We start from the raw sequence: 144,179 nt of genomic DNA, 5'->3' as shown, positions 1-144,179 counted from the left end.
AATGTGGCTATAATTTTAAATGGACTGGAAATTTATGAATTAAAATTATAGATAATAATAAATAACACTGCATTACAGCAAAGTTTATAAAAAGCTTCAAATATTTCACTCATAAACTGAAATTTATTTAAATAAAACAACACAGGAAATGTTTTTTATTATAAAATAAAATTTTATAAAGAATAATTTATACCAGCCATATTTCATCATAAAAGAATGCTTATTTCACAGTGTGAAAGGGCAAATATTATTCTGCATTTTATAAAAAATGCATTCATCTCTTAAAAGAGTAAAAAAACAATAAAAAAGTCAATTAGAATTGTAAGTAATTGTATTTGTTCATAAAGTATAATAATAATACTTCTATCATAATAAATCCTGCTTAATGCAATGTTAAAAATGTGTTTAGAATATTGACAGTACATAAAACCTCATTTACTCACTACAATCACTAATATTACACATTTGTACTATTCAGTCATCACTGTACTAATAAATACTAAGACGTAACATTTTACGTTTCCAGGTAGCCTAAAAAAGAACATATAAATAGGAAACTTTTATACATAAAACTTAGGATAAGAGAATCTTTGGTTTCGTAAGTCTTTGACGAAGTGATGTTCACAGAGCAGATTTTAACGACACTTAGTATTTACACAACTTTGACATTTGGAGTTCGGTTTTGACATCGTTCGCTGAGCCGTTTGCGCAGTGACTCGGTGGGGGGGTGTTCTGTTGGTCGCAGCAGTTGCCGAAAATCGTATGGTCCATTCATTTCTTCCGTGGCCAAGGGGGTTGGATGTCTGTAACATGAAAATTAGCTGTGAAACTGTGTTCCTTTACTTTACAATATGAATTTGTGTAAAACAAGTTTACCAATAATATTATGGTGTTGTTAAGGGTGGGATATCTGACTGAGGAGTGAAAAATTGTATTTAATAGTTCAAAACTTGACCTGTCATGGCCCAGATAAGCGTGCAAGTACTAAATGTACAACTGTGTCCATCAGATTACACTAGGCTGTTACAGGTTTATTCCGAACTGGCTGTTTTTTATTCCGCAACCCCCCCTTAGGGGTGGGGGGTGGTGTGGGGGGGGGTTATGTGACTTTTCTTGTATAAATTAGTTATAGACTAACTTTTAAAAGTCCAATCATGTATAAAAACCAAGTATTAACATATTTTTATTTTTGGGTAAATGGCCCCCTTAAAAATAATAAGCATATTAAATAAAGTTAACCATTCATGTAAAGTAAATAAATTAGCATTTTTATATTTATTTATACTTAAAGATCAATATTTTTATTTTTGTTTTACCTGTATTCACTCGAACTTAGTTGTAGTTGGTATTGGCATATTCTAAACATGTAAGATGATGTATAAAATAACATGTTTCCCTAAAGAGTGCCTTGTACTGGTACTTGCTTTATTTCCATATGTATATATGAGGTGTGGCTAGAAAATAACCGGATTAGTATGGCGAAGCCACAGAACGAACGCAATAAGGTTGTATATCATAAGGAGTCATGTGACTCCCCCTCCCAACCCTTTTCATGTTTTGTTTGGTTCTCACTTTTTTTCCATTCGTTGCACCAGTTATAAGCAGTTAACCTTTTGTATCTGAATCGGAAAAGATGTTGAGTATTGAGAAAGGACAGGATGTGAACATCAAATTTTTCTTTTTAAACTTGGAAAATCTGCAAGTGAAACATTTGTAATGTTACAAGTGTATGGTGATGACAGTTATCATGAAACACAAGGCTTTGAGCAGTTTAAACAACTTGAAGATGGTCATGAAGACACGAGTTACTAACACACATGTATAATCAGACCATCATCGTCAAAAACTGATGGTGACATTGAAAAGATTGGTAACCTCATTCACCTACATTACTGATACTTAGTCAGAATTACTATATTACCTATGTGAGTGTACACAGAGAAAACGGAACAATTTGTGGAAAAAAACAAGGCATTGATCCTCTACCAGGACAATGTTCCAGCTTATAAAGCTTTGACAGTGAAGAAGTTTATGGCCAAACACAACATCCCAGTCTTAGATCATGCACCCTACTCATCTGACTTGACTCCTAGTGACTTCTTTTGTTCCCTAAACTCAAGTCAGCTTTGAAAGGAACAAGATTTGACTATTAAAACAGTAAAAGGAAAAGCGACGGAAGTCATGCACAGGGTTACAGTAAATGATCAGCTATGGGCGGAATAAGTACTAAAGTCAGAGAAAACACGAGAAGTGGTGGGAGGGGAAGTCACATGACTGGACATATAATATGCAGCCTTATTGTGTTCGTTCTGTGGCTCCGCCAATACTAATCCTGTTATTTTCTAGCCACACCTTGTATAGCTTTCTTTATATATATATATATATATATATATATAAAATATATATATATATTTATATAGGAGCAAGAAATAAATACGCATTTTAGTCTTGGTGGAGCGACTACTTTGTGTGAATATGTTTTGATTACATCAAATTTGATTTGATTAGTCACTTAAACAATAAACAATGTTTTACCATAGAGTGCCAAGGCCAGATGTCATCATTACATAGCCTGGAATAGTACTGATTTAACAGATAATCTAACAAGTATAAGGTAACAATGTATTACCTTACAATGCCAAGGTCAGATGTCATCATTACATAGCCTGGAATAGTATTGATTTAACAGATAATCTAACCAGTATAAGGTAACAATGTATTACCTTACAATGCCAAGGTCAGATGTCATCATTACATAGCCTGGAATAGTATTGATTTAACAGATAATCTAACCAGTATAAGGTAACAATGTATTACCTTACAGTGCCAAGGTCAGATGTCATCATTACATAGCCTGGAATAGTATTGATTTTACAGTGGCCCTAATGAGTTCTAGGTAAGAAACCGTTAACTTGCTTGATGAAATATATAAACTATAATGTCTTCTACTCGTACTCCACAGTAACTGAATTTTAAATAATTGTATTGTTTAACCTTAATAACCTGTAATTTTATGGTTCCTGATGCCTGTACAATTCTCCATGAATATATAATAAAGAATATTGTCTATTAAAACTTTCTACATCATAGAGTATTAAAAAAAACCACATTTTAAATTGAGCTTTTAAATTTATATACAGCCCAAAACTGATGAAGTGTTATGTTAGGAAGAGATGAATTTTAAACATTTCAACTAATTAAACTATAAATAATAAATAACAATAAAATACATAATATAATACTACACATTTAAAATCAATGTTTAAACAAAAGACAATGTAACTGTGATTCTACAACTAATGTGGAAACAACTATTCTCGGACACGTCAGTCAACAGACATAGATGGATCAGTCAGTAGCAGATAATGAACCAGTGGCCGATCACAAATTTTACACTTCCAAAATGATGTGAATGTCACAATGGAGATGAGATCTTATTATTTGTTAGTTACATTCTCAATCTTGGTTGTGTAAACATTGATGGTATATAAAAACAAAAATCACAATACCATTTTATGTATGGTGTCTAACCATGTCCTTTACTCACTAAGGGTTAAATAACAGAAATTCTACCATAGGGCTACTATAGGGCTTCATTACTTCATTACTAAAAATTTCAAAAAAATATACTAAAATGCAAAACCACTTTAATTTGTAAGGAAAACTCTCATTCACTTTGCTCACCCGGTTGATGAATTGATCTTGAACAGAAAAGTGCCCACAGAAAACAAACACAAATAGTTTAATGTATAGCAATACAAAGACTTGTTAATCTTTGTAAAGTACACACTCACAAAGAGGTTTAGAAATACAAAATACGCAAAGTCTTGTATACTAACATTAAATGGAGATGAAAGTTATCATCACATTTGGCAAGATAAGCTGAAGTGCTTCATCATAAAATTCTAACTCAACAGAAAACACATAACATCCATGCAAAGTTCCAATAATTGTCTGAACAAGAGTACCTCGGTGTCACGGGTGGACTCTGCCAGTGGAGGTTGTTCCTCCCTGCATTGAGCAGTTCTCTGCGTTCTGCTTCTATACTGAGAGTCACCATCCGTGGCCTTCAAAAAACATCAGTACAAATATTACTTTAATCAAGGTGGGATTGTAAGATAGCTTAAGGAGGTATTTCAGTCCAATACTAATACCAGTTTTGAAAACTAGATGATACCCAAATACTTCAAGCAGGATACTCCTGGAGTTTCAAAACCATTACCTACATGTTGTTTGTTGTTTTCACCATACTATGCTAATGTATCCACAATTTGTGCACAAACTGTTATTAAGTCAAGCCCATCCAGTCATCCAATAATATATACCACTGGATTAACAAATTCTAGTTTCATATTAAACATGCATAAACTGTATTGGCTCTTTTTTTGTTTGTTAAAAATAATATAATATATATATACATACATATATATATATATATATATATATGTGTGTGTGTGTGTGTGTGTGTGTGTGTGTGTGTGTTTTGAAATTAATTTTATAATTTGTAGATATATACATATATATGTATATATATATATATATATATATATATATATATATATATATATATATATATATATATATACAGATTTAATTTTAAAAAGTCGAATTTCCTCTTCAGGAAGTACAAAATATATGAGCCTTCATATAAATAATCCCAATCTTCATACGAGGCGTGTCCAGAAAGTAAGCACCATTTCACTGGAATACCGCTGAAGCATTACTGTCAGCACTCTGCAAATGTGCAATTGTTCTTTTAATTCATCGGTTCGACATTAACACCATTACTTGTCTCTACTGATTAATACTGTGTTTTGTGTTTTCTATGGCCATTGAAAATGTTTAGAACAGTTGATAGTCCTACCAACTGTAAGATATGGTCTGTAAATTGGTTTTATAATGTCAAGGTGATGAAAATGTAATAAGTGATGGAATGATGTGAAAGTAGGCTAAGCGGTTTAAAGAGAAACGGATGAAAAACATCCATGACAAAACACAAAGTGAAACCTCTGTTGAGAATGATGACAGATACATTTTTACAAGTTTAGAAAAGTGTTTTTCATATGATCTTGTAACTAAACACTCAGATTATTACAAGCCGTTTTCCTGCTAAAAGAAAATCATCACATACCTTCTAAAGATGTTAATAACCTAATTGAACATTTTGGTTGGGAAGTGTTCGCTCACGTCATACAACCCAGACCTTGCACCCTCTAACTACCACTTGTCCCTGCACATGAAATATGAATGTGGTAGTATATGCCTCAAATGTAATAATGATAGACAAAAGCGGAATATAGTTATGGCTGTCAATAATGCTGTAAATATTTTCTTTCTTTTCTTTCTTTCTTTCTTTGTCTTAAATGACAAAATATTTCTCTGAGGAAGGCTTAGATAAGATGATCACTCACTGCAAGCGACTGAACAATGGTGGAAACTATGATGAAATATATACTTTAAGGACAAAATCTTTCATAATAAAATAAAATAATCTCTAGAAAAATATTTTGTGTTTTCATTATTACAACAGTATTTACTTTCCAGACATGTTAACATGTTTGTTCCAGACTGTTAACGTACGTATTTTATTACTGTAACTATTATAAACACATCCAATGTTTATCTATTATAAGCTATTAAAATAAAGAACATTTAATTTTGACTTTATTGATTACACAATTTTTAGTGGATGGTTGCACTTTACGGAATTTCAGATAATGATCAAAAATACTTTATATTTAATACAAAATATAAAAGCCTAATATTTTTATGGTTATTTGTGTTTATTATATAATTTATAATTGAATACTTAATATTTCCTATGCATATTTATAAATAAATAAGAAGCATATAACCCTCTGAGTGCCACGTGATTTGTAGTGTACTGACCATCTGTGGTGTATTTCAGACCATTAGTTTTGCCACCTACCACCCAGAGCTTTAAATATTCAAAATTAAAGTAATATTGACAGTTATGCAAGTTTGTTAAGACATTATTGTCACACTCAGCCCATGTGACCGACGATAAAGGAGTGGCAGACAGTTCTTTTCCAATGAAATAACATTATTGTGTTATGCTAGATAAAAATACTGTAAACATAAAGGTTTATCAGGCTGATACATATGCAGTGAAATTCAGTATTGCATATATATATATATATATATATATATATATATATAGATATATATATATATATATATATATATACAGGGTGTATATTATGTCTGGAAACACCCAAATATATCCTTTAATAATTTAAATATAAATTTGAAACCTCTTACAATCGTGATAGAGATTGGGCAATCTACTTTTTGGAACAATGTTTTGTTATGTCACACCAACGGGGGACGTCCTGCCGAGGGTATCGTGAATATTCTTAATGGAAGCCTATAACCTTGTCGATACATAATTTTAAAGGTAATAGCTTACTGAATTTGAATGCCACAAACCACATCTCAAAGGAATTATTCTATCAGAAAAAATAGAGCATTTTTAGTATTGAAAATTTACTGATGGTTCAACAATGTAATTTTTAACATGGTTCTTTGCCACAAAATGTGTTACACTAATTTTTTTAGCATTTTTTTAAATGTTCAATTAAAATAAAATAAACAATTTATTTTTAAGCTGGTTTCATTAGTACAAATTTACCAGTTTTTATTACAATGAATAAAACTTATGAGTCACTTTCTCTCTGATTACTTATGAATCTGTACTTGGTGTTTTCACCAGTCAGCAGGAAGGTTTAAAGAGACAAAGGTCACTAGCCTAATGAGAAACATTATTGTGTTATTAATCATCTGGTCTACAGGTTTCAGTTTGTTGAGCATGGAGCTTTCACTAGACAGGTCTAAGCTTGGGAATTACAATTGGACAAAGGTCATATCATTTTTCCTGTCGAGTTAATCAGTGTCTCTGAAGCATTGCTGTCAACAAGTTATCTCTAATTACAGTAGTTCAGTTTTTATTTGGCATTTTAATGGAATTGTCTGAAAGAGAACGAATTACTCTGTTGATGATGCGAGGATATGGCGATCGTCAAAGATCTTATCGGGAAGTTTGTAAATTTGTTTTAATGACACTTTCCCAGAAAGGAATCCCATAAGTGTTTCAACAATATCAAAAACTATTGAGCGTTTTGAAATGACAGGGAGTGTACGTAATCGGCCAAAGTCCGGTAGGATACAATCTGCAACAGATGAAGAACATGCACTAGATGTTTTGCAACATTTATTGAAGACCCACATACATCGCTCAGAAAAGCTGCACAGCAAACATGATATGCACCCTATGTCTGTGAGTAAGATTTTTGAAAATAATAAATACAAACCATTTAAAGTTCATTTAGTCCAACAGTTAAGTGAGGATGATTACGACAGAAGAGTTGAGTTTTGTGAACTTGTGATGCGCAAATGTGATGACAATAGAGATTTTCTGACCATACATACTATTTTCTGATGAGGCAACTTTTTTCCTAAATGGCAATGTTTAACAGGCACAATTGCCCGTTACTGGGCTAGTGAAAACCCACATTGGATTACTGAGTCCCATTCACAGCAACCACAAAAACTGAAACGAATGGTGTGGAATTTTAGGTAACAAAATTGTTGGACCCTTTTTCATCAATGGAAATTTAAATGCCGAAAATTTACTACAATATGCTCCAAATGAAATAATTTCCCAGCTATTCAAAATTGCATTCAGGAGAATACTTTGATAATGTATGGTTTCAGCAGGATGGTGCTCACTCCCACCCCATTATGGGAGAGACAGGTTAAGAGAGTATTTGGATTTTTTAAGGTTTCCTCATAAATGGATTGGCCGAAGAGGAGAAATCGAATGGCCTCCAAGATCTCCGGATTTGTCACCAAATCGATTATTTCCTATGGGGTCATTTAAAATCCAATGTTTATAGAAGAAAGCCTCATAATTTGGAAGACCTAAGAAACAGGATTATAGAGGAGATTGCTTTGATAACTGAAGAAATGTTAGGCAAAACTCTGTCGAATCATTTTACACAAGATTGGCTCGTTGTCAAACCGTAGAAGGAACACAGTTCGAACAATTGCTTTGACACCAAATGCAGGTAAAACGTTTGTTGTCAGACTTTTTCTAACAGCATACATTATTTTTTATTTGTAATAAGAAATCAATAACATAAGTATTTCCATAATTGTACTGTAATAAAAAAACTGGCAAATTTGTGCTAATAGAACCAGCTTCTTAAAATGAAATTTTTGTTTTATTTAATTGAACATTTAAAAAATGCTAAAAAATTAGTGTAACACATTTTGTGGCTCAAGAAGAACCATGTTAAAATTACATTGTTGAACATCAGTAAATTTTCAATACTAAAAATGCTCTATTTTCAGATAGAATAATTCCTTTGAGATGCGGTTTGTGGCATTCAATTCAGTAAGCTATTACCTTTAAAATTATGTTATCACAAGGTATAGGCTTCCATAGACGATTAAGAATATTCACGATACCCTCGGCAGGACGTCCCCCGTTGGTGTGACATAACAAAAAAACATTGTTTTTTTTTCCCAAAAAGTAGATGCCCAATCTCTATCACGATTTGTAAGAGGTTTCAAATTTATATTTTAAATTATTAAATGGATATATTTGGGTGTTTCCAGACATAATATACACCCTGTATATATATGTGTTGTTTTTTTGTTTGGGGGTGTGTTTTTTTTTTTTTTTACAAAAAATATAAAAATGCCAACAATTTCATAAAAAATATCAGCAGATTCATCATAAATATCACTTTGGTAATTGCAAAGTCAACAATAGTCACTTTTGTTTTGAGCGTGGATATTTTCCACTAAAGGTCACTTCATCCTAAAACTGTTAGTATTCTTTTAAAACAATTTACACCAAGACCACCTTCTATCATTACAAAAGCATTTAAGGTAAAGTTCAAACAATCTCACTTCTAATTAATCATTGAAACAAAAACAGCAGTTGTTAGTCAAAACAACTGCTATGGAACCATTAATAAGCTAATTTGAAGATTTTAAATTATTACATTTATTTAGACAAAATACATTTTTTATTGTAAAGAACAAATTAACTTCAAAATTTACAACAAAATTGTGTTACAGCCAATTCTATGAGTTACAAAAATATTTGAAACATTTTTAGAGTCCAATTTTGAACTTTTGGTGTATAAATTAAATTTCTCAGATCTTGTAATGATTTTTCTGATAATGATTCTTGTCATGGTAACAATCTTATAAAACTTCACATAGTAATAATTGCAAAAGAATTTTAAATATTCATATTTTTATGAAAATAGAAATTGTTAGTAAAAGTTTAAACTGTATTACAAGGCGTTTTCACTTAACACACAAACAGGAATACAAACTCAGTGCTAATCACTTTTAGTTCAACTAATATATCAGCCATAGAACCAACAAACCATAGAAAAAAGAAAAATATAAAACTCACACTAATCAATATTTCAAAACTTATTGAATGCACTTATTGTCAGTTTATGGCTAAAAAACTAAGAACTGTATAAAGTAACGAAATACGAATTTGATTTTGACACCAATGCTGACTCATTATACAATATTTCCAATGTTGCATGTGGAGATGCTGCAACACTGCAAGGGTTAAATTATGAAAACTCAGTAAAGGGTAACAAACATACAATATTATGATTACTAAATGTCTATCTATGATGAAGTGGTAATAGGTATCATATTCATTGTATCAAGGTTTATTATTTTTCAGTTTTTTACCCTTTATTCGCTATGTGATTAAGCCAATACTGTTACAAGTGCTACTTTTGTGTTAATATGTTTATGACATACAGCTGGTGTTTAATATTGTATTTTCATTCCAAAGTATAAATTCACTGCTTTCTAGCTTTTCACCCTAATATATTTAATTATTGGTTAATTATAGAGATTTAATGTATGCCTGGTAATATTTGGAGGTTAAGTGGAAGAGACAACCCACTTTGCCTTTGTAGTAAATACATGTTTCATTTCATTTCGTAGCAGTAGAGCAATAAATTTAAATGTTTTGTATAGAAGTGTGATAAAATATTTTTAAAACAGGAAAACTTTTTCACCTACAATATATTGGCCCTCACTTTCAAAAACTGGGCTCAAGAAGCAACTATGGTTTTCAATGCACAATCTTAACAGACGTTCTACACAGCAACTGTGACTCCACCTTAATACAATGAGATGCATTGTCGATGATTACTGATGAAATGTACAGGGAATTAAATAGAAAAAAGCAAAACTCAATGACAGCGCAGGGGGCCAGGGAAGGCAAAGTATGTATGTGGGTCTCATGTCTACCTGAGGGGACGAAGTTGGTTTTCCAGCTGGATGATCGGCAAGTCCCAGGCCGAAATCTCATCTGATGAATCCGGTGACGGACTGTAACCCACCATAGTACCACCACAATAGCACCAAATATGTATCACACAATGAATTAATAATTTTTTTGATAATATTTCAATATTTAATCTCTCTTGGATTTAGTTTTCAACATTCCCATTCTTGAATCGTTTAATTTTTGCGATATAATGATTACTACTTGATTCTGATTTCAACTGTTGTTATTCTTCAAGGCCTGTGAACATTAATATTTCATATCTGGACTTGTGACCCTCAATAAAAAGACTAGAGAATAGAATAAAATGTATTGGAAATTGCATTCTGTCATTACTAAAATCACATAGAGAACAGTTACAAAAGTCACAATATGTGTAAGCTGCATTTTAAAACACATGGAACCAAAATTAATTTAAACACAAGTACAATAAGTACTTAATTTATTTTATGATATTATAAATTATAATTTATATATTAAAATATTTCATAATATATCTACAGTATCCCATTGAAAATTAAATTAAAAATAATTGTTTAGTAAATTAATGGCATTACTTATAAAACTTGACATTTTCTTATATTAAATTAGTGGATTTTCTTAAGAAATCCAACTAGTAATTTTATAATTCTATTATTTTTAATTTATATGTTCAATAAACATGTCCTAACAGTAACTTGGTACGTTGTTATACACATTCATATTTACATACTGGAGACTGTTTTTTTAATATTAATAAACACAATTTTTTATATCGTAGTTGAGGGTTAATACTTTTATATACCATACACTCATCAGGAAGGACCCAACTCAGTAATCCTAATAAGTATATATCACAGTAAGGATAAATATTTGTGAATTCCTAAAATACTGTTTGTATGAAGTTCAATAGGTTAAATTATAAAAATAATCTTTATTATTCTCTTTTGTTATATAAAGTTAGTTTCAGTGGCTGTCAAGTCAAAAGTAAAAATCTCGTTATTTATTGAATTAACCTTTTGTTATATCTGAATGTCATTGAAACAGCATTATTCTACCCTTCAATCTCTCCGCCGACCAGAGAAAATTGAATACACAGGAAAAATATGTTAGCTAACAACAAATCCCTACCTATTCATCTCTTCTTGTACTTGTTTGTAATAGGAACTGGCACCATGCTTCTTTGCTACTTCATGCACAACAGATTTCTGGAACAGGCAATATGTCAAAAATTAAAATCATCCAAAATCAGGGACCATTTCATATTATTTATTTACATTTCACCAATTCCTAAAACCTCGTTAAATTTATGTCACTTTAATATACACAAACCTTTTACAATAAATTATTATATTTCAATACATTTTTATGATCATTATTATTAAAGAGTTGTGTCATAGATTTGAATTATATTTTAATCCTGTAATTTTATCTTGTGTTCAAATTGTCAGGATACGGTCATATTTAGTTACTATTTATTTTGTTCAAGTAAAGTAATCTAAGTATGCGTAAGTAACCTTACGCATGAACTATATTTAAATTTGTAGTGAACTAAATTTCTTTTCCATTTCAGTTACCAATAAAAATACCCTTTTCAATTGTGTTAAGATTCTTTTATAGTAACATAGTGTGACGTTGAAAAAAGGTATTCAAGTGATTAGATGTGCCTTATAATAGTATAGGAGCTAGCAACGTTTTCGAGAGAGAATTTCAGGTCAGCTGAAATTTTGATATGCTGTCTTCCTTGCTCTTTCGGTTGGAGTCCGGGATATCTGGCTGGCGGTAGTGGTTGCGTTTATTAATGCGCATCTTACCTTCGCAGGTAAAAATCCAGCGCTTCGGCAAATGGACAACATGGCGTCAGTCTAAAATCACGTGTTTGTGTTGTGTTTGTGTTATTTGTGATATTTATTTATTAATTTCGCTACAATCGCCAGTGGTAAAACGAAATGTGTTTCTGTAAAGGATATAAACATAAAATCATTCTTTTCGTGATTGATAAACTGAAGAAGTGCCAGGAAGTTTTGAATATACGTTTAAAATATAAATTAAAGTACTAGCGCTACCGTCGCTTTCTGTCTCTCTTGCACTCCAAACTATCTCTCTCCAACCACAAGTATCATACCGCAATACTGTTCATTAAGTTTTTATTTATATTTAATATTTAACAATCGAATTAACGTCTGGCAAATTAATTTTAGATTATTTTATGTTTAAATAACATAATATAAAAATTACAGACATTCAAAAATACTTTGAATTTTTTATTTAATGAAAATAAAATTTCGCGTATGGCACATAATTAACAACAATAAAAATGTCTGGCAATACAAAATTAATGTCTGGTAGATCTATCTAAAGGGAAAAAAATTTAAATTACGCATATAAAAATTCTTTAAAACTCGAGGATATAAACCTGTGAAGGTAAGATGCGCATTAATAAACGCAACCACTACCGCCAGCCAGATAGCCCGGACTCCAACCGAAAGAGCAAGGAAGACAGCATATCAAAATTTCAGCTGACCTGAAATTCTTGTTTTAGAAACGTTGCTAGCTCCCGTACTATAAGAAGTAGTTTGTACACCAATAACAAGATTACCTGTCCATAAACTCGTTTGGTCTCCTCAATATTGTTTAAGTGGACGCCCTGTTTGTTGTTTCTCAGGTATTTATGGACATCTTGATTTTTCATGTGTACCTATAAACAAACATATTATAATTACGTAGCCTCATACATAATGTAAAATATTAATGACACATTATTCTGAATGTTATAGTATATTCATAGTGTTTATGCTTGAAACATTACATAATTTCAACCAGTCCTAAAATAATACAACTAATATTCAAGCCTAAATATGACAGCGGGTCAAACTATGCAGTGTAGTTGAAAAGTAAATTTTATATTAACTTAACTTATTTTTATTAACACTTAACTGTAGATTACAATCAGTCTCCAAAAGAGATCATACTTCCAATAAGTTCAGTATTTAATAATTCTCAATTTTACACTGCATTTATATATGGATGTACTGCAGTTAAAATTATGATTAGAAAATGAATTCATAAAAGCGTTGAGTATTGTGCATCTAACTGTGATAATTCACTGTCACTATCATTATGTCTCACACAAATTCTAGTATTGGACCAGTACCCAATTTTATAGAGAACACCAAATTATGATACTGGAAATACTGTGCAAACTATAGTTTACGACAGATGATATTGAAATAAATTTGTCCAGCATAATTCACTGAGTCATAAACTGATATTGAAAGAGGAGCTATTCTTATTGGAATAACTATTTTCTATTATTTTCCAGAAAAGAAAACTCACAATTGTCCAATAATTTTAATGTTCTTACACAAGGCCTTTCGACATCCAGATGTTGTTGATTCACACCTGACGATGACATCTTAGATGTAGAAAGGCCTTGCATAAGAAAATTAAAATTATTGGACAATTTTAAGTTTTCTTTTATAGAAAGTAATAGAAAACATAGACTGATAGTTTAAATTTTTCGTATATAAATTTGAATGTGAATGTTGGACAAATAAAAATCATGTGATATATTTAAAATAAAATATTTATTAGCGCATTACTTTTATATACTTAAAAAATTCATATTCAAGATATTAGGCAATTGAAGTAATATCTTATGTTATACACTTAATGTAATAGTTGAAACAGGATATCTTGTATAATCTCAGTATTCAATCACTCTAATCTCACTTGACCACTTTTCATTTTAATTACACTGAACTATGAAATTAGAAGTAATACTATAATTTCTTCAAATATGAGTTGGCTTTATTAAAAAACAAAAACTAGATGCAATCAAATTAAACATTAATCATCATTTCACCACATGCAACTCCTGTACAAGTAAGTTGAGTATGTCTACACTACGTAAATATTTTTCTAGAATACCAACTTTCAGGTTTTAATAAGAGATGTAGGGATACATGTTGTGTAATTATTTATTCCGTGATGAGTAAAAAAGAGTTACTAATAAAATAAAGGTAGTGGAGTAATGCTGTAAGTTGCTGATAGTAAAAAATCACACAAAAAATACAAAATTTTGTTGCAAACTGAAAAACTAACAGAGTAAAAACAACAGTAGCAATTGAAACTGTTCAGCTAACAGAGGATTATGACATAGCTAAGATCAGTAGTTTATTAACCACTATTAACAGAAAATATAAGACAGTAAAATTCTTTCATCGATTCTAAAAAAAATAGCTTTAAGATACCTGAAATGACATTTAATTTCAGATTGTATTATATTCAAGAATGTGTTCTCATATCTCTTACATTGAAATTCCTGATAAAAATAATGCAATATTTCGAAAACAAACATGTTTTAAGACACCACAGACAACTGGGGATCAAGGTATTAGCTCTTTGCCTTTTCTTGCAAAAGCTTAATGTATTTGGTGTCCAACAATTATTATTTTCCAAAGCATAACCATTTCTTTTGAACCATACTACTGTCTAGCTGCTGAATAAGTATTTTCTGCTTACAAGATGTATTTTGAATATTTACTCCTTTATCTCTTAAAAGTACAAAATAAATAAACTAGTAATGGGTTAACGCAATAAAACTCCAATTCCATTACTGATACCAAAAGTTGTGGTCTAGATTCTGAATACTAATTCCTGTGTTATTTGTAAATAAGAATATTGGCTAATTCTAAGAACTGTTATTATGAAAACATCTACAGCTAGAGGTAAATAGAAATTATGTGCTTTATAAAGAGTGGCTTCATTATAATTGGATCATAGGATAATTATTAAATACAACAATGGACACTTGCTTAAATGTAATAACACAGGTACAATTTTCTATCCTTGACTCTCTTTAAACAGTTGACGTCTTTACAATAAAATATGTTTGTTAATAAATCTATGTTATTAACAAAATTATAATGTTATATTATAAATATTAGTATCATAATTATTGCAAGTGATGCCAGCATAATTATTGCGAAGGTAACACGAGTTTTTCCGACAGTACAAGAAATCAGTAACACTTGTTTTGAGATCTTAATTGATCTCTTCCTCAGGTGGATAACTAACCTAACATACGAGGGGTATCCAAAAAGTAAGTTTCCATTAATTATGAAAAAGTTAAAAAGACTCAAAAAATAACTGAAACACATTTATTCAACTTTTTACATCATACCTTATTTTTCGACATAGTTACCATCCCTTTCTAAGCACTCTTGGTATCTAGGAAGTAGTTTTTTTATTCCAGCATCACAAAATTCACCCGCCAAATTTTTAAGCCAAGTATCCACCTCATTTTGAAGGTCATCGCTGTTGGCAAATCGCCGACCGCCAAGGTGTCTTTTCAGCTCCGGAAACAGATGAAAATCGCTAGGCGCAAGATCTGGTGAGTATGGAGGATGACCAAAAACATCCCACTTAAATTTCCTCAAAAGTTCCGTTGTTGCACGAGCAGCGTGTGGTCGGGCGTTATCTTGAATAAGCAGAACCGTGCGCGACAAAAGTCCGCGACGTTTATTCTGTATTGCCTGCCGAAGTCTGGTGAGAACTTCACAATACCTTTCTGCATTTATGGTTTCGCCACGAGGAAGATAGTCAATCAATAACACTCCACGGCAGTCCCAAAAAACTGTAGCCATTACCTTTCCTGCCGACTCAAAAACTTTGGCTTTTTGAGGAGCTGCCTCTCCTTTTTTTTGCCACACCATACTCTGGCGTTTGGTCTCTAGAGTTGAGTGGTGAATCCATGTTTCATCACCAGTGACTATTCTACTGAAAAGGTTTTCATCTTCATCGTCAAACAATCGCAAGAAAGACTGGGCAGCAGCCATTCGTTGTTGTTTATGGGCATTGCTCAATAAGCGAGGCACCCATCTTGCACACACTTTTGCAAGCTGAAGATCTTCTGTCATGATATTGTGCACAGATGACCGGCTAACTTCAACACTTGACGGCAGTTTATCCATAATTTCATCGAGAGTCACTCGCTTATCATTATCAATAACTGCTCGTACAGCATTAATGACGTCAGGTTGCCGAGAATTGGCCGGTCGGCCACTACGCTCATCGTCATGAACATTTTCTCTTCCTTCCAAAAACATTGCACGCCAACGACGGACCATCTGAACGGACATAACATGTTCACCATACACTTGACACAACTGACGATGAATTTCAACGGCAGTTTCGTTTTTGGCGGTCAAGAAACGAATAACACTACGGACTTCGCAACTGGCGGCAGAACGCAGTGGAGTCTCCATGATGTTTGGGCAGCAACTGACTGAGAAGCGTGACAATGGGCCAGTAACCGGCGCACCTGTTGCCAACCGAACCGCGCTACATATCCCCGCCCACAGCTGCACGCTGTGTTACGTACGCGTCTTTTTACAGAACAGGGAAACTTACTTTTTGGATACCCCTCGTATAAACAAAGCTTTGTAACCTGCATAAGTCAGGAGTCATCACAAACATGCGTTTCAATATCACACTATCTCTAAAACATGCACTCAATATAACAAACACCAATTGATAAATTAAAACTTAACTAAAGAATATGGCAAAACTAATGTAATTATTGGTTATTATTTATAGTGATATTCAAATTCCAACATTTTTAATATTGAGTCAAAATCCAAATTTTTAAAACTGATTGCCCATTCTTAAATTTTTAATCCAAAAATCTTTTATTTGCCTAAGCTTAAAACCATTACTAAACCAATTTCTGTCATTTTTAAACCTATGGAGACCATCTGATAAAACAAAAAGTAACCAAAAATACTAAACTTTTCAAGGAAATTGAAGAGGTTCGTGGAAATAGATATATTTCAAGATCTAAGTCATATTCACTATCTTCTAGTTTAATTTGATAGATTATCAAATGAACTTGAAGAATATATGCCTTTTTACCTGAAACAAAATATGTAACTTACTGATATACTTATAATATATATTTTTAACTTGTAATATGCATCAAACAAAACCTGTTCCAAGTAGTGAACATCTTTGTCTATTATCAAAACTAATTATAAAATACTTACATCCTGGGACAGAGTAATTAGCTGAGCTTGACGATCTGTTGGCTTAGTCTTTACTGGTGAAACTGGTACTGCATTCTATAAATAAACAATATTTTGATGATCAGATGTTTGAGTCATCATTGCAGTCTATGACAAATCAATTTTTGTAACAACTCATCAATAGCGTAGCACAAGGGGAGTCATGAGGGCTACAACTTCCCTCCCTCCAGAAGATGTAACACACAAGCCCCAAATATAATCAAAGGGAAAAATACATTGGAAAAATTAAATCTACCTTTCAGCAACTAACAGTTGCCAACCAGCTAATTTATACTTGATATAATACATAATCATAACTATTTTCTGAATTGTTTTATTGTTCACATGTAGTCTACCATAGTCAGGTTGTTTCCTGACTATGTTACTTATTAAATTTTAGCATTTAATATTCCCAGCAAAATTTTATTTTACACCAAATAAAATAATATGCAAGGTTATTCCAAAAGTAAGGTTCGATTCGCCGTAACTATTTGAATTTGGTGCCAAGGACAACACACACATGCGTGCTGACTCTCGGCATACCTTGCGCGTCAAGCACCACCATTAGCATTGTTACTGTTGCTGTTTATAGTGTCAGTTTACAATGTTTAAGCCAATTGATCAGCCCGCCAATTGTAAAGTAAAGGCAGTGATGTACTTTTGGTCTGCAAGAAACATTTCAATGGCGGAAATACATCAACAGATTACTGAAGTTTACTTTCCTAACATAATGAGTGACAGTAAAGTGCGCAAGTGGATGCAAGAGTTTAATGAAAGACAGGAAAATGTGCATGATGAATCACGCTCAGCCTGACCATCAGTAATTTCAGATGATTTGGTAAATGAGGTTGACAAAAACAATAATAAGACATTTTATTTATCCTTCAGCATGTTTTACATTGTAATAGATATTGTCATTTTGTATAAACAGTCATTCTCAGTTTTTATCCTTAGATATATTGAAGTATTTACAACATTTGTGAAGATCAACGATTCACTTAAATTTAGAAATGGATTTTCTGAATGTGAGTAGAACAATTTTGTACATAATTGTGTCTGAACATTTGAATTTGGGAAAATTGAGTGCCTGTTGGGTTCCCAGGCTGCTCACTGAGTCCCAACGAATGAAAAGAATGGTTTCTGCTTTTAAGGAAGGTGACAGTCTTTTAGACCATATTGTCACAGGGGATGAGAAATGGGTTTCTCATGTAATCCCTGAGTCTAAATGTCAGTCAATGGAACAGCGTCACATGTCATCGCCAGTCTAGGTCAAGGCAAAGCAGACAATCTCAACACGCAAGGTTATGGCGAACCATTACTTGGAATAGACATGGAGTATTGTTAGTCAACTTTATGGAAAGAGTGACAATGATAAATAAAACTGCCTACTGCACTGGCCTAACAAAACTTTGATGTGCAATCTAGAATAAGTGATGTGGTCTTTTGTCGTCTTGAGCGTTGTTGTTGCATGACACTGCCAGACCCCATATTGTGAAAGAAATGCAATCTCTAATCAAGAAATTTGGATGGGAACAGATGGACCACCCACTGTGCAGTCCGGACTTAGCGCCAAGTGATTTCCATTTTTTCTGCTACCTAAAGTAGTGTCTTGGCGGCAAGTGCTTCGACACAGATGATAAAGTGAAAGAAGCAGTTAAAGACTGGTTATCTACGCAGGCGGCCGATTTCTAAAACTTAGGCATTCAAGAGCTTGTTGAGCGATGTGAAAAATTTTTAAATAAGTATGGAAATTATGTAGAAAAAAATAGAAAGATGTAAGGAATGTAAATAAAACAATTGTTTTGGAAAAAATTTGGATTTTTTTTACCGGACCTTACTTTTGGAATAACTTTCGCATATAGCTAATAATTCCATTTATGGTAGTGACCAAGAAATTGTAAACTCATCTTACCTATTCATAATAGCAATAACGAAAGAAAGCTGTTAGAATTGTTGGTAAAGCTGAATATCTCAATCATTGTAAATCTGTTTTCATTAACCAAGGAATTCTTTCAATAGTTAATTTATATTTGTTTGCCTTATCTGTTTACATTTTAAATAATAAGGACTTAATAAACCATACACAAACACATAATTATAACACAAGAAACAGAAATAACATTTTAATTGAATATTGTCGACTGAGCAAATCTTTGAATAGTCACGTAGTAATTGGTTTAAAAGTGCATAATAAATTGAAACATCTGACTGAAAAATACCCTCTTAAAATTTATAAAAACAAACTTTATGAATGGCTGTTAAAAAACCCTTTCTATAGTATTGATGAGGTTTTTTATATTAACAAAATAGACTTTTAATGATTATTTTAAGATAAACTCATGATATAATTAGTATAATTAATTCTCAACTAGACAATTAATGTCTTATATTATTATGTATATATATATAATATTTTTGTATTATACTTATTAAATATTATTTAGAGACAATGCTATTTAGTCTGTAGCTGAATTAGACTTTGTCAATGTACGTAAAATGTTTTATGACAAATAAACGAATTTATTATTATTTATTATAATTTATATAATAACTTGTTGACAATTCATTGTAAGTTACTGAACAAAACTGTAAGAATGATGAGCATCACTAAGAAAACTTTATCTATTTTGATAGTGAAAACTTTTGATATATATTTACAATCTCCATACCGTTTAGAGTAATGGAAATACTCAAAAATTTGTCAGCAAAACCACATTTATAAAAAAACATGAGCCCAGTAGGAAAATTAAAATGAGATGACCCATGAGATGAGTACGACACTGTATTTCTCATTCAACTATTCCACATTCATTTTAGTCTTTGCTTGTAGTGCAATTGAATTTGCAAGTGGCGTTGCATTGACTAATAAGGAAAAGCTACAAAGACAATGCAGCAATTCTAAAGTGACAATGAGAGGTAAGTTAATTACATCAAAGTAAACGTAAACCCTCCTCCCCCTCCCACTGAAAGTAAATCTAGCTTACAACAACAAATGTAATCTGCCATTGTACAGCTCAATTATTTGACTCATAACCCGCAGACTGAATGACTCATGAACTGACCCTCAAAAAGTGTCAAATTTGAAATTGGGAGCACAGTGGACTACCAACTGCTCAATATAGTAGTAGTAAAGGTGAGTGTTGGCGTGATCAACCTACATCAAATCTGGTTTCTTTTGCTGCTCATGATTTATAACAAAGTAAAAATACACACTATACTCATTTTGAAACTAACATTATCTAAATTTAAATAAAATACTGCAGACAAAACCATGTTACACAAGCCCATACACATAATCTGCTACTCTCATGTGGAATTATTTTATGCTGCTTCTATACTTTATATTCTGTGCATAGATTGATTGTGTATTGCATGGGTGTACGAGGTACATTCAAAATGTAATGGGAATTTTCATTTTTTGAAAAAATTATTAATTTATTTGTCTACATTAATGTTGTTACCTTCAAATAGTTTCCATTAGATATTATGCACTTGTGCCAGCGCTCTTCCAAACCTCAAAATACTTCTCAAATTCGATCTTTGGGATAGCTTTTAGTTCTTTCAGCTCTGTCGAGCCTTTTTCGGTCTTAATGATCCAGAATGCCTCCACTGGGATGATTAAGCCTTAGTTTTGAAGTCATATCCATAAACCCATGTTTCATCACTTGTATAACATGTTTCAGTAATTCTGTATTGTCGTTGACTTCATTTAGTGACTCTTGAGCAAATTCCATTCACCACTGTTTTTGTTCAAAATTCAACAATTTTTTAAAATTTTAAAAAAATTTTTTAAAATGTCATAGTATGAGCCAAAAGATATGCCAACATCATCAGCGATTCCTCTGATCGTAATTGTAATACAGTGATTGTTCATAACCATTTCTTCCACTTTTTCACGTTTCCATCTGTTGTTGATGTGCTGGGTGATAGGCGTTTGTTATCTTCAATGTCTTTATAGCCATCTTTGAGATGTTTATACCATTTGTAAGCCCTTGTTTTACTCATAGCACACTCACCATAGGCCTTTGTTAACATTTCCCATGCTTTTTTACACTTTATTTCATTTTTTACATAAAATTTGATACAGTTTCTCTGATTAATTTTTTAAACAAATGAAAATTGCTGAGTTCATAAAACATGTCTAACCTTAGCAGTTACCACTAAAAACGTAAACAATGAATACAGCTGGAAATATTATACTTCAGGAGCATGAGCAGCAACACAATAAAAAAATCTTTACAATCAGTTTCTCCAAACTGTGAAACTTATAAACCCACATTACTTTTTGACCACATCTTGTATTTATATTAGAATATAAAGTCTTTAAATGTTACTGATAAATACCTGCATGCCATTGTGTATTCTTCTGGCCACTTCTGGTGCCCAGTGTCTCCTTACAGTATAACCTCTGAAATCTGAAATACTGTATATTAATTACTATTAACACGTAAAATATTCAGTAAACACAAAGTAGAACATAACCGTATCTATCAGATATTAATAAAGTGAAATATTTTCTTACGGCTTTGAATGATTGTGGCAGCCTCATCTTTGTCTTCAAGTTCCGAGAAGAACTTCCTTCTCATCTGCACATTGCCCCAGGGGGTGCCCAGTTCTGATATAGGACTTGCTGAGTTGTCTTCCATCTGTTGCGTTGTAATTTCTCTGTCCTTCTCTGCACTCTTCTGTTTCCGCATGGCCTTGTTTTTCGCGTTGTTCTTCCTGTTTTCTTCCTTGTTCTTTCGTGTCTCCAATTCTTTGCGAGCAATCCAGCCCCGGACATACCTTTGTAGTGTCACAACGCTCGACGCCAGTTGCCACCTCACCTTCTGGTACCTCGTGCGGGCCAACCACCGCCTCACACAGCACTGTACTAAAACGATCTTGCGCACCTAATCACAAAAAAACACCACTGATTGTATTGTAAATTATGTAAACTTAGCTAAATAATTTGAAAATTAATATAATCCTTGGTGCTAAGAAAATTACAACTTACGATGATTTGATCTATGATATTAGCAGTATCTGTAATTAAGAAGCTAAATCACAAACATGAGGAATTGTCATATATTTAACTAAATTCATTTTGAATATGTTAGAGTATCATAGGTAGGGAAAGATGATTTAGGAATCTAGAACGTAGAACTTGCAATGCTCAAAAGCAGAGATATGAGGGAGAGTTACAAAAAAATCAGGATTTGGACTGGGAATTGAAAAAATAATAATAATCTCTCTGAGTTCAGAGAAAAAGAGTAGAGTTTCCAGAAACTTAAAAAAGAATTCTGGAACACTTAAAACTTAAATTACAATACTAAGATCAAAACAGGAATGAAAAACAAAAACCCCAAACATACGTATTTTTAACTTTTTATAAACATTTAATTTTTATAGTAAATGTATTGTATTTCTATTAAAAACGTTAATGAATTACTTTAAGACTTCTCCAAAAATACTAGTATATGCACTCAATATGAATACAAAGCTAGATTGTGTCTTACCTGATCTTCATATAATTTGGAGAGGTATTCAATGTGGTAGTATTTAAGGAACACTTTGGTCTTGCCGAGAGCCCAGCCATCCATTTTAAGCCTAACCAGTAACAAACGACAGTTGTCTCTTGTTGCCATAACTCTCTCATCAAACCCGAATGCAAGAAAGCAATATCTGCAAATTTGATATATCAGACATTTTAGCACCTTGTATGTTGATTGTATTTATTAAAAAGCATACATGAATATTTTGATATCATAACTAAACTACTAAACTAAACCCTGATATCTGCTATAAAGAGATTACAAACTAGAAATACAATTTATTATAGGAGTGATTAAGAGCCAAAACTGCTACTTTACAAAATTATGTGAAACCTATTTCCAAATCATCCTAAAAACAAAATATCTTAATATATATTGATCAACAATAAAATACTATAACGGCCTCAGTAAAATCTAGTCATACTGTACAAAATTTTATAGCAAAATCATTTTCTTAAAGTTTACTTTAATGGAGAGAGAGAAAAGATTACATACAATAATTTATTTATGTTTACTATCCAATCAGCCACTTACCTTTTAAGGAATTCCGCAAATGGTATTCGATGGGAGAAACCGTGCTGGCGGATTCTTATAGTCTCAAGGACTCCTGTGTACCTGAGCTGGCGGACAACCTTGGCCGGGTCAAACATCCTCGGGGACTTCTGGTCATTAGGTTTGATACAGCGGACGAACTGCGGTGCCCCAGCTACCATCTTCTGCAGCAGTTCCATCAGCGAGTAGCGGAAATACGTAGCTGCTGTCTGCTGGGCCCGAGACTGTGATTGTAGCGCCATCACACTTGCACAACGGTTTGCATCCTGACATGTAACAAAAAAATGGTGGATTTATTTATAAGGTCTTGGAAAGACTACTCTTGATGCCTAAAATTAAAATTAGGATATATATAAGTTAAATAGCACTTATTATCTAAAATCTGAAAGAGTGTTTAATCCTTGATGAAGTGTTGAAAAAAATCATTCACAAATATCTTAATATATATTGTTTTAACCAAAATTATACAAAATATGCTTTTTTAGGCCTAGTGTTTTCACAATACCAAACCTGCTATCACTGATATACAAAACATCTCCTTACATTGTGTGTGTGTGTATTTGTTTATATTACATATATAGGAGGTTCAAAATACTTACACTACAAGTTAAACACAAAATTAAATAGAATTGTACAGTTTTCACTGACCCTGGTGCCGGCAGGGGTGTCAGCAGGGCTAGCTGAGAATAGATTCCCCGTTTTGGTGATGGGGCACTGGAAGAGGTAGCGGACTGTGTCTACCACTGAAGTCCTCAGCAGCTGGATCACTTCTGGTGCCAGGAAGTGGCGGTTCTTGTCCAGGAACCCCTCAGCCTGGTAGACCACTCGACCCGCAAAGTGTTGTATCGCAAAGCAAAGAGCATTTGACTTTGGCCTGATGTACAGTTTGCTCTTTACATTTGCATGGAATTTTTCTGGACAAAAAGTAATCTTTATACAATTTTGACCATGGTAATTTTTATTGGAATTTAAATATTTTTTTTAATATAATTAAAATTACATAACTATTTCATAAAGACCATTTTAAAAATTAGGGTTTAAGAATAATAATATAATGTTTTTAAAGTGAAAATAAATAAATTTATGGCTTTAAATTTTTAACAGTAATTTTAAGTGTATATTTAATTATATATGTTCTTTCCTATGTAAAATTTAATTTTGAAACTCTAAAAAAAGCTTAGAAAATATTAAAGATGTATATGTATAGTTATTAGAGTAAGCAGTGTGCACTAAACTTTGAGAGAGATGATAAGAGAGTGTTTTTTTGGCCTATGATTAATATGAGCCAATATTTTATTAGAGTTCAGACAAAATGGATATAGACCAAATATAATCATTATTTTATGAAAAGCAAATAGAAATAAAAAAATTACCTTTCGTATTTTTTTCATCTTATTTTGGTATTATTAACCTTGTCTGTTCTGGATGCAATATTTTATAATTACTATATACATAATTTTAAATACTAATTGAAAATTATTTTCTTAATTTGAAATGTTGATTGTAGCATCGAAATTTACAGTGCTAAAAAAAATAAATTGTTAAAATAACCTACTCTTTGGTTTCTACATATTCAAGTTGTAAAAAAAAGAACTTAAAAAGTAAAAATATTTTTAAATAAATAAAACAAATAATGTTTTTTAACTGAAAATAAATAAAAATAAACTATTCATTGGCACTTTCTAATTTATTCTTCTGTATTCAGTAAAATAATGAGATATTAGAACTTCAACTGCTGCAGTGAGTCCAGGCGTGTAGTTCCGTAGTGATAATACCCAGCACAGAGTATTTGTCTCATTTTCAGTAGGTTTATATAAAATCTTTAAATACATAATTTATTGTTTATCATTTAAAGCAAACAATTATCAATTAAGTGAATAAATATCTTAAACGTCAATTAATGGTAGGTATAATATAACATTTTTATTTATGAAATCCTTGGGAGGGTGGAAGGATATATAAAGAAAATATATAAAGAATTTTTGTACAAAGTTTTACTTAATTTCTTCTAGAAATTAAAACTACAATTGTTACGGATTTGAAAAGTGACAAATTTGAAACATATTTGATTTAATATATATTATGAGAAAAACTCAATGGCGTTCCTTTCAGTATTTCTTGAGTGTATGAAGCTCCTTGAATCATGGTGTCAAACACAAAACAATGCCACAGTCCTCACACTTATATCATGATTCTTGCCTGGCTGTTTGCGTTTTTGCACATGTGACGCTGGTATGTTCAATACTTCTTTTTATCTGTTGTGGGAACACATGTAAGGAATGATTTTATGTTAGCCTCAGTGAAGTTTAAGTAGGAGAAGAGCAGACCCTTTTTTCTTCTGAATCTGTCTCCATATTTTCTTGCAGGAGTTGGCATATAACTACAAGGTGGAATTTAGACAGTAGTGGTTTGTTGACAGTTTTGCGTATAAATAATGCATAAGCATTGAGTACTACTAGATCCAGAATATGAGGAGACAGTTCTTTTTTTATAACTTGTGTGTGACCTAGCTGCATAGGTATCGCGCCATTATTATGACAGCACCAATGTTTTTATTGTACTCATGGATGCCCTTAGGTTTTTGCACCTTTTCTTTAGCTAGGCAATTTAATTTTCCAAAAAATTATAACACTAATTAACACAATACAACAGCTGCTGTTTTCATGTAAACAGGACAACTGATGAACAGGACAACTCATTCTCAACTTAGAATGAGAATCTTGGGTGTGGCAGTTTTTCACAAAACTAGTATTGCATAATATATCTTGTGCGTGGCGATCAAAGGGTTAATAGCCTGTCAAGAGAGAAAAGCAAATCTTAATTATCACTCCAAGTAAAGCGATTGTTAGAAAATTAAGTCTCCTCTGTCAAATCACTATAATACAGTATTAACAGAGCCAAACTTGAATAATTCAAACATTTTCAATTTTAAATTTTGGAAAATTAAAACTTCTATATCAGTCTCTTAACACTTCTATACAATTAAAACTTTAATAATATAATAAAAATAATGATAAGTCTGCATTATTCAAAATCTTGGATGATTTGAAATGTGTATTGGTTCCTTGAGCTTTGAATTATCAAGTTCTGCTGTACTAACAAAATGCGAGGTCATCCCACAAGTTCCTAGAAAAAAAGAGTAATTTTTTAGCTACATTTATGAAACTACAAGTTCAATGTAATCCTTCCAGCATAAATGCAATTTTGAAGTCAAATTTCCCATGTGTTGAAAGCAACTGAACATGCATTTTTTGGAATTGTGTAAAAATATGAAGTAATTGGTTTATTAATTTCAGTTCCAAGAAAGTGTTGATTGCTCTAGTGTGATTTTTAAGTTGACGAATAAGCCAAAGTTACTGAAGAATTACCTAAATGTAAACCTATCAGATTGATCAGTATCCTAAAGTAAACTGCAGCTCTTTTGGAATTTGAAATACCATGAATAGACAGTACACACATTGATGCTTCAACATCAAAAGCAAGATTGACATATTTTACTAACTCTTCTTTAGATAAACTGACTGGTTTTTAATAAATCAACCCATAACTTAATGATTTTAAACTTCCCATATAGATCAACAGGCAAAATAAAAAAATCCAAACTGTTGAGTACTAACTGACACTTGGACTAACAGATAAGATTATAGCAGAATTAGTGCAGGGGCTACTTCACATTGAGTATGCACTGAAAGAGGCAGAGAATTTGACTTTTGATTATTATAAAGAGATCACCTGTGAGTGTTAAAGACATGTTGTCGTCTTCTATGGTGGTCAACAACTTTTGAGTGGGGGGGTGGGGTTGAAGTTGTGAAAAATACTATTTGGACAATCTTTCATATCTTGCTTATTACTCGTGATAGAGCAACACTCTTGTTTTTAGATTGTTAGTAATAATACTAATTAAATTTGATGTTCAGTACAAATTTTTGATAAAACTCAACAGCTATCACGTAAATGTTAATTTGAAATGTAATGCAATAGTAGACAAGACATTACCTGCAAGACAGCAAAAACTGTATTAGTGATTTGCAACCCAATAATATAACCTTATTTATTGATAAATATATTCTGACTTAATATAAAATTAACCTAAAAATAATATTATATCAACTTCAGTTATAACAAGTATTCATTTCATGTCACACTATGTGTCACACGCCGCCGCATTATACAGATGTGGCTTGCTACGACCTGCAGATGCGTGAATAACCTTATCTGTCTCCTAATTTTAAAACAATCCATAATTATATTCGAACTCTATAAGCTATCAAACACTCTAGAAGGTGACGATATGGTTTTTTAAACTCACAGGTGACCCCTTAACTCACTGTAAGCTAGCGCCTCAACTAAAGGCAGTTCGATTCTATCTCAAACTTTTGGGGTGACTCTTGTGACAACTCTTATTGTCAATCTAGATAATTTTTTCAAGCCTTGTTACACTTAAATACAATACAAAAATTAATTATGTCTACAAAAGAAGTCTTACCTAAAAAATTAATTATAATCATAAACAACATTTTTATTATACTAATTTACTGTAACTACACAAGCAAATCACAGTCAAGTTTCTTGTAACTTTAGAATTTCTTTTGAGTTCTGAGAGCGACAAACACTAATGATGAACTGACCAATGAGAGAGCGGTCAGTAGAGCGAGGAAAGCGACTCTCCTCGTCCAGCAATGCCAGCAGTCCCAGTGGGCGAGAGAGCAACATGTCCAACACTGGCCGGTTGTCTGTGAACTCCACCAGGTCTACTGGTATACCCTCAGCCATGTACTCCTGCACAAACAAACACAGATTAGCTGACCAATGAGAGAGCAGTAATCGTAGAGCAAGGACAACTAATAATACAAATAATATTTCTCTTGAATTAAAAAAAATATTAAGAAAAATATAGTATGGCATATATTAGATTCTACTATTCTACATTTTAGTTTTTGTATTGCATAGCAATACAAATTAATAAAAAAATCTAAACAGCTCCAACTGTTAATAAATCACAGTTTTGGAATGAGAAATATATTTTATAATGAAAAACAGGGTAGATAATGGTTTTATAGCAAACAGTACAAAAATAGTCTTAATTTCTCCTCTACACCCCGTGCCTAACTCACTACTACTGTTTCCAATTTTATATGTATGGAAAATTATTGATCCGTCTAAACATTGGTATGGCAACACCACCTGAAATGTCATCAGACTATTTAGATGTGTGTTACAATAGCATAAAAATTTTCTTATAAGACAAAACAGCACAGTAGGTAATTATGAGGGCTGTTCAAAAACTATCGGACCTTCTGTCCTTCCACTTAAACGAATGAAGCACTGGCGGCCAAGCTTAATGGGGATGTGGAGGAGACTGCCATGCGCACGCATGCACTGTTTCATATCATGACAAAGCTTCAGTCGCCGGCAGTCAGCCTAGTAGTATAGACCTCTCTGTTGTGCTCGGTGGTTTTTATCAAGTTAAAAATGACAGAAAATCTTAAGCAGTTTTACTGAATTAAATTTTGCCAAAAGCTTGATGATTCGCGAGTGGAAACGATTTGCAAGAATCAACAGGCTTTTGGGGAGTCTGCCATGAGAAGTACTTGAATAAAAAAGTGGTACAATTGATTTGTAAATGGTCAAACCTTAGTGGGAAGTGAATCGCGTTCAGACAGGCTATCGACAAGCCGGATTGAGAATGTTATTGAACAAGTGCAAAATTTAGTCAAGCCGGATTGAGAATGTTATTGAACAAGTGTAAAATTTAGTCACTGAAGACCGTCGTCTTACAGTCCGAGAACTAGCAGAAGATATTAGAGTCAGCTTTGGGTCAGTACAATGGATTTTAACCAAGGATTTAAAAATGAGAAGAGTTTCCACAAATTTTGATCCAAAGTTGCTGTCAATGGAGCAAAAACAATTTCGGGAGATGTGTGTGCATCACCAAGGAGACTACTTTGAAGGGGATTAGAAGTTTATAGTTTTAGTTCAATAAATTCACTTTTAATTTAAAAAAGTCCGATACTTTTTGAACAACGCTTATATATTATAAATGTTTCACACTGACATATCTATGTGACATTACCTGCTGCTCCCAAGTGAAGATGTGCTGGTTGAAGTAATATTGGATCTGTTCGTTAGCCACGTTGATACACAGTTGTTCAAACGAGTTGTGGGCAAAGTTTTCAAAACCAAAAATATCCAGCAAACCTATGACTAGTTGCTCCCCTCTAGAACATATCAAACTGGATATTATAACAGACAAAATAGTACATAAATAAGAAGTATAAAAAACTCTCCCGCTCTATATTATTTTCTTTAATTGATTACTTTAAATTTCCATACAATTCTTTTATAAACACAACCCAAACATTTGTCCAATAAAAATTCTCCACTCATAAAGCATAGTATTCCCTGAATAAACAATATAATTTTTTTACAAATTCACATGCACCCAAAATCAACATTTATTCTAAAAAATGAACTTTTTATACTCATTTTTCAAAGTGCTATCAATGTGCAAGACTATCTGCCTTGTGTATCGTTTATCATGTATTCTCAAACTAATAACTTGTAATTGCATTGTATCAAGAGCTTTTCGGGTAAGATTTATCTTTTCTAATAACAAAAATTAAAATTTTTAAAAGGATGACTACTATCTCAATAGCAACAATTCTTGTATTCGGACTCTGGCTTTTCTCTTTTCTCACACTTACTTCTGATAAACCAATACCTGGAGATTAAGACTCAAAAGGTTAAAGCAAGTATTTAGTATGAATTTCCCATTTTTTTAGTTTCTAAAGTTAGAAATCAAAAATTCATAAATCCTATCAAATCCTATCAAATCCTATTTATGAAAAAATTAAAATTTGGTTAAGAAATATTTTGGGCCAAGTTAGTTTATTAAGCCTACTTTTTTAATTTGGTGTAAATGATAATTTCTAAAGTATAATTTTTGGTTTTATAAATTATGTTGGTTTCACAGAAGTACTTTTCTAATGTAAACTCATGTCCATTCAGTTTTAAAACCAGGTTACACATTTTACTTCATTTTGGACTTTTTAAAATTTAAAATTATTATAAGTAGGAAAAAAGTGTATTTGTTTTAGTTAGTTCTAAGCGCAAAAATCTAATAAGGGAATGGAACCTCCAAATAGGTATTTTGCCTCCAGAGATCCTAATTATTAAGAAAAATTAATTAGTCCTCATAATTAGATTTATTCTAATTTAAAATAAGTTATTAAAAAGATAATTTTTATTTTTTATAAAGTAGTAAGAATATATTTTTGGTTATTAATATTTTATTATGAAAAATAGGATTTATTGACTGTTTATAACTTGTAACAAACAAAATAAAATTATACTTATTCTTAAAAATTTAATTCCTAGCTTTAATATTTAGCACAGTGCAAGTGAGGGATGTAGATATATTAATTACATGATCAGTCTAGCATGACAGCTTGAAGGCTACATCACACTCTCCTCAATGTTCAGCCATTCCCTCTCTCATTTTTATTTGTTTTCTAACCATATAACACCAATTTAAGCACTCTCAAACCTGTTGCATACAGTGTTGTTGCATCTATACATGCCTTTTGCAGGCTATCTGTTCTGCTTTTCAGTATATTGAGTATTATATAGATATTGTTTTGTGAGTATTGTGTTGTAAATATTTGTCTTCAGTATAGTCAGTATCATGTGTATTAATTTATAAACTTTAGCCTTACTTAATCATATGTTATACGATTTGTGCTTGAAAAAGAAAGGATAAATTGTAATCCTGGTTCTTAGACTTTCGTAACCAGTGACAAGACACATGACTGCAGTTAACACTATGTCAAACCATTGCTAATACAATTAAAATACTGAGATATAATACTTCGGTCTCACTGTTAACAAATTTCAAACTTTTAACTTTGAGAAACAATTTACTCAGTTAATTTAAACTAAAAAACTAAAATATGAAAACCTTGAGTTGAAAGACAGCAGGCTATTGACACAGTTGACAAGCCAGTCAAAAAGCCGACTGTAGAGGGCCTTTGCCATTGCATCTCTCGTGGCAATGGCTTCCACCACAGAGTTATTCCTGGTTATGGTTTCTCCTCGGGTTACGACACTGTTTGCTGTCAGGCACTCCAGCAGGTCACTTGCTTCTATCCCCAGTAAGCTGGAACCTGGAGAAATGCATATTTTTTAATACCATTATAAATTAAATTATAATGGTATTTTTTAATATGTTTTTAAAACTTAATTATTAATAAAAAATCTATGAATTCCCACATGAATAATACTTTAAAGCCTTAACTGGAATTACTAACAAACGATGACTCCCAATATAAATGGATATGCAGATTGTGCACACTTTACTCAGCATTCTAATTAAAAGGTAGTTTTTTTAAATGATTTATTCATAAATGATAAAAACGTACATTCAAGAGGATTTACATATTGCATCAATCAGCTTATTACTGGGCTTAGGATACAAATATACAGACAACGACACAATATAAAGTGAAACTATCAAATATATGTTAATATATGGAATAAAATACACAGAGCCGATTTCTGCGATCCACATATCTTATTTCATATAAATTATATATGATACCAATATACCAATGCAGTCACAGTATGGTTTTAAGAAGTTCATCTAGCATAAACCAATTGTATCAGAGCTTTTTTTTATAATAATAATAAAAAAAGGCTCATTCCTGTCCCCCTTCCTTTTTATTTCCGCCATCTTTTTTCTGCCGTGACGATTGCCATTTGCTATTGGCCTCTGGTCAGTCGTAGGTGGTTGGTAGACAAATGCAGACGTATTGTGACCTGTATTCTGTAGTTCGGTTTTAATGATTAGTGTTGTGTATAGTTTTTTATGAAGTGCATGTTTTAGAGTAAGTGAAGTTGACTGACAACATGGTGGTTGTGATTCCTGACTTAGGCGGGTCACAACGCTTTGGTATGATTTGTTTATTTTAATCTAGTTTGTAATTATGTATTAGGTCAGTTATTTACCTAAAACGTAGTGTTACTGATTTTTCGTTTCACTGAATGATGGCAAATGTCTGGAAAAATCCAGTTTCCTTTATATATATATATATATAATAGTTTAGCATTGAATCACTTTGTGTCTTTGTCTGTGTGTATTTGAACCTTAAGACCTGATGAAAAAATAGAAACACTATCACCTTATACAGAAAAGGGTAGCAGCAACGTCCTTCTCACCCTTCGTCAAGGCCTTCATAGGCTTTCATTTTCCACAGGTAAAACAACATTTAATATCTCTATATTCTTTTTGAAGAAAACAATATTTATATTTAAAATTTTAGCTCTTAACCCATTGCGGATCACTGACGAGCTGGGCTCGTCACGCAGCGGTCGGGCCTAACGGCACGATGACGAGCTCAGGTCGCAAAAGCGGTCTACATTTAAGTTTCCCTCCAAATAGTTCTGTTAATGTCTGATAGATTGGGCGATCGTCTTCACTTGTCAACTAAGAGTGTTTAACAATGGTCCACGTTTAGAGTTTTCAAAAGTTTTATAAATATCCTACAGATCACAGTGGTATGTCGAAGTTGAAAAATCATCCATATGAGTTTACTCTCTGCTTTTTAGCGCTTCTGATTGGGTGTTTTCATCAGTTGTTATTATAATACTTTTGAGGTTAGTGACACAGAACTAAACGACGCAGACGTACATGTTGGCGGGTTTAGTCTAGACAATGGCCCGGATGTTGTAATCGGTTCGCTCGGCCCGCTTTATTTAGACTATGATTCAGACATCATCCTGCCACCACCCCGGAACCTTGCTCGCGTGTTATCGTTCCTACATCACGGATACCCCAGAAGGCCCATGTTCCATCTCAACGAATACCTTCACAGCTGAATTTTCTAGTATACAATAGCGAGCTATACGATGTGGCGCAACATTGCTGTTCGTGCGGCCACTGACCGTAAATTAATTCATGCCCGCTGGTGCCCGCGCGCCACAACAATACGATCCGCATTGGGTTAACAGGTTTAATCACTCAAAAAGCAACACTACCTAAAGTTTGACAGTAACAACAGTCCAATAAACAAATATGATTAAGAAACCAAAGAAAACGAACTTATTGAACTATAGTCTTTTTTCAAGAAAAGTGTTTAAGTATCTATTTCTAAAGTAACCCTTGAAAGAGAGAAAGATCTTATGTTGAAGTAACCTTAGTTAATACAGCCCATCTTCATAAAGCAAATGAAGCATAATGGATAAAAGGACTGGTCATGGATATTGTGTATTATATATATGCATATTGTGCAAATGTTTATATTATTATAATTATTATTTACGTACATGTATAATGCAATCATTTGCACAAAAAACTGTAAAGTTCAAACTGTGTGAACAAAGAAGTTTGAAATCTAATTTCCTCTACTTCTTGTCTTTCTATTCAACAATTACTGGTACCTAATGACTTGCCGTTGGTCACCATTGCCATGTGTGATTGATCACACAAGGATCTTACTTTCAACATTTAACTAGCTGCTCTAATATATCTAGAATTTAATGTAAAGTAATTGAGATCTGTATTACACACAAAAGTTAGGACATTGTTTTCACAGTTCTACTAAACAATAACTAAACAGATCTGAGACCTCGGTGTAAAGGTGCAAGATCGATGACTCTACTCTTGTTGTCAGTGTTGTCATCTGAGATCACTTCTCCGAATTCAATATCCCCAAGGTGTAGGATACCTGAGATGACTCGGTAAATTGAGTTGACCTCACCGTCTCTGAACCCGACCACCTCAAATGCAGACTTCAGCTCTCTGAATTTTTGTACATTGTTCTGAAATATTACATTCTAATTAGTGCAGCAAAAAAGATTATTAACTTTTTTTACTTGATAAATTATTTTTTAAACAAAAGTAAAAAATACAAATATTTTCAAGAGTGATAAAACTTGAAATAACCATACGTATTTAGAGCAGTCTGTAATATTCGAAAAGTGTCTTATTATTTTACATGAGGTAAATACTATAAAACTGGAAAGTATTTAGTTAAATTTAGCAATGAAACATTAAGACTATTAAATATTGTATTTCAGAGATAGCCTTGCATTGGTAACTTGAGTTTAACTCAAGGTTTATATAAAAAAAGTAGTAACTTATTCTTATTTTATTCCTAATTACTGGAAACCATTAAACTTTACATCAAGTAAAGTCCCTCATCTTCAAGAAATGTCAATATACTTGCAAAATAGCAAACTTGTTCTTTTTAAAAGTTTATATATTTAAATAAAAATACACATTCCTACAATTCATTGGTAAATATACCATATATTATATACCATTAATAAAGATGAAATGCAAACCATACCCAAGTACATGTACTTAAATAAATAATCACTTATAATTTACTTTACATATACAGTCTTCTAAAAATACACAACAATGTTCTGAGGTACAAATTTGATAATTTTATTAAAAAATTCTATAACTACATTTTTATCTTCAAACGCCACTTTGATTTTAACTTATGCTACAAGTAGGTGTCATGAAAGAAGTTTAAAGACTGGTATGATTTTAAACAAGATTGGAAAATATTTATGCTTCCACAAGTAACATAAACAAGCACGTATATTCATACTGTATAAACAGTGCATCCACTTACCCTGACTCTTTGTGCCGCATATATGGCAAGTGCCACTTTTAAAAATTTAAGTGAAACGTGATGTTAAGTTAAATCTATTGAAATATTTTCAGAATAAGAATGATTTAGAAAAGATAGCATAGCCTCTAGCATCTTTGTCTAAGTAAGTTTGGTCACGTAGACCACTAATATAAATTACCACAACAAAAATATGTTATTAAGTAATGATCACTATTCTATTATTGTATGAAAAATGATGTAATCAAAATGAAAGTTATTATTTTTTTTATTTGTTTCTGCATTTAATTTATAAAAGACTATTTTACATTTAAGTTTAAGATTTTGTTTAATAGGTACATTTTTGTATGATCTATTGTTTGAAAAATCCATTTTATATGTTTATTCTACAACAGTACATGATTATAATTCATTTCATATATTTTAAGTTACATTAGCTTCATTACTTTTTTATTAAATTTATAATTCACTGTAAGTGAATTAAATATAAATTAAAGTTACAATTTATTTTTATTATGGTTTGCATTTTAGAATAGAATCTTAATTAAAATTAAATAAATATTATATTATAAAAATATATTATATTATATTACAAAAATACGTTTTTTTATTACAAAAATACATTATATTATATTACAAAAATATATTATATTATATTACCAAAATATATTATATTATATTACCAAAATATATTATATTATATTACCAAAATACATTATATTATATTATATTATTAAGTATTGTTTATAATTATTTTATTAGGTATATTTTAGTTGTAAGACTATTGCTACACAGACCTGGCGACTCAGGACGTCCTGACTGTCAGCAGTGAGGAAGGTGTGCCGTGTTCGTAGTAAGGGATCCAGGTGGAACTCTGCTAGCCTACCATCATTGTTGAGGCCATCGTATAGGTAGTAAAACACATGGAAGTTTCTTTCACTTCTGTAAAACATCAAGAAGATTTGAATAATTTATTGAGTGGTATTAATGATGAAATTCCTAAGCATAATGATGTCGATAACAAAAGTACATAGGTACTTACTCTATAATACAGTGTAAGTTAGTATGGTTAGTAAAATATCTTTAAATTTTGTTTTTATTACATGTTATGAATCATAAGATTACCATGGTCCAGTTTATGTTACTATAGTCTACACCTAACTATTTTATTATTATTAAAACTGTATATTGCGTAGTAACTAACATGTGGCCTTTATTTTTTGTTCTTTGTATTTTGAAAAAAGAATTTGAGGCAACTTCTACTCCTACTAAAATTGAAATGATTTATCCATGGCTTTCAGATTGACAGGATATTCAAGATGGGTCACAGTAAGAGAATTAGGGTTATCTCCTGAAGAGATCTTGTGTACAGCCGTAATGAGATAGGAAGTATTACAGCCATCTCATCTTCAAAGTAGGGGAGGCTAAATTTGTTTGAAGTTCTATTATTCAAAGTGATCAGGGGGAAGGAGTGTCTACCTCACATTCAGACTTGCTTAAGCCTTTAACATTAAGGAAGCCCCACCTACTCTTACCACAATCCACAGTTCTATGCAATAAACCAGTCCTGTCGATCAAGTTATCCCTTCTCCCTATATCTCAACATTTGTGTTTAGTACTGTGGAACTCCTAGAGACCCATGATATTTCTCCAGTGCATGTGACAACATATTTGTTTTTGCTGCATCCAGTGTAGATTTCCCACTGAGGATAACCTTCCTTGGTTTAGAAAATCCAGAGCAAAGGCGAGACTAGATCATGTAGGGATCAGCCCTAGTTGGGCTACATGAACCAAATAAGAAACCACTCTTGCAACAGGTGTCTTTCACAGTTGCAAATTTACACTTTGCCAACATCTTGAAATGATAAAACTATCGGCCAATCTCCCTTACGAGTAGCCTCTATAAAGTCCTCGAAGAAATTGTAAATCGCCCACTGGTTTGGTTTATAGAAATTAACAACCTTTTATCATCTTCTCAGAGTACCTTTCGCCAAGGCAAGTCAACTAGTGATCATCTACTGGTACTGGAGTCCACTATCCTAAATTCCTTTATCAATTCCTAAAATAAGGAACATTTTGCCGCCATTTTCTGCAATCTAATGAAAGCTTACAGGCTTATAAAAATGGATTATTGTCTGAAAGAACTAATCAGGTAAGACTCGGTATCAAAACATTCATTTACAGTTTTATCCAAACAGTCTTCAGAATATCCTACGTAAACTTTGTACTATATATATATGTGTGTGTGTGTGTGCGTGCGTGCATATGTGTGTGTGTGTGTGTGTGTGTGTGTAAAAAATCAATAATATGAGGAAAAATATTGGCAGACATCAGCCACATAAAAATAATTTATGCAACTAGTGTACTATAGTATACAATAAAGATTTTTATTTTTCAATTATGAAGTATTTCATACCCTACTTCAAACACATACTACCATTATAACTATATAACATGATAGTTGTGTAACTTACTACCATATACTTCAACCTTTTGAAGTATTTCTCCACTTTTGTTAAGTCGGTAAAGTAAAATGTGATTAGAAAAAATTAAATTTATTCACATTAATTTTGTATTATCTTTAACACACATTATCCTATTGACCTTGCGTTAGAAAAATCAGTACTAAAATCCAATTTAGAAATATTAACCTCAAAACACTTAATATCAATAAACTCTACGACATGTTAATTTATCATTTTTAGTTCATATCGGAATGTTTACACCACAAAATCCATTAATTTACACTTGCAATGTAAGATGGTAGCTCTTATGATAACTGTTCTCTGAATATAATAGAAGTACAAGAATCTGAACACTAACTGCATCTGCTGCGCAACCCGAGATTGCTCCAAGAGGTAAACAGAGAGTCGAGCGCCTGTCACACGACCACCTCTTGTCATACTCAATTCCAGGAATTTCCCAAACCTCGATGAGTTGGAGTTGATCCCTGTCTGAGCGTTGCCAAATGCCTCCATGATTGGGTTTACTTGGAGAATACGAGCCTCCAGGTCACGATTTGGTGCCTGGAAAATAATTGGTTGAGAATTTAATTGATGTCAAACATTTTTGTGACATTCAGCAAAACTCTAAATGTCAAAGAACTGAATACCCAGTGAATTTTCCATAGAATATTAAAAAAACTTAACAATATTAATCAATTTATTTGAAACATATGTAATCGGTAAACATTATCTAAAAATTAATGTAAAACTAAAAATAATTTAATTGTACACTTATAGTCTGAATAACAGTACATAATTCTAAATAGATATTTTAAATTTAAATTAAAAATGTAAATGAGCTCTAAAATGTTGATACATTTCAGATGTTTTAATGGTACTTTTTTAAATTGGTTCTAAAAATCATCTAAAAATTTATAATTAAAATATATTCAAAATTTTCAAATATATTGAACACTTAAAGTGAGAAATTGAAAAAGCATTATAGTTGGAAAATAAAACAATACTGATATGAAATTCTATTTTATGTTTCAAACTTTTATTACTGATATATAATGTATTACTTTATATAGCTGATAGAAATATTTTATATTCGTAGAACATAAGAGCCTTAAGAGAAACTACTATTCAGCACAAATATTTGTGCTTTGAAGGGAAGGTGAATATGTGATAGAAAGCAGAAGTCATCAGTGCATGTCAAATGACTTATGATATGTAGTAATAATATTTTGAACACAATAATAGCATCATGAGAACAAATGTTGCACTTAGGTTGTGATTGAAATTGGTGGTAATTGAATTATCAACTGATAAATACAACTGAAATTTGGGTGGTGAGGAAATGGAGAAGATGAGCTGTTAAGAAGTTAACAGCAGGAGTCTTAGTGTAAAAATGGAGGGAGGAAAATATCATTATTATCATTATCATTATTATAATGTCCAAACTTACAAAATTGTATTTCTTCTATTTTGTCTAAGAATTGATTAAAGAAAAATATTGACAAGAAATACATGTACAACTCTTAACACCTACACTGGATTATTTGGAGAATCTGTAGTTTTTAAAGAAAAACTTACTGTGACAGAATTTATATTGAGGAAGTATTGAGGAATACACTAGATAAGACGTATTTGGAGATATCTATAAGGTAACAATACAATGTAAAATACCCATAGCCTCAATCAACATTCCTTCAATTTCTGAAATCTCCAAACAGAAGATATTGAACTACTCATGGAGTATTCCTAATACTATGTACTTAGCAAAAACACATCTTAGAACTACATACAACTGATTGATGATTACTGGATTTCCAAATATTTCCTAGCGTACCTTGCCTAGGAAGACAAGTTGTTTGAGGAGCAAGTTGCCACTCTCGGTCTTTCCTGCACCACTCTCCCCACTGATGACTATACTTTGGCTGATTCTTTGGTGCATCAGCGCCTGATACGCTGCGTCAGCTACCGCAAAAATGTGTGGAGGGTTTGCACTACGAGACTGACTACAGTATCGCTTCTGTTCCTGCATCCAAACAACAATGTTGATACAATAGTACTACTTGTTTACCTTTACATCCCCTTCATTAGTAAGACTCTTAGATAACATTATAATCAACATATAACACTTATAGAATTTGTCTAACAAAACTTAACAGTTTCTTACCATTGGTGTGTACATGCCAAGGTCAGTAAATGGGTTCACAGCCACAAGAATATCACCAATGTAAGTGTAGATTTGGTTCATCTCATACCTCTGTTGAAGCTGTTCAACTATTGAGTCCTGTAACACATTATTTATGTTACAATAGAATTTCCTTTCATTTTAATGTTTAGATCATCCTTTACAATCATATTCCTTTGAATTAATTAATTTGTATTGCATAATATTAATAATGTTTTGATTTTAGGATGTATTTAAATCTAAATTTAAAAAGAATAAGTATTCAAACACTTGTAATACATTTATATAATTATTAGAACAACACTGAATTCGCACTACCAAATTTCAGTTACTATGAGATAGTACCCTTTTAGTCCTCCAACCATTCACACCTTATTATAAATAAAATAAATTTTAACATACTAAACAACATCTAAATATATTTAACTCTATGTTTAATAATGACAAATTCCTAGACAGCTTATTGGAAAAGTGAAACTGTGTTTCTAATGTGATTTTAAAACTTACCTCGGTTAAAATATCAAGAACTGCTAAATCGTCGACATACATCTTCCGAGGCATTTCTTTCCGGTCAGTCTTCAGTTTCCCATGTTTTGTGGTTACTTCAGGCTGTCTGTGGCAACGTCCACTCACACGTTGTCGTTTGATTTCAGCCTGAAGTTCAGCCCGCACCTTGAGGAGATATGTGTGATTTATTTCCATACTATTGATTCATAACAAATAAGTCTACTTATTTCACAATTTTATTATAAAGATTTACTACAACACTTTTTTTAGAGACAAGCAAGAATGGACCTATAGACTTGAAATAGTGGATAAAGCTTCATTTCTGTATAAAGAACACTGAGAAGGATGATTGTGCATGTCAGCCATGGGGTTTGCCTGAGCGTTCATGAATATTTTTACATAGGTCTTACGGGTAACCTTGATGGTAATGAAAAGATAGCAGAATAAATAAATTTGTAAACAAACTAAATAGGTACACCAGATTTTAACTTGTGACATATTAAAATGTGTAGCTTAACTATCCTAACAAGGACAATATAATTTTATGGTGATTTGGTATGTACAAGTAGATGTTTAATATTTATACACTGATATTAAACCCAATTTAACGAAAAAAAAGTTAATGTATCATGTGGAAATATATCTCAAAAAAGATTTAATCTGTAGATTTGAAATTTTGCACAAAACTTCTTTTCTACATAAATAAAAATGGTGCATGTCCAACCTTGGTATTTGGCTGAGCGTCACTGAACTCAGTAGGCTGACAGAATTTCTTATTTGTTTATTTTGGGGATGTAAAAATTTCTTCTCCATATGATTGACTGCCATTATATCTGTCAATAATGAAATGATCTATAGACTTCATTTTTTGTATTGATTCTCAGCAAAGCCATACATGGTGTGGTGTATTCCTACCTTTTTATATTTAACATTAACCATTCAGTTCAATTGAATACAGTATATGAATGGTCCGAGTTATAGTGATTGCTTCTTTGTGAGTAAAACTTACCCGAGATGGATGCTAACTAAATAAAATTCAATTTATAAAGATAGATAACAGCACTATATTCCATTATCACTACCACCTGGAATATAATTTTACAATGTGGTGCTGTACTTGAAATAATAAAGCCCTAAGACAAAATATTCAGTAATAAAAATAAATTTCACTAAATAAATATTCCCTAAAGCATTCTGATTTATACATTGCAGTCAAGCCTGAATTATCAGAGGTAACATTATTTTGAGTCGTCATTCTGCATTTTCATACTAATCATGTGTTTATAAGAAGTGTGGTAAACTGTTCATAATAATGATTACATCAAGTAATTGAAGTTTGAGTTGATGTGAGCTGACTGTAACTTAAAAGATCACAAGAAAAACATCAAAGTTTAATAATAAAATAAAATTATATGTGATTTCAAATTACAAGTCAGAATCTTCCAAAATTAAAAATTGCCAACACTTAAAACAAGTTTTGTAAAATATAATAGGTTTAAACAACGGTGTCATAATAAACACGCTGTTCAGTAACATACTAAAGCACCTTAACACAACAAGAATATGGCCAGTAAACTGGGTAATAAACAAATATATCTCCCTTTACAACATGTCATAACAACTCAGAAACAGAACCGGGAGGTTAATAAAACACACCATTTGCTCGATCCTATTAGCTGACTGCACTTGTTTACTCCAGAACCTGTTTTAAGATTTTGTAAACCACAATTTTTAATGTTTCAGTCTTTATGTCATCATAGTTCTGAGCCTGATCCAATATTGCTCCAGCATATGATTACTGATAAGAATGTGAATCTAATAAGAGTAATTTTGATTACTGATAAGAATGTGAATCTCATAAGAGTAATTTTGATTACTGATAAGAATGTGAATCTAATAAGAATAATTTATCATCTAAAATCAAAGGTATCAAGAAAAGCTATGTGCAGCCTTCCTCTCTTATATTTAAATTAGGTAATAAAAATAATAATGAAATAAAAATTAAATATGTTGGGCATCAAAATATTTGAAAAGAAAGTTAATTAACAGCAACCACTTTTATATATTATCACTTTGTTGAATAGAATCAGTACACTAGATTATTCAGAAAATCAATTTAAATTATTTAAACACAAAAGAAAACCAGATAAAACTGTATTACACACGTCTTTAACAGACATCCTTTATCTATTCTTTGCACAATTTCCATCCCCATTAAGGCACTTATGTCCAGATGGTGGAATACATTTTGTAGTCCAGGGAAATTCAGCTCCTGATCCTAATCTTTTGTTTTAAAGGTTATCACTGAAACCTTTTGGCATCTAGCATGCACAAAACTTTAATACAGTCTGTAAAAAAAATAACAACAAAATAACTAACTATTTTACACAGTTAGCATGTAAATTGTTATATTAATATACTCCTAACCAAGTAATTTGGTCATTAAATCTTTTAAATCTTTTAAAGTTTTAAAAATTTATGGGACTGACCTTTTGAGCGCACACTGCTCCTTTCTTCATGAGGGGATGCCTGAGAAGTTCCTTAGCGAAAGGCCGTTGCTCCAGGTCTTTGACAAGTAGCTCAGCCACGAAGTCTGCCAGGTCAGGGCAGTCAGTCCGTTCCAGCGTTGGTGGTGGGTTGCGTGGTATTTGGAACAGCGCCCGCATAGGGTGCAAGTCTGACAGAGGAGGGTCACCCTGCGCCAGTTCGATAGCAGTGATACCCAGTGACCAGACATCACAGCGGGCGTCGTACCACGAGTCCAGCTGCTGCTCACCAACGCTATCACCTGTCATCACATGCAACAACGTATACTACACTACAGTTGAATTTCATAATATTTATGAGATTATTTAGTAGATAAAGTGATCTGTTATACAATTGTTAAGTGCTGTTGTAATCCACATTTTATTGATAAAAACCAAACATACGTTAACCAATATTCATGGGGGGGGGGGGGGTGGGGGGGGGGGGGGGTGGGGGGGGGGGGGGGTGGGGGGGGGGGGGGGTGGGGGGGGGGGGGGGTGGGGGGGGGGGGGGGTGGGGATCCTCACTTAAGACTTTGGATAATCTCTTCAGGATCATCGACGTCCTCCTCTGAGTGTTCAAAGTTGTGTACCATTTGAGGCTGTGTCGGCTTTCTCTTTCTTGCTTGCAGTAGGGGTTTCCATGTCGAATGTCTCTTCAGATGATGGTGCAACAGTCTGCAGCAGTGAAGACATTCCTGTTGCATGGATACAATCCGGTTGTTTTAAACCCCATTCACAGCTATCGACCCTGTCTGGCAAGCTAGGTACGCTTGTCATAGGGTCCCACTCGTTTTTCGCCATGTCGAATATACCGGCGTATTTTGTTCACTGTAGTGGTGTTTTAGTGGCCCCAGGAATGACTTGTCTAACGGTTGTAGCTTATGTGACGTGTGTGGGGGCAAACTAATGATTGATATGAAGTTATCCCTCGCAAGATTCACAATATCTATGTTTTTTGTGTGAGAGTTGTGACCATCTAGGATCAGAAGTACAGGATCTTCTTTGTTGGCTTAGTCTTCTCAATAAAATGGCGTAGCCAGTCTGTAAACAGGTTTGATTGTATCCACCCTGAAGGGTGGCACCTACCAATCGCCCCTGGTGGAGCACCTTTCATAAGCAGATCTGTCAATGTTTTTTCTTGGGAAAATTAACATGGGCGGAATGAAAGTGCCCCCTGCGCTCATGCAACAGATGACAGTCACAAGGATGAGCCTCTTTCAGCTGAGCTAAGAGCTCCCACTTGTCTCTTCCCCCGTAAACCAATCACTCTGGGAATTTTACTCCTGAACCACAGATATCCCTGTCTCGTCGACATTGAAAACTCTGTCGGCTGGGTATTTGTGTTTCCTATACTCAGCTTCTAAGATGTCGAAGAAATTGTTTACTGCCTCTTCATTGAATCCATTTGCCCTTGAAAATGAAGTTGCTGAAGGTTTCAATACAGATAATACATCCTTGTGCCGCCTCATAAAATGGTCGAACCAAGCCCTACCAGCTAACCCCTCTGTTTTTGAACGGATTTTTTATCCCGTTTCTTACACAAAGTTGGTAAGCTATTCTGCGAACATCTTGTCTGGTGAGACCGTAAAACTTGCTCTCCATCTGAAGCAGGTACTCAACAAGCTCCATTTCCAGCTGGTCTCCCATTATAGTTTTTCCTTCCCAGACGAGTGGCAGCTGCTTCTTCTGGTGGCTTGTCACCTCGAGCAAGTCTTCTGCAGAGTCGGTCTTGGGACAGAAAATTTTCTGAGAAGCCTTTTTCAATCCCATTTCTTTGTTCCTAATCGCATTTATTGCCATGACCATATCATCGGTATTCCAATTTTTTCTTTTAGGTTTAGGTGCCTTGCTTAAACTCTTTCGTGGCATCTGAAACAATAAAAGTAGGAACACAAGTTGTAGTGCATGTAATATGAGCCCCTTAAAGATGGGGCTCATATAACAGGCACAGAAGGGGGCTCATATTACCGACATCGCCATATTGAATTTCCTTCATCCATAATCTATCTTTGTTTACTGTCTGAATTATTTATCACCCACAATAAATCAAAGCTTAAAACCTACTCTATTAGATTACTTAGCCTATTAGAGTTACTGCAATCGAATAGTAATCATAATTAATGGCTAAAAAAGTACCTTTTTAAAGTTTCTTAGTTGAAGAAAATACGAACACCCTGTTGCAACCACCAACTATCATCAATAACTGAACCAGAGTGCTCTAGCGGCCTAAACAGGAACTTAATACAGTGTTTTCCATCGATCCCCACTAAGATTGCGTGCGCTGTATGACCAGATATATTGGGGGCTCATAATACCTACAGGGCTCATAATTACCACCTTTAACCTCTAAGTTCTAATATATCAGAACTTCAGTACCAAAACGATTAAAGGTTCATTATTTTTTTTTTATTTTCAAAGGCAAGTCAGCTATAAAACAGGTTTTAATAAGCATCAATTTTGTATATGTCTTACACAATGTTGTTTGAAACACTACCACTATTTTAATATTTTTCCAATTGCTCCAAGAGTCTTCCAAAACAAAACTGAATTATGACACATTTTCAGATTATTAATACATTATCAGTTGCAAGTTAAAATATAATAAATACGTTAAAAACAGTATGGGGAGGGGGGAGTGTTACAACCCTCAGACTCCCCCTGGATACACCTATTTTGCCAGTCTTCTAATTTTATTAACGCAATTGATATTATAGCTATGATAGAAATTTTATTTGAAGGTTAAAGTTACTACTTAAACCACTGAAACCAATAAACTAAAGTCAGCAGAATCATTAATGCTTGATAGAACCAATATTTTAGTATTGATAGATTTGCTATTGGGACTATGTATAGCACAATCTCGTTCTGTGAGTGTTAATGTCTACAGACATTCTTTACGGCAGCTACAAAGGTTACCACAACGTTAGAGTGCGTACTATAATCGAGGGCGTAGGATTCAAAGTTTGACATTGATTTTTATAAATTATTTCATGTTTACTCTGTGTTTTAAATGTCCTGAAAGAGAAAAACACTTGTAGGCAACACAAGACTCAAACTGGCATTAGTTTATTTGTAAACTTTAAAGCAATATTTTTTTGTTTCTTTACTCTATGTTTGAAACCGACAGCGCGAGACAGTGTTTTATGTTTTCAAACTTAAATTGGCATTGGAATTTATTGTTTCCTTTGAAGTTTGAAGACAAAGTAAGTTTTTAATTTCTAACGCTACTTTACTAAAGTTAAATTACGATAACAAATTAATATAAGAATTTTTTTAATAATCGAAGTCTGCTTAAAGTAAATAAACATTTACTTAGAAACATAAGTGCAAGATCTTTTATTAAAACACCCGTTTTAAAATGTCTTTCGCGTACAAAGAATGTACACGTAACCTAAAAACAGCTTACTCTATATAGTTTAATTACTTGTAGAAAATCATGTAATACTTGCGGTAGTTTTTAGAAGTATAATTTAAAACTAAGATTAGATTTGTTATCTCAATTCGGGAAGAACGATCTAAATAAATGTAGCCAAAATTGCCGAAGAATAAGACATTGCGAATTATTTTATACTCAAAGGCAAACGTTGTAAAGGTATTCTTCTCAAAAAATGACGATAATATTCTTCCTTGACATGTAAAAATAGTATGGTAGGCAAGGAGTTTGTCTATTATTAATGCCGTTGTCAAGGAAGACTGTCTTTTAAAGATGCCGAAGTCTGAATACCAGCAAATTAGTAGTAATACAAATATTAAATGGACATGCACTCGGACTGACTGTGTTAAAGTAGCAAACGATCCCCTGAGGCAGGACAGTAATTTATTGAATACTCTTGTTTCACAATTGTCTTTATTAACTAAAAGTGTTGCTGAACTATCATCGAAAATTGACAAACCCCCTGCAGATGTCCCTCAAAAAATCGATGACTTAAGTTCTAAACTTTCTTCTTTTGAGAACAAAATGCGTGATTTTGAAGAACGTCTAACTGCTGCTGAGCAGAATTGTAAAACTAGTGGTAATTCTCCTAATGATATCATTGCGGAGATTAATGATCGATCTCAAAGGTCATTAAACCTGATGCTTTTTAAGCTTCCTGAATCAAAACATAACCAAGCCGATGTTAAAAAAGTCCACGACCGTGAACTTATTTCTAAATTGCTCGATCATCTTTGCCCAGGTCTTGTGAATTATGAGTTCATATTCTTCAGAGTTGGCAAGAAAGTCAAAAGTAATGCTCGGCCAATCAAGATTGTTCTTAAAAGTGTTCATGAAGTTAATCAATTATTGGGTAAATTTGCAGGTCTTGACAAATCAGCTCTCGACCAAGGTCTTATGGATGTCGTCCTAGCTAGAGATCGTACCCCCTATGAAATAAAATACCTCAGTAATCTACGCGAAGAATTGAGGACGAAGAGTGAAAATGGTGAAAGAAATCTGACTATCAAATACCGCAACGGAATACCAACAATCGTTCAAAAAAACTAACATGTGTCAACGGTAAACATATAAATACCCTCTATTACCAAAACGTAAATGGGATTAGATCCAAGTTACCCCAATTACAAAAGTCTGCCAAAACTAGTATATATGATATTTTTGTATTTGTAGAGACTAATCTCACACCTGATTTGCACGATTCTGAATTAGGACTAAATACTTTTCCACATTCAGATGCGATAGAACCAGCGCTAATAGCGCAAAAGAAAGTGGTGGAGGAGTTCTCATTGCCATAAAGTCCTCGATTAATTGTCATCAACTGTCTACTACTGTCACGGATATTGAATGCATTTTTGTAAGACTTCAACTAAAAAAAATCACCTCTAATAATTGGCGCAGCCTATATCCCGCCAAGCATGCCACATTCGAAATATGAAAGATTCTGTGATGCTGTACTGGAGATTGCGTCATCAAACTCAACAGTGACAGACTTTATTCTGCTTGGTGACTTCAATCAACCTAAAACTACGTGGGACGATCTATCTCTTTGTTCTCCCTGCCAATCTTCTCAAAGTCTAATCAATGTTGCCAAGCTCCTTCATCTTTATCAGCACAACAAAATTAGGAACCAACGTGGGAGTTATTTTAGATCTTATTTTCACCCCATTTGTAAACACCAAAGTACTTATTGCCCATGAGGTCATAATTCCCCCTGATATGAACCATCCACCTTTATCTTTTTCCGTGGATCTGTATCGAAGCTCGTCCATTTCTAACACTACTCCAACTTATGACTTTAGGAGATGCAACACTGATGCAGTCTTCGCCTGGATCCAGGATTTGCCTTACCCAACAGTTTCTCCTTCTCAGGCTGAGCAGTGCTTTACGGACTTCTGCAACGGTTTTGCTGACATAATTAAATACAACTCCCCAATGAAGTCATTAATAAGATCTACCTTCCCAAAGTGGTTCAGTGCTGAGCTTAGGCACATGGTTATTAGGAAGAAAAAGGCTCATAGGTATTTCAAAGAAACGGGCGAGCCTTTCTTTTATAATGAATTCAGATTGCTTAGGGACCAATGCAAGAGATTGGCCAATGGGTGTTACCACAACTACATCAATTTCCTGGAAACCACCATTCCGAGAAACATAAAAGTGTTTTGGTCCTACATAACAAATCTGAAGTCCATAACACCACCCCCTCATTTAAAATATAAAAATGTAGAAGCTGAGAACCCCAGTCTCCAATGCGAACTTTTCGCTGATTTTTTCTCATCAGTGTACTCTAATACAGTGCTGCCTGGTTACTCGTTCGATTTTGGTACCAACTTGAATGTAAGTAGTCTAACTTTTACTGCTCAGCAAGTGGAAAGGAAACTTAATAACCTTGATCCAAACAAAGGTATGGGACCAGATTCAATACCACCAGCAGTTTTGAGGTACTGTAGCTCAGTTTTGGCTCCACATCTCTCGACTTACTTTAACTTGTTACTTGCCAATGGGGCCTTTCCAGCAAACTTGAAGGTCAGCTACATAACGCCTATTCTAAAGTCTGGCAGTAGGTTGGACGTAGAAAACTACCGTCCTATTGCTATCCAATCTGTAATGGCAAAAGTCTTTGAGAGTTTGGTAGTTGATAGACTTGCATTTGTTTTCAAACAGGTGATAGTCGATGAGCAGCATGGTTTCCGCAGTGGAAAGTCAACATTAACCAATCTCATTCTCCTTCAGAACTACATAATATCATCTTTCTCCAATAAACATCAAGTTGACTGTATAATGCTGGACTTCTCGGAAGCCTTTGGTAGGATAAACCATGGTCTCCTCATTGCTAAACTTGAGGGTTATGGAGTGGCTGGCTTTCTTCTTAAGTGGCTCTCTAGTTACTTAACTGATCGGAGAATGATTGTTAGGTTTGCAGGTTCCTTCTCTGGGCCTTTTCCGGTGACATCGGGTGTTCCTCAGGGCTCTCACCTAGCGCCTCTACTATTCAATTTGTTTATCAATGACATATATAGTGTCATTGCGTCTAAATATCTCATGTTTGCTGATGATATTAAACTTTTTCTGGAGGTGACAAGTTCGAGAGATTGCGAGAGCCTTCAAGAAACCTTGGAGCGGATTGAGGACTGGTGTTCGAGAAATTCAATGGACTTGAACGTCAATAAGTGCTCAATTCTTACCTACTCTAGATCCAACTCCATTACCACCTTTGACTACAGACTCTCGGGCTTCCCATTTTTTTTTTTTTTTTTTTTTTTTTTGCTTTGGGATATTGGGGTGGATTTATAGATCCTCACACGTCAACCTGAGCTTATTGTGTGCCCCTTTGATGTTAGAGGGGTAAGCCTATCTTTGTGCCCTTAATTAGGCTAAGAAGCTTTTCCCCGATACTAGCATCTGGTTCGTCGCCTGGTTGTTTATCACCGAAAAGAGCCCTTCTCCTTGCTCCCAGTCTCTCACAGTCCAGTATTATGTGTTTTGCAGTCTCTTCAGACTTATTGCAGAGTCTACACTCCGAGTCCTCATTTCGTAAACCTAGAGTGTTTTGGTGTTTCCTGAAGTGGCCGTGTCCAGTGATCAAGGCAATCACTTGCTTAACCCGATCCCTGCCCAGCCCCATCAGCCATCTGGTGAAGCCGGAGCTAGAATCGGCAAGCAGTCTTTTGCCGAGTGCTTGTCCTTGGTGACTCTGCCACCGCAAGCGGTGTGTCTTCCTGGACCATTTGTTTATACTTTGGTAAGCGGCTGACTTGCTTATACCACAACTCGGTTCTGGACCGGTGTATGGCATGCTTGCTCCGCTTTTGGCAAGCCTGTCGGCGCATTCGTTGCCACCTATGCCTGTGTGGCCCGGTACCCAACCAAGACGCACACAGTTGCGTGATCCAAGCTTGCAGAGAGTGTTAAAGCACTCCCACACAAGCCTGGATCCAATGCTGTTGGAGTCAAGAGCTTTAAGAGCTGCCTGACTGTCTGACATTATACAGATGTTCATTCCCTGGTACCCTCTGGTGAGGCCTAGGTTGGCACAGGCTAGGATACCATAGATTTCGGCTTGAAATATGGAGCAGTTCCGACCCAAACTGCCGCAAAAGGCAGTTCTAGGGGATTGACTAAACACTCCATATCCAGTTCTACCCTTAATAAGCGAGCCATCCGTGTACCAGACAAAGCTCTTTCTTATTGTTGGGATGTTATCTTGCGATTTCCACTCATCTCTGGAGTAGAAGTCAACAGAGAATGGCTTATTGAATACGAACTCCGTTCTCATTATGTCGGAGACCATTTCGAGAATAGCGCTTGGGTTTACAGCTTCAGTGATGGCGCCATGGCTCGTGTTAGACGCGCCATTCCTCCACAAGCCAGCTACCATCAGCCGATTAGCTGACTTACGCGCTTCAGCTTTTATATGGACATCAAGAGGTAGAAGTCCTAAAGCCACCTCGAGGGTCGCTGAGGGACTGCTCCTGAATGCTCCGGTTTACAAAGATTGTGCCAAGCCTTTGTAAGCTTTCAAGCTTGGCTTTGGCAGTTACCTGATTCACCTTTGTCCACCAGACTAATGAACCATAAGTGATTTGAGGCCTTACAACTGCTTTGTAAAGCCATAGTGCTATATGGGGTTTTACGCCCCATGAGATTCCTGCAAGTCTCCTGGACGTCATGAGCGCCCACTTTGCTTTGTGCAGGATATTATTAAGATGATCATTCCACGTAAGCTTATGGTCTAGAGTCAGTCCTAAATATTTGACTGTCTTTGACCACTCAAGCTGAGTGGATGCGAGTTTCAGCCTAGAAAGAGACTCTAGGTTCTTTTTCCTAGTGAATGGTACAACTACTGTCTTAGAGGGATTTACTTTCAGTCCCTCTCCCTGACACCAGTTGTGTACATGTTGAAGGTTGGTATTCATGATATCAACAACAACATTTGTATATTTTCCCTGTACCATAAGGACTATGTCGTCTGCATATTCCTTGGACATAGATTCCATTGTTAGTAAGGTCCTCAAGTAGACCATCTACTACTAGATTCCACAGTAGAGGTGACAGGATGCCTCCTTGAGGACATCCCCTTGTGGGGCTTCCCACTTACTAGAGTCAACAAATACAAGGACTTGGGTGTTGTTTTGAACTGCAACCTCAACCCATGGGACCACATAACTTACGTCTGCAACAAGGCGAACTCTCTTGTGGGGTTTTTGTACAGAATATCCGGTGATTTCCGATCTCCATCGACTTTAGCTTACCTATTTAAAACTCTAATTCGGCCTATACTAGAATACTGTTCAACTATTTAGAACCCTTACCAAAGTGGTCATATTAAATTCCTAGAGCAAATACAGGTCAGGGTCATAAGGCTAATTGGGGTGCAACTTGGCTATCAATACCTTGACGTACCTGTCGATTGTCTTCGGATTTCCCTGGGGCTGCCCCTTCTTGAAAGAAGAAGAGAGATAGCTGATCTCGTACTGCTGCACAAGATAATTAATGGACTCATTGATATAAATATTTTGATTTATATCCTGTGATATGAGCTTCGGTTGTTGCATAATGTTGTTTCTTATTATTTATAATTAAATTATTTTGTTATTTATTTGGATGGTGGTAAATGTATTATTTATTAGACGTTATTTATTAATGATTATTTATTAGGTGGTATTTTTAGTTACTTATTAATGGGTGGTAAATTAAACTTCAGCTGTTATTTGATATTTTTCATATTATTTATAATTAATCGATTTTTATACTTATTTTGATGTTGGTGTTAATGTTTATATGTATATTATGTTAAATTTTGGATATTTGATAACACCGTTTTTCTATTATCTACAATGTTAAGTGTTGGCGATATTTATTTGGATTTGTCAATGTCTGGCATGCCATCTGGTACCATTTTGTTGTTTATTTGGATGGTGGTAAATGTATTATTTATTAGATGTTGTTTGTTAATGATTATTTATTAGGTGGTATTTTTTAGTAATTTTATTAATAGGTGGTAAATTGAACTCAGCTGATATTTTTCATATTATTTATAATTAATCGATTTTGATATTTATTTTGATGTAGGCGTTAATTTGTACGTATATTATGTTAAACTTTGGATATTTGATAACATTGTTTTCTATTATCTGCAGTTAAGTGTTGGCGATATTTATTTGGATTTGTTAATTTCTGGCATGCCATCTGTTACTTGATATGTACGAAATGGTTTACCGTTGACTCAATAAACGAAATGCAATGAAATGTCTACAGATTTGATTAAATATGAGAATTTTTCTGCTTTGTATTCTTGGTGGAAGTGTGTAGGTTTTAATGGAAAAGACATGATATATAAAATTGACTGTGGTTGCAACAAGACGTATATCGGCCAAACATCAAGACCTGTGGAAATTAGGGTAAAAGAACATATTTATAATTATAAAAAAGAAAAACATTGAAAAATCTAAATTAGTTGAACATGCAGTAAAGGAAAATCATCATATAAATTTTTAATCGTCTAGTGTAGTGTTTAAAGAATCTTCCTGGACTAAAAGAAATAAAATTGAAAGTGCGTGTATGACAGTTTTAAAAGATAATTGTATTTCCCAACCTTCCGTAAATTTCAGTGATATTTTTTATACCATTGGTGAAAAAAGAAATCCAATCCAAAATTATGAATTGCAAACCATATTTTTCTACATAATTCTTTTATAATTTATTAGTTTTTGGTCTGTACAGTTAGTTTTAAATTTGATTCTATTTTATCATATGTTTATTCTATTTTACACATATGTTCTTTTCTGTAAACAATATTCAAACTGATGCTGCCTTAAGGTTGGGACACACATAACCGCACCGTGCCCGATACGTGAGTCGGCCGAGTGTCGGTGCGGGCTCGGCTCGGTTACCGTGAGGCCACACATGTCCGTATGCAGTCCGAGCGCAACAATCTCACTGTTTGTACTAGAGCATGTTTCTTTTGAATTCGAAGTGACAGATACTTAAAAAATATTCGGAAGATTAAGTATTGATTGAGATAATTGTTAATTTCATTGTTGTTATATTTTTATTAATCGCTGTGGTGAATGACACATCGAAATGCTACAGTAAAGCTTTGTACAATCAGCTAGTATGTAAAATTTGTAAAATATCATTATCTTGGTTATATTTTTATTATCCCTATAATTCTTGTTCATTGTGTTTCATTGGAGTGAATTTCGGTCAAATACACTATAAACAGTATATTTTGTGTTTTTTTTTTTTGTTTGTTTTTGTATTAAACCCAAGAGCTATAGTGTGATGCCAGAGAGTTTGCTATGTTGCAAGCCCGTTTATATTAACAACACATAGTAAATATATTGTAAAATATATACTGGAGAACATACAAAAAACACATTTTACAAAATATTTTTCTTTTATAGCTCCGAGGACATATAATTTATTGCCAGAATTAGTCAAAAATAGTTGAAACATAAATATATTTTTCTAAAAAAATTAGAGTACGGTTGAATCGGACAAAATTATATTGAGTATATTGTTAAGATAATAAAATTAGTGTATGGTTAGTCTTGTCTGCTAAGTTTATAATATTTAAATAGACACGATAGAGCATTATAATATAATATTTAATGTTACATGTTTAAAGCCTAATATTTTAATTGTAAATCGTGCATAAATACTTTTTTATTTAATACAGCACAATAGTTTATACCAAATTTAAACTTTGAAACGTAATAGTACATTATTTACTACATAAGCTACAATAACTCATTTTTATCATTTCATTCTTGTTAGTTTCCGCTATTTTTTATTTTTTACCCTTTTTTGTATATAGTATCCCCCAACACAAAAGCACAGCCTTATGGGGTACCTAAATTTCCCTTATTTTCTAAATCTATTGGCCTAATTATTAGTTTAAAAAAGAAAAAACCTAAAAGGATGTAACCTACTTTTTTGTATTTTATTACTCTAAGTACATAAATTAGAAATAAAGTAAGTAGAAAATTGTACAACGTTTGTTACATTTGTTTTTGTATTTGTTATTTGCTGCTAGTGTAAATACGTTATTTCATAGTATTATTTATTATTAAGCACTGGCAACAATACAGTATTTATTTGTAATATTCAGTTTGTTATTATCGGGAAATAAATGATTTTATTATTATTTATTTTTAACATGGGGTTTTCTTGCTTGAAAATCTTATTGTAAATAAAATATTTTTATTTTTACTTTAAGAAGTGAAAAGAATAAAAAAAATATAAATGGTCATAGAAACATTCTAACTATAACCCTTACATAATACCGGAATAAATATTATCAAGTAACATCAATACATCGAAGAAAAATAGATTTTTTAGCAAATAACTACTACATGCTTGTTATTTTTTAATTAATGAAAAATGTTTATAGATTTTTTCATAATTCGAATTTAGTTGTTTAAAATCACTTAATGTACAACATGGTTTTCAAATTTGTTGTAATAAGAAAATATGCACAATAAGAAAATATACTAGTTTACTCTAAGTTAAGAAAAATGTAATACTTTTATCAATAAATATGATTTTTGTACGCGAACACAGGATGTAGAGTTAGTAGGCTATACTAAAAATTCAATAAAATAGAACGTGTAGACTACTTAAATATTTTTAAAAAGAAGAACGCAACAGTAAACAACATATGATACCGTTCGTAGACCGCACCGTGCCCGTCAAAATTCAAACTAAACATATCGGTGACGGTGCGTGGCACGGTGCGGCCACGACGGTCCATGGTGTCGGTGCGGACATGTGTGGACTTGCTGCTTGAAAACTGCGCTGTAATTCTTTCACCGTATGACGGCCAGCACACGGCCGACTGACGTGTCGGGCACGGTGCGGTTATGTGTGTCCCAACCTTAAGAAAGTAAAACACAAAACTGTTAATTTCATATTTTTTAGATGACATTTTTCTTCGTAGCTCCACTCATATGTTATACTAACATATGTTAATGTTTTGGTAAGGTCGGTCAAATGAAATGAAAATACAACACAACCAAAGTTAAAATAAGAGTGGTCATGGATTAGGATTGATTGTTGCCGGTGCCATTGTTTATTATTGTGTTTTTGTTGACTCTGAATATGTTAAATATAGTAACAATGCCAGTGAACATTCAAAATCAAGTTGGTTTAAAGGTGTGAATTAATACATGTTAGGTAAGCATTAGGCTATAAATGCATTGTACATTTTAAGACCAGCTCGAATAGGTATAAGGTCTTCACCCTAGTCGAAATATTAAATATTCATCATCAAATTTTGATGGTGAATTGAATTCCTTTAGCCTTAAAATGACTGCAATACAATAAATAAGCCGGTATTTATTTACAATACCGTGACCATGGAAAATGGACTTTTTTCATGGGTTGGGCATTTATAGCCTAGTATTATTATCACAGGTGCATATAAACTGGGGGGAAAGAATATTAATGTATTATATTGATGCCTTTCGGGCATTATTGCGTTAAGGAGCAGGGGCATCACGTGATCTGGGATTCGACTTTTGCAAGCTCGAGTTAATTTTTTTTCTAAAAGAGCAAGCAGTGCGCAGCACTGCGCAGCGGGCAGGCATCGTTGACAGGATTAACGTACTAGTCACTATCATTTCAGTAACTTATCACTTACCTTAATGTTCATTGTAGTACTTTCCACACCGAAAACTGAAGTCACCAAATTCGTTTACGAGTTCGTTGCCACACTTCCTATTACCACAACGCCTAGTCCGGTTATAAGCCCCGTGGTTTACATAAAATTGCAAAACTCCATACTCGTCTTTACTAATTGCTTCCACGTAAGATAACGAACATCCAACACAAAGGTGTGCCATTACCACTACTGAACTAGGAGGTTAAGAATAGACACGGAGGAACAAAATAGGGTAAATATTAAGATCAGTGACTACCGCTCCGATCGCCGTAAGGTTTTTCGTACTAACACAGGTTAACGTAATTTCGGTACTTTGGGATTATACCGACCACACCAGTATGAAGAACACAAAAATAGAAATTTATAGAAACAAACATGATAGAACGAAAAAACAACTCTTCAATTACAAAATTACAAACATACAAGCATTTCCAGGTATTGTGATCGTATTGTTGTCGCTGTTATCTTATCTTTCTCGAGAATCCTGATTACGGCAGGCCGCGCGGCATCACGTGATTTGCACGGTACATAATTGCCTTCCCATTTCAATTCAATTTATATATTTCTGATTAGCCCCTCTAGAATTTGATATTTTACTGATAGGTACTATCTCGAGGGATGTTTTTCTTTCGTCGACATCAGCGCGGGGCAGCACCGAAGGTGCTGTCGAAGCCCGCGCTGATGGCCGGAGGCACTCGCATTTTGGGTGGCGGAATGTGATCAAGAATAAAAAACAAGTTTTGAGTGTTTTTTTTTTAATAAAGAGTTTAGTTTTGGTAAATGTTTGTTTTTGTTAAATTTTTGTGTTTGGAGAAATGTAGAGGTAAAACACGAAAGTACAACAAAGCGATGCACCAGCTGAACGGGCGGCGAGGCTCTGCAATCACGTTATCTACTAGACGCTCGACTTTGACCTCTGTCTGAGGATGGGGAGGGGTTTGCGATAAGACAATTCCTGTTTTATACTGACGAAATAGTCTTCTACGCTAATCTAGTAATTCAAGAAGCAAAATGTTAAATAACGATTCATGTCTGGGTGTGGTCGGTATAATCCCCAAAGTACCGTAATTTCTCCGAAAAAAATATTCCCGATTATCGCTAACATATAAAAACCAGTTTTACGGCAGTACAATGTTGGCAATACAATACACATAAATAACAAGATTTTCGACTATCAAACTAAAAACAATGGCCGACCATGGATGTTTTGATGAATCGACAGTAGCCACGTGACAAACAGGAAGGTTTCCGATTGGCCGGACGGGTCACGTGACCTATAGGACGGCTTTGATTGACCGCCAGACGTACACAAACAAACCCACATGGACAAGGAATAATTAGTGAAGTTATTGACATGGCTTGCAATGGTTCTTGTCACACGCTAAACAGACCCTAGCTTGCCTATTCAAAATTCAGATCACGCGATGCTTGCCAGCTGCGCAGCGCTTCGCGCTGCTTGCTCTTTTAGAAAAAAAATTAACTCGAGCTTGCAAAGTCCAAGCCCAGATCACGCATGACTGCTTACACACACAACACTCAGACAGAACTAACGCAGGTTTCATTACAGGCAAAAGATAAGCGGCGCACGTTTATTACTGATAAGATAAGACGAGTTTATACTAGAATTAGTACATGGACTACTACCCTACGAACTAATAACACCAAAAAAACGAATAAATGCATTGTCAGTCAGGTTTTTCAAATTTTATTTTTTCCAAAATTTTTTTGGGGGGGGGAGTAAACGGCTACGGCGATAATCGGGACTACTTTTTTTGGTGAAATTACGTGCCCTACGAACTAATAACACCAAAAAAACGAATAAATGCACTGTTAGTCAGGTTTTTTTAATTTTATTTTTTCCAAAAATTTTTTTTTGGGGGGGTGAGTAAACGGCTACGGCGATAATCGGGACTATTTTTTTCGGTGAAATTACGTTAACCTGTGTTAGGATGCAAAAAATTACGGTGATCGGAGCGGTAGTCGCTGAGCTTAAGATTTACCCAAAATAGTTCAAAATGGCGTCCCTTCTTTAATTTAGAGACCCGCGTAGTAATACCAAACTGTCAAATATGGATAGTGTTGCCAGAGGTACTGTCAAAAACAGAGTTTTCAGAGAATTTAAAAAAAATCGTATCTCCTTTGATTTTCGTTGCCGACGAATTTTTTTTTCACTATTGTTTTCAGGGAAAAAAATGAACATACCTTTCCATGGTCACGGTATTGTAAATTGATACCAATAAGCCCACTAAGACAATCAAATCAGCAAACCAAATAATGACTGACTTTATGGGTTAGTCCATTAGCCATGATCCAATTTTGTTAGAATTTGCTCGTGTATTCTTATGGCCAATAATAAATGTGCAACATACAATCCAGCCCCCCTCCCCCTCCGACTTACCTCCTTTGGGGGGCAACCTGACCCCTGTTATAAAAGTTGCCCGATTTTGATCAAATTTGTTCTAAAACGTGTATCTATATCTATTTTCTGGAAAATCAAATAAAAAGCTTTACCCTTCCCCCAAATTACTTTGGAGCGTCGGAAAACGGGTGGACTTTAGTAACCGGCTTACAATCGATATTCTGTTGTTTTTATTGAATGGTTTGTTTGTTTTTATTTGAATGAATAATTTGATATCACAACATATTTAACTTAACATACTAGCCTATTTGGTTAGGGTACAATAAGCGGACCCGGTTTTTTGTATCGAAATTTGCAAAAATGATATTACTTAATCATAACCACCAATATAATCAATCGATACTGATTCATTATTTTGAAGAAATAACGTAAATAATTTATATCAACAGCTATAAACACTTTCAAATAATACACATTCTAAGGTAATATTTCAATTTTACATATAAGTAACATTTGATTATTAAAAATGGCAGTCAGTTTTAGAAAACTACACAACATTGCTTTGAAAGATGATAAGACATGTTTTACATGGCATCAACATGTTGGACTCGTACCAAAAAATCCATTATGTGAAATTTGTGAGAAAGAAACAACTGTAACTGTGAGAGGAGCAAATATGGTCGTCTTCAGTTTTCTTAATTTTGCTTATAATAATTTGTTTCATCACTGTAAATATTAAATCCATATTTTAATTTAAAACATATGATTGTTATTGAGGACTATAGATACTTTTATATCGATTGATAGTCTAGGATTTGAGATGCGAATACAGTAGGTTCCCGTTAATCCGACCTAATTGGGACCGAGCCCTATTCGGATTATGTGATTGTTCGGATTAGCCAGAATTACAGAAAAATACGGTTTTAAACTTGAGAATGGGTCTATTTTGTTATACAATTATCAACGTTGTTTATTAAAACATGTTTTCTGACTGTTGCATTGTATTTCTTGACAAATAAACGTGTTTGCGAATACTAAGCACATTTACCGTATTTAGTGTGAGAGTTCTATTGTTCAGCAATGTGAGCGTACTGGATATTGTACGGGTCCACGCGTTCAATAGTTGTACAAAACTACGCGTCATCCAATAGACTCTCTTTAATGCGACAGAAGACAATAACTGAATTTATGTCTTTTAACAATTAATATTGTACTCAATAATAATATCAGTACTGTACGTCCAATTTTTGTTTGATTTCACTTCTTAATACAGTAATTTAACTCATACTTAACCTATAAGTTTCAATTTGGTACTGCATTTAACTTCATTATTTATGTACTGTACCGTACACAATTTGTCTTAATAAAATGTTGTATGTCTAATTAATTAAAGTTTTCTTTGTTTATGTACGAAATGATGCACCCATTTTCATTTTTTATGTAATTAGTTCCTATAACTGTTCATTATCGTTATAAACAATTCCTCCTGGACCTGTTCGGATTAACCGACGTTCGGATTACACGTGTTCGGATTAGCGGGACTCCACTGTATTAGGTATCGATGATTACATTCTTCGATATAAAAAACCAGGTCCGCTTATCGCACTCTACCCGCCTATTTTTACTTATTAGTTACAAGAATTTTTTATGTAAACAATAACAGCAAGAAGTAACAATTTTTTGGAGAATTGGAAAATGGCGATGGATATGAAAAAATTATGAGGTATTTCTAGATATACATGGGGGTTTAGCTCTTCGTACAGCAACTCATCGGATTATCCTTTCCTCCATTTCACAAAAGCTATAGGTATATATATTGTAACATTTTTTTATATGTAGGTCTAGGCATACATATAGTTGGTCTTCTTGTTATTTTGTAATTTTAGTGTTAAATTCATGTTATTAAAAATTTTAATGTATTATTGATGTAATTTATTATAGTTCTTGTTGCATACGATTATTATATAATATCGAAGTTGGATAATACATCGATTCGAAGCTACTTATTTAAGTCTCCCCCAGAAAAACATACTAAATGACATATCTCTCGAAGTAGTTTATAAATCCAAACTCAGATCACTGTACAACACTGCAGACACCCAACCATAATCAAAACTAATAGCATATTGGTGTTTCTCCCAGTAAAATACCATGCATCTTTATAATCATCAAGTACCGACATAAGTTAGGACTTAAATGTACTCTCTCTACCTATAAACACTAATAGAGAAAGTAAATATAGGCTATTGCAAATCATTCCTATTGCAAAATTGAAACTGCAAAAGAATATGACATAGTAGTTTACATTTCAAAATCAAAATTTAATTTCTTCATTAATAAACTTTCTTTAATAAAATCTCTTAAATACAATAGGCTATCCTACCCTTATCACCTTTCATTCTCCATTCATTCAACTAACATATAGTTACCCCTAGTGCGACCACATTAACCACTAACCACACTCCCACCGAACACAGCAGAAAGGCCCTAGTCCCAAAGCGATCATGCTTGTCAATAATTCTTACTATGTTATCTGGGAAGTGTTTCACAATCAACATGTGGAAACAGTAAAAGATTTATTATATAAGGCTGTCCAATGAATTGGAATGAAATTAATAATAAAGATGTATCCTATTAGTTCTACATGCACTAGTATCAGACATAAACACAAAATTTTGGTGCAAATAACTTGGAAAACTGCAGAATACAATAACTGCGATTCTGCTGAATTGTATTAAAAAGGTCAGCAGTCATTTCATTAATCACCACTTCACAGTAATTGAAGTGAGACAAAACTAGAGTCTTCAGCCAGCATCACTATTCGATGCTGGCAAGTATTAGGCATCCAGTGGCAAGTATTAGGCAAACCGCTTGAGACCATGTGTATCAGCAAAAATCCTGGTACACATTAGTGACACCTGGTCAGTCCATCCCAGGTTTTTTACTTTTTCATTGTAAACCATTTTTGTTTTGTTGAGTATCAGTCTTGGAGCAGTATTGTGTCGATTTTATAGCCTTTGATAGCCTATTACGATATTGAGTAGCTTTGGTTTCATTTAGTTTTAGTCCATGCCTGTAAGTCTAACTGGCAATGTTAGCAATTGAATAAATATCAGAGTTCATTAGTTGTACATAAGTATCTACTGTATGAGGTAAAAAGTGGCAGTAAATTTGTAAATTGTCAGCGTACAGATAGAACGTTGAGTGTCGGATATAAGTAGTTATGTTATCAAGATACAGCGAAAGGAGAAGTGGTCTAAGTACAGAACCTTGGGGCACCTTTCAATTGAAATTTCTCCACTCGGAGCATCCCTTGTCAGTCCTGACATGCTGCTGTTGTAAGTTCTTAATAAACGTAATATTTCTAATGAGGTTTCCTGTATTTTTAATTGGGGAGTTATTCTGCACTACAAGGAGTTTGAGTACTACCAAATTTTGTGAAAATCCTAAGAAATAAAAATTGGGGTTCCTGTCCCCCTCAAAGGATGGCCTTTTGTGTACATAGTCAAAACAGAATTCTAATGAACTCTTTCATACCGGGGTAAAATGGGTATTTAATTTTCCAGAAAATATATATTGTAACACATTTTAGAACAAATCTGGTCAAAATCGGACAACTTTTACAAGAGAGGTCAGAGTCCCTACCTGAGGAGGAGAGTTGGAGCATTAGATTTTATGTTATATACTAGCCTAAACCCGCGGCTCCGCTCGCGTGGCAGTAGAGAGGGCTACATCAATCAAGCATCGAAAAGAATACTAATTTTATTATACGTTTTTCCAATTAATTTATTGCTCTACTAATACATCGTAGCATATCATAAAATCTATTATAAAAGTTTTTTGTTTACCTTTGCGCGCTGGTCGTTTGCTTTGATTATTACGAATTCGTTTTGTTGCTATCGCACGTGCGCTGTGACGGCTTAAAGCACTTTTTTTTCTTGGCGGCATTATGTTATTTTCCAATAAAATTCGTCAAAAAACTGCTCAAAGGAATTCTTTAAAAAAAAATGTTGAGAAAAAACATTCTTCAAAGAATATTTACATGAGAAAACAAAAATACTTGCCTATTTTTTTAAACCTTTTACTGATGGAAAATAACACTGTTCTTGGAAATTGTAAAAAAGATATCAAATCACGTTTATCAAAAATTTGACATTTGTGACACGTTGTAAATGTCAAAAAATGTTTGTTTACATAGAAACGTCAAAAATATTTATGTTTACTTAGTTACTGTCAAAAATAACAACAATTTTTTGTCGCATTATATATGTTTACAAAGAACAGCTGATTAAAAATTTGAAAAGACTCTTTCACTTAATAACATATGTTTGCTGCAATGCATTTCTTACGGGTATTTCTGTAACCAGTGGGGCGGAATCCTGAATCGGGAAAGGGATAAAAAGTATCCTATAACCTTCTACAGATCAAGACGAACAAATTAAAAAAAAAAATTAGGCGAATCCGTCCAGCCGTTTGTGAGTGATGCTGTTACACACGAACAGTTTCATTTTTATTTTTCTATGAAACTGAAAAAATTAGACATGTGAAAAGGGTTAACGAATTGGAAATACTTAAACTATACAAATACAAAAACAAGAAAATTATTTATAATTAATTATTGCAAGCTTATTTAAATGTTTTAATTAACAATATTGTTTAAAATTAATTCCAAGTAAACTTCTTTGTATGGTATTTGAGTAATCCTTGCAAGAACAATGGTTATGAGCTATCAGACATGATTAGCTCTCAAAATAGGCTAGTAATAAGTAAATATTACACTGCTTTGTTTGCTACATTTAATGAATACGTACACTATACAGTTTTCAATCAATCAATAAATTATTACTTTTTAGATACAAAAACTTAGCTGAACTATTCTATTATTTTGAAGTACTTATAACGCAATTTGATATGAAATTTTTGGTTTTTTATTGTATGGTAATTTAGATAATAAAAAATATTCATGATTAGATTGTCATGGTCGCCATTATAAACTGATTATTATAATTTATATAATGAATGAAATATATATATATATATATATATATAAATAAATAAATATATATATATATTTATTAAAACATATATAAATAATAAATATAACATAATAAATATAAATATATAACAAAATAAATATATATATATATATATATATATATATATATATATATTTCATTCATTATATAAATTATAATAATCAGTTTATAATGGCAACCATGACAATCTAATCATCAATATTTTTTTATTATCTAAATTACCATACAATAAAAAACAAAATTATATATATATATATATATATATATATATATATATATATATATATATATATATAATTTTGCCTATTTGTTGTTTTTTCAAATTAAATGCTTAAATAGTAAATTAAAAAACAACCAAAATCAATTAAGATTTTGAAGACTCAAAAATTAATGTAATTGGAACAGTTACTTACTTGAATGGGCTGACGGTAATGTCTCTGACCATTATCAGCAAAAAATTTTATAGATGTGAAGTGAAAATCTATAAAGAATATACATTTGCACATCTTGTGAAGTAAATGCAGAGGTATGTATCATAATTTCAGTTTCAAAATAAATGTGTTTTGTCTTCTTAATTTAATTTATGTTAAACATTTTTCTAACCTTGTACAACATTTCAAATAGCCTTTTTTAATAATGGTTTTTTGTTAATCATTGAATTTATTGACTACCAATCTATATTTGGAATTCATTTTATTCTGATTTTCATAAATATGAAATAAGATTTTGTTCATAAAATTTACCATTATTATCACACCAACTATTTAAGTTTTTCATTGGTGGATATAAAGCCCCATTAACTCCTGCCACGCACTAATGTAGCATTTATGTATACATATACATATTTATTTCTCTTTAGGTGACTCAGCGCTTCAATGTTGTCACTGTCGCAGCACAGAGCTCCACAAATACCAAGTGTGCTCAACATATTAGCCAAGAAGAAAAAATCTTATAATGTCATATTTATAGTGCACAAAACATTACACAGCTGGAAGAATGTCAAGATTCCGCTTTCGCAATGTAGCCTGGCAAGTAGAGGAGTTAGCAGTGAGCAGAAACTGCCGAGTCATGCACGGGTTGTCATCTGTGGCGCAGGTGTCGTGGCGAACTCTGTGGCCTATCACTTAGTCCAGAACGGTCTGAAGGATGTAGTCATCTTGGAACAAGGAAGGTCTGTTCTGTTATAATAATTAATATTACATTAATTATATAATACCCCTACCACCACCACCACCATCATACACCTTATTATTATTAACCCTTTGAGTGCCAGGGGCTAAGTGTCACCTATCTGAGTGCCAAGCACTCTTTTGGCATTTCTGTAGTATTATTCCGACAATTAATTCATAAGTTTTTCAAAAATAACATAATGAGATGGTGTTTGTTTTATTGTGTAGGGGGAAAGTAGGGTATGACTTATATTTATTTAAATGATAAAACATGTTAAAATTTTGAAATAAAAAAGTTATGTTAAAAATGTTTAAAAATTTGGAATAAGAATTGTAATATTATGATCTTAATTTATTTGTAAGAACCTTTTCTGTTGTTTCGTATGTAAATAAGAACAGGTATAACTTAACAAGTTTCAATAAAGTATCTGTAATACTGTGTTTTGACTTCTTATATATTTATGCAAAATGTTAAAAATCTGCAATCGCATATAACTTTTCTCTAATATTTAGCAAATAGCTTTAACCAGTTGTAACAAATCAAATGAAGATAGATAATCTATTTTATGTATATAATGAGACTAAGTACATATACCATATATCAACATTTAGTAACATAATAATAAATATCTGAAAAACTGACACTTTTCAAAAATACTTGTGGCCCAATCTCATTAGCCCTTTGCATTTTTTGGAAATATCTGTGGGCTAAAGCGTTTAATTACACACAAAATAAATGACACACAGAGTGGAGTAACACGGTTTCATTTTTTAAAATTTAGTGTAGTTTTAAAAAGTTAAGGTTGATTATTTTATTTGCTTATTAGTTATTATAACAAATATGTACGGATTTGTAGTATAATATTGTAAGGCAATGCCAAGACTGTTGGTAAACTTAGTTTTAGTTGTTTGTTAATATTCTAAAGTGAAAACTACAAAAGAAACAAAACAACAATACACAAAACTAAATGTAAGTACAATAAGAACTCGGAAACTTGAGTTCAGAACACAACTATAAGTTAGGCATAGGCTAGTTATTTTAATGAAAAATTAATGTTCTGAAATTCTAAAAGATATTTAAAAAACAGATTTAGGAAAAAAGTTCCCACAATGCAATGCTGTCTTCATGGTAAGTTTTCTGCCCTCGTTGTTTTGACTTGGTGTCAAGTGCAGAATGGTGTCCCTTCGCCAGCCAGGTTTTGACGTGTCGCTCGGGATTGTATCTAGCCACAGGAGGTCCTAGGAGCCTGATCCGCAATAAATCGCAAACAGTGCTAATGTAGAGTGAAGATCTAAGAGGAGACATAATTAGATTCATTGCAGAAAACCCACGTTCACATTCAGCACTAGACACTGCAATACTATTTATGATGGAAATCAGTTTCTTAAACGACGGCGGTTGCTCTAGAATAGTAGGTTTCTTTCCACTTAACATAGGCTTCAGTCCCTGCTTGAAGTGTCTGAAGTCTCTAATTATATCTTGAGAGCTGCTAATCTTAAATCTATCGCAGATTCGCTGGATCTCACATTCTCCGTAGGTGATGGATAAGTCTTTTGGCCAATACATGGGGTGGATCACTTTGATGTCATTCATGATTTTGGTGTAGTGTTCAGCCGCATTTGAAGATGATGATAGCTTGAAGTCAAGTTGTTAGCGAGGCTCCGATAAAACTGTTTTTCTGGAATACTGGGTATCTTGGATCTTACACAAAGTTTTAACATCTTGAAACATCAAATCGTCAATAGCAATTTTAGCTTCCACTGAACGTCTACCCATGTTTTCAACTCGGTTTTCAAACACTTTGATTAACAGTGTTTCATCACTGTGGGCTTGGATAAGGTTGAGGCTTGATTTTTGAAGCTGTAAGGACAAATCCGATAACTCTTCTAGAGCATCGAACATCAATGCCAGGTTGTGTACAAAAGTTGTAGAAGATAATGTACTACAAAGCCCTTTGTAAGTTGAACGTTGCTTCGAGTCCCTTTGTTTGTCTTCAGATGCTTCAATGAAATGATTGTACAAAGCTTTAAAATCTGTCCAAACTGCTTTCACCGCCATTAAGCTGGAGGCTACCCAACGAGTATCTAAAACACGGCCGATTTTCAACATTTGCTCCTCTAGTCCTTTAGCAACTTCTACCAACTCCCTGCTGTTTTTCGGTGAACAACTAAACATGTTTCTAATTTTATCCATGAATATCTTAAAATGATTGATTCCAGCTACTTCTTCTATGGAATCGTGCACGGCAAGCTCTAAACGATGGTTCAAACAATGCCAAATGAACAAGTTGGGGAACGTTTCAGTAAGCTGTATAGCAAGGCCAGATTTCTTGCCTAGTAGCACTGAAGCACCATCACAAGTTAGAGCAATCATATGGTCTTTCATGAATTCAAAGCTTAGACCTAATGCTTGTAACTGATTTAAAAGTTCTTGTAATATACCAGCTGATGTTGTGCTATTTAGCTCAAAAAGTGTTAAGAACACTGTCATAGGGTTTTGCATTCCCTTTAGAACAGTTCTGATATAAACCACCAAAGCATTTTTGTTTGAAACTGAAGTGGCTTCATCCAAAAGCAGGGAAAATTTAGAGTCTGACTTGATTAGGCCATTTATCAAGACTGATTTCATTTCATCAGAAATATGATGAATTATATTGGAGCAAGCAACATTTGAATGTAGGATTCGCCCCATATCTAAGCCATTCATTATTTGAAGATCAATTTCAGTTTCAAACTCAAAAAATGGCTTATTTAGTTTAGCTTGCTTATAAGCCGTGCGGAAAATGCGCTCAGTTACAATCTGCTGCTCTTTATACATAGAAGCAACAGCTTTTTTCATTGTATCTTTCTTAGCTTCAATGAGTATTTTTTTCAGCTAAAGAATGAGCTCGAGATCCACGGTGTAAAAATATCTTTTTCCTAAGAGAGGATTGCTGGTCTTTTTTATTGTTTCCATAAGCGGTAACAGTTCCTAAAACCCACTCTTCGCTAATCTTTAGGCCCTTCGTTTTCTCTGCACCTAGAGTACTCACACTACGGCAAACGTTGCAACCTAGTTCTCTGTTCACAATTAACCATGGATTTTTAGCTTTAAATTCAACAATTTGTTCTTCAGACCAACAAACCGGCTGTTCACCCCTATTAACAAAATCATTATTTTCATTACTAACCTTAGCTTCGTCTGCATCAGATCCCAAACCCACCAACCTGGATACTATTTTGACCGACGAGGAAGTCGAAGGGGAATGGTAATCGCAATTATCCTCATTGATCCCGATTGCGTCTTCTTTTTTATCTTGATCAACAATTGAAGTTGTAGTCAATGCTTCCGAACTGCAGTTCTCATTATTCGCATAACCTTTTTGTTTCTTAGGGTTAGGTTTAAAGAAATCAACAATTTTTCTGGTAGTCATAGTCAATTAGGAAACTATTTAGCTGCACCAGCACTAATAAGCATAAACACGAACACAATCAACGACCTGCACCTCAAAAACGAACTTAAGCGTGATGGGATGCGATGCAACTTGTAACTTAAACGCGAAACACACCAAGGTCAAGTCAACTAGTCAACACACTTGTGATCACTGGGGCGGTGGCGCGGTGAAGGAATGGAGGGGAAAAGGAAGGGGGTGGGGTGGGTATTGCTTTGTTATTGAGAGGCGCAGCCGCGCATGCGCGAACTAGGATGACTCGCCCGTCACCTCCCTCCTGCCTGATTCCGTGCAAGACTCATCACAGCACAGCTCACAACTGCTTGTACGGGCGCTTACTATCTGCTTACGAGTCACTCGCAAACAAAGCATAGCATAATATTGATCCTACCTACAATTTTTTTTAACTAAAACTTGTACTCGTAGTTTTAAAAGCGTTCCCTTGCGTTCCGGCACTCTTGGGAGGTAAGGGAACGCCGTTCCCTTGCGTTCCCACTGAAATTAACCACTGATAAACACTATTATTGGTACTTTGGGATTATACCGACCAAACCCAGACATGAATCGTTATTTGACATTTTGCTTCTACTGATTACTAGATTAGCGTAGAACAATATTTCGTCAATATAAAACAGGAATTGTCTTATCGCAAACCCCTCCCCATCCTTAGACAGAGGTCAAAGTCGAGCGGTGTAGTAGATAACGTGATTGCAGAGTCTCGCCGCCCGTTCAGCTGGTGCGTCGCTTTGTTGTACTTCCGTGTTTTACCTCTACATTTCTCTAAACACAAAAATTCAATAAAAACAAACATGATCAAACTAAAACTAAACTCTTTATTGAAAAAACACTCAAAACTTGTTTTTATTCTTGATCACACTCCGCCACCCAAATGCGAGTGCCATGCCTTCGCGCTGATCTCAACGAAAGAAAAACATCCCTCGAGATAGTACATATCAGTAAAATATCAAATTCTAGAGGATCTGATCAGAAATATAAATTGAATTGTAATGGAAAGGCAATTATGTACCGTGAAAATCACGTGATGCCGCGTGGCCTGTCGTAATCGGGATTCTCGAGAAAGATAAGATAACAGCGACAACAATACCAATCACAATGCCTGGAAATGCTTGTAATTTTGTAATTAAAGAGTTGTTTTTTCGTTCTATCATGTTTGTTTCTATAAATTTATATTTTTGTGTTCTTCATACTGGTGTGGTCGGTATAATCCCAAAGTACCCTATTATTAGTGGTGATTGTGCTATTTTTGAAGACAATGAATTGAGTTGTTTATATAAAATGTATATATTGTAAATATTATTTTATTTACTTTTTTGAAAAATTAAACAAGTTTTAGTCTTACAAACCATTACAATTAGTTTTGTGTTATTTTACAATTATTATTTCAAAAGTGCAAAAACAAGTATACATACATATCTGTATACTTCTACTGACGATATATTTACTCCAGAAAGTATTAAAGGGTTTTGAAGGTATATGTGTTATATTTACACGATTCAACAAACTGTCAAGTATCCATTGGCAATATTCAGACAGCAAGAATGTAAAAAAATATTAGTTTCACGTACTTTTGAATACACTAATTATAGTAATATTTAATTTTTTTAAATTTTTGGTTCATTAAACTCAGATATTTCATTTTTAGTTTCATACTAGTGTTGTAAATAAAAACAAGAAATATTATCAACATTTTTATTTGCGAGCTACCCTCCGCCACCCCCCAAGTACAGGCAATACTTGAGTCCACTAAGCTATTACAGAATTTAAGAATTAGTTATAAACAGTAAATTACCAAAATTTTAGGGGGTTAGTGAAAAGTTTACACTGGGGAAAACATAGTTTGTCGTGCAAGTAATATGTTATTGATATGAGTTCTGGTGCTTTCATTGAAGTCCGGGCCTGATGACAGATTTAGAGGGTGAGTTTGAAACTTCTTTATCAAAGGACAATTTCAGCTGCATGGGTTGACGTCCCAGCCGCTCACAGACATTTAGAGTGTTGGTGTCAGTTAACATCTTGATTATCAATGGACAATTTCAGCTGCATGGGTTTATGTCCCGGCTGCTCACTGACATTTAGTGTTGGTGTCAGTTAAAATCTTCTTTATCAACAGAGAATTTTTGCTGCATGTGTTGATGTCCCGGCTGCTCACTGACATTTAGTGTTGGTGTCAGTTAAAATCTTCTTTATCAACGGAGAATTTTTGCTGCATGGGTTGATGTCCCAGCCGCTCACTGACATTTAGAGTGTTGATGTCAGTTAAAATCTTCTTTATCAACGGAGAATTTTTGCTGCATGGGTTGATTTCCCGGCTGCTCACTGACATTTAGTGTTGGTGTCCGTTAAAATCTTCTTAGTCAACGGAGAATTTTTGCTGCATGGCTTGATGTCCCAGCCGCTCACTGACATTTAGTGTTGGTGTCAGTTAAAATCTTCTTAATCAATAGAGAATTTTTGCTGCATGGGTTGATGTCCCGGCTGCTCACTGACATTTAGTGTTTGTGTCAGTTAAAATCTTCTTAATCAACGGAGAATTTTTGCTGCATGGGTTGATGTCCCGGCTGCTCACTGACATTTAGTGTTGGTGTCAGTTAAAATCTTCTTAATCAACGGAGAATTTTTGCTGCATGGGTTGATGTCCCGGCTGCTCACTGACATTTAGTGTTGGTGTCAGTTAAAATCTTCTTAATCAACGGAGAATTTTTGCTGCATGGGTTGATGTCCCAGCTGTTCACTGACATTTAGAGTGTTGATGTCAGTTAAAATCTTCTTTATCAACGGAGAATTTTTGCTGCATGGGTTGATGTCCCGGCTGCTCACTGACATTTAGTGTTGGTGTCCATTAAAATCTTCTTAATCAACGGAGAATTTTTGCTGCATGGGTTGATGTCCCAGCCGCTCACTGACATTTAGTGTTGGTGTCAGTTAAAATCTTCTTAATCAACAGAGAATTTTTGCTGCATGGGTTGATGTCCCGGCTGCTCACTGACATTTAGTGTTTGTGTCAGTTAAAATCTTCTTAATCAACGGAGAATTTTTGCTGCATGGGTTGATGTCCCGGCTGCTCACTGACATTTAGTGTTGGTGTCAGTTAAAATCTTCTTAATCAACGGAGAATTTTTGCTGCATGGGTTGATGTCCCAGCCGCTCACTGACATTTAGAGTGTTGATGTCAGTTAAAATCTTCTTTATCAACGGAGAATTTTTGCTGCATGGGTTGATGTCCCGGCTGCTCACTGACATTTAGTGTTTGTGTCAGTTAAAATCTTCTTAATCAACGGAAAATTTTTGCTGCATGGGTTGATGTCCCGGCTGCTCACTGACATTTAGTGTTGGTGTCAGTTAAAATCTTCTTAATCAACGGAGAATTTTTGCTGCATGGGTTGATGTCCCGGCTGCTCACTGACATTTAGTGTTGGTGTCCGTTAAAATCTTCTTAATCAACGGAGAATTTTTGCTGCATGGGTTGATGTCCCAGCCGCTCACTGACATTTAAAGTGTTCGTTTCAGCTTAGCCGATTTCAGAATATTCAAAATATTGAACAAATATCTCAGACCCGGATGGAACATTTATAGGTGTAGTATATTTCTTGTGGACTGTAGTTTTTTTCCTCCAGTGAATGTTTTACTAATACTTCAGATTTTATGTATAGGTCACACTAACTTGGAATTTAGAATGATATTTTGCTGAATGTGTAATAACCATAGTTACTAATTTCAACAATTACATAATAAACATATTAAATATGAATATTTTACAATGATCTCTGTGGCTGAATTTGGTCATGAACATGATTCCGGTGATTTGGTGGACAAAGGCTTTGAAGAAGACAATGTTTTATTTTGATTTCTAGAATAAGTTTCTTAAATATTTCAACTGACTAAGATAAATGCCATATATAAGGCTGTAAACTCTCATAATTAATTATCGATTTTGAAATTGAAGTGATTTGTGGGGAGATCAGTGTGAAGTAAATTGGATTTAACATTACTTCAGTTATGACGCAAGTCTAACTCCAAAACTCTGTAATTATTTAACTCTATCGCAATATACATAGGTGTGGCCACGCTTCTGGAATTCCTGGAAAGTCATGGAAATAAAGTAGGTCATGGAAAGTCATTGAAATTCAAAAGTTGGTCCTGGAAAATTTTGTGGTAGCTGTTTTAGGCTGGTTTTCCTGCTATCAGGAGTTGCATCCAAAGTGTTTGAGTCAATTTATGGATAGTCAAATCGCAGGAAAAATTTCACATGAGCGTATTAAAATTGGTTATTTGGTGAACTTTGGTATTGTTGAGTATTTTCGAGACCTACTGGACAAGGAAGTCCAGGAATCATCTGCCTTTGTTTCTATATTGGACGAAACCATGAATAAAGTTAGCCAGAATAGTAAATGGGTATTGCACTAAGGTATTGGGATCCTGTAAGTCATGAAATGACCACAAGATATTTTACCTCTACTTCTTTGACTAAAAGCACTGGGAGCAATTTGATTTTAAAATTCAGAAGTCAATCAAAGCACATAAATGTAAAAAAAAAAACATTTCTCATTGTCTATCGATAGACTTAATGTAAATTTAAAGTCTGTGAAAGATCTGGAGTAGGAACTTCAGACTGAGAATAATAATGATGATCCTATACTTCTTATTTATAGGCACCTGTGGTTCGCACATCCTCAAAAATGTGTTCAAATCAGGGGCTAAGTGGAATCTAGTTAAATTTCTTAGGGCTCTCTACAATTTTTTTGAAGATGTTCCTGCCAGAAGGGAATTTTGTGTACAAGTAACAAGACATATCTGTATACTTCTACTGACGTGTATGTGGAAATATATGAAGAAGTGCTTATGCAGCAATACAATTAATTGGATATATCTCCTGCATTTATCAAGGAAAGTTCTTTAAATTTTGTTTGTGTAGTAAGAAATATGTGTACAACAAAATTGCTTCATTTTTCAGGGGCTACAATTTTTTTTCTACCCTTTTAAGTATGTCCAAACTATAAAAAATTTAAAATTTTTTTATGTATAAATACGCTAAAAAAAAACAAATCATTCTGTAAAAGTACTTTTTAACTATTACATCTAATAGTACACTTATTTGTGAACAATTTAAAACAAAAACCTAAAAGTTATCTTCAAAAATAAGAAAACTAGATGTATTTTTCCTCAATTCTGCACTACGGACCCTTATCGCCATGGGCTTTCTGGCAAGTCCATGGAAAAATGGCTGGGGTTAAAAGGGTTAATCACCACTTCACAGTAATTGAAGTGAGACAAAACTAGAGTTTTCAGCCAGCATCACTTTGACATCCAATGGCAAGTATTAGGCAAACCGCTTGAGACCATGTGTATCAGCAAAAATCCTGGTACACATTAGTGACACCTGGTCAGTCCATCCCAGGTATTTTACTTTTTCATTGTAAACCATTTTTGTTTTGTTCAGTATCAGTCTTGGAGCAGTATTGTGTCGATTTTATAGCCTTTGATAGCCTATTACGATATTGGGTAGCTTTGGTTTCATTTAGTTTTAGTCCGTGCCTGTAAGTGTTGTGTAAGTCCATATTGGTGTCGCATCAATGCAAATCAGTAAATCCTTCTCATCTACAAATTCTCTTTATATATCCCATCTTGTGTATAGAAATATCTGTAAATACTTTCCAGACAACCAAATATTCACCTCACCTTCAATACTTACATGTAAGAAACGTTCGAATGAATGGCTGTATCTTATCAGCGCGGAGGAGGCCGAGGCAATTATCACCGCTGACTACAGAAGGACCTGACTTTTGACCCTGCCTCCCCCCCTCTTGATGCCCCTTCAACAGCACTGATGCCTTTAGATGGACTTTTCCTATTTTTTTTTTCATAACAGTTCGTAAAGAAATCTGCTAGTAATGTGTTAGGTTGCTCTGCAGGTAGACATTTTGATCCTTAAAATACACCACTCCTTAATTTTGTTTTTCTTTTCTTTAAATATTTCCTTTAAACTATTTGTAGTACTTACGCTGATAAATTTCAATGTCGTGTATTATGTAGATACGTGCGCGCGCGTGTGTGTGTGTATTGATGTTATAATATGATAATTAATCACCAGATTAAATTCGTCCAAAATCTCCAGGGAAGCAACTCGAGCCTACGCACAGGCTTTTCCGCCCATGTAGGCTCATTTCCTAGGCCACTTTAAATTTGATGTGTATAATATTTTTATGTATAATGTTGTTATGTAAACATTTAACTAGTATAGTAACAAGACAATATAAATTTAATAGTAAATTTGCACGCATGTAAATATTGTTTGGAAATAAATTATGATTCAATTCAAGTCCAACTGGCAATTTTAGCAACTGAATAAATATCAGAGTTCATTAGTTGTACATAAGTATTTACTGTATGAGGTAAAAAGTGGCAGTAAATTTGTAAATTGTCAGCGTACAGATAGAACGTTGAGTGTTGGATATAAGTAGTTATGTTATCAAGATACAGCGAAAGGAAAAGTGTCAAAGTACAGAACCTTGGGGCACCTCTCAATTGAAATTTCTCCACTCAGAGCATCCCTTGTCAGTCCTGTTGTAAGTTCTTAATAAACGAAGTTCTTTCTAATGAACTCTTTCATACTTACATATTTGTAGGTTTTCATTTTAGTGAACCTAGTTCAAGTTTTTGTACCTCCACACCACTTGTCATGTCATTTGGCTTGGTTATCCGATTCACAAAAGTACATCGGAATGGGGCCGGGGTAAAATGGGTATTTAATTTTCCAGAAAATATATATTGTAACACATTTTAGAACAAATCTGGTCAAAATCGGACAACTTTTACAAGAGAGGTCAGGGTCCCTACCTAAGGAGGAGAGTTGGAGCGTTAGATTTTATGTTATATACTTAGTAATGGAAATAGGAACACATCTGGAAATTTGAAAAATTAGACATGTGAAAAGGGTTAACAAATTGGAAATACTTAAACTATTCAAATACAAAAACAAGAAAATTATTTATAATTAATTATTGCCAGCTTATTTAAATGTTTTAATTAACAATGTTGTTTAAAATTAATTCCAAGTAAACTTCTTTGTATGGTATTTGAGTAATCCTTGCAAGAACAATGGTTATGAGCTATCAGACATGATTAGCTCTCAAAATAAGCTAGTAATAAGTAAATATTACACTGCTTTGTTTGCTACATTTAATGAATACGTACACTATACAGTTTTCAATCAATCAATAAATGATTACTTTTTAGATACAAAAACTTAGCTGAATTATACTATTATTTTGAAGTAATTATAACGCAATTTGATAAGAAATGTTTGGTTTTTTACTGTATGGTAATTTAGATAATAAAAAATATTGATGATTAGATTGTTATGGTCGCTATTATAACCTGATTATTATAATTTATATTATGAATGAAATATATATGTATATATATAATTTTGCCTATTTGTTGTTTTTTTTCAAATTAAATGCTTAAATAGTAAATTAAAAAACAACCAAAATCAATTAAGTTTTTGAAGACTCAAAAATTTATGTAAATGGAACAGTTACTTGAATTGGCTGACAGTAATGTCTCTGGCCATTATCAGCAAAATTTTTTATAGATGTGAAGTGAAAATCTATAAAGAATATACATTTGCACATCTTGTGAAGTAAATGCAGAGGTATTTATCATAATTTCAGTTTCAAAATAAATGTGTTTTGTCTTCTTAATTTAATTTATGTTAAACATTTTTCTAACCTTTTACAACATTTCAAATGGCCTTTTTTAATAATGGTTTGTTGTTAATCATTGAATTTATTGACTACCAATCTATATTTGGAATTCATTTAATTCTGATTTTCGTAAATATGAAATAAGATTTTGTTCATAAAATTTACCATTATTATCACACCAACTATTTAAGTTTTTCATTGGTGGATAATATAAAGCCCCATTAACTGTTGCCACGCACTAATGTAGCATTTATGCATACATGATACATATTTATTTCTCTTTAGGTGACTCAGCGCTTCAATGTTGTCACTGTCGCAGCACAGAGCTCCACAAATACCAAGTGTGCTGAACATATTAGCCAAGAAGAAAAAATCTTATAATGTCATATTTATAGTGCACAAAACATTACACAGCTGGAAGAATGTCAAGATTCCGCTTTCGCAATGTAGCCTGGCAAGTAGAGGAGTTAGCAGTGAGCAGAAACTGCCGAGTCATGCACGGGTTGTCATCTGTGGCGCAGGTGTCGTGGCGAACTCTGTGGCCTATCACTTAGTCCAGAACGGTCTGAAGGATGTAGTCATCTTGGAACAAGGAAGGTCTGTTCTGTTATAATAATTAATATTACATTAATTATATAATACCCCTACCACCACCACCATCATACACCTTATTATTATTAACCCTTTGAGTGCCAGGGGCTAAGTGTCACCTATCTGAGTGCCAAGCACTCTTTTGGCATTTCTGTAGTATTCCGACAATTAATTCATAAGTTTTTCAAAAATAATATAATGAGATGGTGTTTGTTTTATTGTGTAGGGGGAAAGTAGGGTATGACTTATAATATTTATTTGAATGATAAAACATGTTAAAATTTTGAAATAAAAAAATTATGTTAAAAATGTTTAAAAATTTGGAATAAGAATTGTAATATTATGATTTTAATTTATTTGTATGAACCTTTTCTATTGTTTTGTATGTAAATAGGAACAGGTATAACTTACCAAGTTTCAATAAAGTATCTGTAATACTGTGTTTTGACTTCTTATATATTTGTGCAAAATGTTAAAAATCTGGAATCGCATATAACTTTTCTCTAATATTAATTTAGCAAATAGCTTTAACCAGTTGTAACAAATCAAATGAAGATAGATAATCTATTTTATGTATATAATGAGACTAAGTACATATACCATATATTAACATTTAGTTAGTAACATAATAATAAATATCTGAAAAGCTGACACTTCAAAAATACTTGTGGGCCAATCTTTGCAGTCCTTTGCATTTTTTGGAAATATCTGTGGGCTAAATATTTTCATCGGTTCTTGGCACTCAAAGGGTGAATGAATAGAATAAATGATTTTTGTGTTAATACAATGATTATCAATATTTTTATAAAAATTGTCTGTTATTTATATGATGGTAACTTGGGATCTCAGGGATTTTTTGGTTATTTCATTCTTTAAAACGTTCTACTGCTCTGATATCTTTGGTCAGTTATTGGTGTGTAGGGACGAGTGGAGAATCCAATAAAAGTTAAAAAGGGCTTGATTTAGAGGTGTTCCATGTTGGATCAACAATAACCGCAATCCAACCATCAGATTTTCACAAAATATTGGTTTGCTTAGAAGGAACAAAAACATAATGTTTTTCTGGAATGTTATGTGATATGACATATGAACCTTGTAGTTTCAAAAAATTAACTTTTTGCTAGATGAAGAGTAATTTTTAGCTAATCTTAAGATTTTGTAAGGGCATTTTTTTGAAGTAAGTAAAAATGATTTTTTGTTAAAATTTAAATTGTCATGAACTTCAACAAAACCAGATGTTTTATATTCTTCAAAAAAATCTATGTGAAAGATTATAATTGCTGAAAGTTTATTTATGAATCTCAATGGGAACAACTAACATTTAATATTAAATTACTTACAGGTTGTAATTTCAGATCAAGTATGCTGCTTGTTTTTCTCATTTTGTTTATTTGTATGTAAATCGAATGCAAGTAAAAAAAGTTCATTTTGAAATATGAAAATGTTTAACTTAAAAAAACCACTTGACATAAAACTGTTGTGAAAACTATTCTATATTATAATTTGCTGCAGCTATGTTATACTAAATTAATATAGTAAAAATTTCCAGGTTGAAAACGTGACAGGGCCAGTTTGTTGATATGACATGTATGTATCTTCACAACAATTATTTTAATTGTAGATTGTCAAATATTTATAGCCATTGTACCTAATGACTTGTTACGCAAATTTCTTTGTGGGTTAAATTAGAATACACGTGTGCCATTTGAGGTATAACAGTTTTTAAATTAATACGCTTCACAAATGCGCAATGTTTTAAATCTTATGTGAATCAACGCTGTCTTGGAAATAAAAAACTGTGTTTTGGTTTGTGAAATTTTAGCAAAAAGGTGAAAAAAATGGTTTAAACTAGGGTACTAAATTTATATTTAAATCTGAATACTATCAAGTTTTTCAGACTAAATATGTCTATATAAGAATAAGACTGTATTTTTTTAATGTTAGGTCCATAGATTCTCCCTTTTCTCAGTTTGGAAACAGTTCTACCATGTCTTCAGCGTAAATATTAACTGTGTTAGTATTCAGTTCAGTATGGTCTTATTTGTCGTCAACCTCATTCTTTTCAACCACCGCAAAGTAGAAAACAAGCAATCAAGTTCTTTTGAGGTCATTGGTAAAACACAAAGAACTTCAAGAATCTTTATTTCAAAACAAGTTTGCATTGTATACGTTCTACTTGGCTAAAGTTGTTTCTGGAGCATTCTGTGCAGAATGTTGGTCTTTCCATATATTTTTTCCATATCTGAAATTAGAATTAGTATTAAAAGTAAACTGCAACGCTTGGTATATTGTATTTACTTAAAATACAAGAAGCTAAGGAAAACCCTCATTGCACTTGTCCTACAGACCTTTGGCTTGCTTTCTGTCGAGGGATAGTGGACTCCTATATCTTGATTGTGTCACCTTGGAAGAAGGGGAGGCTAGCTCAGTTCCAGCCTCTTCCAGTCAAAGCGAGTAGGGGAAGGTACTCTCTCATGTTTAGGATAGCAACAGCCTTTAACACTAAGAGAGCCTTTAACAGTCATGCTTCGCAATAGAGAAGACCTATTGATCAATCTTTTTACCCCAATATTTCTACATCTGCAGTTTGTGATGAGCTGCTCCTGGACATATTATAGAGTTCCCTGATTGTAAGTGACACATATATGTTTGCTGTAGTTTTAACTGGAAGGTATAAGCCAGTAGAAATGAATCCATTTGAGGACAACCCTCAGTATTATAATACACTTATTTCACTGTTCATAACATGTGATTTTGTCTTATACAATTTCATTGCATTATAATGCTGAAAATACAGTTACATAAATGTTTAATGCCAGGGATTTTACTGTATGCCAGGATTTTACTGTAGTTTACTGGTAATAACAACTTTTTTAACCCTAAATTGTGAACTGAATATAACTGAGAATCAATTGATTGAATCCATTTAAATATTCTTTCTTCAAGTCAAATTAAATGTTATTATTACCTAAAAAACCATGTTCCAAAGCCACTTGTAACATTTTATTAAACATTCATATAGACCCTAATAAAAGTTGCCTACGTCTTACTCAAAATTGGGAGGTTCCTTTCTGAAGTGGCAGAATACTGAATTGAATCAACAGTTTTGTTTTAGATAAATTTCATTCTTTTATAGGCTTATAAACACAATAATTTAGAACACAAAGAGTAAAATAAAATATGGGTGTCTTCACAACAGATTACTATTAAACTTGTCATTAGACCCATTACTGAATGGGCACATAGAGACAGTATAGATGGGATGGGTTGGACAAAGGAAAGAGACTGGAAGAGGTGTCATAATAAGAACAGCACCTGAACATGGGATGGAAACAGCTTTACACAGTGCTGAGTCATGATCACAGGCTGGTGATGGCTTAAGGTAAGTGTAGATGGGTTTACACTAATTTTTTTATAAGTTATACTTTCATAATTAACTGTAGCCTAATAAATTTGTTTTATTTTAGTATATGATGGGGGAACATCTCATTTTTGGATCGGGAAACTCTTGGACTCTTCAAACCTTTGGCTGAAAAGAATATAATATCGAACAGTGTTCATTTGTACCAGAAGCTTCAAGAACAAGGACATAATTTGGGTAAGATGATTTAGATAGAAGGTGGCATTAAATCTTAGTGCTTTTCTAAATTGTGTAGGTACATTCATGACTTAACCCTTTCGCTGCCACAGTAATTTGGCCGATTCATGTCGAAAAACGCCGCGCGCAGTTTCCAGATGTGTGCCGTAAACCGCCGGCGCTGCATCGCATGTCACTCCCCAAAACTGCCGCGGCCGATATTGACTAATTGTAAGGGTTTAGTAAAACGTCAATAAATCTGTCAAAAATTGAGATATCTGCGTAATTTTTGTTTTGTTTTGTAGACAATAAAATTTCTCCGAAATACTATATATTTCGAATTAATAATAAAACAAAACTGTTTTTTTAATCTAAATATCTTTAGTTTTTAACTTTGAAATTTTTGTAAATTTTTATTTTTAAAATTAGATCAAATATTTTTTAATATTTTTTTCTGTTATTAGTTTATACGTTTTATTGAAAATATTATGTTAACAACGTTTCCTGAAAATTTCAGGTAAAAAAAAACTAGAAATAAATTTTGTATAGCACTTTAATTAAAATAACACATTTTTATTTACTAAATATAGGCATAGAAGAAATACTAAATGTTTCACACATTTTTTTACATAATGCTCTTCAAGAAATCCTATAAAACAGGTTGAAATAATAATAGTAAACACTAAATAAATTAAATATACCTATTAAAAAATGAGTTTTATAATGTAATTTTTGCATAATAATATTATTTTTTATATAATAATAAGATTATTTTTGTAATAATAATTATTATGCTTTTTTTTTTGTGGCACAAAAATAGTAGCCACAATAAAACAAACTTGCAAACTTGAAAGGTTACAGTACAAACTGTAAACAACAATAGACTGAAACCATTAAAGTTTTAAGGGTTGGCAGAAACGTCAAACAGCTGATGTCTGCCACAGCTGATTAGATCCTGTTTCATTGTTTGTATTCCGTAATATACACTAGTCATAGATTATATACTTGATGTGTTTTTTCACATTGAATGCCTTTTTTATCTTTCGCCACATGTATAATAATGACTTGTGATCATTATAGTAACGAAAAAATAAAATTATAACTAAAAGCCGATGACATCGGCTCATGGCGATTTTCGGTCCAAGGACGTGGGCCGATGTCATCGGCCCTCGGCGATTTTGAGTAGACACACGCGGGCCGATGACATCGGCTCTCGGCGTTTTTACGATCAAACTGCAGAGCCGATGACATCGGCTCTTGGCGGTGAAAGGGTTAATGAATGTTTTTTTAGAAAATGGATCTTTACACTATAGTACAGCAGATCCTTATATCATAGCTTCTCACTACCATCATTTTGGTTGCTAACTAGTAATATAATCAAGTTTTTGTTGTGTTTACAATTCTTCAAATTATGTATATATTGATTTACAGTGTAGATTAGAGCCATTCAGAGTGTTAAGTGTAAATATTTTAAAACAATGGATATGCAGTAAATCAGTTCTACTAATATTACTTCATAATATAAAGGTCTGACTAATTAATATAAAGGTTTAATTTAAGGATAGTTAAAAATAATAATGTAAGGTTAATTCAATATCCATCCAGTGGTTGATTTCATTGAATAGATGGAGTTTTGTATTAGAATGACCTCATTGTTTTCTCATAGTGTTGGAAGACTATTAATAATGTTTGATTTATGTCAGACACAGATAACTTGTATTAAAAAGGTCAAATACAATATATTATATTCATAAAAATTATTAAGACTTTTATTACTGAGTGATGCAGTGTCTACTGTTATTACACTTACCACACAATTCTCCTATAACAATATTGGTAGCGAAAATGTTATATTTGAAATTAAAAGTAAAACATGATAAAGCATACATAATTAAGTAAACATTTAAGTCATTCAAAAGCTTTCTTCAACTTTGGGTTTACCAAAGTAAAAATAATTTGTTTTTATACAATACAAGCCCTTCTTTGATTAAAAATCCAAAAACATTAAAGTAATACTAACACATGATTCATTGAGTGCAAACTATTTTAGTGATATGAAATCCATATGGGCCCCCTCAATGAACTGAGGTGTAATTGAAGATGATAAAGACAGGATTAAATACATTGACAACATGGGGACAGCTACAAGTGATCATCACCTACTAATTTTAATTACATTTCTTTCAGCGATATTATTTTATCATCTATTTCTGTCTTCCCCGTTGGAACAATTTAGACATATCTCTTTAACTTTTGTACCTCAGCTTGAGAAACTTATGAACAGATTTGTTGGGAGAGATTAATACAGAATGAACTAATACCTGGAACATAAAATGAACTTTGTGGACTGGGTTTTCAAGTTAAAAAACCAGGAATCATAACTTACACAACATCGATCCTAACTACAACATAGTAGGACACAGCTGACTAAAAGTATGAAACACATGTGTATAGTTTAAAAAAAAATGCATAGAGTAACTACTCTACAATAAATTATCAACATTACTAAGTAAGAGTGACTCAAGTTTTAACGCTTTTAGTAAAAATGTTTTGAAGGTCATAAGTAGAAAAAAAAATCTAATATGCGTAACTGCATATCGCAGAGTGATTTTCAACATTTGTAGACAAGTAACTGGTGTGCGCAAATGCATATGTCGGTAGTAAAGAAGACAAATATTCTCTTAAAAACCCTATAGTGTAAATGCATAGGGCTAATTAATTTACTCACATAATGTGACATGATGCGTTCTGCTGTTTACATCACAGAAGATAAGGGTTAAATAATTTTAATAGATGGGACCAAGTCATGGAATGATCTCTTGTGATTTTATGTATATGAGATTTTATGGATCTAAGAAATATTTCAGAGTAAGAGTTCGGTATTCAAAAAATATGGATGATTATTTAGTTGAATTGAAATTAATTCTGTTAATTAGACCGCTTATGATAATGAAGTGTATTGCAGGACTGAAGCAGGTGGGCAGCCTGAACCTGGCTCAGACTCAAGACAGGATGATCTTCCTCAAGAGGCGAAATGTCCTGCCAAGTGGCTACTGGATTACAGTGTGAAGTAAGCTAAATGAGCAGTAAGTGTATCGAGGCTCATCATTACATTATGCTTTGTAGGTTATCATCTTTTCCTGCAATTTTGTCACATTTCTGCTGCAGTTTTGGGCATTGTTGTATTGGGTTCCCCCTTTTTAATCATTACCATGCTTGACATTTGAGGGTCGTTTGGAAAGTAAACTGGTTTAATTAATAAATAATTAATGTAACTTTTACAGCTTTTTTGCCATTTACATTTGTAAGAACAGCTCTTAAACTATTTTTAAACATAGTTAACATTTACCTTTAAGCACTTATATTTAGATAGGTACTTTTCAATAGACTATCAATTGTATAAAATGCTGCTTATACATGATTACCACGACAAAGTGTGAACCCCACTTCATTGATTGGATCTTTTGGACATTGACATGAGAAATCCATGTTCCAGTGACCATGTAGTAAAGAAATGTGTTCTGCTTCTTTATGGTGCTGAATAAGGAACTATAGAGCTGGTCCATTTTGCTTTGTTTTGAGTTCGTTAGTCTTCTGGTATTCATCGAGTGCAAAATTTACAATATTTAAAGTATCTCAGTTACAGTTTTCATACACCAGAGTTTTTTTATCTGTGGAAATAGCTTTAAAAGATCTGTGATTGTAATCTTTCTGTTTTCCCCCCAATTTAATGACGAATTTGATCTATGAAATCACAGTAAACCACAGGTGGTAGGTCACTTCGCTTTTCATAATGAATATTTGTTCATTCTTCATGAAACAATGGCCACTATTTTTAAACTGCAGTATAGCTCTAATATCTTCTCCCTGCACAGAACACAATTTATGATAAATTTCTACCAGTTTAAATTTCTTTATCAAAAGAAATCCGATGATGCTATATACTTCACAGTCAGTAAGAGTTGATTGTGGTAGCCATTTTGATCTCTAGTTTAGAATATATTTTTACTATAACACTGCCAGATGCTGCACAGTACCTTTCAGATCATGCCGCTACCCATACCCAGTCAGCAACAAAGGCTGTGGCAACTTACTTTCACAACGACCCTCATAGTGATCTTATCCTTTTGCACCTTGGACTATCTGTTGTACACTATTTCACTGTATCTAACCTCAAGTGCTGGTTTTGTGGTGCCATCAATACCCAAGAAAATTATTTCCAAAACATTATTAAGATTTTAAGAACCTTTTAAGTTAAGCACATTTTATAAAATAAAAGTTATACTAATTTGAGTTTTTAGTGTATTTTGAAATATTTTTGTTTTTTATTGATAAAAAAGTTTGTTGGATGAATTTCTGTAAATCTTATTTTAAAATTAAGTTAAGAAATTTTCCTAAAACTCTTCAAACAGAATAAGGTAGTACAAACTTTGGGTTTAACATTGTTCTTATAAGACAAGTCAATGTGGCTTTTAAATACTCATTGTAAAATGGTATAAGTATTGGTGGTGCTCGTCAACCTAATAAAAGTTGCTTTGTTCCTAAGATGGCAACAATATAAAAAAAAAATCAAAATAATAATTCAGTTGAATAATGACATATTAATTCTGGTAAAGGTTTACTCATGCCACATATAAAAATTGTCAACCTTACTCTGGTGTGTTTTGCTTATTTCATAAATTTATTGTTTTATTAAGGGTGTTTGGTCTTCAAATACATGTTTAGATTTTTATGAAAATCTCTTTTTTTCCTCCTGTTACTGGAGATAAAATTTTAAAAGTTAATAGAATTTATGAGTCTGGATTTTCAGATATCTAGTTCAAAAAAACAATTCCTGATTAAAAGTTATATTTTTAGAAAATGTTTACAATGAAGGGATGTATTACAATTCAGCAATAATAAAATATGTTGCATTTTGAATTAAGAGAGGTGTTTTTTAATAAAACAGATAATTTTATTAAAACGCAAAATATTTAATTTGCTTTGAAGCACACTAAAGCATAAGATAATTGTGAAGTTGTAAATGCTAACAATTACAAGTGACAGATAAAACTACATTCAGTTTGATGATTATTTGTCCAGCTCATAAATATTACATTTAACAAACATCTATAATCTTGTCTGTGCTTTAGCTGTTGGGTCCTAATGACTGAAGAGACTGCATCCGTACCTGCACACAGACGACCTGGTCGGGGCCGCATGGGTACCTGGTGACGCTGTCTGCAACCCCATGGCCATCTGTCACACCCTGGCTACTCTCCGCTACTCAGGGTGGTAAGCTTTACTGGTTTTTTTTTTTTAATTGATACTTTTGTAGTAAACGGGTTGGTATTTAATCGTACATCTTGAATACAACAATTTCACTACATCCATGCCTACTTCATAAGTTGTTATCAGATCACCGATGAGTCCGGACCTCTTATCTTTGACGTCCAGCCTTATCTGATTGCAAGATTCTACCTGTCCAGCTGAGGTTATTACCTGCCGTTCTAGTTTTTATTTCTATTTGAGTCGTTTATTATATTTATTATTTTAAAATGTCAGAAAAGTGTGAAAAGTGCGATACAAATTTCGTTGCTTCTGATGTTGTGGCAAAGTGCGTTGAGTGTAAACGCTGATTTCACCCCGCGTGCTCACGTGCCGGTTCGACGCAAAATTTTACAAAGGGCAAGCATAGGTCCTGGAAGTGTGGAGGAAACTGCCTCGGTTTCATCAGTTTTGTAGCAACGAGGATAACGATATGAAAAACTTCATTGCAGAACTTCTTCAATCTTTCAAAAAAGACATCAACAAGAACACAGACGAAAAATCAACACGGTTTTTAGAATCTGTCAATTGCTTGTCGGCAGAGGTGAAAAAACTTGCAGTCCAGGGTGTTCGAGCTGCAAAATTTCTCAAGCAGAAGTTGGAAGCCCGCTGCAGTGACTTAGAACAAATAAACACCAAGCTAAATGAAGAGGTGCGTAATCTAAACAACAGCTGCAAGACATCGAGCAGCATTCGCACTCGGCCAACATCGAGATTGTCGGACTGCCAAGTACACATGGATATATACTTCTGTCTTTAAAAAGTCGCTCACACCATCAATGTCCCCTTCAGGAAAGAGGATTTCTCTTATCGCTCACAGGCTGTGTCTCTTCTCCAAAAAGCACGTCCATCCGCCAATAATTGGCGCAGTTTATCTCCAGGAAGGTGAGAGAAGAATGGTTGACGGCTGCAAGAGGGAGGAAGAACATCAACGCCTCTGATGTCGACCCAGTGCTGATCAACAGTCCGGTGTTTATTAATGAGCACCTAACCCCCCACAACAAGGACTCCAGCGAGAGAAGAAGATCAGTTTCACGGGGTTCTTCAAACGGAAAGATTCTCCGTCAAGGTGTCGGAGGGTGCTGAGACTGAAAGAATTACTTCTCTCTCTGATCTCAACAAGTTTGACCAGTAAAAAACTCTATTCCGCACAAGGTACACATTTTAGTTATGTTATTGTATTTTTAGTTATTGTTTAATTTAAATATCTGTTAAACACAATTTTTATTCTATTTGTTTCTTTTTAGCTTAAAGAAAGATTTTATTATTTTTTTTTTACAAGAATTAATTGATTTATTTTTGATAAGAATACATATCTGTATAAATAAGAGTATATTTTGTGTTATTATTCTTTCATCAATAGCATAGTATATAATAGTTTATTGTCAGTCTTTTTAACCATGTGTTCATTTATCTTGTGTCCATGTTTCAGTTTATATTTGGCAAATCCATAGTTTTATTAATTTATATCAATTGTACTCGTTTAGGGTTAAAATATTTGAGTAAAATGGCATATAAATAGAATTTTGTTAATTTTCAATTAACTTTCATCCTTCAAATTAAATAATCTCAAACAAAAATCATAATTAAGTTTATTAATAATTCATGAATGCTTATATGTATATTTTGTTGGAATTTCATCCTATTTTATTTAATAAGTAATACTAGTACCATTGTGACTATTTTTTCATAACATTTAATAATTTTATCTACAGCTTTAATTAGTGTATACTTAAGGGTATATATATATATATTTTTTAATATCATATGTAAAACACTCAAGTTCTTAGTCCAATTAAATCTATATTTATGTACTATATCTAAACCATACAATGCTATAATTATAACCATAACAGTATATAGGCTAATATTAGATATATTATATTCAAGTACTAGTGTTATAGAAAACCTGTCTTTTTAAATGTATTGATGATTATTTCGTTTCTTTATTCCATGGTTATATTTAACTGTAAAGGATGATGAGTCCTCAGCTGGGGGGTAGTCTGTGTCGGGGGTCCTGCTCACGAATAGGGACAATGACGGCTCTTTTAACTTTCACAAGTGCTTAGAAATTTCTGGTACTCGAACATTTGTCAAATTTTTTTCTAGGTCAGGAGAGAGCAATGATTGTCTAAAAATATTTCATTGCAATATTAGGAGCTACTATAAAAATTTTAACGAACCTCTAGTTTACCTAAATGATATGCCAAGCTTAGATATTGACCGAATGTTGGTTGAGGGAGGGGGAAGAGGGGGAGGCATTGGAGGGGTTTGACATTGTACTGACGGACAAGCAAACTTTCCTAGGTCACTAATATTTTCTATTAATGAGTTCAACTTCTTAAAAGAAATTAACTGCTACTACTAACAAATGTACAACTAGTTATAATAAATAGATTCCTTAATTGTTATATTATTAAATAACTTATAATTACTGCTTAATTTTTACATTGTTACTCTTTGTTTATGTTTTAAGGAGTTTTAAGTTTTTAGTTTGTATACTATTTCATGTACCGAAATTGGAAATAAAATTATGATTCAATTCAATTCAATTCATAAATCAAAGCGGCTTCCTTGTTTCCCGACTTTCATTCTAGTTTTTTTTTTTTTTTTACCTCATAAATTCAAGGTTATGTATAAGAAGTTGTGAGTAAAATCAACTTGCTCAGTGTAATGTCATGTACGAACAAACTTTTCTGTCACAACTTCAACTCCATATGTTGACTTCCATTTGCATCAGAAATGTATACAACTCACTTCGGTTTGGTATGCTCATAATAATTTTTTTTACCAGATGTTTTTATTAACCCCGTTCAAGAATAACTGTTAATTTAATTAGCAACAAACAATTATTGATGAAACGTACATTACAACACAGTAGTTATTAAATATCAAGTAGAAAAGTGTGACTGGCACTGTCTCAGACAATTTTGATTGAATTAAGGAATTCTCTCGGTGGTGTCAAAAAATTTTTCATTTTCTCATATACACACTCTTTCTGCTACCTACAAATAAACACATAACAATGTATGTTTTTGATTATGAGTGAATGTCGTAGCACAAGAATGATTGTTTTTGTTGGCAATGTTATAATAATTATAAATTAAAACAATCTCTATAGAGTCAAAGTCATGTTTTTTGTTGGCAGTGTCATAATAGTTAAAAATAAAACAATTTCTATGGAGTCAAAGCTATTCTACTACAGTGGGTAAAAATGTGAATTCATTTAATAATTTTATTTATTAATTCCATTTACTGTTTGTTGCTATATTTTTAAACTGAGTGAGTCAGTCAATTACCACATAGCCTACATCTTTGTAATACTGGTGATAGTTTAAATGTATTATAAATATCAAAAAATTAAAAACTTAACATCTTTTTAAAGCTATTTTTCTCCCAACGTTTGAATTTTTTTATGTCATAAGTATCTCTTATCTGACATTTAATTTTTTTTGACAGGTAGAGTATCATAAAATTAGCCTGCATCCAAATTTAAAGAATTTTTCAACAAATATGAACTCAAATCAAATTTGTTTACATTGCTATGTTCAGAAAGAACTGTTTTATCACATAGGTATGTTAAAGGAATTTTAGGTCAATGTATAATATAATGTAGTAATATTGTAAAAAGCCTTTATAGTAGTTAAACCTATACCATGTAAGAAAACCCAATGGTTTTTAAAAAGTCTTATCTCGCATATATTTTTGTACGTAATTAACTCGAATTGCTATAACATGTGTTCATTGTTAAATATTGTTTTTAAGACAAATCAATATAAATGTCCCAAAAATATGTTTCTTTAATAAATTTTTTTAATGTTTTTAAGTATTTTAATTAGTCATTATTTGTGAATATTTGTAAAATAAAAGAATGCGATAAAATTTTCTGGGAAGCTGTTACGTAATAGAATACCAAAACTTACCCTAATTGTTAGACAATAATAGACAAGCAGACCCATGGATTGGCTTGGTGAAAATCACTAGTTACAAAAAAAATACACTTTGGCAGTATAAAACAGAAATGTTTTGTTATTTTTCATAAAATATACTATATGCACCAGATCTGGCAAAATTTTCCTGTTACCAAAAATGTTTATGGTTCCAAAATATTTTAGTTTGAAAATGAAAATGTTATTGTAACATTACTGTAAATGAAAAATTTATTAGACGTTTAAAAATATACTTTAACAGCTTCTTCCAGTCATTAAAGAAACATTGGCTTTCGATTAGAGCCATGGTAGAGCATGTAAAAAAACAATAACTTTCAATCAAATATAATTATTTTGTAGGTGTGACTGAGAATGTGTATAAGGTATATAGAAAATATTGAAATAAAGGATTAAATATAACAAAAATGTATTTTAAAATATTTAGAACAGAGCAATTGTAACATATTAGTGATAAGTAACATTTAAGTTGAATATGTAGATTTTCTAACCAACTAAGAATACATATTTTAGGTGCTCGGTACTTTGAGAACTGCACTGTGGAGAAAGTACAGGCAAAGAATGGACGAGTTTCTGGCGTAGAAACGAGTCTTGGAAACATCTATTGTGAGACATTCGTCAATTGTGCTGGCATGGTGAGCTATATCCCTCTACAGTACTTATGTTACAGTGACTTTCATTGTCTTTATAACAAACATATTCACAAATTTTTATTATAAAATAGATTTGTTATTCTTAAGTTTTTAATTTTTCAAATGTTGAGTTCAGCTCAGCTCCAACTCTCCTGCTTAGTGCAACGTCTGAAATCAAACGCTGTCACAGACTTGACTCCTGAATTCCCTCTGAAGAGATCCAAAAAATTTGATGTTGAAGAAGCTCAATATGAACTCTTTACATCGTTTCAACTTCAGAGACTCCTAGACTACAGAATCAAGAGTAATCTAAAAGAATAGGTATTCTCATTGTCTCATCAGGTGTACAGTTGAGTGCGTTATGATGTTTTAGACACAATCCCAAAGCATGGTAAACAACCGAGTTTTCTACACATAATGTGGCTATGGTAGGAAGGGTGTAACCAGATTCCAGGAGTCAGGTCTGGAACAGTGTCAGATTATAGAAGCTGCACTGAGCAGAAGGTGAATTGGTGCCAAACTCAACTTTGGTATTAAATGAACCCTCACCACCGATGCTGTTCTGTTTGTTTGAGCAGTAGAGAAAGTTAAGTTAAAAACTGAATTTTTTTGTGATTCATAAATTAAAGTATAGTTGCTGCCATTCATGAACAATGCTTTATTTGCAAGACTTAAAACAAGAGGTAAAAAAGTGGCATTTGTCGTTTCCACTGGTCACTGAAAAAATAATTTCCAACAAATAAGCTTTTGATTGACGTTATCTCTTTATAAAGTTATTGTAATTGTAAGGAAAGACTTGGAGTGTTGTGAACATGGCTATTCTACACTGCAGTGTATGTCCAGTGGGCGCGGGACCTGGGTCTGAGAAGTACACCGAAGGTGCGAGTGCCAGCCTACCCTGTGCAACACTTCATAGTGATGACAGAGCCCCTGGCCGGTTTGCCACCCCCGGACTCCCTCCCCTACATTCGTGACTATGACTCCAACACATTCATCCGACAGTACAATTCTGGCTTCATGATTGGTGGTTTTGAGCGGAACGCTAAGGCAGCTTTTGTAGATGAGAAGATACCCTTTCAGTGGCAGGACAAGCTGGCTCAAGATTGGGATCACTTTAGTGAGTACAATTCAAATTGTGCTGTATAATTGAAGTTGATTTAACTTTTTAAACATCATTTTTACTGTTATTGTAATCAAGATTAATGTTATGCCATTGGTTTTGGAGGCTGTTCGTCAACAGTTGTTATTGGAAGGTAATGCTTGTGGTGAAGTGCTCATGTCTAAAAACAATGCTTGAGATTACATTTTGTCTAAAATATCAAAAGTAGTTCAGTTTTAATAAACTATGAATAAACTCTAGTTATTTACAATAACTATCCCTGAAAACTTCTATTAGATAAGTAAATCAGCAGGTTTACCTTAACAGCTTTCTTCTAGTTTACACTGATTTTAAAGAAACACATCAATTAGTGTGTTCACTTTAAATTAGTAGACACTAGAAACAAGTTTTCAGTGTAAACCTGCTGATTTTCTTATCGATTACAAATAATCCTGGCTTTTAACCCTAATAATACAAATCTATCTCCTATAATTTAGAATATTTACAATGAAAACGAAGTAAAGGTTTCCTAAATAGAGCACTAGAACCTCTTGAGAGTCACAGCATAACAGGTATTAGATCGCATCTCCTTCCTGAATGCAAGAGGAAGAATTTTTAGGTTAGTTACTTAATATTTAATTTAAAAGCTGTCAATACTTACAAAATGAATTCATACTCTGGTATTGGTAGCTATGATTCAAGATTCAAGATATTTTATTGTCATTAAGCAATTTACATGCAATAGACAAAGTCATAGCAGCAATATTTAACTGTTTACTCTAAAACAATAGTATATTTAAAAGCATAAATAAATAATTAATTAAAATTCACAACTAAAACTTAATAAATAAACATGATACATACAAACTAAGTATAAATAGTAAATCAAAATTATAAAATAATTTAAAAATCAGAGTATAATTTAAAATAATAATTTAAAAATTCGTCAACTGAGTAGAAATCATTCATTTTTAACCATTTACTTAACACTAACTTAAATCTATTCATTTCTACACTAAAAGCTCCCTGAGGTAGTTTATTAAATAATTTAATCTTCATGAAGATGTGGCTACTTTTTGATTTTTCCAACCTTACTGAAACTTGATTAAGTAAGTAGTTATTCCTTGTATTGAGAGTATGAATATCTTGCCTAAATTTAAAATGGTACAAATTTTCCTTAACACTAACTAAACAAGAATAAAATATACATACTAGGAAATGTCATTATTTGAAGTTCTTTAAAAATGGGCAAACATGACTCTCTTTCTGGTATAGATTTAATTGTCCTTCGAGCTTTCTTTTGCCAAATAAAAATTCTATCTGCATGACTGCTATTACCCCAAAGTGTAATTCCATACAGAATATGAGAATTAAAAAAGGCATAGTAGGCTGTGATCAACATGGACAAGTTAACAAAATTTTTTAGTTTTCTTAACAAGTAGATAACCCTAGATAACTTTTTACAGACTATTAATATGTGAGCTCCAACTTAACCTGCTGTCTAGATGATTGCCAAGTAATTTAACAGGCTTACTACTTTGAACTACTTCCCAATTCAGAGAGAAAATTATTTTTTTCAGTTTCACTATTATTTACCATCAATCCATTTGATATAAAACCATTCCAGAGCCATACCCATAGAATTATTTTGTTTAGTTATCAAATTATCTAAAGTTTTGTCACAGTTTAAAAGTGTTGTATCATCCGCATATAATTCAGTTGGACATGGCATGTTAAATGATAAATCGTTCACAGCAACTATAAAAAGGAAAGGTCCTAATACTGATCCTTGTGGAACTCCTTTCTCTGTAATTTTAAAATCTGATTTTTCATTATTTATCGTTACCATTTATTTTCTTCCACTTAAATATGATTTTATTAAATTGATTTCTTTATTTTTAATTCCATATGCAGTTTATCAATGATTAGGATATGTGAAATACAATCGAATGCTTTTGTTAAGTCAATCAAGGTAGCAGAGGAGATTAGTTTATTTTCAAAGTTTTCTAATACAAATCATATTTTAATACAAATTTTACTGAGGAAACATCGAAACGATTAATTAACTTTTTAAAAGATAAATTAAATTTAAACATTACAAACGATAAAAACATAAGTTCAACGGGATATGGAGCAACAATAGATGCTGTTTTTACAAGATATTTAGCAAGATTTTATACCAGAATTTTTATTTCTTATTTCAATTATTATAAGCCCATAATTTTACAAAGAACAGTAACATTTTAACTATTTTGAAAAGGAAGTGAGGAAAAGAATAACATATGTCAAGATATTGTGAAGAAGTATATGAAAAGAGATAAGACGAGTTCCTAAGTTGCTAATTTTGTTAATCATAATAATACTACAGAATTTTGAAAATTGTAGCGAACTACCAGGGGTGCAACTTCTTGCATGTTAATAATGTAGTGTCATCAAATAATACAATACTACAAGTGCATTTGTAAAACTTCAAGAAAAAGATGTGTAAAAATCAAACAAACAAAATGAGATACAGAATTTGAAGAATTGTTTTTAAGTATCCTTTTCTTGTGATTCATGAAAACAAGACAAAAGAGGTAATGGGTTATTTTTATTAAATATTGTAATAAAATAACACAAAGGCCTATATAGGAAAGAGGTAGAAAAAATCTAAAATCATTGAACATATTGTTTCGTGAATGTGGGAGAATTTTCCAGATAAACAGACCAACCTCCGATACAAAGAGAATGTGATCAAACAATCAAGAACCCTGACAGTAAAAAAAGGGATAATAGATGTTTAGCAGTGTTGGAGAAAGTTGAAAAAAATAACACAGCTGTGGTGGGAAGCGTTGATCCATGCGAATGTTGAATATAGCTCCATTTCACCTTCTGCTTAGTGTCAGATATCAGACACTGCACTAAGCAGAAAATGAAATGGAGCTAAATTCAAAATTTGCATCAAAGTATTTAATTATGAAACTTTGTGTTTAGATTATTTGTGTTATACATACCGATGTCCAGAATATTAGATTTCTCCCTTCACTGCTCAGATATTATATTTTTAAACGATTTGGATTGCAAGTAAGAAAGTAATATTATCTCACCAATAACTTGCTGTTCCAGTGCCTCTGTGGGAAGCTGCTAAGGAACGAATTCCGTTGCTTCAGATTTCCAAGAATCCAGTGCTGGCTAATGCTCCAGATAATTTCACTCCCAACGGAAAGTGGATTCTAGGTGAAGCTCCAGAGGTACTAATTCTTATGTATGGTATTGATTAAATATTTAATGTGGTGTAACAGCAGGCTAACAGTTTCTTATTTGTAAAACAATACAGAGAAGCCATACCTGTACATCTCTTTGTATGGAAGATGGAGGAATAAATCCTTTGAAACATATGTCACTATAAATTTGTCTATTGTTGATAGAAAATAAGTTTTTCGCTAATATAAATTCATAATATACTGGTACTTGCAGGTCGATAACTACTTTGTGGCAGTGGGTATGAATGGTAATTCTCTCCAAGGTGCTGGTGGAATTGGGAAAGCGGTGGCGGATTGGATTGTGGAAGGAGTGCCTAAGCAGGAACTGTTGCCTTTCGAGGTGAACCGCTTTGTGGATCTCCACAACAATAGACAATACTTACAGCAGAGAGTTGTCGAAATTGTGGAAAGGTACCCTTATCATTTTTTAATGAGTTGATAGTCAGCTGGCCAATTCCTTTGCAACTTGTTGATACTAAACTTCTTTTGTATGACCAACTGTTTAGGCAAGATGTGATGCCATTTTAGAAAATTAAACTAAGAACAGGTCTAAAAGAAGTTTATTCATTGCTCTACACAGGTGCTTTCATGTATTCATAAAGAATGTAATTAATTAAATACAGACATCAGAACCATAAATTGTAATTGAATCCTCTGTAATTTCAATCACCTTGCATTATAAACTTTAATACAAGGTTTGCATTATAAACTTTTCTACTATACACATGAATTTACTATTCTTTCATAACACAATTTGTTAAGTTCATAAAAAATATTATAGTCCTTGTGTGCAGAGTAAATTTACATGCATATTTATTTGTTTAGTTATATTTAGAGGCTGCATGTTCTCTTTTACATAAAAATGGTTCTCCAAAATCTCTTTGTAGTTTTACTTGGGGAATTCAGATGTTCCAATGGAATCCAGGTGAGTTATAGATAATGGATGATACATAGAGTCTCTATGTACCAAATGACAATCTAAACAAGGTGTTGCTAGAGGAGAGTATCTCAAAGACTCCCATCAGAAAAGGTTATGGAGACTATTAGAATGTCTATAGAAGGATTTTCTTGAACTTTTTCATTAAAAGGTTAAAGGTATTATAAATATACTATATGCATTGTTATTTTTTTTAAGTTCTTGTCCTTTATGAAAATATACTACCTCATTCACCTGAAATTGTGGCCGTAAAATTAAAAAATTTAGGATGTCAACTCAGTCCATTTCTAACCAGTTTTTTTGATTTGGCTCCCTACCTGATCACCAATTGAAAACAATATCTGTTCTTAAGAGATTTATTTCAACGGAGGATAAAATTGTGGGAAATGTGCAGATTTCAACCAATTCTCTTATATGGAAAGAGAAAAATAAAATCAGATTAATTGAAGTGTACATTCCTATGTTAAAAATTTGTAGTATACCAAAGATGTCATGTATGAACTGCCTTTATAGTCTGTGCAATGAAATGCCAGTTAATGCCTATGTACACTGTTACAGACACTATGCTATAGAGTTCCCCACTCAGAGCGAGTACCAGACCGGGCGTCGTACTCGGTGCTCGCCGCTGTACTCAGTGCTAGAGACTCGAGGCGCTGTGTTTGGTGTCAGGATGGGCTATGAGCGCCCTCTCTACTTCGACACTACTTCCAAAAGCAAGTATTATTTTATAACCATTAACGTCCATCCCTCTTGTAGCATTCATTTAACTTCTTGTTCATCAGCCATTTGTGAGGATCATACAAGAGTATTAACAAAAATTAGAAATATAAATTAATATATCGCTGTATATCTTTTATTTTATTAAGAATATTGTTGTGGCACAAAACAGTATTTGTATGTATATTTCTTTTGTGTGTTTACAAATCCGTAGACAAAGAATATGAAAGTGTGTGAGTCTGTGCTTTAATCAACCTATTTTTGATAAAATAAAAATCTGAAGTAGCCTTTAGCAGGTAAATTCAATGTAGATTCTTAAAATGTAGCATGTTACATATATTTTAAGACCACTCCTAGTAAAAGTGAAAAAGACTAAACAAGTTAGATGATGCGTCATCAGATTTTTTACAAAAATAAGCATATATTGATTAATATATATGTTAAATGTTACGGTTGGGCTGTTACCAAAAAATTCAATATTTATATAAAGATTGTGGTCTTGATTCTGAATTTAATAGAAATTCCTGTGATATTTGTGATTAAGAATTTACACATTAAATGGTTTAGTTTTGTTACCATTTAAGCAAATCAGACCAGTAAAAGCAGCTAGCCAACAATTTCAAACCACCATTAGCCACTGTTGTAAATAAATAGTCAGAGGATTAATAATCAAGTTAATGTTTATTAATTAGCAAATATACACATTAAGTACACCGACAATGTAACACGTGGAAGACGTACGGAAAAGAATAATAATATTTATCTATAACAGCTGTTGTAAAAGTTGGCGCATGCGCACGTTGATTTCTTTGCTGTCGTAGTGTGTGTCTGTGTGAACCACCAATACACGCGGGTATTGTCAATTATTTATAACACCCCTCCTCAATATCTGCGTGGATCGGTTACTTCAGACCCAAGGTCCCACAATGTTGCCAGTGTTTGATTGATGGTAGTGATTTCGTGAAAATATCGGCTACCATTTCGTCCGTCGGTATATGTTCCACCTTGATCTGTCCTTCTTGCACTTTCTCTCGGATGAAGTGATGACGAATGTCTATATGTTTTGTCCGGGGGTGAAACATAGCATTTTCTGACATCATTTTGGCACTCTGATTGTCGCAAAGAATTGTGCCGTCGATTGATTCCGTTGCTCCCAATTCAACCAGTAGACGATTCAGGAATATTGATTCCTTTGCAGCCTCGCCCAGAGCCATGTATTCGGCTTCGGCAGTTGATTGTGCCACTGTTTTTTGCTTTCTGGCTTGCCAGCTTATGGCTGCGCCACCCAACAAGAAGGTGTATCCTGTGTATGACCTTCTGTCCAGTGTACATGCACCCCAATTTGCATCAGCGTAGCCTGTCAATTTTCCGATATTTCCATCAAAATGCAGGGAATGATTGGCTGTCCCTTTGAGGTATCTCAAAACCTTTTTAGCCGAACCCCAGTGATGATCGGATGATTTGTCGTTGAATTGTGCGAGCACACTCACGGTGTATGCTATATCCGGCCTCGTACATACCGCCAAGTACATCAATGAGCCTACCAGCTCTTTGTACGGATGATTATTCGAAGATTTTCCTCGGTCTTCTGCTGTTCCCTCGATTTTTGTACTTGGACTCGCTGGTATTTCCACCGGGTTACAGGAATCCATTCCAAATTTCTTCAAAATTTCCAGAACGTATCCTCTTTGTCCCATTTTGATCCCGTTTTGTTGATCAATTTCGATGCCTAAGAAATATTTGGCTTCTCCAAGGTCTTTGATGCCTATTTCTTTATTTATTTCATGTTTTACGTGATCCAGCAGCGCCTCATTGTCCGAAAATACCAACATATCATCTATCCAGACAGCAATTACGATGATATTATTTTCGCGCTTCGCAGTGAATAAACACGGGTCTGATACCGTCGGTTGCAATCCAATTTTTCTTAAAATTTTGGTTAAATGGTCGTACCACATTTTTCCTGATTGCTTTAACCCGTAGATAGCCTTCTTCAAACTGCATACTTGGTTCTTTTTCTTTAATGCTTTCTGCATCTCCATAGCTGCTTTGTATGTCTTCGAATCACGTCTTTCAGTTTGTACGATGTCATTCACGGCCTCAGTTAGCCCCTCAGGCAGTTCCATGTACAGCTCTTCCTTGAGCTCACTGTTCAAATATGCCGTCTTGACATCCCAATGCTGAACTTTGGTATTAAACCCTGCTGCTAATGCCATCGCAGTTCTAATCGACTCGAATCTTGCCACCGGAGCAAATGTATCGTCGTAATCAAATCCTGGTCGTTGAGTAAACCCTCGTGCGACGATGCGCGCCTTTCTGCGCTCGATTGTACCGTCTGGATTTAATTTATTCTTGAGTACAGTTCGTGTACCGATGACGTTCTTGTTTTCCGGCCTTGGCACTACTTTCCAAGTCCCATATTCGAGATGTGACTTCACCTCGTCCATGATAGCACGCTTCCACAGCTCAGCGTCATCTCCAGTTAATGCTTTATCTGTTTGCACGTCGACATTGAACACTAATTCCTCGAAGATGTGTCTATCTTCGTTGTTATATTCATCAGAATCGCAGGAGTCTTTTTGCTCGCGGTGTCTCTTTCCAACTTGCACAAAGGATGATTCTAACGGCCTTTTCAAAACACGACCTTGCTCGTCGTCAATGAATACGTCGTTGTCACCAGTATTCATATCTTTTCCGCGGCCTGATCCAGTGCTAGAGACACTTTCGGGTCTACGATACTTTCGTGGACGGCCTCGGCTGCCGGTCCGTATCTTAGGCGGTCTGCCGACTCTTTTTAATAATAATAATAATAATAATAATAATAATAATAATAATAATAATAATAATAATAATAATAATAATTTATTTGCCGTTAAGCAGGGAAGCATTGACAAAGTCATAATTCACATGTATACATACAAGCATGTCAAGTACAACTAAGTTTAATTAAAATTATAACTATACAAAACTTGAATAATATTAATTCAAAAGTCTATGATATTCAAATTAAAAAATTCGTCAATGGAATAAAAGGGATTATTTATCAGCCATTTATACAACTTTTTACAGAAGGTTTTCTCAGGATATTTAATGATTAAGTTTTGTAATTTATTATATATTTTTAGTGAGATGACAATGTGGCTATTCAATGTTTTAGTCAATCTACAAGAATTAATGTTTGACTGGTTTTTAGATCTTGTGTCATACTTATGACTGCTTGGTTTAAGCATATCAGAGTTTTTAAAAACATACAGGATCAAGTCAAAGATATACACATTGATCACTGTAGGAATATTTAAGCTTACAAATATGGGTTTACAATGTTCTAAGGGCCCTGCATCAGAAATGGTTCTGACAGCTTTTTTCTGTAGCACGAGAATTTCCTCTATCCTACTGCAGTTTCCAAACAGAATTATTCCGTATCTGAATACCGATTGAAAATTTGCAAAGTACACTGATCTAATGTAATTTTGATGAATGCAATAAGTTAACCGCTTTAATAAAAATATTACTCGAGATAATTTAATACTTAAATAATCAATATGTGGTCCCCAAGTAAGAGTCTTGTCAACATAAATTCCTAGAAACTTTACGTTAGTAGAAGGGTTATCTTTTAGAAAGTTTTCATTAAATTTTCTCAAAGAAAATGAGATTTTTTGTGTTTTTTTCTTCGTTTAAATGGAATCCATTCGACATGAACCATTCAGAAGCCTCTTTTAAAGTATTTAGACAAAGAGATCTAAGTTCTTCAAGGTTTTTATTAGAATTAAAAAATGTAGTGTCGTCAGCATACATATAGGTTTTACCTTTAACCGAATTTGGAAGATCGTTAATACTAATTAAAAAAAGGAGCGGCCCCAGTACAGAGCCCTGAGGTACACCGTATGAGACCACTAACTCCTTGGACCATTCTCCATCTATACAAACCTTTTGTTTTCGATTGCTAAGGTATGATTTAAAAAAACTTAATTGTGACCCTGAAACACCATAGTAGTTCAATTTCATTAACAGTTCTGAATGATTTACACATTCAAAAGCCTTGCTCAGGTCACAAAGGGTGGCCTGAGCAAAAGCCTTGTTCTCAAAGGCTGATAGCACATCTTGCACCAACATATCTACAGCGTCAATAGTAGATTTTCCCTTTCTAAATCCAAATTGAGAATTACTTAAAAATTTGTTTCCTTCAAAATACGCATTTATCTGGTCATAAACCAACATTTCAAATATTTTGGATAAAACGGGAATAATCGAAATTGGGCGATAACTCTGCGGCTTGTCCTTGGGCCCCTTCTTAAAAACCGGACATATCCGACTTAACTTCAACTCGTCAGGAAAAATTCCCTCCACAAGACATAAGTTAAAAACAGTAAGACAAAGGACTTGCAATGGATTTTATTATATTTTTTAAAAGGTTATTGGACATTAGATAAATGTCACAACTATTTGAGTTTTTAAGACTGCTGGCTAATGTAATTACTTCATTAGGAGTAATTGGTCGCCATGCAAAATTTTGAGAATTCACTGGCAAATTTTTAATAAGCTCCTCTGAACCATATCTAGAGCAGCCCATTTTATTTTTTATTTCATTTACAGAATTGATGTAGGAATTATTGAATGAATCAGGTGAAATTCCAATGTTAGAATTATTTACAAAACTCATTTTTCCATTATCTTTTATTATTTTCCAGGCAGTTTTACATTTGTTGCTGCTATTATTTATTAATTTTGTATTATGAGTTAATTTTGCATTTTTTACTGATTGTTTATAATGTTTCTTCAGGTCTAAAAAAGCTTTTATTTCAGGTTCTGAGGCCGATTTAGAATTTTTTACTATACCATTCAAAAATAATAATCTTTTTTTTATGTCAGCTAGATCATTAGTATACCAATTATGTTTTAATACTGATAAATTATTCTGGTTTACTTTTTTTAGTTTGGCAAAATAGTTGATATTGTCTATTAGCAATTTAAAAAAAATTTGAAAAGCACTGAGAGCAGTTGGTTTATTCATACTCAATATGCCATCCCACTGATACGTGTTTAGTTTGTCTGTCAAGTGTGCCCAGGCATTATTAGAAACAAATAATTTGTAATAACTGACAGAATCTGGACTATTTTCCGCTAATTGTTTTTTCCTCTTTACTGAACCAAAAGGTGCATGTATTATGAGACCATTGTGGTCAGAGAAAGGAAAGTTAAAAATGTCACAATCTATTTTAAATTCTCTTTGGTAATTTACTAGAACATTGTCCAGACAATTAGCACCTCTGGTTGCTTTATTGTTTATGTAATAAAAATCATGCTGGCGCATGACATTACAAAACTGTTTTGACATGTTATTAGTTTTGGTGACGTCAAAATTAAAATTAAAGTCCCCCCCTATGATAGAGGTGTAATTTGGGCAGCTAGCTAAGAAAGAGAGCAACTTGTCAAGATTTTCAAGGAAGATATGTGGGTTTCCGGATGGTGAGTGATAAAGTGACACTATTATAAGTTTTAAACTATCAATAAAAATTGCAGCTGCCTCAAAGTTTACTTCTGAAACAAATTGATTTACATCACATGTCCTGCTTTGGACATCATTGCGGGTAAAAATCAACGAACCCCCGCGAATGTGGTTTGACCGACAGAAAGCGCTGACACAGGTATAACCATCAGGTGCAGCTAGTTTAATTTCCTCCTCTTTGAGCCAGTGTTCACACAAACCTACCACAAAAATATTTTTATCAGTTAAAAAGCTATCCAAAATTGAAATTTTATTTTTTAGACCTTGAATATTTAAAAACAAAACACTGGAATTTGACCCGTTACAGTTAGAGACAGTATTCAGATTAGTATTAGTATTTTTTTTTTGTTTACTTGTGTTTTGGTTACGTCTTAAACCTAAGCATAATTTATTTCTATGGGTCTTACTCCTAAAAAATCTATATTTATAGGCGTACTATTTAGTGAACCTGTAGCACATGACACACAACTGACCATATCATCACCAGCACATTTATTACAAATGTTACCACTAGATACTGCCGGAGTGAAGTGAGCATCTGTATTATCATCTAAGGTAGCAGGCTCCATTGTCTCCCCGTCTGAGGTCACAGATGATGACATCTCATCAGCAGAACTCAAAAGTGCTGTCATCTCACTGGGAGTTGCTGGATGTGTTAGTATGGTTGAAGCGAGACCATCAGAAGATATCGGTATTGCAGCTGGGGACATATCAGCTTTCTCCCACAGTTCACGGTGTGAAGAGATGGTGTATCTTAGCTTCTCCACAAAGGCGGAATAGGATAGTCCGTTTCGAAGCTTCCTTTTTTGCGTACTCATTACATGTGACGATGTAAACAGAAGCTTTACTGACTTTAATAAACTTAATCAGTTCAGCAACAAAGTGTTCAGGTTCAATACCATCTCTTGTACAACCCATTGGTGAACAAATAAGTTGTTTTAGACCCCTTTTTTTAAATTCTCGAGTTAAATCTTCAAAAGCTAGGTTATAATTGCTAATTTTGGGTTTTTGGTAGTATTTATCTTTTGTAATTAAACTAAATATTTCAGCACCTTCTGCAGTTTTCTGGTACGCCAAATGACTTGTAATGCAATCTTTCATAGAGGGTTTGCCAAACTTTTCTTTAAAAATCGTTGCAATTCCAGCACTCATACTTCTTTCATTATTTAGGTCTGCCGATATGCAATGTGAGAAAGCGACATGTTCGTCTCCTTGATGTTTTTCAAAGACATCCATGATGTTCGCCTCAATTACTGTAATTGGTTCTTTATTTTCCATTGTTGGTATAATTGAGGACCTTGCTGATATTGGAGAGAGAGGGAAACTAGTGATTGGTGTTAACCTGATATTAGCAGTATCAATTTTATTTAGAAAATCTATAATCATAAAACTCAGTTTCTTTTTTCCCCTATAGTTCAGGTGCAAGCCATGGCGTGTGAAATGCAGTCTATTGAAAGAATCAAAATCAATAATATAGACATTATCTAGTCGGGAAACAATTTCTCGTATGTAGTTGTTCGCCATTGCTATCTCGTCATGTATTGGGCTGTCATGCTGTAGGTCAAAACGAGGAGGAATTGTGGTAATACAAACTGATCTTGTCTTGCTGAAATTTTTTAGTTTGCTTTCCATTTTTTCATAGATTACCTGAGGTGTTTTCTTGAGCATATCGTTTGTCCCAGCTAATAACATGAGGGGGCGATCAAGAGATTCTTTTATTTGGCCATAAACTTTTGTTATATCAGCACCAGGAGTCACTAAACCGTTAATGCTGATTTTTTTGTTGCTACATTTATCAATAATTTCTGGAATACCTCTACCTTGGCTATCGGCATAGAACTCTAATTTAACTGGCTTTATTTTATCTAGCTTCTCTTTCAGTTTCACATCCACAATAGCTAATTTATTGAAATTTAGATCTTTGCCACTTCTTATTTGACACCTGGACAGAAATTCATTTTTACCAATATTTTTCTTTGTATTACTAGAAGTCCATCTATTTTTATCAATTGTTACATTACTATCTTGGTTTGCTCCTCTCTTTTCCGTAAAATTGCTTTCTTCATTTTGCAGAGTCCCTAGAACTTCGTAATAATTTTTAGATAAGATTGAGGGTAGTTGACTTTCAGGTGCATTGAAACTCTTGAGTTGACCTTTTTTTATGTGGTTCTTATTTGAGGGGTTGAGGATAAAGCCATCACCACTTCCTACTTGTTTACTTGTTTCAAATTCGCCAATTATTGTCTTTTTTTTTTCAAGTTCGTTATTTAAATTAAGGATTGTGTCATTCAAAAGCTGGACATTGTTTTCTAAGGAATGGATTTTCCCAGTCATTGAGTCGACTTTTGAGGATAGTTCTTTTTCTTTTTCCATTGTATTAATTGTATTAATGGGCCTCAGCTGCATCAAGCTTTCCATTACCAAAGATGTAAAATCACTCCTTGAGAACACAGCATTATTAATATTAGTTACAATATATGCCATTAGTGAGCGTTTCGTTACTAAATCAAATTCCTTTAGCTGATCTGTTTCCATATACGTAACTTCAAATGGTTTTCCATTCAAGATGTCTAATACCACCTTTTCAACAAAAAATATGGAATAAATAGAACAGTCATAATTATTTATCTGCTGTGGCCCATTTATTAATAACAGCTTAGGATCTGTTGACTCCATATTCATATGTCTTGTCAGTTTCACCATAACAGTTTGTGCATGAACTAGGTTATGATTGGACATTGAGTCATAGTAATGGTACTCATTGGTAGTCTTATGATACAGCAGAATACTCCAGTGGGAGCCGCCAATACCATCCAAAATTTCTGAGTCATTTATTGGCACAATAAGGACAGTCTTATCCTTTACATTAAGATGTTCTAAAAAATGATTATAATCTTCAAGAACTTTAACGGCCTGCCCAATAACAGGATCAATTATAAGACAAGAATCACCCAGTGAAAAAAACAGAGTGTTGAATAAATTTAAATATTTATACAAGATGTTGTCTGAGAGCCATTTTCTCCCCAGGATCTCATTAACAGCATGCAATGATGGTGAGTCAATTTCTGTTTGGGTGATTGCCGAGTTGCACATAGTCTCATTCTGAGTATTTTCAGGTTGACTGCTAATACTTATATTAATACTAGGACTAGAACTTGCTATGGAGCTGTCCATTAGGCTAGTGTCAACAGATTCATTTAATTGAACTTTCCCAGGTTCGTTTTCCTTTGACGATGAAGATCTCCCCGTTTTCCTGCTCGTTGACGATTTCTTTTTCTTCTTCTTCTTCGAATTCAAGTGGGTCCAATTCGACCTTCGCGTAGATTATCTCTGGCTGGTCCTGAATTTTCGATTGTTGATTCTCAAAATTTTTATTTTTTATCGACTCTTCCAGTGGATCAACGTTGGCTCTCGATGACCCCATATTCTCGTCAAAACGTACATCTCGGGTCACGACCGTTTTTCCAGTATCCAGCCGCACTCTGTACGCTTTTGATTCCAGGTCGTATCCTATGAATCTACCTGCAGCAGCTCTCGGGTCCATTTTTCCAAGTCCGACTGTTTTATCTAACACGTACGCTCTCGAACCAAATATACGCATGTGTTTGAGGTCCGGCAACTTGCCGTGCCAAATCTCGTACGGGGTTTTTCCACCAATACATGTACTTGGACAGCGATTCCTGATATAATTCGCCGTCGCAATGGCTTCAGCCCAAAATGATTCTGGCATCCCGGTCTCGATCAGCATGCATCTGGCTGTATCCAGCAGCGTTCGGTTCTTCCTCTCCGCTACACCGTTCTGCTCAGGTGTGTACGGCGCTGACAGTCTTCTCTGGATCCCCTCCTGCTTCAGGTACTCGTCGAAATCTCCATTTCGGTATTCCCGACCGTTGTCCGACTGTAAAAATTTAATTTTTCGGCCAGTAAATGTCTCAACAAAATTTTTATATTCTTTGAACTTACCGAGTACTTCGGATTTCTTCTTCAAGAAATACACCTCGCACCACGTACTGTAGTCATCGGCAAACGTCACTATGTACTTCGATCCGCCGTTGGAATTTGCCCTCATTGGCCCGCAAATGTCGGTATGTACAATCTCTAGTGGCACTCTACTCCTGTCAACCCTTTCTGTGAACGGTCTGGCAGCCTGCTTACCGCGACAGCAAACGTCGCATACTGTTGCTTTGCCCTTGAACGACAAATTTATCCCGGTTGCCAGCTGCTCATCAAATAATTTATTGACTGCATCCATGTGTATATGCCCAAGTCTCCTGTGCCAAATTTTCGGTGAAATTTTTGCCCCTTTTCTAAAAGGTTTTTGACTTGACGTGTCCTCAGAATTTGCTTGCGCTCGCGTAACCACCTGCGCATGTTCAGTATTTTCTTCTCTTACAAAGTACAGGTCTCCCAGTCTATCGGCGATAATCACGGTTTTGCCATCTGTATTACGTACCTCAGCTAATTTGTCATTGAAGATTACTGTATTACCTTTGTCAGTAATCTTCGATACCGACATCAGATTAGTTCTTAATTCCGGTACATACAGCGTGCCATGCAAGTTCGCGGTTGAAATAACTCCACCACTTACATTTATCTTGGCTACGCCCTTTATATTTGCATTTGTCGATGCTTCTGTTGCTAACTTGAGCACCGAATCGCACGTCACCGTATCTTCAAGAATATCCTCGTCGCCGCACATGTGAGTTGTGCATCCACTATCCAAACACCACTTGGATTGGCTACGACCTTGAACATTGTTGACCTCTTCTCGGTTCAGTTCCGAGATGTAAAAATCCTGTGCTACCCTAGCACTTCCTTGTGTTGATCTTCCATCCTCCTTTTCGGGACAATTTTTGGCAAAATGGCCAACCTTGCCGCATTTGAAGCATTTTCCCTTGAAATTACCTTTTTCGCCGCCGCTGCTACGTCTACCAAAATTACGTGTTCTGGATCTGGCCATGAATGCTTTGTCTTCGGCGTCTTGTGAATCGCCTACCCTGGCCAAACATTCATTTAAGATTTTTATCTTGAGCTCTTCCGGCTTTGGCAATTGATCACGACTCTCGATTACGCATCTAAAATTCTCAAAACTTGGTGGCAAACCGTGCAGTATCATAGTAGTTAACAGATCTTCATGAATCTCGATATCCATTTCCGCCAATTTGTCAACTACGTCGAAGAAGTTGTCCAGGTACTGGTGTATACTTTCCCCCTCCTTCACCTTGTGCACGAACAGCGACTTCAATAACGTGGCTTTCCTTGCCGGCCCTTTTGATGCGTAGATCGTTTCAAGTTTCAGCCACAGCTCACGAGTTGTCTTACAATTTTTAATATTTTTCAACTCTGATGGCGCCATCGCCAAAATGATGCTCGCCTGAGCTGATTGATCTCCATCTTCCCACTTGACTACAGCGCTTCCATTTTCAACACTTTCTGCCGGTTTCTGGAGACTTCCATCGGCATACGGCCATAATTTCTTCTGAATCAGCAATGCCCGAATTTGAATTTTCCATGTGTCGTAATTGTCCTTCGACAGTGCTTGTATATTGCTACTTGTACCAGCCATCCCTTTTAGGTTATACAAACCACTTTTTAACACAACGTGATACACACACTTAATTTCACTTTTACTGACTTTTATTAACTTTTAATGCCCAACGCTATCACACAAACGTTACTGGGCCCATAACCTGTTGTAAATAAATAGTCAGAGGATTAATAATCAAGTTAATGTTTATTAATTAGCAAATATACACATTAAGTACACCGACAATGTAACACGTGGAAGACGTACGGAAAAGAATAATAATATTTATCTATAACAGCTGTTGTAAAAGTTGGCGCATGCGCACGTTGATTTCTTTGCTGTCGTAGTGTGTGTCTGTGTGAACCACCAATACACGCGGGTATTGTCAATTATTTATAACAGCCACGATACAAACTTTAAGAAAAACATATATTCTTATAAAGTATATATAAAGCCATAAAAAATTAGCAAACGTCACATTTTTTACGGATCACATATACATACCAATGTATGAATAGACATAGGAAATAGGAGCTGCAAGCTATCTATCTATCTATATATATATATATATATATATATATATATATATATATATATATATTTTTTTTTTTACTACAATAATTTGTTAATTTGGTTTTCCATACACAGAGTACAACAAAAACACATTTAGGCAATTGCTAATATTGTGTAATATCAATCAGCTGTTGTTTGCAAATAGAGCAACAGACTCATGGCAATATTGTAAAACTTCACTAACCATGATATTGTAAAAGGAAACACTAAGTAATACCACTTTAGAAAAACAAATAATATAATTGAATTTTTCTAGTGTTAAACATTGTTTTTAGTTATAACACATGTTATGATTGTCTAATTTATATAATAAAAATTAGAAATACTAACACATCACTTTTAAATACAAGTGATGAACTAAAATTTACTTCTCTTGTATTGAGAGAAGTATTGATTCTCTGAATGGGGTTAATACTGAGAAGAACTACCTCATTAATGATTGGTAATATGGTACTCGACTGGAATATGGGATTCTTTTGGTAACTGTTCATTTACAGGTTATTTGGTATCAAGAATATTTAATCTATTACAGAATGAAAGCATAGTTAAAATATTGTGAGTGTATGCTAAGCGCCCTGGTCGGTTTTTTTTTTGTTATTTTGCAATAAAACACATTACAAATAAAACATAAAGAGTCGAGGTATAGATAAATGTCTGTATCTTGACAATATTATTGACTCCTTCAGATATTAAGTATTTCAATCGACCCAACCCCATCGTTTGTATTATTTTATTTATAATATTATGTTGGTGATAATATTACAGCATATTTTAACATTAAAAGGATAATTTATTGGTAAGAAAACATTAAAATTTGCATGATTCACATTTTCAGAAAGAAATACATAGATTGTAATATTAATGATTGTAGAAGGTAAACCGCCAAAGATGCCTGAAGGGACATACTACAAGCCCAAGTTCTTTGACTTCATGTTAGCCGAGTATATAGCATGCCGGGAAGGTGTTGGTATCATTGACATGACTTCGTTCTCCAAAATAGAAATCAAGGTAACTTCTGATGTTAAGTTTGTACAAGTAAAATGGAATTTTGTGATTAAAGAAGAATTTGGTTAGAACTAAAAGTCAGTTTTATATAGATCTATAAACTGAGAGGATTTTGCTCAATTATTCAATAAGTTAAAAATTTAATTTGAACAAAATGAGACAACTGAAGTTTTTACAATTTTAGACGTCTGTTTAATTTTATCCTAGTTGTTTAAAATATACTAGAGGAATTGATAAATCATAGATTAAATTATTATTATCTATGTTTATAGCCTCAGAGCTGTGGGAAATATGTAGTAACACATTACTTATACAGGGTGTACATAAAGTCCTGCACGGGTATAATATTTTCTGAACGATAACAGATAAATCAACAAGATTTGGTACATCAATACTACACCTAAAAATCTACTTTTTGAAGGAACTATCAGTTTTCTGTAATATCATGGGGACGTCCCGCAAGGAGTCAGAAGGAAATCTTAAATAGGAGCATAGGTCAATATGCACATCATTTTAAAGGGCTTATCTAGCAGAGTTTAATGCCGCAAACCGCACTCAAAAAGATTGATCCAATACAAAATGGCGGCTGTTCAAAGGTTTTACTTGGTTACATTTTATTAGTAGCCATAACCCCAGTAAAGCAAAACTGCAACCAAACGAATACTGCAGCTAACTACTACATTATGCTTGTCAGTTGTACAGAAGTGAATTATGACGTTAGTTATCCTCAAGGGTTACAAATTTGGTCCTAATATATTGATAACAGGGAAAACCTGATAACAGTAACAATTAGAAATCTCTTATCTTTGGGTCGCAGTTAGGACTTTCCTATTAGCCAGTCTATTCATAGTAGGCTATTCTAGTTTTCTTGTTTTAGTAGTGCTGTCCATCCTTTCTATCAGTGCGCTGTATACCGTCTTTCAACTCAATACAATGTGGTAGTTTAGGACATGTTCCGATGCGACTGCATTATAATTAGTTTGTGCTTGTTATGAAAGCTTATTAACATGAAGGCTTCCTCTAGTGAATGAAAACAAATATCTCATTTTGGTTAATATCTAATTGACCATAATTATTCAGTTTGTAAAATAGACAACAACCCAAAAAATATTACACATTTGTAATAAGGCCAGGAAAATGAATACATTGAAGTAATATGAAATATATAAAGACAAAGGCATAGAGTACTGAATGATAAAGTAAAATTCAGCTCCACTCCATTTTCAACACTCTTGATGATAACAAAATTGTGCTGTCTTTTACCAATCAGATAACGATGATAAGCCAGAATAATGAACTGAAATCAGTCTAGCCCTGCTCACAGGGTTGTATTTGTGTTGCCAAACCTGTCCTTACGAGGTTTTTGTTTCATATCATAATATTTATTAACTGTGTTGTGTTTTAAATCATACCATGAAATCTTTTGATTAGTCAATGCAGTCACATCAAAATATACCCTAAACCATCCCATTTTACTAAGCTGAAAGCCAATATGCAAGTAAGCTGAAAGTTTATGGGTTCAATTTGTATCAATGGCATCATACAACTTGCCAACGTCTCTGAATTGCTACACACTTGTTCCATAATTTAATTAGTGGCATTATACACATATATCTCATCTATATTTTTCACAATTGCAGCCAATATTGTGTCTTTTTTCTACGTTTATTTGGCATTTGTGCAGTCAGTTGACCACAGCACTGCAGTGGTGGACTACTTGCAGAAGATGTGTTCTAATGATGTGGATATTGCTGTGGGAGGCATTGTACACACAGGCATGCAGAATGATCATGGTGGCTTCGAAAATGATTGCATCTTGGTGCGACTATCTGAGTACAGGTATTATACTCTTTGAATAATTCACCAGATACATTTGTATAAATGTGGGTGTCCTGTAAGTTTCGGTAGTGATTAAGAGTAACTATTATTGTTATACATAAAAAACCTAATCCATATTTCTACACACTGAAAAACTAGTCTTGGAAATTTCATGTACACCATTTACTATTTCACTAACCCCTTTCACTAAGTACTAGTAAAAACAGCAAGTAAGTAACACATGGCTGTCACTATGGTGTAATTTAAGATGTGCTACTATGAATTGAGATATGATATCTGGCAAACTGGAAGTTTTTGTAAATTATCATTGCAAAAGTTATAATTATAAAGTAATTATTAAAGTGAAAGTTTTTGTTTTAAATAAAATGGTACTATACCATTGTATTTACATAAAAAACTAACGATTGGAATATTAAATTACATGGGTTAAATATGAATGAAAACAAACTAAAAATTAGTCGAATCTGATACTTGATACCTGTAAACCTTGATACTTAGCAGTATTGAGATATCAACAATTCTTGATACTGCAGGTCTTTTCACTCGATTCTAATACAAATATTTTCAATGTATTTTAATACAAAATTTGAAGAATAGAAGTGCTTAAGATACGTTTTTAAGATCACAATATTTTATTCAACTCCTAAGATGATCTTGCAAACTGCATGTATATTGTCATGATGCAAAAATACGAATAAAATTACTTAAATTGAACCATTTTTCATTACTGGATTGAGCAAAAATGTATATATTGTTTGCAATATTCCCCATCATAATGTGTGGGAGTAAAATTAATTAAAAAGTAAACTTAATAAACTTTGATTATTGGTAACGACCCCGGCTATTCAAATGGACAATGAAAAAAAGAAAGTGAAAATAAAGTACAACACAATGTAAGCTATGTTTATAGAAAATAAACAAAAGCGCCAAGAGAAGCTTACAAATTAAAAAGAAGGCAAGAAGCATTCACGCTTTGATAAAAGGAAAATGCACTTACAAAACAAATCACAAGAGGAACGCGAAGCACGATTAAATGCATGAGTGATAATAATAGTACACTCACAAAACCTCATAAACATCAAATATCCTGTAGAAAAAAGAACAATCGTCAAATGAAGCATTTATTTCAGTGGAGTACCAAATTATCAGTTATTTGTTAAGTAGTTATTTTTAATTTCCATTTGGAGCATAAATACACCTCATGTTACAAGTAAAACATTTATTTCATCACTCATACATATTTTATTCCAGAAAATTTTAAAACAACAGTTACCATTTATAGTAATTATTGTTTTATTATATAAATTAAACAATCATAGCGTAAGATTAAATCATCTAGGATCATCAAAAAAACAAAGTTCAATTAAATTAAAATCTTATTGTAGGAGTGTAATAAATAAATTCAACTCTGTGTACAAGTTCTAATTTTTTGAGTCAGAAGAAATTTCTGTTTCTTATCCAAATATTGGAGACAGTTATATTTTTACACATACTGAATTTTCAATTAATATACATGACCTCGCTCTACATACTTTGTAGTGCAAAATGTCAGTGTACCAGTACAATAGAGACACTATTGATAGTGTGAAATTTAGAGCTAAAGTTATTTCTATTTTTCTCTTTGTCAAAGATGATGTGACCAGGGTGACCAGACGCAAATTTCTAAAAGGAGGACTTTAGGGGGTGAAAAAGGAGGTCATTGAAGGAAAAAGGAGGACTCCATTAAATCTATATATATAAAAGAAAGTCGTGTTAGTTACAACTATTTATAAGTCAAGAACGGCTGATCCGATTTGGCTGAAAATTGGTAGGTGGTAGCTAAGAACTGGGAGAAACACATAGGATACTTTTTATCTCCGTTCCCGATTCAGGATTCCGCCCCCCCCACTGGCCTCTAAAAATTACAGAAATACCCGTAAAGAAATGCATTGCAGCAAACATATGTTATTAAGTGAAAGAGCCTGTTCAAATTAATCACTGTTCTTTGTAAACATATATAATGCGACAAAAGAAACATATGTTTATATCATTTAATTACTATTTTAAATTTCTTTACACTTATAGTTTGAAAGCATAGAGTAAAAAAAACTGTATCTTGAAATAAACAATTGCCTGAATTCCAAAATGTAAACAAACAACTGTAAATTTGATTGACACTTTCACAGCTGGCTGTGTCATTTTTCTGGGTTACTCAGTCAAACAAAATGAAATCATGGCTACTGACATATAGATTGTCCTTTCATTTTTACTTAATAATCAGTCAATCATGAAGTGATTTTTTTTTACCTTTGCAATAATCTGTTGGTTTTTTAAAAAAGACAAAAACAACTTATTACTTCGATTGCTTTCGGTTCGGATAACTTTGTTTTAGCACGCAATTAAACGATTTTGCGAGTGTTTGTGAACATTGAGAGGATTATTATAAAGATGCCGCGACCCAGAAGATCAAATCTGTCTCAACAAAACCGTAATGCAAGATGGCTTCGTAACGTTGTGAACAATTCTACTGAAGAAGAACGTGAAATCGGACGACAAGAGCTTCGTTGTTGGTATGGCCCCGACTTCGTGCTTCTCAATCTCAAGAGCAAAGGAGAGGAAGCCCGTGAAACAGCTCGCTTGGCTATGCGAAATCGGCGAGCTAATCGTACTGATCAACAACTAGATCAAGTTCGACACGACACGCAAGAAGGAATACATCAGCTGTTTGATTTGAATAGAGCATCATTTAGTTATGATTGCACTTATGATTACAGTTCGCATGTATCTTTACTTATTGGTCCAATGGATGTTGTTTTGTGGGCATTGTAGTGCATTGAAGTTTGTTGGAGAGTCGCTTGGATTGTGTTGTCTTAATGGCAAAGTAAAATTGCCAATATTGACTCCCCCCTCCTTGATCCATTGCAATCATTGCTTTCTGGAGAAACGCAAGAATCACGACATTTTCCTTGCTAATACTCAAAAATACAATAGTTGTTTTCAAATGACATCATTTGGGGCAAACATAATTCAAGAACATGGATTTAATTCCGACATCAAGGTAATTAATGATAAAATAAATATTTACTTTATTTCATGTATTCTTGAAAATGATTTTATGTTTTTTATTATTATTAGGTCCTTAATAAAATTTGTTGTCTCAATTACATAAACTTTGCTATCTTTACAGATTCAAGGTCAAATTCAACCATCGAATTGGATCATTGCTACCAGTTGTGGATGGACAGTATAACTTCCTACAAATATACTTTATGGGTAATATTGAGGAGCAACTTGATCCGCCGACATGAGATCAACACAGCAACGAAAAGAAACAATTCTTTCAGATCTTCAGTGTTTTCTTGATGAACATCATGCTTTGATCAGGCTCTTTAAGACTGCATTGGAGCGCAATTATGCCAAGTGATGATTACAAAGTTGTGATAAGAGCATACAAACGACCAGCTGGAACACATGAACGCAGATTCAATGCTCCAACGATAGATGAAGTTGCCATCCTGGGTTTGTAGGTGAAAACATGGAAACACGCGATATTGCTCTTACACGTCGCGATACAGGGCATCTGCAAAAAATATATGAAACACACACACCGATCGTATGATGCACAGCAATATCCACTGATGTTTTGGCAAGGAGATGATGGATATCATTTCAATATCAAGATGATAAATCCATTAAAATGGTAAATACTATTTTTTTTGTATAAATGTAGCTTTGTGAAATTTAGTTAAAATGAAAAAAAAAAAAAAATTCTTTGATGTCAACTAAGGGATTAGAGGCTATTTCTTTGGAAAATATTGAGCAAATAATAATTGAATGATTCAATAATGAATAATGTAATAAATATATTTTAATCTTAAACTTAATTAAATGTTCTCAAAGATAACTATAAAATTGTATATAGAATATGGATATGTTCACTAATTTGCCCTCTTTTTTTCAGGTGAAGAGACGAACAAGAAGCTTTCTGCAATGAATTTTTATGCATACCGTTTGATGATTCGTCAAAATGCAGATAACTATTTGTTGCGTTTTCGTCGGCTGTTTTTCAGCAGTATCTGCGTTGATATGTATGTAAAAAATCGAAACAGAGCGTCTTAATTTCATTCGGTTGAATCAAGCCAAACTGAGATCAGAAGAGTATATCCATTTGCGCGATGCAATTAGCACTGATGGAGATACATAAAATATTGGTCGATTGACTATCTGCCAGCGACATACACAGGTAGTCCACGTCATATGCATGAATATGCGCAAGATGCGATGACATATGTTCGTCATTACGGTAAACCAGATTTATTTATATACCTTTACATGTAATCCAAAATGGATAGAAATAGTTGAAATGTTACTTCCTGGTCAAAACATCAAGTGATTCGGCACGACATCACAGCACGTGTCTTTAGACAAAAGATCCTGACACTGATGAACTTTATTGTAAATCAACGTGTCTTCGGGAATACTCGATGCTGGATGTATTCAATTGAATGGCAAAAACGTGGTTTGCCCCATGCACACATTCTGATTTGGTTGGTAGAAAAAATTCAACCAGACCAGTTGATGATATGATATGTGCTGAGATCCCTGATCCTGAAACAGATCCAGACCTAGATGATGTAATCAAGAATATGATTCATGGTCCATGTGGCGTTATCAACCCTCAATCACCGTGTATGGTCAACAGTGCCTGTTCAAAACGGTATCCACGAAAATTAACGGCAGAGACTATTACAGGCAATGATGGCTATCCTCTATATCGGGCGTCGGTCAATCGATGATAATGGTCGAACTATCACAATAAAAGTGAAAGGTAATGATTATTGTGGTCGACAGCAGTTTGGATTGTTCCATATCACCACTACTTTCCAAAACGTTTAAGACACATTGCAACATTGAGTATTGCAATTCAGTAAAATCAATCAAATATGTCTGCAAATATGTTACTAAAGGAAGTGATATGGCAGTTTTTGGAATCCAAGCCTCCAACACCTACGATAAAATCATGCGTTATCAAGTTGGTCGATATGTAAACTGCAATGAGGCAATTTTGGCGTATATTCTCATTTCCTATTCATGAAACGCCATCCTACTGTTTTTACATTTGTCGGTTCATCTTGAGAATGGTCAGCGAGTGTATTTCACCGAATCAAATGGCGGTGCGAAGTTCGCCGGGTCAGCTAGTATTCTTATAAACTAGAAAAAATATTTATTTATAAATTATTAAAACAACACATTTTTAATTTGGTATTTGAGTGTACTATAATGCAAATTAAAAGAATACACACTAAAATTGGATTTGTTTTCATATATAAATCAGAAAGTGAAATGGAATAATACTATTTACATGTATATTGATGGATAAAAGTATTATTTGAGGGTAAATTTTGTGTTTGATAAAGGATTTAATTAATTGTTAGAATTTTAACCCTAACATTATAAGTGATTTCAAAACACGATATTAAAAATGTATGTTGTGAAATGATTGGAGTTAATGAAATTAAACAGTTTTCATTGATTCATTACATTATTAGTAAGCCAAACTTACAGACATATATAAGAAATTATTACTATAACATAGTAATACATAACATATTGTAATATAGTTAACCTATCATAATACATAAATAGAAAAGGAGTAGCGGATTGCCGCTAAAGTGTCAGTGACGCCATAGACAACACAACACAAAACAAAATCTAACTTCAGTTCACAGGCCATGGCATTATTACGCGTGCGCTGCGATAAGTTTTCATGGAAAGTCTTCGGGAACTTGGGAGTCAACCTCTTATGTGATGCTACTATTTTCAAACATAAAGGCGTTCGTATAAAAGCCGGATATTTTACCTAATTTTCAAAAGCCAGGAGGACAAACATAAAAAAGGAGGATATGTCCTCCTAAAACCGGATGTCTGGTCACCCTGGCTGAAACTTAAGCAATCATTGAACTTGGGTCTTGTTCCCACCATTTTGCTAAATTTTTGCAAAGTTTTTACTGAAAAATGAATTTATTGTAATCTATTGTTTATTACACCATTATTAAAATTGTGCATTTAGTTCGCAAATTGTATTATAGTGTTTAGAAATACATTTTAGTTGACGAGAAACACAGAATTGTAATTGTTACTTTCAATTTATGTCAGTTCTGGTTATATAGGTTTATTCTCTTTAAACTAAGATGGTTTTCCAGTTTTTTCCTTACATAAGCTTATAACATCATAAAGTGGTTAGATTAAAATACTAAACAGTTCTTACTTTCATTATTAATATTCCATAATTCAAATAAGATTTCAATGGTCTCCTATGAATTGTAAAATTTAACTACAACTCTTGAGTTAAACATTTTTTGTAGGTTCGCCTCTTTTGTGAAATTATTTGTACAATATATTACTGTTTTATTTTTCTAGATGTCTTGCTCATTTATTTTCATAGAACATAATTATTAAAGGCAAATATTAGGGGAAATAATTTGTATAATGCATAAAAATTATTGATAAGACACAGCAACTATATTATTGTAAACTGTCAGTTTCATTGCTGATTCATGACTGCTCCTACTCAGTTAATTCATTTTTGGTAGCTCAATACTAACATGGACACATTATGATTGTGTTACCAGCTACTTCATGGTGTCACCCACAAACCAGCAGACCAGGATCTACGAATGGATGAGGCGCTACATGCCTCCTGGCAGCTCAGTGGTGCTCAATGATGTCACCTCCATGTACACAGTCATCAACATTGTAGGGCCCAAGGCTCGTCAACTGCTCAGTGAACTGTCCAATACAGATTTCTTCTTGAAACCATTTACTTGCAAGGTACTAAATATCATATTTTGTTCAAATTTACTAGTTGTTCGTCGTCTCTTATGACAATTGAAGTTTAAATGTATTAAATGTTTTTGATTTTTACTACTTTTGATTTAGTGTAATGTAAACTATACGGTTTGTATTTAATATTTTAAAAAATTATAAGCATTTTTTTATTTTCAAAATGTAAATAATTTTTACTAAACTAAACTTTTTTATTTTTTTTAAGAATAGGTTCTCTACTATTTTGTGTAACATTTGGAGTTTTACAAGTTGTTTAATAAATTAACAATTAAAAACCTGCTAAAGCTGGTTTTTTTTAGATTTTTGAACACCCTTTTCATTTAAAGCCAGATAAATTGAATATATTTTTAAAAATCAAGAGACCTTTAAAATAAGGTATCACAAGACTCACCTTTACAATTAGAAATTTCTCAAAAATAACCCTGACTTTCCCCATACGGTTTATAATATTTATAAATTTGCTATAATTCATTGTATGAAACTTAACTCTAGATTACTGAAAATTAAATCTAAAAGGTTTTAACCTTATATTTCATAAAAATAATTAAAGTAACACATCAAATGGTTAATAACAAACTAACAACAGCCAGTAGAGTTTTGCAAAAGACGCAATGTACCGCGCACACGCTCATCAATAGCAGACGTAGGATATTCATTGTAATTTTGTACACGCTTCCTAAAGGACTATTAATGGTTTTAAAACAGATCTGGTTAATCTGGCAGCTCGGATAATCAGATTTCTTCTGTATTTTTATTTTATAAGATGTTAATGTACACTTATGTAGTTGTATTATTATTTTTTTCAATCTAATAAGTATTTTTAATTTGGTTTTCAGTATGTAGATGTTGGTTATGCGTCGGATGTTATGGTGATGGCACTTACGCACACGGGAGAGCCAGGTTACTGCCTTTACGTTCCCACTGAGTACGCCCTTCATGTCTATGGCAAACTTATCACGGTAAGTTTTGTGTGCTTGAATGATGATATGCTATACTGTATGTAATCTTACTCTAATTCATGGTGATTATGTACTTACCGTGAGTTGGACTCGAAATGAGTGTTTCAGGATCCCCTCTCATCCTTTCAGCCGCAGAAGGCTATTAGCACTTGAAATAATTATCAGAATGAAAAATTATTTTCACTGCGATATACAGTATAAGTATATAGTATAAGTATTTCATAAGTTTTTTATTCCAATCCATACAAATTTAAGAAGAGTGTCTACAATGTAATCACTATACTACAGGTTGGGGGGCTAAACAGAAGTGTTAAAGAGCAGCTAAGACTCCTGAGAATGGGAGAATGTTGTTGTTTCCACTGTTCACATGCAGTACTGCTTCATACTTCTGTGTTTCTCATTGTATAAATCAAGGCCTTTTAACTAAAGACACATCAACACTTGATGAATGGATGGAATTAATTTAATATGAAATTGTTTACTGTACCCTTCCAGAACCTAAAGTACAACAATCTGATTAATTATCTAACTAAACACACCATTGAATTCTGCATACTTTGGTCACAATATTTAACATTTCTTACAGATAGGAAGGGACTACGGAGCCCGTGATGTTGGAGTGCTGACACAGAGGTTCATGAGGATTGAAAAGTTTATTCCTCTATGGGCAGAAGATCTTACCAGTATGACAACCCCGCTTGAGGCTGGCAGTGCAATGCGTGTCAAAATGGATGTAAGTTGTTTTTTTTCTTTATTTATTTCTGGTCTATATATTTCAAATGAAAATAATCTATTCTTGATAATGATACCAGTTAATAACATATAATAAAACTTTTAAACTACTAATGGGGTTTGTTATGGTTTTATAGCATGCTGTAGTAAAAAACACTGAAAGCATGCTAACCCTTAAATCTTCACGTTAACTTAAATTAAGTTATGTTGTACCTAGTTATTTTCTGCAGATATTGTTTCCTATAGTACACTATTTTTTCAATTAGGTATGAACAGAAAGACTGTTTCCTCACTGACTAGTTATAATTTTACGCTAACCAGTGGAAAAAAATATTCTCCTTATATAAAAGATTGATCAAAAAGTTTTGTCAGCATTTTAATGTTATAGGCAGTTGTTTGTTTTATCATTGACATGTACATGTAGTTGACAGTAGCCGGATATGACTACAACTAGTTAGGCCTAGTTGAGATGTAGAGTTTATATAAAAATTATTTATGAAATGCAAATATTTTACTTTTATTCATTATCTTGATAACACAATCCAACATTATCCTTTAATAGTGCTCCCTTAGTTTTAGTGAAGTAAAATAGTAAAAACAACAAAATACCTCCCTAACTACACAACAAGCTGTACCACTCTACTGTAAATGTACTATATCAAGGAAAACTAAGTTTCAATAATTGGAAGATAAATTAAATCCAATAACCAATAAGCACACACTTACACCAATAAATTAAAGTTATCTATTTAAATCAAAATAAAATATTTACAACTATAGAAGTAATTATTATATATATATATATATATATAGTAATGTTATGTTGAGAAAGTGGCAGACAGACTTGAACCACTACATATGTGGTGAAATCCATTGGAAAAGATTGTGGAAGCATAAACAAGGCAAGTGATATCCAAACCATGAAAGGTGGAATATTTTTTTTTAAGAAATCCAGAAATATTCCCCAAAATTTTACTATAAAAACTCAGTGTAAATGTACTGATAAAATGTACTAACTAGTAGCGATGGGTCAATTCCAATATTCATTAGTTAAAAATCAATGATTTTTAATATTGTAGCTATTTTTGTTAAATTCTGATACCAGTTTTCAGTAGTTTATAATGATATCATGTTAGGTCTGGTAAGGACCTTTATTATCAAGAGATGTTTACCCATCACGACACATCGAGAGGAGTATTATGTACTTATAATGTTAATATTTATTTATATTAATGTTAGTATTCTTGCAGAAAGACTTCATTGGACAGGCAGCCCTGCAGAAACAAAGAGAGCAAGGGGTTACCCAGCGCCTAGTCCTGTTTGAGCTAGAAGAGATAGATCCAGACAAGGACATCTGGCCGTGGGGCAACGAACCAGTCTATCGCAATGGACAATTTGTTGGATCCATCACATCGGCAGGGTGAGACAATAAACAGTACTTGTAGTCTTTGAAATAAAATGGTGGCAGTTGTATTGTTTATACGCACAATAACTGTTATTCTGTCATAAGATGGTAATACATTTATCTTATTCATCATTCTTTATGATATCTTTTAAATTTTTGCATCTTTTCTTGCATCCAAGTGTATGCTTGTAAATACATGGGGAGAGGGATGGATCTAACTATTTAAATTCTTGCTATGTAGACCAAATAAATCAAGAGAATAATTTTCTGGAAGTCATAGGGAGAAAACCACCGCCATCAAAGAATTATAAAAATGCATTTGAGAAGGATTTCAGGTTAACATATAGCAGCGTTAAATAATCGATCAACCAATCAAATGACTTTAATTGTATCATATTCATAATGTACAAAGTGGCAAATTTAGGGCCATAAGGTCCTGTCTTACAAGTAAACAAAGGAAGTAATTGTAGTTTTCTTGTTTTACCACTACAGTGCAGAGTGAAATTGTTTAACGCATCAGCAAAATAATAACCTTAACCCTAGAAGTGGCAATGCTAAACTTCCACAGTGGCAAGCTCTTTTTGGCCACTTTGCAGAGTATTTTTTAGAAATTCACCAAAAATATATTTTTTACTCTAACCTAGTCATGTTGCATACTGAATTCTTCAGAAAGAGTTAAATTTTCATATTATGACAAAATAAAATGATTTCTTGAAACCTGAATTGGACTTATCATGTGAAAAACCAAAAAATGTTGATTGACCGAACTAAAATTGTAACTTTGACACTTTGTAAAAAATAATAAAAACATAGTTACAGAAAATACATTATATACCAAAGGTAGAAACAATAATTACCCACAAATACCAAAGGAAAAGGTTTGAAAATTGTAAAAAAATAAATAAAATAAATGAAAAAAATAAAAAATAAATTTTTTTGCAAAATAGCAAAAAAAGTTGTTTTGTTGAAACTGGTAAAAAACAACCTAAATGCTGTAGAATCTTTGCATACTATATTTTATTTTGAAGAGAAAGAGGTTTTCTACAGATCTACCAGATCAGTTTATTACAGTAAATTATTATTTTTAGTTTTTTGTTTGTGATCAAACTTGAAAATGAAATTTTGTACCAGGAAACAGTGAATAAACAAACTAACACAAGATCGTAAAAACAATGCCAAAAGTACCATTGATTATTTCATCGTGATGTTGATGATACTATATGAAATGTATTTGAAATTTAGTGGTGAACGCAACTGTGCAAACTAGGCGTAAAAATAATTATCGGTTGCCTAGCTATAAGCGGCAATGTGAAGCGACTTCTAAGACGTCGCTTGCCACGTCACGGCGGCGTAAATAGAACGTCTTAGACGTCGCTTGCCACTTAGAGGGTTAATGAATAAAACAACTGAAGAGAATATTCTGTAATCAGTGGTATCTGCGGAAAATCAGAAGCCAATGCGTACTACAAGATATTATCAGGAAAGCGATATACTGTTTCTGTTGGAAGAGAATTTGATCAGAGACCATTAAGTTTGTCAGGAATCGTCATGTCTTCCAGTATACATTCACTTCTGCTTCAAGAATTGATTGTATGAGCAGCCATATTTAATTTAGCCCCTTAAGAACAATGTTAAACTTCAAATGCTTTTCAGCCTATCAATCGGAGGTTGGGTAAATGTTATTTATATCTGTCTGTTTGTTCTCATGATGTCTCAAAAACAAACTGGTCTGTAGATTTGAAAATTTGCATGACACTTCATTTTTTTATAGACAACGCTGAGTTGAATGATGGTGCATAACACTCATTCTGTGGGATTTGGCTTAGCGTTAGCATATATTCTTACATTGTTCTTATGGGTAACCATGATGGCAATGAGAAAATAGCAGAATAAATAATTTTGTAAACGGAGTACAATCATATGAGATTTTAACATATAACATTTATATTCATAGAGTAAAATGTTTAAAAAATCATATAGTGGAAAGTCAATGTTGTTGGTTACAAGATTTGATTTTAGTGCACTCTTGTAATACCCTCCCTAGCTCACCAGAACTTTTATTTTTTGAATGCTGACATAAATAACATAAGCATTATTAAAACCTATCGCTTAGTAGGCTGATATAGTTCGTCTTTTGTCTGCTGGAGTGTACATTCTCTGAGTGTCTTCTGTATGTACGTTTGTCTAATCTACCCGTAGAACATTTGGAAAATGAGATGAGGTATAAATTTGAAATTTTGCAAGTAAGCTCAGTGAACCCTGTTATATGACATGTGGTGTGGTGTACTCCTACTTTGTTTTTAATCATATTTGTCTCTTTGTAAAGATGTAATTACTACACATTTGCACAGTTTTAGTTTTTATAGGTTATTCAGAAAAAACTCAAAAACTTATTTGTACTTTATTGTTGAATATTTAAAAAGTATAAGCTTTACAAGAAAAACTAAAAATTGTTTTGATACATATTCTTCAAAATGAAACACCTTTTATAATTTTACTGTACAACCAAACATAATTTAGTATAAAAGTGTTAAACATTGTGCTAAAAGTCATTGCATTACAGCCGACTCTGTTTAATGCATATGTTCTTAGTTTCCATCTAATGTATATCTGTTTGGTGAGTAGAGTGGTTTTTTAATTATTTGGACTATGCATTCAATAAATGGATGTTTAGTGATTTAGTTAGTTTTCATAATTGGGAGCTAAATGCATTGAAAACCTAGCTGACACTGATGCTGTACACCAGAAAATTGAATCAAGGATTCCTATTCACTAAAACTATTTAATACAACTGTTAATACTTGGTAAATCATAAGAGGTTTGCAAGGAGAAGAGAGTGGGAGTAACGTAAACCGATAGACAAGAAATGCTACCGGGGTTTCCAATTCTGTTTATTTAGGGATTCGTGCAATTTCTTCATCTGTAAAATGGTGGTCATCACACTTTTTTGGGGGACAAGTGAGGAACAAACTGTTTTCTTATTGTATTATCTCGTAATACTTGAGCATAAATAAAATCAGGAAATTTATTTCATAGTATATGCAAGACTATTCGTAATATCAGTGATTAAATATATGAAGAGATCATTCTCTTAGTCAGATGCTGCATGAGTCACCATCGACATGCTAATGTGTTGCCAAATCAGTAAGCTCATTGCTGAATATGTTGTGAAATTGATAAAACATAATTTTTATTGTGAAATATTATCCATCACCCGGATCTGACACGAGCTTTGTCAGTGACAAAGTCAGTTGGCCTCAGATAAATCTGCCACACAATAAAAGCACAACATGATTTTAGTTTATATAATATTAATCACTGTTAAAAGTAATTTTCTTGGTTTAAATGTGCTGTTATTTATTAGTACACATAATTTGTATTAATATATTACTTCTCTTTTGAACACTCTAAAAGTTGTATTGTTTCCTCAGGTATGGTTTTGGAATCGAAAAGCTGATCTGTCTCGCCTTCATCCGATGTTACTCTAAAGATGGCCAGCGGGAGATTGTGTCCACAGAGTACATAACTGATCCCACTGCTGTTTATCAAATTGACATCTGCGGTAAAAGATTCAAAGCAAAAGCTCACATATCGGCCCCGCAGAGCAGTAATCTGTCGTCCACAGAGGAGGAGGACACAGTTAGACCCTACCGTCCTAAAGTCGTCACTAGTCTTGTTTCCTAGTCTCATTTCTTTCCTTTTCGTTATATACAGGGTAATTAGTTAGATGAGATGTGGGAATTTTAATTTTATTTGTTTGAAAAGAAAATATGTTACATTACCAAAGTTGATGCTCAGATGTAGTGCGCTTGTAGGTTAAATATTCATTTCCTAATGGCAACTAAGGATTAACATTAATTTATTTATTTGTTCATTTTTATTAGTATTTTATTTTATCTTTTGGTGACTAGTTCAGACTAAGATTCTTTTACTGTATATAGTAAAAATCTAAAAATTTACTGACTTAAGCCAAATACAAGTACAATAAATACATTATAGATATTTATTCCTTAGTGTTCATAGATACGTAAAACAAACCAAATATAGGCTTTATTTTATATTCTTAATGCACTTCTGTAGGTTTCAGTTAAACTCCTTAGTGCATTAATTTCAAACAAATTCATTACGTTTGTCCTTCAATTATAGTCAGCATTTTAATTGTTGCTAAAAATACTGTATGTTTCATAATTTTATTCAATTTCTTAAGTTTATAATTTGAAGTTTTACCCTATACACATTATAAAGTAAAGAAATGTTCTCCCCTCTATCTCCCTTATATTGTTGAAATAATGTGTGTTACATCCTTTGGTAAGAGCCGAAAAAACAATTCTTGAATGTTGACCTGGTAACTACAATATTCACCAATTAATCCTAAATCTGGATTTATGAATGTGTGCTTATATTTTTTATGAATTAGGACAATCACAATATACAATAATCTTAAATAAAATATTTAAAGTTGTAAATTGAAGAGACACAATCTTATGTAGAATATAAAAGACTTAAACAGATGATCTCTAACAAATTTTGTTCAGCAACATTTATTGCTAAGATTAAATCAATCTACCGTTTTTCTATGCATTTTTTCTTGAAAATTATTTTTCTTTGTGTACAAGTAAAATACATTATAACTCTATTTGTATGGTATAATAGAACATATATTTGTTTATATGTTTAAATTGCTTATTTTACTATAAACATTAAATTTATATTTAGTTGATATATTTGTTATTTAATTTATTTTACATACATATTTTTGGAAATAATTATATCATGTACAACAGAGTAACATAAATTATGTTCTATAATTTAATTAAATACAAACATCAAGTAAAAATCAATGTATCTGTAATTTTTTATTCAACTTTTTGAGTTTTTGCTCTATTTTATGCATAACCAGCATGAATATGTTTTCTTTGCTTATTTATTATAAAGGTATTTATAAATTTGTATTGTAATTGTAGCACAAAACATCAAATGTTGAGAGAGTTAGGATTTTTGGTCAGTGTTTAAATTTGTAGTTGATATTGTTGTTAAACCTATAATTGATATAAAAGAATTAGTACAAATTGTTCAGTTATTAGCATAGTTTAATATTCCCATATTCCTTCTTTTTTTTGTAGAAACACCCTCAAAATGAAAATGTTACGATTTTATATTATTTATATTACTTCATAAAATCCTGTGTAGTAATAAATAATCTTTGATTAAAAAAATGATTTTATACTATGTACAGTACGTTTTCATGGAGAATTACGTCAATTTTAGCCTGTAATTTAAGAATCTATATCATTTTCAAACCTGAGCCAGTATTCTTTGCTGTTTAGGCAGTAAGTGATCCTACCACCACTTTGATTGTTTCATATATTGTATAGTCAAATATATACAATACAGTTGATTATATACAAATGTAACGTTAACTACATTGTATCTTCATATGATATAGTAGAAATTAATAATGTCCATTGAATCTGATAAAATACCTGTAGTTCAAACAGAGTCTGATGTAGAATATAGTAATTTTTAATGGTTGATAGTTGTTGACGGTTTTGATAAGACAGTACAATAATTATTTGTACTATTGTGGAAGCCACCTTCATCTTAGTGATGAGTTAGTTCTAGTTCTTAGTTCTTAATTTCACCAGTTCATAGCAGTGGTCAAGAATCAAAAGTGAGTTTCTTAACCTCCTAGTGCCAAACATAATGAATTATTCATAACAGCTTTCTTAATCAGAAAAATTAATTCTCTGTCTGTCATAAAATTTATTGTTGAAAATTGAATCAAATTGAATCACCACAGACACGGTGGTGAGTGCTAGTATAGTATAGCTCATGCAGTTCAGACAAAAGACATGGTGCAGGTCAATGTAAGACATATTATTATGTGATAACAAGACATGAACCTAACACGCATAAATGAGACAATTACTTTATTCTTTATAAAATGTAATTTTAAAAAATTATTTAGTTAATTAATCATTTTAGAATCCACATTTCTAAAAGTACTAGCAATTTTAATTAATTTATCTTTATTTTAGTTTCAGTTAACATTTATTTGATTGAAGAATATTATCTCCAATATCTTATGTATGTTACAGTTTGATGTTATTTTTTACATTATTTCAAAATGGAAATATAACAGAATATAATGAGATATTGTATTTTATTATGTAACATACTAGCTTATTTATTTTTATAATTTGCTGGAACTAAGGAATTTAAGAATAGACCGGAACTAAAAGAGTGGACTATCCTAATCCTAGTCTAATTGTAATAATTTATTAATTGTGTATTCCTTACACAATGTTATAACATGTTACATAACTCAAATATTTTCTAAGTCAATTTTTATAGAAGTAGGTTATTTTATTTTCATGCTATTTAGCATCAGGTTTATGCCCTCCATTTTGGCTCTTTTTTTAGTGTTAGTTTCAAAATAAAATGTACGAGGGGGTACCCAAAAAAACCGGAATTATTTTATAAAAATTATATATTATCAAATGTTTTACAATACAACCTTATCTCCTTCAAAATAATCTCCATTACAACTAATACACTTGTCCCAACGGTATTTCCATTGATCAAAACATTTTTTGTAGTCATCTTTAGAAATGGCTGCAAGCTCGAGCTTCGTTTTTTTCTTAACCTCTTCAACGCTGTCAAATCGTTGACCTTTCAAGCCTCTTTTCATGTGTGGAAATAAAAAAAAGTCGCATGGAGCGAGGTCAGGCGAGTAAGGTGCGTGGGGCAGCGGAACCATGCCGTTTTTGGCTAAAAACTGCCTAACTGAGATGGCTGTGTGTGCCGGTGCGTTGTCATGGTGGAAGAACCAGTCTCCAGTCTGCCACAAATCAGGTCTTTTCTGGTGAACACTGTTGCGAAATCTTCTTAAAATCTCCAAATAAAAAGTTTCAACTCGATGTGCCTTTTGATGGTCAGTCAGAAGTCGAGGAACAAATTTGGCAGCAACCCTTTTCAGTCCTAAATCTCCTGTTAAAATTCGCTGAACCAAGCTCCAAGTTAACCCACTACTCTCTGATAGTTCCTCAATTGTCTGTCGACGGTCGGTGAGCACAAGTTCACGAATTTTCTCAACATTTTCGTCCGTTCGAGAGGTTGATGGACATCCAGAACGAGGTTTGTCTTCAATCGACATGTCACCATTTTTAAATCGAGCGAACCACTCGTAGACCTGAGTTTTCCCCATAGCATCATCTTTGTAAGCTTTATTCAACATTAAAATAGTTTCTGCAGCATTTTTACCAAGTAAAAAACAAAATTTCACAGCTGCACATTGTTCACTTAAACTTGCCATGACAAAAAACGAAACAAGAACAAAACAGGGTTAGCGAAAACAGTCACTACGAACAAACAGAATGCACTAGGACAACGGAACTGGGGTCACTGAGCTCGCAATGGGTTGTGCGACACACGCCTAGCGGCAGGAATGTGTACTACACGCTGCCGGCTGCCAGCAATACAATTCCGGTTACTTTTGGGTACCCCATCGTATGTCCACATCAAAACTCCAATATAAATCAATGACTTAGAAAGAACAAACATTTATTCAGAATATACATTATTTAAATTCTTTAGAAATAGTTTTTGTGTTTAAACCAAATGTATGTTTGTCTATAAAATGTTTAGTTTGGATCAGTTTACTTAGGAACCTATGTTTTTAAATACATCAAAATGCAGTGCATAAACCATATCCATCTATAATGAAATAAATTATTCCATGTTTAATCAAAACATCATTTAGAATGTTATAATTAATTGAAAATAATATTCTAAATTGTGTTTAATGTATACTTTTTTCTTTTAATTTTAATTGCTTGGCTGAAATTGAAAACAGTACAGTCACATTTGTTCTACCTATTTTATCATGTTAGAGTATTTAACTGTAGAGTCAGATATGTGAATGTTTGTTAATAGGAAAACATTATTAAAATAACATCCAAGCAATGAAAACTTGTGTTTTTATATAAAATCAATATAGTCTCCAACTAGGGAAATGTATTGAGGGTGGTTATTTGTAAATACTATCCAGTTCAAACACTTAATAACTTTTAATTAATTAGTTCATTGTTTATTTTACTTTTATAATTAGTTTGAAAGTATCAGTATTTTCACTGTATCAAGTTGGCTAAAACAGAATATGGGTAAATGAGGCTGTACTGTATGAATATACTAATATGTTCACAATATCAGTGTGGTTTTTGTACAGTATGGTTTAGTAGTGTAATTTTGAACAAGAATAACAATTGTGTGCCAAATTTAAATTCCAAAGTCAATTCTGTTAAAACGATGGTCTGTAATGACTATATTCTTTTATACAATTTTCATGTCGCCTGCTGGACAAGCATTTATTTCAATACATAATATAATATGTTCAAGGTATATTTTGATGTGTGAATTAAATTATGGAGTAAGTTTTAATTTGTTATTGTGTTGGTACTGGTTTCTATTAAAATTGTCAAAGGTGTTGTCTACGACACTGTAGTGCTTATAGTGTAAACTTGTACAATGATGCTGTGCAGCTTAATATAAGAAAATTCTGTTACCTTAAACTCAATTTTTGTCTGTGTTTTATTAAAAAAATAAACTGTGATAATTAATGTGCATGTTTATAGTCATTCAAAATCCTACATTGTGAAGTTTTGTAATGTTGTATATGGGGTATTGTCGAATTGTTATTCTTGCAGAATTTTAGTAATTAAATTTTCCCTTGCAGCACTAATGGAAGAGCCAAGCCATCTCATATTATTTCCATTACTGCCATGGAGAGCTGCAGATAATGTCTGACAAAGGCTGTGTTTATTCCTAGCAATTTTAAATGAACATCAAACTTCAGGTAAGAAATTACCAAGTCTCTCAGGCCCTTGAGATGATGAAAGAAGCAAACAGAGAGGATTTAATGAAGAAAATGAGAGTGTAAGAGTGGTATTTTTGTAAATATCCCCTTGTATCCCTTGTTCAAAAATAAATTGTACTAAATATGTCCAATGACACAATTGACATAGCTGACTATGAATAGAAACAACACTCAAAAACGGCCTGCAGATTTTGGTGATTTGAGCAGAATGAAGCAGTTGATTTTACATTCTCATCAACGTGCTAACAACTACAAAACGAAAAATTTTTTCCTCATCAAACCCCTGCTTTGAATTATAGATAACAGTTATAGGAATTTTTCTACCTTGGTAAAGAGAACAACTTTTATTTTCTTTCTAAACTTTGATAGGAACTTTTCAAAGGGAATCATAGAAATAGTTATGTTCAATGGTGTTTATAATGAATTTCAGATTATCTGATTCAAATTCTCACACATTCTTTTGACCCAGTAGTTTCAAGATGACGCTCAATTGTAAATGTGTGTTTGTAACTTTATAACCAGATTTAATTCTTCAGAAAGTTATCATCTGAGTAGACAAAGGTTTTCTTTCATTCGTACCGTATGCTTTTTTTCTTGGACTATTCTTGATAGGGGCACCGCGGTTGAGCGACAGTGAAGATATCATTTCGTGTGAAAACATTTAAAAAATATATTTGCCTTCATGCTAGACTAGATTTATAATTTCATATAGAATTATTTTATTTTCATCCTGTACCTACAGCTCCACAAATTATTTAAAATTACCTTTATATTAACACAACTAAGTATTAACAAAAGATATTGCTATGTCATCGCATGAATAGCATTCTGGTGAGAGACTCACAGGCGCACTCACCACTATTTCTTGGAATGTGTTGTCTTGACAACAGGACATGCTATACTCACTCCACCCAGATAATCCAATAAGCTTGACATTGACTGACAAAAATGTGTTGTAATATGTAGTCTACTGATAGTGGCAGTTCAATGGTGGGTCAAAAGGAAGGCTTCAAGCTCCCATCCAGCGAAATCGACCATTGTGATTTAGGCCCAATGCATGGTCCATAGAGAAGCATTAGCCGCTAAACATCTCATTAACCCTTTGATGTTCATATAAGGCCAGCCATGCAATTCAGTTGAATTGAACAGTAACAGCGGGTGTCCTAAGTGAGTTATGTGCGTATGAAAGATATCAAGTCAGGATGGCTGTGTGGTCTATGACACTACTTTTGGATGGTGGAAGTTGACAGGCTTTTTAAGAGTTAAAAAGCCATTTATACTACAATAACAATTTATAAAATACAAGTACCGTGTCAAAGGATGTAACTGTTAAGAAACTGCACAATATACTTAAAATTGTTACCGGTGCAATCAACTACATTAAAAACACTCCTAAAAAGTAAGATTTTTTGAACAGATCAACAAGGACATGGGATCTGACCGCTCATATTTCATTCTACAATAGTTTTTGTTGGTTGTCTCTTGGTAACCCTATTTATTGAGTGCTTAAGCTGAGACACAAAATATATGCTTACCAGAAGGATAAAAACCATGTAATTGCCGACACATTTATTAATAAGAATTTCCTGTAGAAGATAGTTTTTCTTACTGAATTGTTTGAAAAGTCAAACATACTAAGTAAGTAATTGCAAGAATAGTACAGATATCTTTGACCTGTTAGTCAAAGTGGAAGGTTTTAAAAAGAAACTCGATTTGTGGAAGGCTATCATGACTAAAATACACTACATTTTCCGACTTGAAATAGTTTATTGAAGAAAGATCTTTCCAAACTGATTGTATTTTTATGAATATCTCCCTATCAACTCTAATGTAGATATCAAATCCATCTAAACGTTGAAGAGAGTGAACAACTGATTGAATTCCAAACAGATACTTCGTTGAAGACTGGATAAAAAACTAATTATTTCCTAGAGTTTTGGAGTAACGTTGAAAGAAGTGAACCAGCCAATTGCTAGGAAAGTTTCTTGTGTTGATACCCTTTGCTACTTTCTACCTTTCTGTGGTGGCCTTGTCAGGAGTGGCAGTTATCAAATCAAAATACAGACCAAACTCAAAAAAAAACTGTGTTGCAGTTTGAACATCAGTCCAGATTTTGATGTACGGTACTAATTAAAGGAAAAAATCTCATCCTACACATATACATTCATCTAACATGTCCGATTGGCTTGTGTAGAACTTTAAACGAATATTATGAACTGCGATAAATTTGAGTATATATAATCTGACTAGCAAAACTGTATTTTTTTTATGCAATCATTGAATTATGAAAACCGTATTTAAAATGTTAAACACTGTATGCTTTACTTACTTCCCTCAATATATTTACTTTTACTACTTCAAAACTAACAATAGTAGGCTATAATAATAGTGTTCTTTAAAAATTAATAATAGTGAATAGTATATAGTTTTACATAATATATTAAAACACGGTTTTTAATTGATATTATTTTAGTGGTTAAAATACAATAGGCATACAGGCAAATATTTAACCTTTGTGAATTATAAAGCCACAATACTGTATTGTTATACTTCGACTATTGAGATGAGATGAGCGGGTGGGACATCGTGGAAAGTACTTCAGACCTAACGGAAACCTTGGTTTCAAAGAGTTTGAGAAACACTGATGAAATTAGAAAGTGAATGATGAGAGGACAGCTGCAGGTAATTTCCCCCCCAAAAATGTTGATACATTATTAGTACCATATGGTTGGCCCAATGCTGAAATCAGTTGGATAAACAAGAGCCACAAATAATAATTTAATTAAATTACTTTTAAGTCATTGAAGTGTCATTTAAAACCACTTTCTCACAAAATTCAAATTTTAATTGCAAATTAGTAATATATTTGAGGTGTTAATCAAATAATAAAAAATACTAGTCTTAGTGCAAATTTTCTTATCTAATCAGCATCATCAAAGTTAAACTGGGCTTATTCTAACTGAACCAAATTCCTCCAGTCAAGTGACATGTACAAGGGCAGTTTTATATATTGTGCAAATCCAACCAGATAAATTTCATTTACACCTGGAAGAGCTGGCATACATTTTTAGACATTAGATCATGTTCATATCTCTATGATTTCAAATGAAATTTTATTCTTTGTCTTAAAACTCATTACTAATGAGGGATTATTTTGAAAGATAACAGAAACATGAACCAAAGAGTATTCTGTGTTTAGCAATAATAGTAAAAAAGTCTATAAAAAGCATTTCTGATTGAAATTGGGTAGTTTGAATAGTATTGGAACACTGTCTCCTATTTTTTGGGACACAAACTCCAGGTATTAAAAGATTTTTTGTCTTTAGAAGCTAACTTTCTTTTGCATTATACTTTTTAAACAGTCACCATTTTGAAACTATCAATCATATATTTTTTCTTTTAGCAGAAAATGTTATATCTTAGTAAGAAATAAAAATATGCATAATTGCAATGCCGTAACTTAAACCGTTTATCTGTTATAATTTAGAATAAATTAAAAATACAGATGTTAAATAGACTATATAGTTAGAGGAGGATCTGTTTATTTTCACCTATTTAATTTAACCATTTCCAAAAATATTTACTTTTCTAACATTCTAGGGAAAATGTTCTAACAAACTTTGTTACAGCTAAATTGTGTAATCTACAATAATTGGTAATATGTTAGTTTGGATTCAGTATAGCATAAAACAATTTTGTCTCCAAGGTTTATTATCCTAATCCTAAAATGAAAAATAATGGAATGCTGTCCAAATATCTTACTTGGAGAATTAAAACCATATCATCTTAAAAAAAAAAAAAAAAAAAAAAAAAGAAAATACTCATTGAGAGACTCCACTTTTAAATCAGTAACATTAGCAAATAGGAAGATTTCAAATTTTTCAATAACACTGAAATTGAAACTCCAGTTGAGATTTTCATGTACTGAAACTTAAGACTGTTCAAACCAATCAAAATGCAGAAAATGACTACTATACAATAAAAATGCTTGCCTTCTGTTTTTTATTTTACTGCTAATAAACAGGGAATAAGTTCAATCGCCAAAATTATATTAAACCTTGTTAACTAATCATTAAGTTTTTTCTTACTCTTTGAAAAATGTCTAATACTGTAATAACAATTTTCATAATAAATAACCAATACAAATCTTTGGTAGTTATTTGTGTACTAACACACACACACACACACACACACACACACACACACACACACACACACACACACACACATATATATGTCATAGTAATAAAAGGATTTATTTAGTTACTTAATTCAAGATCATGAACTCACCTCACGATTGTAAAGAATTTGCTTGCATTTTTCCAATTTAAATGTTTTATTACTTTTGAACAAGAATTTATCTTTCTATATGGAAATTACACAAACTTTAAAGTAGTTTTATAGTTTAATATTTACATTTAATATTTTTTAACAATCAAAATACACACATTAAACTTTATAGCTTTTTTGGTTTTAAATTTAGAAATAAACACTCAACAGTAAAGTTGTAGGGCATATTATGGTGAGTTAATTTATAAATTGTATTTCAAAATATGTTAAAAAATGTTAATACAAATTTAATTTTATATTTTTGGAATATTTCCTTTTTTCAACTCAATTAAATTTTGTTGGTTTTTCTGAATGGTAATCTTAACCTTAACAGAAAAAAGAACACCAATATTCTGTCATAAAACATATTTTATTGTTACTTATATCAAAAACATATGGAAATGATAACTAAAACATCGCTGAAATCAAGTTAATAAAGTTTTGAGATTACTTAGTCATCCAAATCATCATTGTCTGCATCATTGCTGGTGGGCCAGGCCAAGCACTCTGTATAGAATTGCCTATATTCATCTGGAATATAGTTCAGGACTGAAGAAACATCATTAATTTTCTTTTTCTTTATTGGAACTTTTCCACTGTATGCATGTGTAGTAGGAAGTTGAACAACATCTGTCTTATTCATCTTGAATGATACAAAAACTGCTCCATCTATGAACTCAGAAGTCTGTACATAGCCTCTTTGCTTACTACTATAAACAATATGCCTGTATTTGCTGATGGTAAAGGCCTGTTTGTTACTGTCAGTACTGATGGAGGTTTTCTTAAAATAATGGGGCCACCACTCTTTAAAATTTAAAATATCTTCATTTTGGACATCAACATCTTCATAACCAGGATACTTGTTTTTTGCATTGCATATGATCACTTTGTACTGCTCTGGTGAGTATATACGATCATGCTTCTTTACTGCTCTTTTCAGAACACCAAATGTTCTGTCACAGGGCATAAAGCTATACCCTCGAATAGGGTAGTACTGGTTGATGGTTTCAAAGCGATCAGACATAGTCAAGGTTAGCGGGAGTCTGCTAAGCGTGTGGTTATGGTTTTTCAATTGTAACTGTCACTATTTCTAAATAGTGGAACCTATGGACTTTAGGTAGACAGTGAATACATTTTGGCTGAACAACTATATGAAAAGTGTTCATGTTTTAAGATTTTAGGTTGTTAATTGACAACAATGTTTCTTCAAAATATATTCAGAATTTGCTGCAGTCCAGTAAATAATTAATTTTTGCATCTTATTTTGTTTATTTTTTTTGTTTTTTGTTTGTTCTCTTAGGACAAGAAGCTTAGAAAGTTGCACCTAATCCTATAAGGACCTTTGAGCTGTTTGTGGAGTGACCGGATATTCTGGATGGGGGTATTCCTCCTGTCGAGATTCATGAGGAAAAATTTAGGGCACTAATCTCAAGTCATGTCTCTTCGGAAGAAGGGAAAGCCAGCTCTGAAGCGGCCTCTCCAGTCAAAGCAGGCAGCAGGTGGCACACCCTTATGTCTAGACTGGCAAAATTCTTTGACTCTTAGGGAACGAATCCTACCAACTCCAACAGTCATCAGTAGACTAGATCTATCAAATTATCCTTGCGTTCCAGAATCTCGACCTTTGCGGTTAGTGATGTGCCGCTCCTGGACATCCATTAGGTTGCAAAGATTTAAGTGACATTTTTGCTGTAACCAGTGTGGATATGAGGAGTGCATTTCACGAGTGGACACTCATGGACAGTCTAGATTGTTGTTGTGATGTGAATAAAATAGGCAGAGCTGTTGTGGGCAAGAGTGAAACAGTTTATAAATAAATGATTGACATGTTGGACTTTTAACCTCCCGGAAATAATTGACATGTTGGACTTTTAACCTCAAGGAAAAGTAACACATACTCTGGGTTATTTCCCAAGATAACTCACTCAACGTTTTCTTCTGAATACCAGTGTATTCCCCAATACATATGATATAATGACGAGTATATATATATGATGAAAATACTTATACAGTCAGTTCATATTCAATCAAATGGCGTGTTTAATTATATACTTCAAGTTAATTGCAATTTTAAGAGAAACGCGTTAAACATTTGTTTATCTTATTGTAGCGGTCCTGTATACAGCTGGGAGTAGACTATAGTCATTAATAACTCAATACATTTTTCTCCAAGTCAAGCAGATGATTCCCTACACTATAACAATTGATGTTTAGGTTTCAGTAATCGATTGGTGCGATTCTTTACTCCAGGAAACCTAATATTTTTAGCATCACTTAAAATATAAAATGGTAACTTTTAAATGTTGGCATTCTGAATAATCATCAACGCAAAAGACTTCGACAAAACAAATTGGTAAACAAACTGACATAACCTTAATGTTTGTATCTTTCAGTATGTTACTAACAAATTTAATGCAGTTCTAGCTTAAAATTTAAATATTGACTTCTTGGGATAAAACCAGAGCATAACTACATTGCTAGATATTTACTATTTTCTATTTTAACGTTGATAAGAAATTTTAGGTATTGAAAGTTATATACTTAATCATTCAACTCATCAAAAATACTTATCTAAGAAATCGATAAGATCTTTTACTTTAATTTTCCGAGCATAAGACGGTCAACCCAATATCTTATATTGCGAGCTAAATGGATCTCAAAATGCAGTGGCAGTAATTTGCGTAGACTCTTGAAAGAAAGGTTACTTTGAGAACAATACTATGACAATCAACCTGATGTTATAATTATAACAGATATGAATTTAACTGCTAAACAGGTGAAGAGAGAGTGAGAGCTTTACCATCAATAGCAGCATGCTGAATTCTGAAATATTGCGGTTGTTGTTTCCTGCAGCCTGTATGTAAATCCAGTTCACCAAAGGAAGCACTAATGAGGGCCAAAGCTGATGGAGCAACTTGAACACTTTCTCAGGGCCAACAAACCAACTTTCGCGCGATAAATTGACGGTGAATGCACCACTGCTGCTACGATCGAGTCGAGTCATGCGCTGCCACAGAAGGTGGCTGTGGCTATCGAGGCCGCGATCACCTGATGATGCTGGTGTTTATTGCGTCTTCACAGTATCCTAATAGACTAGCTGTTCTTTATTAGGTCTTTCTGACAATGACGTGCATCATATAGTCAATCTGTCAAGAAACATTTTCTCTATGTTTGCCTATATTGTTTCTGTACATATGCCATTTTTAACTCCACCAAGTAAAAGGTCAGTGATAACAGATTTTTGCATTTCCGACAAACTCAAACGGAGAGGAATGTGAGTAGGGTAAAGTTACGCATGATGGACTGTTCACTGATCCCCAGACCGCTGACTCCCACACTGCACTATTTTATCTCACCTCGGTACTTTTAATTTTATTCATATAGCTGCATCGCACAACAAAAGTCGTGATTCTCCTAAGGTCCGAGATGTAAGACGATCAATCTCCGTGCCCAGCGAGTTTGCACGACATGTAGACGATGTCATTGACCTCGATACTACGTTTCATACAGGGCGGTGCAATTGTTTTAGTTGAAAGAATATTTTTATTATTTCAACTGCTGGTTCTTAAAAATGACTTCCGTGAACTTTGTATCACTCCACAAGGAATTGTAACCATTAAAAAAATTTACACAATTTTACAGTTACGCCCAAATAAAAACTGCTGGAAAAAAATGTAAAATTTTTACAGTATGTAACTTTAAGGCATATAGCTTTTTATACCTTTACGACTTAATACATATATTATAATTAAATTCAATAAAAAAATAACGTGTTTTACTGTATTTTTTAATGAAATTAAATTTGTTTATAAATAAAGTAAAACATGCCTCTCTCCATTTGTATTTATGTACATTCTGCATAATTTACATATTTTTTATACTCAATGTTTTTGTTGCACCTCATTATATAAGACCGAGATTCTGCTACCACTCCTCGTGGAATTCCGAGGTTTTGTAATGTTATTTAATTGTTTAGTTATTATGGAATAAATCATTATTCTCATTATTCTCAATAATCAAACCGTTTTTCTATCTCTCTGTATTAAAAAATAGGTATGTTAAAAAGCTGCAACCTCTTGGTATTTTAAAAAATCCAACTAAAATGGATTCTATCACTTTAATGACTTCTCCAACTTCACTTTCTTGAGCAAAAAGCTATGATAAATAATGAAATATAAATGAGCGCATCATTTTAACACTACTGGAGGTTTATTCGCTCAAGATAAAGTAAATGCCACAATTCTCCTCCTTCGATCTTGACTTGGCATTGGAGTTTACGCAGAAGTAACGCTCATGCCCAGAAGTAGAAATTTTGACAATAAACGTGCTCTCCCCAACGTGAGTATGTAAGTTATTAACTTGGTCTTCTTAACCTTTTTTGCGGGGTGAGAAACACAATATTACACCAGGTCTGGCCAAGGACAAGCACAGTTTTCTAGAATGCTAATTTTTTCCTTCTGCGTAATTAAGTATCAAATAGTGTTGTAGTGTTTTTGTATTCATTTTAAAAATTTAAAATTCTGTATTTACGAAACTAAAAGACCTTTTTAATCAAGTAACAAGAAAATTTCTTCGTCTTTAAAACAAGATATATTTCCCCCAGAACGATAGTTTTAGCTATATTAAACAAAAATAAGAGGGTCGATACGTCCCATGACGATCAAAAACTTGTCTGGACTTAGACGGTTCTGTTAATGGTTTTAGCTGAATATATCAAATCTTTTGAAGCTGCTTATATGACACGTGTTTGAATATTAAAATACATGCATACATTTAAATGATTGTCGGATATTTTACTTATTACTGAATGCTTCCAGGTTTAGTAGCGATGATATTCAGTTACCACCGAATTTATTGCGGATCAAAATATAACTTCAGAATTTGAATTTATCATTCTCAAAATACTTGAAGATAAAGTAGCAAAGGGCAACTTATTACCTAGGTAATTTCTACTAGAGTTCAAATGTAATATTTTCGAATGCAAAAAATTGAAATTTTGAACTCACATCTTGCAATGTCACAACTGAAAATGTAATTAAGTGGATGATTGTATTTAAATTTCATACCCCGAAGCACTGAGCGCGCGGGTGGCTCAATCATCAAAAAATTACCGCAAATTAGACAGGCTACTTGGGCCGGTCCTGCTATTTTCAATCGGTTCCTCTAAATTGCTACGTCCAGTAGGCACATCATTACAACAATTTCAAGCGAGTTAATCAGCATTAATTATACCCCCTTAGCCACGAATCTGCTAACAATTTCACAGATCATTTTGGATAATTTAAAAGACAACCTGGACTTCTGCTTCACCTTATTTTAAATAAAATCCTTTCATTTTTATATTACTACTTTGAATTATTATGAAGCTGAATCTGTAAAAACAGTGTGTAATATGGTAAACAAATAAATACGAGAAACACATGTTGTAAATAGATTGCTAATTAATTTTAACATCCGAGTGAAACATTGTATGAGTTGTTAGACGATTCTTTTCCTATACAGTATAAAGGAAAGTGGTGGATTAAAAATTTAAACAGAAAACTGAATTTTTTCAAACAAATTTTCTAAAATTACAAATTATAGTTTAATCACATGATTAGATATTTATATTCAAACATCTTTTCATGAATCAATGATTGTTTAAAGAAGATTAATCAGTAATACTTGTTTTCATTGTTATTACTTTTTAATATTCGAAACCGTTATGCTCGTACTTCCTTAGTACGAGCAAGACTACAAGGTAAATCACTACCAAGGACTATCTTTACTCTTTTACAATAAAAATAACCAAATCACTTCATTAGGATGTTCTAAATTAAATTAACTCCTATTTGTAGTTCTACTAGTTATTTTGTGATTACGTTCATACACGGGTATCTATACTTTTTGGTTCTGATAGAAAAGGGATTCGCGCGGAGACTGTCTACATTATGCGTAAAGAGTAGTTTTATCGCAACGACTCACCTTCTATAATTTTGCCGCCCCTACAATTTTGCCGCCCGGGGCAAACAACCTCCCCACCGCCCATCTCTAGCTGCGGCTCTGGGTCAGATCGTAGATCCCGAAACGTAGTGTTACTCTTTTCTTGTATCACTGAACTATAGAAAATGTCCGAAAGTAATCATGCTTCCTTCCATTATCAGAAGGAAACTTGAAACTAAGAATTGTGAATTGGTTGAAATATGTTTTATTCTATTAAACACCTCTACTGTCTTGTCAGGGTTCGTATGTAACAAACTAAATCTGATTCTTATTGCGTTTATAATTTGTATCGGCAATCAGGTAACCAGTTCTCTTTCTAACTTTCACTTCGTAAACAAAAATAATAAAGTACCAGAAGCTACATGCAAATCGTGTAACTAACTTGGCCAGTAAGGGCAATCCACATTACAGAGCACACGTGAATGCACAAATCACGCTTCACAGCCTCTCTCGGCGACGGTCACTTTCAAACCGGACCTAACTCGGTCAGAGCAGAATTTGTTGTAGATTTACCACCAGCTCTGTTTACTTCACTCACCGCTCCCCAATTAAAGGCCTCGCCATATTCCGCGGTTCATTTGGCAAGGTTCTCCACTCACCGAGGAGAACACAACTTTACTTTCCGATCGTAGTGCACTCGGACTTAACTTGTATCCGCTACATTAGTCAGATATACTACAGTATTTATATTCACTGTTTCAGCGTTACTTTTAATATCTTAGAGAAAGGCTGATAGCAATAATGGGCACTTACGATCACTCAACCAAGACAACTACATATTAAATTATAAGCGTTCTCTCTTTTGCCCTGTGCTAATTGTACGTATCTCTATATTATAGTACTCGTAATAAAGCGCTACATGTAATAGTTTTCATTATGTAGCTCTTCATTTTAATTGGACTCCAATGACCAACCAGATTGCTTCGAACGCACAACTAAAGAATTATAAGCACAGAACGTGAAGATTGTTTGATAAGGAAATAGCTAAAGGTAGTGTAGTTTTGTTTTTGTGTGGTATCATTTCCAATGATGTGTGCGGAACCACTTTCAGAGAAACTGATAACGCAGAGAGTTGACAGGTAAAATAGCTAAGAAGTATATTGTGAAGAATTACATCAAGGCTAGAAATTATTGACTTTGATGGAAGGCGAACGTTTTCAGTAGGTAGTGTTTTAACCGGTTACAAATAAGTGACGTAACATTGTGGTAGGAGTGAGATGGAGCACGGAGGGATTTCTGCTCCAGCTGTTTGAATACAAGCCTAATACTAACATGGGTTAAGCCTGCACATCCTTGTTGGTGGAAATGGTGACTACATTGAACCTAATTAAAGAGTATTGCAGCTTAACGATCGAAAGTAATAGAAGTTGACAAGTAGTCTGAACCAAACGGCTGGCTAGGTTGTCTTGCAAGAGTCTCTTGTTAGCCGATCCTGTTATAGATGAAAGTAGTGACCAATTTAGAAATCCCTTCTCAGGGAATTGGAATCCTTCCAACGACTCTTCTCCTTTTACCTTATATAATAATCGTGTTCCTTTAATTCCTGAATTATTCGAACGCCCAGAATTCCAAAAAGCTTTTACTACTAGGATCAACATGGGTGTTTATTACTGAAAAACATACTCGTGTCCAAGAAGTTCTACAGGAACTAGTTGATAAAAGTTAAGAAGACTGGGTCGGAACCTACTCGGCCAAACAGGCATGATCGCTGCAACAACGCGTCCGGTCAGTCGAGACATTTGCCCCGTCCATCAAAGCAGGCGCCACCGGTCGCGATGAATAGGCCTTTTGACAAAAAATTAAACATCTGAGGATTGAAAAAATAACACACTTAAACTAATTACTTTCAAAATTTACAGTGCGATAAATTCCCAATATTGCTGTTGCCACCCGACCAATAGAAAGAGTTGACTTGTTTAGTAACCTAATAAAACATTATAAATTCACAAACTCTATAACAAACCAGATGTATGTAATTCGTATTACAATTTTATTTTCACCAGATTAGAAACTTTTGAGTTTTGAATGTTAAAAATGTTACTTTTAGTGGCTTAGCGAAAACCATTAAACCTGTATTTTTGTTTTACTGAAATAAAATCGTAATTTTTATACTTTCTAAACTTTTACTCTTGTATTTTGCAAAGACAGAACAAAAATATGTGATTTTTAATGTATACAGTAAGCATGGCCTACTTTGGCCCACATTTGGACAGTTACATACGATTTACCCTTCAAACAAATAATGTTTGACTCAATTTAAGGTCTAGTAACCTTTTAAAACAACTATAACATGTTATATTTAAGATATTGCACACTTTTGGTCTAAAAAAATTGTGTTCGATTTAAAAAAATTTTTTAAGATATGGACCAATTTTACCCTAAGGGCAGGGTAACTTTGGCCCAAGGTAGTTTCTCAGAAGAAAAAAAAATTGGTATAAATACAAGGGACAAAGAAGGACCTGGGTCTTTAAAAACACATGTTATTTAATGATTATTGATTCCTAGAGCATGATTACTTTAGAGTTGTATTTAGTCCCAAGAAGAATAGGCGAGACAATAGGATGCACTGCGCAAGAGTCGGTTGTAGATAGATAATCAAAGACTACCAATCATGTGGTTCTAAAATGTCACCGAATTCGTAGTGGTTGTGAGCTGTGCCACAGGAGTAGTAAAACGAGTAAGGGAGTGCAGTAGATTTTTGTCTGGGATTTTTTGTTTTAAGCTCATAGCTCTTCAAGATCTCTTTTTTTCTATACAAAGAGAGCCTTATAATGTAGGAACTTACAAGCCTTTAACTAGTAAAAAAAGAAAAAGTTGACAAAATCATTTTTGTCTCACCATGAAGTTGGGCAACTTAATCAATGGTCAAACTGCAATATGTTCGTTGGGCTGTAGAATTCCGGTTGAACGTGGATTTTGTTACTTTCAATCTTGCTTTCAATCGAGTACACAACCCAAAATAATTGAATGTAGGGAAAATTAAATTGGCCCTTGGAGCTAGTTGAGATGTTTTACTGTGGTTTTGCTCATATACATTTAGTGGTTAGTCAGACAGGCGAAATAGTTGCTGGTGCGGTTTGATTAAAAGTTTAAATTTACGAGAAGAGAGAAGAATACTATGGCGTCTATAAATTGTTAAATTGTTAACATATTGTGGACGTATGTTAAATTTAACAGGTTTTGACAACGCTATCATCTATTTGTAATTGCTATTTAAAGTAATTAAACAAGTACTGTAGTTTTGTCATAATTTAAATATTTAATCATGATTTGAAGCTATTTGCAGGGCTTGTCATGGTGGTAAAAGGTATCTTAAAGACTTGGTGGAATAAAAATTAAAATGTTGATCCACATACATTATAATAAGCAATCACTCGCGGCTTCGCACGTAATTTCTCTCGAACTTCTTGGAATTTAATTTATTAGTTCCAAAGGCATCATTGACATTTTCTTAAAACATATTTTAGACCAGTGGTTCCCAACCCTTTTTGGTGTCGTACCACCTGAAAGTTTTGAAACATTTAGGTAGTACCACTGATTTATATACACCTGTAAAATAAACGCTATTTGATTTTTATGTTTTATAGCAAAATTGTTTAAGGTTTATGATTGATATATAAAAAGACTCTTCTTAGGTGAAATTTTTAAATTTAATATAATAACTGTAATTTGTAATGAAATATTACAAATGTCAAATGTTTAAAAACTAAATATGTTGTCTAGCAGCAGAAACAAAACCAGGATTATTGGAAAAAATATGAACAAAAATACCTTTACCAGAACAAATTTTATATTTTTCAAATAGAATTACCGTAATGTGAATACAAAACAATTTTATTTATGAATGAGATGGATTGGTTTGGTTTTATCGACTTAGACTTGTAATGTTTGGTGAAATTGGTGCTCAGTTTTAATCGCAAGTCATTCTCAACAGAGCCCATGCAGTTTATTTCTGTACTTGTTTTTTCAGATGTATTAAGCATGAGAATCTAGCTTCACATAAGTACAATAGTCTTGAAGGGCAGCAAAAATTTCCCTGCTCTGTCTGCGATCTCACAGTAGTCTTGGCGTCTTTGAATATGAAATGATGTTTTCATCCACATATCAACATCAAAGTTTTCTGGAAACTAGTTGCACAAAGTTTCCTTTAACTCTTTACAATGTTCACTTATGTCACGTAATAGTGTTCACTAAGCGAGAGCTATTTTTATTCTATAAAGGTTTCAAGTGAAGGGAACAGTGAAACGTTTTTAGCTCCACCATCTGCAAAACAATTTTTTTTTTCAAAACATTAATCTTGTCACGTACTCAAAATTAAGTATTGTATGTATGTTCTGCGAAGACTTCTGTTAACGTGATTGAGCTTAGAGAAAATACCACCTAAGTAAGCCAGCCTAAAAAGTTATAGTTCATCAGTAAAACGACCTCGCAGCTCAAAATTTGTATATGATAAGAAAATTAATATCAATGTTGTAATTCGAAAACTCGAGTCAAAACGTTACATCTTGACAACCATCTGATTTCTGTGTGAAGCAGACGTTGTTCCTAAAGACTTCACACAAACTGAGAAAAAGTCATGAATTTAGAGCTCTACTCTTAATAAAGTACACTGTCTTTAGAGTACTTATAGGCCTAACAAGTGAAGATAGAAACTCTGTTTCAACTGTACCCCCTATTTTTTGGCCAAAGGATTCAATAAAATAAATTTGGAACCCCCCAACAAATCTGTAAGGAGTAAGCTGAATTAAACCTTATTGGAATTGGAGTTATGTTAGTCGGAAGAGATCAAAACGTGTCGGCGGTGAAGAGACTCTTTACATCATTTTGGGCGTTATAAGCTTAAACAATATCTTTTTTTATCTCATTTAAGCCTCAGCGTCTTAGCTATGCCGGCTTCGATGTGCAGTGGTTTTTATTGTCAAAGTACATGATTGGACATCCTCGTAATTTGAACCC

The 144,179-nt window shown here is 33.2% G+C and overlaps 1 protein-coding gene, 1 long non-coding RNA gene and 1 pseudogene across 5 annotated transcripts in view; 2 read left to right on the top strand and 1 right to left on the bottom strand.

Annotated features, from left to right (window-relative positions):
- The window catches only part of LOC124354869 (myosin-IIIb-like), a 43,645-nt gene extending 562 nt beyond the window's left edge, over window positions 1-43,083 (bottom strand). The window contains exons 1-22 of one of the 4 annotated variants that reach the window (XM_046805626.1): window positions 42,763-43,083; window positions 40,274-40,438; window positions 39,749-39,865; window positions 39,419-39,607; window positions 37,946-38,148; window positions 35,920-36,064; window positions 34,109-34,301; window positions 31,444-31,648; window positions 29,560-29,704; window positions 28,115-28,265; window positions 24,135-24,400; window positions 23,469-23,752; window positions 22,899-23,064; window positions 21,923-22,292; window positions 21,745-21,815; window positions 17,383-17,457; window positions 12,936-13,034; window positions 11,468-11,544; window positions 10,321-10,401; window positions 3,969-4,067; window positions 3,685-3,701; window positions 1-803 (exon numbers count right to left, since the gene is read on the bottom strand). The exon at window positions 1-803 is cut by the window's left edge and continues 562 nt beyond it. In XM_046805626.1, coding sequence (XP_046661582.1) covers window positions 772-803; window positions 3,685-3,701; window positions 3,969-4,067; window positions 10,321-10,401; window positions 11,468-11,544; window positions 12,936-13,034; window positions 17,383-17,457; window positions 21,745-21,815; window positions 21,923-22,292; window positions 22,899-23,064; window positions 23,469-23,752; window positions 24,135-24,400; window positions 28,115-28,265; window positions 29,560-29,704; window positions 31,444-31,648; window positions 34,109-34,301; window positions 35,920-36,064; window positions 37,946-38,148; window positions 39,419-39,607; window positions 39,749-39,865; window positions 40,274-40,438; window positions 42,763-43,068 — 3,456 coding nt within the window. In that variant the 5' untranslated portion in view covers window positions 43,069-43,083 and the 3' untranslated portion in view covers window positions 1-771. Of the gene's footprint in view, window positions 804-3,684; window positions 3,702-3,968; window positions 4,068-10,320; window positions 10,412-11,467; window positions 11,545-12,935; window positions 13,035-17,382; window positions 17,458-21,744; window positions 21,816-21,922; window positions 22,293-22,898; window positions 23,065-23,468; window positions 23,753-24,134; window positions 24,401-28,114; window positions 28,266-29,559; window positions 29,705-31,443; window positions 31,649-34,108; window positions 34,302-35,919; window positions 36,065-37,945; window positions 38,149-39,418; window positions 39,608-39,748; window positions 39,866-40,273; window positions 40,439-42,762 lie in introns of those variants that run through there. The other 3 variants (XM_046805624.1, XM_046805625.1, XR_006921721.1) reach the window with 3 other exon arrangements.
- A 12,100-nt stretch (window positions 43,084-55,183) lies between these two features.
- Window positions 55,184-64,233, top strand: LOC124354868. The gene is made up of 2 exons (XR_006921720.1): window positions 55,184-55,411; window positions 64,153-64,233. It is a non-coding gene; the product is annotated as an uncharacterized LOC124354868 (long non-coding RNA).
- An 11,671-nt stretch (window positions 64,234-75,904) lies between these two features.
- LOC124354866 lies at window positions 75,905-126,578 on the top strand (annotated as a pseudogene).
- The last annotated feature ends 17,601 nt before the right edge of the window (window positions 126,579-144,179 follow it).

This window comes from Homalodisca vitripennis, chromosome 2, assembly GCF_021130785.1.
Source record: "Homalodisca vitripennis isolate AUS2020 chromosome 2, UT_GWSS_2.1, whole genome shotgun sequence".
In the NCBI taxonomy this organism is placed as follows: Eukaryota; Metazoa; Arthropoda; class Insecta; order Hemiptera; family Cicadellidae; genus Homalodisca; species Homalodisca vitripennis.
This window is presented reverse-complemented; position numbering and strand designations above follow the sequence as displayed.